We start from the raw sequence: 144,179 nt of genomic DNA, 5'->3' as shown, positions 1-144,179 counted from the left end.
TTATTAAAACACAGAAAAAGCAGTTAAACACATGACAATGATAAAATATAAACAAAACTTTCGTGAATTAAAGAAAGATGGGACTCCTAGCAATCATTTCCGGAGGGGCGGGGTTGATATTAGTGCTACATTTAGGTCCTATTGAGCTATTTCTGAGATAATTTAATGAAAATGAAACGTTTCTTTGGGACAAGACTATGCACCCCCCCCCCTGCAGTTGATAAACACACATTTGAATAATATTTTCTTATCAAATTACACATAACGTCGTTAGAGAATTTTTTACGTCCTATTGAGAGCTTTTAATGAAAAATCACCTCATCGGAATCCAACCGTATCATAATAACCTCCAAAAACCCCACACCACCACGGCATTACAAAGTTCACCCCTACCATACACGTGGAATCCCCCTCATCACCCCCTAGGACATTTTCAATCTTTTTCTACTAAAAATAAGCTTCTGAATCTAAATCAAACCCTGTATCTTATTTGATCAACGGGACCTGGCATTTCATTGCTAGATCATGATACGCCAAGGCAATTCACGCCACAGAGAATTTGAAATACTTCTTGAACAAGCCTACTCCTTATTTCCACCGTTTTTTTTTAATAAAGATTGACAACACGGTAACAAAGTATGGAAGAATAGGGAGATAAGTCTGCAAACCAGGATTAGAAAATTATAAGCTACAGTGATGGCAGTGGTCAAATATGGCTCTGAAGCATGGACGATCCGAAAAGCGGATGATGATTTGCTAGATATTTCCAGAAAAATTAATTATAAAAAATTTTTTCCATAAAATAAGTTTTTCAAAGAAAAGTAAAGAACACCATTAAACAAAAAATGAGCGAAAATAAAATCAGCTAATCTACCAAGCTCGAAACTACAACAAATCAGCATCGATAAATAAATGAAACACAAAACGAACAGAAATTACAATAAATAACGGAGTGAAACTCAAAACTAGCAGAAATTAATATAGATTGGGCTCAAAACCACTACGCCTTCTCAGGGCCAGAACATAGTTTTCACTTTCCTAAAAAACATATAAATGTTTTCAGTTTTATAACTTTAGTAAATAAAATAATATTAAAATTTTGATTACTAAATATCAGTATATGTATATTAAACTGACGATGCACATTCATTTGTATTTTTTCAGTAAAGAGAAAATTTTGTTCTGGCCTTGGGAAGGCATAGGGGTTTTGAGAATGCCTTGGGAGGTATTCTGGCCTTTGAATTTCCAATCGAATTAGACTTTTTTGAAGTTTCTACGAAAACACCTTCTATAAAAACCTTATATATGCCCATGGCATAACTTAAAACCCTTGCCCTGAGAGTTGTGGGGGAGCGTCCTTCTCAAAAACATATCTTCTATCTGGAAATCAACTAGCCTACGCTAAACTAAATGGCAATCTAAAAATTTTGACTGGATGTGTTTGGGTGAATGATGGACGTTGGGGGGAAGGGGGGCTAGTTGCCTTCCAATCAGTTTTGACTATCAAAAAGGGTGCTATCCCTTTGAATTTCCAATTAGATAAGCCAATTGAGATGATGTTGTATGAGATATTTTAAAGGGTTTCCTGTAGTAGATTAGCGGTTATAGGCTTAATCACTTTTCTTATATGTCTGTAGCTTTCCAATGATTAAATTTAAATTATATAGTTCACAGCCTAAGTAGTTTGCATGATTTTCTCCAATTTCCGACACGCCATTTGTAGCGATAAAAATTTTATGGGACTGGGCTTAATTATGGTCATAAATATTGACCGCGTCAAATCTAATATCGTACTTTAAAGCTGCGAACTTACACCTTATAAATTCTCCGATAGCGCCGCTTATAGCGCTAAAGATTGTGCCATCAAGGCCTGCGCCACAGCAATGGGGAGTGAAGTAAATTTATGACCGCGCCACCCTCAATTATTGAGAGAAAATAAAATGTGTAGCCATATAAATGTAACCTCTTTTCCTCGAGCTATCTGGAAATCAGATTCCTGGGAACGTACCTTGGAGATTTGCGAACTAATTACATGTCGTTAGACTAGATAAAAACATATAAAATTAACTAAACACAGGTAAAAAGAAATAGATTTATTGAGACTTACATATTTAGGTGAACAGCAGTTGGTCACTTCATATGACAACAACGATGACTGAGATAACAACAGTGATAGAATTGCAAAGCTTGAATGTCGAAATAATTCTGTCTATATGATCCTGAATCTCATTTACGAATAAATCCAAAAAGCACTTTTACCCCACTATCAAACGTAGTTTTTTTGTCCTGCGCTAGGATGCGCAGGAGATGCGCAAGTGGCCCAAGGATGCGAACCCTTAGTCTAATAAATTGTTTTAAATATTTCTGATGATTCAAACGTTCACACGGTTCTTATAATTTAAACTTCCTTAGAAATATTGTGTGTAGCATCTTTTTTATTGCCCACTATCTTAGCGAAATCCAAAGCTGAATAGCGCCGTTCTTTGTCTGAGGCTAATTGCAATTTTTCTTTTTGCTGATTAAGGATTTTTCTTTCTTTTTGCGACTAGATTTAAACTTAATTAGAGGAAGTCGGAATGATCTTTAGAAAGAAGGAACTTTATTTTTGTATTTTAAATATATCGCATTTTACTCACGGTACAGAAATAAGAAAGCCGCTTCCAAAAAGCACCAGTTTAACAATATTTCAGTCCAATATATTCTGTTTCAATCACACCAAACTTTACAATAGCTGAAAAAGGCTTAAATTAAACAAATTTGAAAGGAGCTGTCAAACTTTTAACCCTATAATGGTCAATGCCCTTAACATGGATCCTTATAAGACTCTTTTCATCTCTTTTAAATATAAAAATATACAAACATGAATAAAGTATGATGAGCAAATCATAATAGGAAGAAATAAGAGTGTAAAATCAAAACAATATATCATATTTTGCGCTTGAACAATTACTCGACTTTTCGACAATTATTACAACGGCTCATCTTTGATTTAATGTATCAGCTCTTTACTTTTAGTTGAAAAAATATCCTTTGTAAAAAAAAACCTTCTTATATCTAATTTGCATCGCCATATGTACTGCTTTATTCAATACTGAAAGTATGTATTCCATCACTCAACAAGGAAAACAAGCACATCACTAAATTTGGTGTTGGAAAAGAAGCCATATTCTATCATACTATTTTTCACTTGAACGATAATTCGACTTTATTTCTGCTCATCTTTGATTAAGTTTAGAAGCTTTTTACTTTTATTTGAAAACACTGATTTTTATGCTAAGAAATAAACATTTTAGCAGTTCTTAGTCATTATGAGATGGCCAGACCTCTAAATTAAGGATCTATAAACCCATTTGTGCATATCATCTGTTTAGAATGAGCTATATTTTATGTTAAAAATAAACACTTTTAGCAGACTTTACTTCTGCTTATCTTTGATTTAATGTAGAAGCTCTTTACTTTTAGTTGAAAAACACTGTTTTTTATGTTAAGACATAATCACATTTAGCAGTTCTTAGTCATTATGAGATGGCCAGACCTCTAAATTAAGGATCTATATACCCATTTGCGCGTATCATCTGTTTAGAATGAGCTATATTTTATGTTAAAAATAAACACTTTTAGCAGACTTTACTTCTGCTTATCTTTAATTTAATGTAGCAGCTCTTTACTTTTAGTTGAAAACACTGTATTTTATGTTAAGAAATAAATACTTTCAGCAGTTCTTAGCCATTATCAGATGGGCAGGCCTCTAAATTAAGGATCTATAAACCCATTTGTGCATATCATCTGTTTAGAATGAGCTATATTTTATGTTAAAAATAAACACTTTTAGCAGACTTTACTTCTGCTTATCTTTAATTTAATGTAGCAGCTCTTTACTTTTAGTTGAAAACACTGTATTTTATGTTAAGAAATAAATACTTTCAGCAGTTCTTAGCCATTATCAGATGGGCAGGCCTCTAAATTAAGGATCTATAAACCCATTTGTGCATATCATCTGTTTAGAATGAGCTATATTTTATGTTAAAAATAAACACTTTTAGCAGACTTCACTTCTGCTTATCTTTAATATAATGTATCAGCTCTTCACTTTTAGTTGGAAAACACTGTATTTTATGGTAAAACATAGACACATATAGTAGTTCTTAGCCATTATGAGACGGCCACGCCTCTAGATTAAGGATCTATAAACCCATTTGTGCATACCATCTGTTTAGAATAAGCTATTTTTTATGTTAAAAATAAACACTTTTACCAATTCTTAGCCATTACGAGATAGCCAGACCTCTAAATTAAGGTTCTATAAACCTATTTATGTGTACTGTTTGCTTAGAATAAATTATATTTTTTCTATAAATAAACATTTTTAACAGTCTTTAGTCATTACGAGATATCCAGACCTAAAAATTAGGGATCTATAAACCCTTTGGTGTGCATGATTTGTTTAGAATAAACTGGATTTTATGCTAGAAATAAACATTTTTAGCAGTTCTTAGCCATTAGGAACTGTATTTTATACTAAAAACAAACGGTTTTTGTAGTTCTTAGCCATTATGAAATAGCCAGACCTCTAAATCTAGGATCTATAAACCCATTTTTGCGTGCTGTTTGTTTAAAATAAACTATACTTTTTACTAGAAATAAAGATTTTTAACAGTCCTTAGCCATTACGAGATATCGAGGCCTCTAAATTAAGGGTTTATAAACCCATTTTTGCGTATGATTTGTTTAGAATAAACTTTATTTTATGTTAAAAAATTCAACACTTTTTCCTAGATTTCCGTATTGATCAATGAAACATTCTAAAAATTGATTCAAAACCTTTTCTTCTTTAAATATCTAATACAAATGTCGGTCTGTTAATGATATGTTGAACTCGTCTCACCTCGTCTAAATCTCAATAAAGCATATAAAAAATTTTCACTTTTGATGTTTCCGGACAGTTCACTGAGAAATCCCAATGTCAATCTGTTTTGCTATAAGTTTCGATAATGAGAAATAATTAGCCCTTTTGAAAAGGAGTAAGTATCTAAAATAATTGTTGTTAGAATATAATACTTTATTGACAAAATTATGGATAGTACAAAAATAATTATGAAAAGCAGGTTGTCCAGAACGTATTATATTAAATACCTAGGACCAAAAATTTTGGGGGAAGGGTATTGGGGTTTTTGGAAGTTGTGGCAGGGATGACTAATGGCTGCCGTATCATTGCCTAAAATGTATACGTCTTTATTAATTTTGAATCTAAATATATTCCCGTAACTACATCACATTTTATATTGCCCACGCTCCACATTTGGTACTTAGGTATTATGCAAACAATATTTATACCTTTAAAATTCCCACGTTAAATATATTCTCAAGACATCCCACCAAAATAAAAACGAGTACAAACAAACTGTTCTCTGTCTGAATTTTATTTTCTTACTATTAAAATCCTTCCTTATGTTAGTTTTGGTTGCTAAGGGCGGTTGTTAGGACCTCTTGGTTATTTTTAGTCCTCCATATTTGGAGTTCCATTATGTTATCATCATAGGCTGTTTTCAGATCTTGGTTCGGAATATAGAGGTGCTGCTCTGTCTCGACTCCAATTGTCTCCCAAATAAGGATTCCTTTCTGGACTTGCACCTCTTTTACTACTGACAGCACAATTACTTTGAGCTGGGTCCACCCCATTCGAATCTTGATCCGGGCACTTTTTTCAGCTTTTAAGAGATGTAGGTGTTGCGCCGTTCCATGGGAGCTATCAGGTGTTACGTCACATGACACACCCCTGCAGTTGGACCGCAACACTTTTTTAAAAGATCAGGTATTATGTAATAGATAGTGACGTAATTCAGGGACCAGAGATGAATACCCACTTGGAACTGAGCACGGCAAACATGTTGGTGTTACGGGATGACAGCGCACATGTTATGTAATGACTGCGCACACGTGGATGGTACGTAATGATAGTGCACATGTTATGTAATGACAGCACACACGGGGATGGTACGTAATTACAGCGCATAAGTGAGTGTTACGTAATGGCAGTGCACAAATCACTGTCAAATAATAATTTTTTGAGATTTCATTTTCATTCAAAACATTTTTAGCCGAGACGTTCAAGACGGTTTTTTTTCTTTAAAGACGTTTTTAAGGCGTTTTTTTCAGTTCTTACGTAATGATGAATGTATACAGATGATGCATTCCCACGCAAACCGTCTCTTCAGAGCCGGGGGGACCACTGCTTTTAATTGAGCATGGCACACACTCGCGATGTTACATCATACCTTTTTGAGACTTTGTTTTTCATTCAATGCATTTTTCTCACAGGATAATTATATTCTAATCACTTTTGTTCTCCTTAAGACTCAAAAGGTCATTTCCATACAATGGAACAGCGCCTCAGATGCCTTGACCACAGGGCATTTCTAATATTCTGTCTGGACGAATACATTCTATGAAATAGCCAATTACATGACAATAAGAATCACCATATTCCAACGAATTAAACGATTTCAAACCCTACCCATATCAGAGCACAATCGTCCACAGTCCTACTGACCTTTGCATTATTACACCCGGCACTTTTCTGCACTAGTGCGATCTAGACAAGTTAAGTTACAAAGCGGATGTTACGTATTTTTAGTTTCATAGATTTTTCATTGCGTAAATTATCGGGGATGAGAGATTAGTCATGAAACACGGAATCTAAACATACAAAAACTTTTGTAAATACACAATTTAGTAATTAAAAAAAAAATTACAACATTATTAAAACACAGAAAAAGTAGTTAAAAACATAACAAAACGTGAAAAAGGCTTATAGAGGATAAAATAAAAGACAAAAACATGCGTGAATTGAAGAAAAATGGGACTCCTAGGAATCATTTCCAGTGGCACGTGGTTGATATTAGAGCTAAATTTAGGTCCTATTGAGCTATTTCTGAAAGATCTTTGTGAAAATAATACTTTTCTTTGAGAAAAGACTATGCACCCCCACCCCCTCCAGTACAAAAACGCGCATTTAAATGATATTTTCTCATCAATTACACATAATCTTGTTAGAGATAATTTTTGTAGGTCCTATTGAGAGCTTTTAATGAACAATCCCCTCATCGGGAGCCAACCCTATCAACCCTATCAGATTTTCTGACATTTCTTGTTAAAAATTACGAATTCAATCCATCGATTCAAAACTTCGAAAGCAAGGCATATCGCGATGTTCTTCAAAACACATCACCCCACAGCGGAATTAAGGGGCTGCCCACTACCAACCAAGTGGCACCTCCCATATCACCTCCTAGTACATTTTCAACCTTTTCCCTCCAAAAAAGCTTGTTAATCTAAATTAAACACTGTTTTTTATTTGAACAGCGGGACCTGGAGTTTCATTGCTAGAAGATGATACTTCACGGCAATACATGCCACAGAGAATTCAAAATATTTCTTGAACGAGCCTACCCCTTATTTCAACCTTTTTTTAATTGGCATCATGGTGACACTGAAGCCACACATAGCATCAACATTTGAGCGTTTTTCTAACGCTTGAATACCCCCAATGAATTTATTTTCTACTGCTAATATTTTTCGACAATTCCCAACCCATACCACACTATTACTGCTCCGTTGGATTCTCTGACATCTTCTCATTGCTCCTCCCCTTAGCATATTTTCAAACATTCCTTGTTCAACATTACGCATTCAATCCATCAATTCAAGTTTTCACAAGCCAAGCCAACCCCAATGCTCCAAAAAACACATCATACCTTACCTTTCTCATCATCCCCTAGGACATTTTCAACTTTTTCCCTCCGAAAATGATTTTGAGAGTCTATATTAAACATTGCTGTTAATGTTTGCAAACCTGTCGATCGAGTAATTGTGCTGTCAGTAGTATAAGAGGTGCAAGTCCAGAAGGGAATCCCTATTTGGGAGACAATTGGAGTCGAGACAGAGCAGCACCTCGATATTCCGAACCTAGATCTAAAAGCAGCCTATGACGATAACATAATTGGACTCCAAATATGGAAGACTAAAAATAACCAAGAGGTCATAACAACCACCCTTAGCATCCGAAACTAACATAAGGAAGGATTTTCAGTAGTAAGAGAATAGAATTCAGAGAAAAAACAGTTTGATTGCACTCGTTTTTATTTTGGTGGGATGTTTTGAGAATATATTTAACGTGGGAATTTTAAATGTATAGTTGTTGTTGGCATAATACATAAGTACCAAATGTGGAGCGTGGGCAATATAAAATATTATGTGGTTTTTGGAATATACATAGAGTCGAAATTAATAAAGCCGTATACATTTGAGTCAAAGATATGGCAGCCATTAGTCATTCATGTCCCAACTTCCAAAGACCCTAATGGCCCTTCCCCCAAATTTTTGGTTCTAGGTATTTAATATAATGCGGTCTGGACAACCTGCTTTTCATAATTATTTTTGTACTATCCATAATTTTGTTACTAAAGTATTATATTCTGACAACAATTATTTTACATACTTACTCCTTTTCAAAAGGGCTAATTATTTCTCATTATCGAAACTTATAGCAAAACAGATTGACATTGGGATCTCTCAGTGAACTGTCCGGAAACATCAAAAGTAAAAAATTTTTATACGTTTTATTGAAAGTTAGACAAGGTATTACGAGTTCAACATATCACTAACAGACTGACATTTCTATTCGATATTTAAAGGACAAAATGTTTTGGATCAATTTTTAGAATGTTTAATTGATCGATATGGAAATCTAGGAAAACGTGTCTAACAAATCATAGTGTATAGTGTATAAACAAATCATACGCACAAAATGGGTTTATAGATTCTTAATTTAGGGGTCTTGATATCTCGTAATGGCTAAGGATAATTAAAAATCTTTATTTCTAGTAAAAAATATAGTTTATTCTAAACAAACGGCACGCAAAAATGCAGTTCCTGGATTTAGAGGTCTGGCTATATCATAATGGCTGACAACTGCTAAATGTGTTTATTTCTAGCATAAAATACAGTTCGTAATGGCTAAGAACTGCTAAAATGTTATTTCTATCATAAAATACAGTTTATTCTAAACAAATCATACACACAAATGGGTTTATAGATCCCTAATTTTGAGGTCTGGCTATCTCGTAATCGCAAAGGATTGCTAAAAATATTTATTTCTACAAAAAAATATAGTTTATTCTAAGCAAATTTTGCACAAAAATGGGTTTATACATCCTAAATTTAGAGGTCTAGCTATCTTATAATGGCTAAAAACTGCTAAAATTGTTTATTTCTAACATAAGATATAGCTTATTCTAAACAGATGGTATGCACAAATGGGTTTATAGATCCTTAATATGGAGGCGTGGCCGTCTCATAATGGCTAAGAACTACTAAATGTGTTTATGTTTTAACATAAAATACAGTGTTTTCCTGCTAAAGTAAATTCTGCTAAAAGTGTTTATTTTTAACATAAAATATAGCTCATTCTAAACAGAAACAGATGAATGAAGGAAGTAACAGAAAAAAGAGAGAGGCTTAAGCCGATTCTGGAATCAAATATATTTCTTGGATGGCAGAATATTCCACTGAGGGTTCATCGGGATAATGGCAGCTTAAACTTTGATTACAAGCCGCTTTTCAACGAAGGAAACTTCCGATAACCCCTACATTATCGTGTTGAAAGTGTCTACAGTAAATTAAAGGCACAACTGAAAATATAAGGAAAAATGCTACCTTGATCAGCAAAACAATTCAAAACCAGTTGATAGAGTGCTGTGCGAAAGAAGTCTTAGGTGTCATTCTTGAGAGAGTAAAGTCAGCAAGGTATTTCGGCATCATTTTCGATGAGACAAGAGATGTGTCACATTCATCGCAACTAAGTTTAGCTCTCTGCTATGCCTCCGATAACCATAGATGCGAGGACTTCATATGTTTTGTTGACGTTCATCATGTCACCTTTGAAAGTTCTTCTGCTGACAAAGAGCCGACTGTCAACGGAAAAGTAATTGGACAGCTAGTTTTAAGCCTCTTGGAAGAAATGGGTTTGAATCTACTTGACTGTGTTGGAATCAGGACGGATAGGCGTGCAATGATGGTATCAAATAACTGTGGTGCTGTGGTAAAATTTCAGAAAAAAGTTAAAAACGCATCTCGTTGTCCCTGCTTTAATCACGCCCTGAGCCTTTCCTTGTCAAGAAGCTCAGCTATTTCGAGCATCAGAAATGCCATAGGCATTATAAAAGAAGTTGCTGAATTATTTAACGCATCTGCGAAGAGAAATTACGTCTTGAATAAGGTTCTGAAAGCTAAGCTCACGGAAATGTGCGAGACAAATTGGATCGAGCGGCAGGAGTCAATCATGCAGTTTGTGTCTGAACTTCCAAACGTCATTCAGTCTTTGGAACACATTAGTCACTGGAGTGAATCAGTAGCCACTCCGAAGTCAAAGACGCTTGTGACAGCGTTACATAGTTCGGAATTCGTGGTTACCCTTCAGTGTATACGCAGCAATTTTCGCTGTGACCTTGCCTCTTAGTCAGCTATTCCAGAAGAAGACTTTGGACTTTGGTGCTGCCGATGGCCACGTTTCTGATCTTTTAGATATTCTGGAAAAACAACGGGAAACGTGTGACGAAAAGTTTGCATTAGCATTCGAACAAGTAAAAGAATTGCCAAATGAAATCTAATTGTCTGTTGAAGATCCAAGGATTACAAAAGGACAGGCTCATTGAAATAATCCTCCTTATACTACGCCTGAAGAATATTACCGACGTACTGTTTTTCTACCTATGCTCGACTCAGTCATAAGTGACTTAAGGAGCCTATTCTCAAGAAACACGCTGAACTCTTTCCGGTTAACCGTTCTGCTGCCATCAAATATTATGAATTGTATTGATCATTTGCTACAATCTTCCATCTAAGAGATCTCTAGCATGCAAGGTCAACTTCTTGGCTTAACCGTGCTGTCTACCAGCACAACGCTTGTTTTTGCAGAAGCGCATGTGTGGAAAAGTAGATGGCTTTGGATTAAAAGAGAAGGAAATATTTTTCCTTGTTCAGTGGAAAAAAATACCAAGGAATTTGACAGAGACCTGTATCCATATGTCAGATCACTTCTTACTGTTTTCATATCTCTTCCAGTGAGCGTGGCATCTGCCGAGCGTAGCTTCTCAACTTTACGCAAACTGAAAACCTGGCTCAGAACACAGATGAGGCAAACTAGACTCACTGGTTTGGCCATCTTTAATGTGCATCGTGACATCGATATCAGCATTGACTGGGTAATCGACAGGTTTGGGAATAGTGGAGCCAGGAAACCTGAATTTTTCTTGTAAACAGTTATCAGTTGATCAAGTACAGTTTTTGTAAGCATTATTGTAATATATGAAAACCCCATTTTTCTTAAATAGGAGACCAACGGGGACAAACGCCAATAAAACAGCCTTGTTTGGTCGACAAAAAGGACACTACCCCCACTTTTTTTTGGTAAGACTCGTCCCCCAAGAACGAAAGGCTGGATCCACTCCTGGATAGAAGGAGCAGAAGTTTAGGTCTTTGGATATTTGATGTATTTTTCCGTGTCAGATGTCTTTTCAGGTACCCATTGAGCAAAATACTTAACTTATCTTCAGGATCATGAACGGAATGCAGGTATTTCCCCCATCTAAAGTCTTCTACGTGGAATAAAGGGATGTCTTTATCATATTTTCCTAGCAAGAGCTTATCAGTCGGCACGTTTCCCTTAACATAAACAGCTTGCACACTGAAAAACTGCATATTTCCTGAATTTCCTCTTGTATATGTTTTTTTTTATAACCATATTAATTACCTGGTCTTATGATTTTATCGTAAAAGCCGCTTCGATTTACAACATTTAATGTTGGACACCATATTTTTTTATCATACTTAAAGATATTGTATTTGACGTTCCATTTATAGCCATAAAATTCAGGGCGCTGTTCATCTCGCCATAAGAAAGCCACTTCGAAAATAACACCAGTTGAGGAATATTTCAGTCAAATATATTCTGTGTCAATCATACCAAACATTATAATAGCTGAAAAGGGTTTAAATTAAATAAATTTAAAAGGGAGTATCAAACCTTTAAACCTATAATGGTCAATGCCCTTAAGGTTGACCCTTATCAGACTCTTTTGGTCCGGAATAATTATAAAAATATGCAAAGAGGAATAAAGTATGAGGATCAAACCATAATCGGAAGAAGTAAGAGTGTCAAATCCAAACAATATAAGATATTTTGCGCTTGAACAATTATTCAACTTTATTGATGCTCATCTTTGATTTAATGTAGCTGCTCTTTACTTTTAGTTGAAAAACATCCTTTGTGGAAAAAACTTTCTTATATTTAATTTGCATTTCTGCTCATCTTTGATTTAATGTAGCTGCTGTATACCTTTAGTTAAAAAACACTGTATTTTATGTTAAAAATAAGTATGTTTAGCAGTTCTTAGCCATTTTAAAATAGCCAGACCTCTAAATTAAGGATCTATAAACCCATTTTTGCGTGTCATATGTTTAGATTAAACTATATTTTTTACTAAAAATAAACATTTTTAGGAATCCTTAGCCATTACGAGATAGCCAGACCTCTAAATTAGGGATCTATAAACCCATTTGCGCTTAGGATTTGTTTAAAATAAACTGTATTTTATGCTAGAAATAAATGTTTTTAGAAGTCCTAAGCCATTACGAGCTGTATTTTGTGCTAGAAATAAGCACTTTCAGCAGTTATTAGCCATTATGAGATAACCAGACCTCTAAATTAGAATACATAAACCTATTTTTGCGGACCATTTGTTTAAAATAGACTATATTTTTTGCTAGAAATAAACATTTTTAGCAGTCCTTAGCAATTATGAGATATCGATACCTCTAAATTAAGGATCTATTAATCTATTTGTGCGTCTGATTTCTTTAGCATAAACTGTATTTTATGCTAGAAATAAACATTTTTAGCAGTCCTTAGTCATTAAGACATAGTCAGACTTCTATATTAAGGATCTATAAACCTGTTTGTGCATATGATTTGTTTAGAATAAACTGTGTTTTATGTTTAAAAATAAAACACTTTTTCCTATTTTTCCGTATCGATCAATTAAACGATCTAAAAATAGATCCAAAACATTTTCTCCTTTAAATATTGAACTGAAATGTTGGAGCCTTGTCTATCTCTCAATAAAGGGTATAAAGAATTTTCACTTTTGACATTTCCTGACAATTCACTGAGAGATCCCAATGTCAATCTGTTTTGCTATTAATTAAAAAGCTTTTTCCAAAAAATAAATTTTTCAAAGAAAAATAAAGAACTCAATTAAACCAAAATACGCAAAAAATAAAATCAAATAATCTACCAAGCGTGAAACTAACACAAATCAGCATCGATAAATAAATGAAAACCAAAACGAACAGAAATTACAATGAATAGCCGAGTTAAACTCACAACGAGCAGAAATTAACATGAATAGGGCTCAAAACTCCTATGCCTTCCCAAGACCAGAACATAATTTGCACTTTACTGCAAAATATAAATTTTTTTTACTTTTATAACTTTAATAAATCAAATAACATTAACATTTTGATTTATAAATATAAGTATATGTATATTAAACTGACAATGCACATTCATTTGTATTTTTTTCAGTAAAGTGCAAATTATATTCTGGCCTTGGGAAGGCATAGGGCTTTTGAGCCCTACTCATGTTAATTTTTGCTCGTTTCTAGTTTGACTTGTTTATTTATTGTAAGTTCTGTTGGTTTTGGCCATTAAGAACTGTATTTTGTACTAGAAATAAGCACTTTCAGCAGCTCTTAACCATTATAAGATAGCCAGACCTCTAAATTAAGAATACATAAACCCATTTTTGCGGACCATTTGTTTAAAATAAACTATATTTTTTGCTAGAAATAAACATTTTTAGCAGTCCTTAGCTATTATGAGATATCGAGACCTCTAAATTAAGGATCTATAAACTTATTTGTGCGTCTGATTTCTTTAGCATAAACTGTATTTTATGCTAGAAATAAACATTTTTAGCAGTCCTTAGCCATTACGAGATAGCCAGACCTCTAAATTAAGGATCTATAAACCTGTTTGTGCATATGATTTGTTTAGAATAAACTGTGTTTTATGTTTAAAAATAAAACACTTTTTCCTATTTTTCCGTATCGATCAATTAAACGATCTAAAAATTGATCCAAAACATTTTCTCCTTTAAATATTGAACTGAAATGTTGGTTTGTTAATGATATGTTGACCTCGTTGTCGTAGAAACTTCAAAAAGAGCTCATTCTATTGGAAATGGAAATGGCTACTGCCCTTTTAAAAAGTAGAAAGTGATTAGAGAGCAGCTAACATCCCTTTTACGCTGTCACTCCTTTTTTTCAATTAAAAACACTTGTTTTTTATTTAATTTCTGAAAGTTTTCTAACAAATGCAGTTTCTAATTTGGCTCACATTATATGAAACATTAAAACAAAATTTGCAGATTATTTTGGCAGATTAATTCCGTATTTGAAGGGTTGTCCCTTCCTCAATATCTTGCTCTTTACGCTAAAGGTTTTAGTACTTTTAAAACAGTGACCTTTTCTAGTTAAACGACCCCTGTGTTTCAGTAGACACTGTTAAGAAATTGAGACAAACAGTCAAGCTTTTGCGTAAAGAGAAAAGTATTGAGGAGGGGGCAAACCCTTCATATATGGGATAATTTCATGGGACCATTTGAACTCCACTGTTTTTGGTCACTTAAAAAGTGCACTAAAGCTTTTAATTTTCGTTCGAATGCACCCTCTCCCGATCTTCTATGACTATTGTTTCAGTACAATCACCCTTGGGGAAAAAACAATCTGTTTTTTGTGATCTGTTTTCGGGCAAAAATAGCAAAATTTCACATTTTTGCAGATAGGATCTTGACACTTCTACATAAGTGTTATCTGGCACGCTGAATCTAATAGTGCGATTTTTATTAAGATACCTTTAACTTTTTGGGATGTTTCCCTTTATTTCAAAAATCGGGCAAATTTTCGCAGGCTCATAACTTTTGATAGGTAACACTAAGCTTGATAAATTTTATATATTTGGAATCAGTTTAATAAGTTGATTCGTTTTATGTATCTATTACTATTAAAATTCCATTTTTTAGAGTTTCGGTTACTATTGAACCGAGTTGCTCCTTACTTACTGTACGTTACCACGAATTTTTTGATTGTTGGTTTCTCAATAAAAGTACTCATTGTAGCTCTACTAAGACAGAGCATCTTTTTTTATTATTTGAATGGATCGTAAGAAAGGACCGTGAATATACTTATATCGACAATTCTGGTAATCTTTCCAATTAAGACCATGTAATTTGCTAGCAATTTCTTGAAATTTCTTCTATTGATGTGGGGATTGATTAGAATAATATTAATCTCTTGCCAGTTTCTTTTTTTTCACACTGCATGTAGGAACTTCGGAATCCCGAAGGGACAAAGCACTAAATGTTTTCAGCAAAGTAATTGGGATCAAGCAAATTAACTCTTTTATATTTCGTCTTTCGCCATTTTATTGAGTCTTAATCACTTTCTGTATCATTCACTCCAACTGGGACTTTCAGGAGTTACAATTTTGAATGCTAAGTCCGAGCTTATTTCATATTATACTCGAATTTTTTTCCGCTATGAGAAATTCAGATTTTTTATTTGTACCACAAAAAAGTGTGAAAATGGGTTTCAAAAAAGCTTGTTGTTCGAATAAAACGGCCCTTTTGTTTCAGGAGTCATTCTTAAATAATTGGAACAAAATGTCAAACTTTAGCGTAAAGAGCAAGGTATTGAGGAGGATAGAGGAAAGAGAGGACATTATGGATAGAGGATCAAATATTGATAAGTTGGAAACTTTATCTACATCGATTTATAATGTGACTTCTGTTTAGTAAATTTTCTTAGTTTATTTCCAAATAAAGTCATTTTACATAGTCCGCCTCAGTATATTCAAATAAAGGTAAATCCCCCTCCCCCTGCCACAAAAAAACTCCACTATGTGATGTTTATAGTCGATAGAAAGCGTAAAATACACTCTTTTATAACATGTAAACCCCCCCCCCCCCTCCCCCCTGTTTATAACTTTAATTCTTTCATTGGAAATAATTATGTTTCTTGATAAATTCTCGGCTTCTATATTTCTACCTAAAAGAGACAGCCAACTTCCGTCAACTCTTAATATACTGACCCCCTCATGACACTAAACCATTAAGATTTAAATAGTAATAATTATTGACACCCGTCAAGTGCATCCTGCTTGTTAATTCTCATGAATTACGATAGCGGCTTAGCAAAGGTTTCGCTGAAAAATTATACTTTCTTCCAGTCAAATTAAAAACAGTAAATCCTATGAATTGTGACGGAGGATGGGCGTTAGTTTCATGTAGTATTTGTTTTCCATTTTGAGTACTCGGTTTTTATAAGGGGAGAGGGGGGAAGGGGCAATACCTCGATTATAACAGCTTCATTGTAAGGTGAAAACAAACTGTTTCGTCGCGCGAACTTTAAAGAGATTGTTGCTTGTGCTCACTAGCGTGCCATTTATGTAGACACTGATTTGACGAAATAAATTACCTTTCATATATATAACCCTGAAGATTAGTGTTTTATTAGCTTTTAATTATACCATATTTATGGCTGGATATTTTGAGATCTATATTTTAAATCATTGGCCTGGATTTGATGCAGCTTTTGACCCTAAAGAATAATGCTAGTTTTTTTATACTTTAAACACACCTTAGCTCTTTTTGCTTTACTGAAAAGGAGGGTGGGGGCTTCTTAGAATGGGATGAATATACCTGTGATCTATTAAAAGACATTGAGAATAAGAAGGAGATCACTAATATCCCCAAGGAAATTAAAGAAATTGTGTTATATATTTAAGAAATAAAGTTTCATATATTTATTATTTTCTTAGGCTTAAGGGTCGAGCTTTGAAAACTTTAAGAGAATATTTTCCCTAATTTAATATATTTATTCAGATGCTTTCTGACTCAAAATGGGTACAACCTGATAACCAAAATTCAGTATTTGTTGTCTACTAGAAATTCAAAGAAAATGGACACCGTTCCTCCTACTGGTAAAGGTTAGGTTAGATCGTTTTCAGACAGGACAATGCAAATGGGAAAAAACATGATATGGGTTATAAAAGAATAACACGCGCAATTTAAGGGAAAATGAGAGGAGAGGTCTTCAGGGGAGGAGGGAGTGTCTTTGAGGGATGGAGGGCCAGTTTTTAGTCAACAACTCAACATTAACTTTTTTCCACTGGATCTTTTTCAGACTGGACAATACAAATGGGAAAAACATGAAATGGGTTATATAAGAATAAAATAAGAATCAATAACACGCGTAATTTAAGGGAAAATGAGAGGAGAGGACTCCAAGGGGGGGAGTGTCTTTGAGGGACGGAGGCCAGTTTTTTGGTCAACAGCTCAACAATAACTTTTTTTCCGCTGTTATATTTATATTTTTTTTTCATTGCGCAAAGCAGTAGTTTTCAAGTGTAGATTTAATGTTATCCAGCCTCCTTAAGTGAAAATGAATTATTCTAAGAAAGTGAGATGTATTTGTTAGAGTGTCAAAAACATTACATATTTATTTAATTTAAGCCCTTTTTTCAGCTATAATAATGTTTTGTGTGATTGACGCAGAATATATTGGTCTGAAATATTCCTCAACTGGCATTATTTTCGAAGCAGCTTTCTTACTCCTAGACGACCAACGGCGTGAATTTCATAGCTATAAATGGAACGTCAGATACAATATGTATAAGTACGAGAAAAATAGATGGAGTTCAACACTAAATTTTATAAATCGAAATGGGTTTTACTTTAAAACCATAAGACCACATAATGAAAATGGCTATGAAATAAAACATGTGCAAGAGGAAATTCAGGAAATATGCAGTTTTTTCGGTGTACAAGCTGTATATGCTAAGGGAAAAGTGCCAACTGATAAACTCTTACTAGAAAAATGTGATAAAGACATAGCATTATTCAATTTAGAAGACTTCAAATGTGAGAAATACCTGCATTCATTAAATGATCCGGAAGATGAAGTTAGATATTTCGCTCAATGGGTGCCGGAAAAGATACCTGACATGGAAAAATGCTTCAGGTATCCAATAGACCTAAACTCATGCTCCTCCTCATATCAAATGGATTAAGCTATTTTTTTAAATATGTCAATATGTATTTTTCAAAATGTTTTTTAATATGTTTAAGGAATAAAGATCTTAAGCCTCAGTCCTCTTTATTCTTTAGAATGGTTCATCGCCATGAAATTATACTTTCAGATTCAACATGCCAGGGAACACACTTTCATGTTCAGCATGTTGGTGAACCCTAAATGGTCATACCTAAAAAGGTAAGTTAACCCTAAAAGGTATAAAGAATTTTTCTGAAATCTCACTTTCAGATTCAGCATGTCAGGAAACACACTTTCAGGTTCAGCATGTAGGAAAACCCTAAATGGTCATCCATAAAAAGGTAAGTTAACCTTAAATGGTTTAAGAATTTCTCTGAAATTACACTTTCAGATCCAGCTTGCCGGAGAAGTCATACATTACTTTACAACTTCTTTTATATCCCAACACTAAATTTTCTTAAAGAAGAAAAAGAGTTAGCTCAATTCTGAAATTTACCAAAGAAAATGAAAAAAGCTTCCACTTCAGCTCTTAATTTCTCAAAGACATAAAAAATTTAAAGTTCTGTTCTAAATTTTTCCATAGAAGATAGGAAAAGTCATACTATGATTGTGATTATTTTCTATGAAGATAAAAAAATTCACTTTAATTCTAAATTCTCTTAAATTCAGTTCCGATTTTCTCAAAGAGATGAAAAAATTTAAGGTTATGTTCCAAATTTTTCATAGAAGATAGAAAAAATTTATACTTTGATCGTGACTATTCACCATGAAGATAAGGAGCTCCACTTTAATTCTGAGTTTTCTCAAAGAAGTGCAAAATGTTCAAGCTCCCTTCTGAATTTTCTTAAAGAAGAGAAAGAGTTAGCTCAATTCTAAAATTTACCAAAGAAAATGAAAAAAGGCTTGCATTACAGTTCTTAATTTTTCAAATACATAAAAAATTTGAAGTCCTGTTCCAAATTTTTCATAGAAGATAGAAAAATTTATAATTTGATCGAGAATATTTGTCATGAAGATAGGGAGCTCCAATTTAATTCTGAGTTTTCTCAAAGAAGTGCAAAATTTTCAAGTTCTCTTCTGAATTTTCTTAAAGAAGAGAAAAAATTAGCTCTATTCTGAAATTTATTAAAGAAAATGAAAAAAGGCTTCCACTACAGTTCTTAATTTCTCAAAGACATAAAAAATTTTAAGTTCTGTTCCAAATTTACCGTAGAAGATTGAAAAAGTTATACTTTGATTATGAATATTCGCCATGAAGATAAGGAGCTCCACTTTAATTCTGAGTTTTCTTGAAGAAGTAAAAAATTTTCAAGTTCTCTTCTGAATTTTCTTAAAGAAGAGAAAAAAGTTAGCTCAATTCTGAAATTTACCAATGAAAATGAAAAAAGCTTCCAGCTTCCACTTCCATCCATAAAAAGGTAAGTTAACCCTAAAGGGTTAAAGAATTTCTCTGAAATTACATTTTCAGATCCAGCTTGCCGGAGAAGTCATACATCACTTTACAACTTCTTTTATATCCCAACTCTAAATTTTCTTAAAGAAGAGAAAGGGTTAGCTCAATTCTAAAATTTACTAAAGAAATTGAAAAAAGCTTCCATTTCAGTTCTTAATTTTTCTCAAAGAGATGAAAAATTTTAAGTTCTGTTCAAAATTTTTCATAGAAGATAGAAAAAGTTTATATTTTGATCGTGACTATTTACCATAAAGATAAGGAACTCCAATTTAATTCTGAGTTTTCTCGAAGAAGGGCAAAATGTTCAAGCCCCCTTCTGAATTTTCTTAAAGAAGAGAAAGAGTTAGCTCAATTCTAAAATTTACCAATGAAAATGAAAAAAGGCTTCCACTACAGTCCTTAATTTCACAAAGACATATAATTTTAAAGTTCTGTTCTAAATTTTTCCATCGAAGATAGGAAAAGATATACTATGATTGTGATTAATTTCCATGAAGATAAAAAATTTCACTTTAATTCTAAATTTTCTTAAATTCAGTTCCTATTTTTCAAAAAGAAGTGAAAAAATTTATAGTTCTGTTCCAAATATTTTGTAGAAGATAGAAAAAGTTATACTTTGATCGTGAATATTCACTATAAAGATAAAGAACTCTACTTTAATTCTGAGTTTTCTCGAAGAAGTGCAAAATGTTCAAGTTCTCTTCTGAATTTTCTTAAAGAAGAGAAAAAGTTAGCTCAATTCTGAAATTTACCAAAGAAAATGATAAAAGGCTTCCATTAAAGTCCTTAATTTCTCAAAGATAAAAAAAATTTAAAGTCCTGTTCTAAATTTTTCCATAGAAGATAGGAAAAGTTATACTATGATTGTGATTATTTTCAATGAAGATAAAAAGTTTCACTTTAATTCAAAATTTTCATAAATTCAGTTTCAATTTTTCACAAAGAGATGAAAAAATTTATAGTTTTGTTCCAAAATTTTCGTAGAAGATACAAAAGTTATACTTTGATCGTGAATATTCACCATGAAGATAAGGAGCTCAACTTTAATTCTGAGTTTTCTGGGTTTCTTAAAGAAGAGAACAAAAGTTAGTTCAATTCTGAATTATACCAATAAAAATGAAAAAAGCTTCCATTTCAGTTCTTAATTTCTCAAAGACATAAAAAATTTAAAGTTTTGTTTCAAATTTTTTGTAGAAGATAGAAAAAAATATACTTTGATTGTGAATATTCACCATGAAGATAAGGAGCTCCATTGTAATTCTGAGTTTTCTCGAAGAAGTGCAAAATGTTCAAGTTCTCTTCCAAATTTTCTTAAAGAAAAGAAAGAGTTAGCTCAATTCTGAAATTTAAAAAAGAAAATGAAAAAAGGCTTCCACTACAGTTCTTAATTTCTCAAAGACATAAAAAATTTAAAGTTCTGTTCTAAATTTTTCTGTAGAAGATAGGAAAAGTTATACTATGTTTGTGATTATTTTCCATGAAGAAAAAAAGTTTCACTTTAATTCTAAATTTTCTTAAATTCAGTTCCGATTTTTGACAAAGAGATGAAAAAGTTTAAAGTTCTGTTCCAAATTTTTCGTTGAAGATAGAAAAAAGTTATACTTTGATCGTGAATATTCACCATGAAGATAAAAAGTTCCACTTTAATTCTGAATTGTCTCAATGAAGTGCAAAATGTTCAAGTTCTCTTCTAATTTTTCCAAGAAAATAAAAAGGCTCCACTTCAGTTCTGGTTTTTCTCAAAGAGATGAAAAATTTAAAGTTCTGTTCTAAGTTTTAAATTAAATTTTAGCTCCTTTGTCTTATGGATTTACCCCTCAAATTTTTAAATTAGAAAATGAGCGCGTAGTTCTATTATTAAAGACAATAATTCAAGCGCGTTCATCTAACCTCCAAAACTATAGGTTAGGTTAGGTATAAATAAATATTAATAAATAAATAGAAACATTTCCCCATGTTAGTTTAGGTTAGGTTAGCTTATCATGAACGCTCATGATAAGCTAAACTAACTTAAACATGGAGAAATGTTTCTATTTATTTATTAATATTTATTTATACCTAACCTAAACTATAGTTTTGGAGGTTAGATGAACGAGCTTGAAAGATTGTCTTTAATAATAGAACGACGCACGTCTTTTCAAATTTAAAAATTTGAGGGGTAAATCCATAAGACAAACGAGCTAAAATTTAATTTAAAATTTAGAACAGAACTTTAAATTTTTCATCTCTTTGAGAAATACCAGAACTGAAGTGGAACCTTTTTATTTTCTTGGAAAAATTAGAAGAGAACTTGAACATTTTGCACTGCATTGAGAAAATTCAGAATTAAAGTAGAACTTTTTATCTTCATGGTGAATATTCACGATCAAAGTATAACTTTTTTCTATCTTCTACGAAAAATTTGGAACAGAACTTAAAGTTTTTTCATTTCTTTGTGAAAAATCGAAATTGAATATAAGAAAATTTGATGTAAATTGAAACTTTTTATCTTCATGGAAAATAGTTAAAATCATAGTATAACCTTTGCTATATTCCACGGAAAAATTTCGAACAGAACTTTAAATTTTTTATTTCTTTCGAGAAATTAAGAACTGCAATGGAAGCCTTTTTTCATTTCCTCTGGTAAATTTCAGAATTGAGCTAACTTTTTCTCTTCTTTAAGAAAATTCAGAAGAGAACTTGAACATTTTGCACTTCTTTTCAGAAAACTCAGAATTAAAGTGGAGCTCCTTATCTTCATGGTGAATATTCACGATCAAAGTATAAATTTTTCTATCTTCTACGAAAAATTTAGAACAGAACTATAAATTTTTTCATCTCTTTGTGAAAAATCGGAACTGAATTTAAGAAAATTTAGAATTAAAGTGAGACTTTTTATCTTCATGGAAAATAATCACAATATAGTATAAATTTTCCTATCTTCTATGGAAAAAATTAGAACAGAACTTTAAATTTTTTATGTCTATGAGAAATTAAAGAGTGTAGTGGAAGCATTTTTTCATTCTCTTTGGTAAATTTCAGAATTGAGCTAACTTTTTCTCTTCTTTAAGAAAATTCAGAAGAGAACTTGAACATTTTGCACTTCTTCGAGAAAACTCAGAATTAAATAGGAGCTCCTTATCTTCATGGTGAATATTCACAATCAAAGTATAACTTTTTCTATCTTCTACGAAAAATTTGGAACAGAACTAGAAATTTTTTCATCTCTTTGTGAAAAATTGGAACTGAATTTAAGAAAATTTAGAATTGAAGTGAAACTTTTTATCTTCATGGAAAAAAAAATCACAATCATAGCATAACTTTTCCTATCTTCTATGGAAAAATTTATAACAGAACTTTAAATTTTTATGTCTTTGAGAAATTAAGGACCCTAGTGGAAGGCTTTTTTCATTTTCTTTGGTAAATTTCAGAATTGAGCTAACTATTTCTCTTCTTTAAGAAAATTCAGAAGAGAACTTGAAAATCTTGCACTTCTTCGAGAAAAATCAGAATTAAAGCGGAGCTCCTTATCCTCATGGTGAATATTCACGATCAAAGTATAACTTTTTTCGATCTTCTATGAAAAATTTGGAACATACATTTAAATTTTTCATCTCTTTGAGAAAAATCGGAACATAATTTAAGAAAATTTAGAATTAAAGTGAAACTTTTTATCTTCATCGAAAATAATCACAATCATAGTATCTCTTTTCCTATCTTTTATGGAAAAATTTAGAACTGAACTTTAAACTTTTTATGTCTTTGAGAAAGTAAGAGCTGAAGTGGAAGCTTTTTTCATTTTCAATGGTAAATTTCAGAATTGAGCTAACTCTTTCTCTTCTTTAAGAAAATTCGGAAGAGAACTTGAAGATTTTGCATTTCTTCGAGAAAACTCAGAATTAAAGTGGAGCTCCTTATCTTCATGGTGAATATTCACGATCAAAGTATAACTTTTTTTATCTTCTACGAAAAATTTGGAGAAGAAATTCAGAATTGAGCTAACTTTCTTTCTCTTCTTTAAGAAAATTCAGAAGAGAAGTTGAACATTTTGTACTTCTTCGAGAAAACTCCGAATTATACTGGAGCTCCTTATCTTCATGGCCAATATTCACGATCAAAGTATAACTTTTTTATATTCTATGAAAAATTTGGAACAGAACTTTAAATTTCTTCATCTCTTTGAGAAAAATCGGAACTGAATTTAAGAAAATTTAGAATTAAAGTGAAACTTTTTATCTTTCAGGAAAATAATCACAACCATAGTATAACTTTTCCTATCTTCTACGGAAAAATTTAGAACATAACTTTAAATTTTTTATATCTTTGAGAAATTAAGAACTTAATGTGAAACTTTTTTATCTTCATTGGAAAATATTCACAATCATAGTATGACTTTTCCTATCTTCTATGGAAAAATTTAGAACTGAACTTTAAATTTTGTATGTCTTTGAGAAATTAAGAACAGAAGTGGAAACTTTTTTCATTTTCTTTGCTAAATTTCCGAATTGAGCTAACTTTTTCTCTTCTTTAAGAAAATTCAGAAGAGAACTTGAACATTTTGCACTTCTTTCCAGAAAACTCAGAATTAAAGTGGAGCTCCTTATCTTCAGGGTGAATATTCACGATCAAAGTATAACTTTTTCTATCTTCTACGAAAAATTTGGAACAGAACTATAAATTTTTTCATCTCTTTGTGAAAAATCGGAACTGAATTTAAGAAAATTTAGAATTAAAGTGAGACTTTTTATCTTCATGAAAAATAATCACAATATAGTATAACTTTTCCTATCTTCTATGGAAAAATTTAGAACAGAAATTAAAATTTTTTATGTCTATGAGAAATTAAGGATTGTAGTGGAAGACTTTTTTCATTTTTTTGGTAGATTTCAGAATTGAGCTAAATCTTTCTCTTCTTTAAGAAAATTCAGAAGAGAACTTGAACATTTTGCACTTCTTCGAGAAAACTCAGAATTAAAGTGGAGCTCCTTATCTTCACGGTGAATTTCACGATCAAAGTATAACTTTTTTCTTTCTTCTACGAAAAACTTGGAACAGAACTTCAAATTTTTTCATCTCTTTGAGAAAAATCAGAACTGAATTTAATAAAATTTAGAATTAAAGTGAAACTTTTTATCTTCATGTAAAATAACCACAATCATAGTATATTTTTTCCTATATTCTATGGAAAAATTTAGAACTGAACTTTAAATTTTTTATGTCTTTGAGAAATTAAGACGAAAAGTGGAAGCTTTTTTCATTTTCAATGGTAAATTTCAGAATTAAACTAACTTTTTCTCTTCTTTAAGAAATTCAGAAGAGAACTTGAACATTTTGCACTTCTTCGAGAAAACTCAGAATTAAAGTGGAGCTCCTTATCTTCATGGCGAATATTCACGATCAAAGTATAAACTTTTTCTATCTTCTATGAAAAATTTGGAACTGAACTTTCAATTTTTCATCTCTTTGAGAAAAATTAAGAACTGAAATGGAAGCTTTTTTTCATTTTCTTTGGTAAATTTCAGAATTGAGCTAACTCTTTCTCTTCTTTAAGAAAATTTAGTGTTGGTTTATAAAAGAAATTGTAAAGTGATGTATGATTTCTCCGGCATGCTAGATCTGAAAATGTAATTTCAGAGAAATTTTTTAACCATTTAGGGTTAACTTACCTTTTTATGGATGACAATTTAGGGTTCTCCTACATGCTGAACCTGAAAGTATGTTCTCTGGCATGCTGGATCTGAAAATGTAATTTCAGAGAAATTCTTAAACCATTTAGGGTTAACTTACCTTTTTATGGATGACCATTTAGGGTTTTCCTACATGCTGAACCTGAAAGTGTGTTCCCTGACATGCTGAATCTGAAAGTGTGATTTCAGAAAAATTCTTTAATATTTTAGGGTTAACTTAACTTCTTAGAGATGACCATTTAGGATTCTCCAACATGATGAACTTGGAAGTGTGCTCCCTGGCATGTTGAATCTGAAAGTATAATTTCATGGCGATGAACTATTCTAAAGAATAAAGACGACTGAGACTTAAGATGTTTATTGCTTAAACATATCAAAAAACATTTTGAAAAATACATATTGACATATTTAAAAAAAATAGCTTAATCCATTTGATATGAGGAGGAGCATGAGTTTAGGTATTTTGGATATCTGATGCATTTTTCCATGTCAGGTATTTTTTCCAGTACCCATTGAGCGAAATATCTAACTTCATCTTCCTGATCATGCACTGAATGCAGGTATTTCTCACATTTGAAGTCTTCTAAATTGAATAATGCTATGTCTTTATCACATTTTTCTAATAAGAGTTTATCAGTTGGCACGTTTCCCTTAACATATACAGCTTGCACACCTAAATAACTGCATATTTCCTGAATTTCCTCCTGTAAATGTTTTATTTCATAGCCATTTTCATTATATGGTCTTATGGTTTTAACGTAAAAGCCGTTTCGATTTATAAAATTTAGTGTTGGACTCCATCTGTTTTTCTCGTACTTATACATATTATATCTGACGTTCCATTTATAGCTATGAATTTCACGCCGTTGTTCGTCTAGGAGTAAGAAAGCTGCTTCGAAAATAATGCCAGTTGAGAAATATTTTAGACCAATATATTCTTTGTCAATCACACCAAACATTATTATAGCTGAAAAATAGGGCTTAAATTAAATAAATATATAATTTTTCTGACACTCTAACAAATACATCTCACTTTCTTAGAATAATTCATTTTCACTTAAGGAGGCTGGATAACATTAAATCTACACTTGAAAACTACTGCTTTGCGCAATGAAAAAAATTATAAATATAACAGCGGAAAAAAGTTAATGTTAAGCTTTTGACCAAAAACCTGCTCTCCGACTCTCAAAGACACTCCCCTCCCCCTGTAGTCCTCTCCTCTCATTTTCCCTTAAATTGCGCGTGTTATTGTTTTTTATTTAATTCTTTTATGACCCATTTCATGTTTTTCCAATTTGCATTGTCCAGTCTGAAAAAGATCCAGTGGGAAAAAGATAATGTTGAGTTGTTGACCAAAAACTGGCCCTCCACCCCTAAAAGACACTCCCTCCTCTCCTGGAGTCCTCTCCTCTCATTTTCCCTTAAATTGAACGTGTTATTGCCATATAACCCATTTCCTGTTTTTCCCCATTTGCATTGTACTGTCTGAAAACGATCCAGTGGAAAAAAAATTATTGTTGAATTGTTGACAAAAAACTGGCCCTCCATCCCTCAAAGACACTCCCTCCTCCCCTGGAATCCTCTCCTTTCTTTTTCCCTTAAATTGCGCGTGTTATTCTTTTATAACCCATTTCATGTTTTTTCCCCATTTGCATTGTCCTGTCTGAAAACGATCTAACCTAACCTTTACCAGTACGAGGGATGGTGTTCATTTTCTGTGAAGTTTCTGGTAGATAACAAATACTGAATTTTAATTATCAGGTTGTTCCCATATTGAGTCAGTAGTCATCTGAATAAATATATTAAAATAGGGAAAATAGTCTCTTAAAATTCTCAAACCTCGACTCTTTAGCCTAAGAAAATAATAAATATATGGAACTTTATTTCTGAAATCTATAACACAATGTCTTTAATTTCCTTGGTGATATTAGTGGTCTCCTTCTTATTCTCAATGTCTTTTAATAGATCACAGGTATATTCATCCCATTCTAAGAAGCCCTCTCCCTCCTTTTCAGTAAAGCAAAAAGAGCTAAGGTGTGTTTAAAGTTAAAAAAAGTAGCGTTATTCTTTAGGGTCAAAATCTGCATCAAATCCAGGCTAATGATTTAAAATATAGATCTCTCAAAATATCCAGCCATAAATATGGTATAATTAAAAGCTAATAAAACACTAAACTTCAGGAATATAAATATGAAAGGTAATTTACTTAGTCAAATCAGTGTCTACATAAATAGCACGCTGGTGAGCACATGCAACAATCTCTTTGCAGTTTGCGCGAAGAAACAGTTTGTTTTCACCTTACAATGAAGCTGTTAGAATCGAGGCATTGCCCCTTCCCCCCTCCCCCCAAATAAACACTGAGTACTCAAAATGGAAAAAAATACTACATGAAACTAACACCCATCCCCTCTTGCAATTCAAAGGATTTACTGTTTTTAATTTGACTGGAAAAAAGTATCTTTTTTCAGCAAAACCTTTGGCTAAGCCGCTATCGTAATTCATGAGAATTAACAAGCAGGATGCACTTGACGGGTGTCAATAATTATCACTATTTAAATTTTAGTGGTTTAGCGTCATAAGGGGGTCAGTATATTAAGAATTGACGGAAGGTGGCTGTCACCTTAGGTAGAAACATAGAAACCAAAAATTTATGAAAAAACAGAATTATTTCCAATGAAAGAATTAAAGTCGTAAACACGTGGGGAGGGGGGTTTTACATGGTAAAAAAGAGTGTATTTTACGCTTTCTATCGACTATAAACATCACATAGTAGAGATGTTTTGTGGGAGGGGGGGGGGTGGATTTACCTGAATTTGAATATACTGAGGGGGACTATGTAAAATGATTTTATTTGGAAATAAACTAAGAAAATTTACTAAACAGAACTCACATTATAAATCGATGTAGATAAAGTTTCCAACTCATCAATATTTGATCCTCTATCCATAATGTCTTGAGACTATCTATATGAAAATTTAACCTCAACGCATGTCCGTTATATACAAAATCTCAAGGGTGAATTGTAATGTAAGGAAACCTTCCCTGATTGGCTTAGAAATAGACACGTGATCTTGTCCCGTTAGAATTAATAATTCCCCACCGATTATGCAATCAATTTCTCAGAAAACTACTTCCCCTCTAGTGGATCAATACATTGCCCCCGTTAGAATTCAATGCGCGTGCGCAAACTTCGTCCCGGAGTCAATACACTTAGAACCAACAAATAAATTGACCTTGAAAGAGGTGTCATTGACCCGTTAGTGGATCAATAATCCATTAATAAATTATAACCTGTCAGCGTTAGACTCGATTATAGATGGCAGCACATGTGTTCTTACAGTACCATCTGGGGCCTCCCTACTAGCGACACTAAAAATTATAACGAACAGAAATTATTCCATATATGAAAGGGACTGTACCCTCCTCAAGACCTCCCTCTTTACGCTAAAGTCTTTGTTGTTTTAAAAAGTAGAGATGTGACAAAGAGTTAAATTTTAGCGTAAGGAGCGAGGCGTTAAGGAGGGAGCAGCCCCTTTCATATACGGAATAATTTCTATTCGTTTTAAGCTATATTGTCGCTCCTTACTTTCAGTTAAAAATAAATGTTTTTTTTTTTATAATACCACTTATCAGAAATCAGCTTCATTAGCGAGCCAAGGCTTGAACAGGCAGAGAACTGTTGAGAGCCTCATAAATTAGTATTTTATTTTCTTCAGGGTGCTGAAAGACTTAATAAAGGACAAAGTACCTACAAAGGGGGTAATGATTTTGAAGTTAATGTTATCCAATTTAGTATATTGGATACGCCCTATGTTGGGTGTATTTTTCTGGCCTCCCCCAGGCCATTCAGCGTGTCCCCAGGTGGCGATAGGGGAACGCTCTACAGATATGTAGGGTACCTCCATAGGAGGCACGGACCGAGGGGGAACCTTGTCCCTGGGGGTCCATAATAGAATCTTGGGCAGCCTTGCCCGGGGTCAAAATACAGGCGAAGGAGGAAGAAGGCCCCTCAAATGTACACTCAAAAGGGCCCACAAAAGTCCCATGAGTTGCAAACCTTCTCCCAGTAATGGGTTAAATTGCATGGTGATGCAGAACACCATCGCGGGAGGATCCTCTATAGGAGGACAACTGTAGCAGGGAGTATGATCCAGATCTATGGACAACGGCCTCTGCAAAGGGCTGCCTCGACCTTTTCGGGGTACCTGCAAGACTGGGGACCTTGCGGTTAACTCTATTCCTACTTGAGGATTGGCGCCCCTCGAGTAAGTTATAGCCTAGTAAACGACACAGCATTCGCACGGGTTTCTGACTAATAGACAATTTTTCTGGGCTTGGTATGTTTTGATGGGCGTCTTTGGGCTGAAAAAACCCTTCCAAGCTAATTTATCTATTATGGGCTTTCTCCCCGTAGTAGCATAATATTTGTAGGCATGAATATATAATGAGTTGGAGGTAATAGGCTTGAGATTGTCTTTGCAGGATTTCGACTCTTGTTGATAGAAGAGCATCGCCTAGTGCTGAAAACTATGTTGTGCCCAAGATGGGCCCAGGATTGCACAAAGCCTCCATTCATGGAGGTCCCAGGGACTTCTTGCTGTCAGGCTCTAAGCCGGCTTAAGCACTTCGGTTTAGACTTGAGAAGATGTGTGATCCCCGTCCTGCACTCGTATCCGGGATCATTGCTTTTCCTGAGGCGAAAATAATTTCAATGATTTAAAGAAGATGAAAATTGGAACTTGGAATGTTACGATTTTAAAAAATGACTATCGTATCGACATTTTGAATGACAAAATCAGACGTTTTGAACCGCAGTTATTAGGAGTTTCAGAAACTCATACCCCAGGGGTAGGAAGCATGAAATTAGGTGATATAGAATTTGTTTACTCAAGCAGGAAGGATGGGGTACATAGACAGGGAGTAGGGGTCATGATGAATAACGAAGCTGCAAATTCTTGTTTAGGCTGGAAAGGTATTAATAATAGAATACTAATTGCTCATTTTATGACTAGAAAGTTCAGGGTATCAGTTATAGTAGTATACGAACCTGTAGAACCGACTGACGGAGATACTAGTGACTCAGATGAAATTTACTTACAGTTACAGGAGCAAATAGACAAGATCCTAGGTAGAATATAATGTTATTACTGGGAGATTTTAACGCCCAGGTTGGTAGAAATAGGGATAGATGGTATCCCAGCCTAGGTAAATTTGGTGTGGGAACAGAAAACAGTAATGGATGCAGACTTTTGCAATTTCGTAGGTATAACAATCTAGTTATAACCAATGCGGTGTTTGGTCATAAAATGGTTCACAAGTTAGCATGGCATTCACGTGATGGTAAGACAGCAAATCTTATTGATAATGTTACAGTAAACCGAAGACTGGCAGGATCAATACAAGATACTAGGGTATTTAGGAGTGCCGTTATTGAAGCTAAAAGTAAAGATCACCATCTAGTAGTGTCTAGTGTTAATTTAAAGCTGAAATTTCGGAGGGGTAACTACCTCCTGTGAAATTGTGATGTTGGTAGACTCCAGGATAAGAATTTGAGAGAAACTTCCCAGGAACAGTTGAATACTAAACTTGAGAGTTTAAAATTTGATAATGTGGGAGATGGTTGGAATAATTTTTGAAAAATAATTTGTGAAGTTGCTGAAGGTGTATTAGGGAAGAAAGCTAGAACTGCAGCTAAGAATATTAGTGAGAAAGATTTATTTTTAATAGAAAGGAGAAAGGACTTGTACAATAATTATCTGAGTGATAGATCATATGGAAACAAAAGGAATGTAAAGAAAGTGGAGAAAACATTAAAATATGAACTAAGGAGGTGTGAAGTGGAGGCCATGGATAAAATTGCCGAGGACCTGGAAGATGCAGCTAGACGGCATAATAGTAAAATATTGTACTGGCACGTTAACAAATTGAGAGGGAGTGGTGAATCCGGACGTGTCCCAGATAAAGATAGGAATGGAGTCGCAATTAGCGATAAGGAAAAAACTAAAGTGAGATGGTCCAAACATTTTGAGAACTTTCTTAACCGAGATAGAGTTGCAGGAAAAGATATAGAGGAAAATGAAAAAGTTTGTGATACCTTGGATGTGAAGGAAGATTTGTTTTGTGAGGAGGAATTAGCAACAGTGCTAAAAGGATTAAATAATAATAAGGCTCCAGGTGCTGATAGGGTGGTAAATGAGTTTCTTAAATATGGTGGCTCTGAGGTTAGAAATAAGTTATTGAAGATTATGAATATGACTTTTGAAAAAGGAGAAGTACCTAAAGATTTTAGGAAAATTTTAATTAAGCCACTTTATAAGAAAGGTGATAAAAGTGAGTTTGGTAAATATCGAGGCATTAGTCTGGTCTCTGTAGGTAGCAAATTACTTAGTAATATGATACATTTTAGACTGAGAGATGCCATAGACAAAGTTTTAAGAGAAGAGCAGTGCGGTTTTAGAAAAGGCAGAGGATGTGCCGGCCAAATTTTCACTCTTAGGTTAATAATTATGAAGTGCCTGAGTTGTCAAACACTTTTGGTTCTCAGTTTTATAGATTATGAGCAAACATTCGATTCTGTTGATAGAAGAGCTTTAGTGAAGGTTTTATCCTTGTATGGTATTCCAGACATATACATAAAAGTGATTAGTGCTATGTACAAGAATAACACTGCTGCGGTTAAGGTAGGAAATGAGGTTAGCAGCTGGTTTGTATTAAATCAGGAGTTAAGCAGGGTTGTGTTCTATCCCCCTTTATATGGATTATTTTGATGGACTTTGTTTTAAGGAGCACAGGAAAGGCAATGGGAGACCACGGAATCAAATGGGGAGGAAAAAGTCTCCTGGACTTAGATTATGCTGATGATTTAAGCATCCTAGATGAAAGTATGAGCAAAAAGGATGAATTTTTAGAGGTTTTGCGAGTTCAGGGTGCTAGAATTTGTTTGAAAATTAATGTTAAGAAGACTAAGTCACCAAGGCTAGGAATAAGTGAAGATGAAAAGGTGACGTTGGGTAATGAAAACATTGACCAGGTGGGCAGCTTCACTTACCTTGGTAGTATTATTAGTAAAGATGGTGGGAGCAGTGAAGATGTTAAAAATAGAATAGCCATGGCTCGGGGTGTTTTTTGACAGTTAAAGTCTGGAAGGATAGGAAGATAAGTCTGCAAACCAAGATTAGAATATTAGAAGCTACAATGATGACAGTGGTCAAATATGGCTCTGAAGCATGGACGCTCCGAAAAGCGGTTGCTAGATATTTTCCAGAGAAATTGCTCAGGGAATGTTCTGCGTACGTAGCTGACAAACCGTATTTCAAATAATAGGCTAACCAAAAAATTTGGTTCAATACCATTCTCCAGGGCTATAATGAAAGAAAGGTTGAGGTGGTTAGGGCACGTTGTGCGGATGAAGGATGACAGATTGCCGAAGATTGTTTTTTTCGGCCAACCATATAGGGCTAAACGGAAAGCAGGTCGTCCCTGTCTGGGGTGGGAGGACGTCAAAAAAAAAGATTTAAAGGAAATGGGAACTTCGTGGGCGGGTGTAAAAAGGGAGGCTTAGAATAGATTGGGGTGGAGGAGAAGCGTGAATAGCTGTGTTGGCCTCAGGCGGCTTGGTGCTGCGGTGAGTTGTTAGTAGTAGTAGTAGTTGTAGTAATTTAGTATATAAGAGAACCCAATTCCCGCCGTTTCAGGCCCGTATCCAAAATAAATGGATTATTTGTCGAGAAGGATTTTCACGGATGCATGTTTATTTGTTTGTTGTTTTGTTTTTTGTTTGTTTTGCGTTTTTCGCCAGGGCTGACCTTATCAAACCGATGATTTAGAATATCAACAGAGGGCTAATTGAACGCTCGAACATTATTTTGAAGTTCTAGTGCCATCAAGTTCAACCATAGATTTCAACATAGCCAAGTGGTGATTTCTGCCATTGCGCGGCTCAAACAATAATTTCGGTCCAAGGAGGTTCAAAATGCTATTAAATGAAAATTATGAGATTGCCAATCAATCTAAAATTATCAGAAAACAATTTATTGACTTTCTACTTCCAAAGACCATTTTGCCGCATGTTGAAGTACGCGTTCCAAATGATGCACGAAATGCATGCAAAATAAACGGATAAAACAGATAAACATTTAAATACTTAACTGCGTTGAGTCATTTCAGGCTTCACAAAGATTTTCCAAAAATAGGGGACAAAAGATGGGTACCTAAATCCTCCTAGATCTTCCGAAATCTTCCTCCTTGGGTACCTAAAAAAGGGGTTACCTAAATCTCCAAAAAGTGCATTTTCATCCCTGAATATTATACCTTTCCTTCAGCCTTTAGGTAAATATGTGCAGTCTTCCTTATAGTTCCTCATCAGCTACTCTATAGGGGGGTCAGTTTATCTTTGTATGGGTGGTGGGGGCATCTAAATCTTCAAAAAGAGCATTTTCATCCCTGAATAATATACCTTTCCTTCAGCCTTTAGGTAAATATGAGCAGTCTTCTTTATAGTTCCTCATCAGCTACTCTATAGGGGGGTCAGTTTATCTTTGTATGGGTGGTGGGGGCACCTAAATCTTCAAAAAGTGCATTTTCATCCCTGAATAATATACCTTTCCTTCAGCCTTTAGGTAAATATGTGCAGTCTTCCTTATAGTTCCTCATCAGCTACTCTATAGGGGGGTCAGTTTATCTTTGTATGGGTGGTGGGGGCACCTAAATCTTCAAAAAGTGCATTTTCATCCCTGAATAATATACCTTTCCTTCAGCCTTTAGGTAAATATGAGCAGTCTTCTTTATAGTTGCTCATCAGCTACTCTATAGGGGGGTCAGTTTATCTTTGTATGGGTAATGGGGGCATCTAAATCTTCAAAAAGAGCATTTTCATCCCTGAATATTATACCTTTCCTTCAGCCTTTAGGTAAAAATGCGCAGTCTTGCATATAGTTGCGTATCAGGTATTCTATTGGAGGGTCAGTTTATCTTTGTGTGGGCGGTGGGGGCACCTTAATCTTTAAAAAGTGCATCTGCTCCTAATCGTGTTTTGCTGTGTTTATTTTGTGTTTTCAGCAAGGCGCTAGTTTCCAGAAATCTACAAATTTATGGAAACATTATTTGTCAATTTATTTGAACCAATATTGTAGATATTTTTTGTATAAAAGAAACAATGATTTTTATCCGTTTTAATTTTCGTCTTCCCTCTTTACTTCCATCAGAAAAACTTTATTTTCCTAATTAATAAGTTTAATAACGTAAGGAATACTGATTTAATAGAAACTTAGCCTATTGAATGAACTCAGCCGAGTTGTACAGTGTAGCAACAAAGCCAAGAGTTAAATGTAAATCACATTCTGGCCTTTAGAAAGCGCATCAAAAGTTAGCCCTACTCCTATTTGTTGTAATTTCTATTCTTTTTAAGTCGTATTTGTTTATCTATTTCAATTTAGTTTTTTTTGTCCTATTTTTTACTGATAGGGATTTATATTCATTTTACGCTTAAATTATTATTTCATTTTATTTATGCTCATCTCTGGCTTAGTATAACTCTTTACTTTTCTTTACAAAACTTTTTTTGCGAAAAAATTTTTTTTTCAAATTGATAATCTGTATAAGAGATCAGTCGGAATTAGTAGGGTATTTTAGCTAAGTTTTTCCAGTATCTTTGAAAGAGGTGACTTTTTTTTAACGCATGGTTTTGTTTTTAAATCAAAATTTAATTATTTTTTATTACATTTTATCGATTATTTTCATTTATTAACTGCACCTTATATCTATTTTAATAAAAAAGAATTCGAAAATTAAAAAATGATTATAACCCCTTAATCATTTATTTGAAACTTTACGCCCCTAAAATTTATATGCCTGGGGCAAGTGCCCCCTCTTTTATGTTTAGAAGAAGTGAGAAACAAGAAAATACTTTTGTTATATTTGCATCATGATTTAATGAACATTAATACTACTAGTAATGCAGCTCAAGGCATTACCAAGGTGCTCGAGACTGTACACGCTTCTAACCAGCCCCAGTTTATGCCGAGCTTCACTCTTCAGTCTTAATATTGTGATTACATGATTTTTTCATCCCCCAATATTGAATACAAATCCTCCGACACCATGGAACGATCAGTCTTGTATTCATCTACGACTGTAGAAGAGTCTTTTTAAATTGAAATCTTATATTTTAGAACAGTTGAGAATTAATGAGGTATTATAAGTAAGGATACGTTCCTCTGATACCTCTGAGGGGGGAAAATTTTTTCAGTATATAGTCCTTGAATTCAACTGTGTTCCTGAAAACCTACATAAGACCCTTAACAGGGACAGTAATGGAGATTTTGTCAAACAGTGTGACATGGGGGGGGGGAGGTTCATAAATGTTTTCATGCAAGTGCGGAATAGAAACTTTCTGGAATTTTACCTGACTTCATAGTTTTGCAATTTGACGATTTGTGTTTCCATTACCTGTCTCATTATTCTTGCTTGATCCTCCCAAAATAGCAGGAACTACAACCATAGGTAACTTTATTAGCACCATTATTCCAAATTATATTTAATTAAACCCGAATCATTTCATTTTGGTTGATAAATTCCAATGTTGGCCCTGTTAAGTGTGTAATGTAAGGAATAAGGAAAAACTTAGAACTCAAGAAGTATGCACACGAAAAAGTTTCTATTTACAGAGATACTGGAAAAACTTATTAAGTCCTACTTATAATTAACTAGTTGATTATTGTCCTACTTTTAAATAAACTAACCTATAGTTTTGGAGGTTAGATGAACGAGCTTGAAAGATTGTCCTTAATAATAGAACGACGCACACATTTTCTAATTTTTTGCGCATACGCTTAAATTATTATTTAATTTTATTTCTGCTCATCTCTGGCTTAGTATAACTCTTTACTTTTCTTTACAAAACTTTTTTGCGATTTTTTTTTTCAAATCGATAATCTGTATAAGAGATCAGTCGGAATTAGTAGGGTATTTTAGCTAAGTTTTCCCAGTATCTTTGAAAGAGGTGATTTCTTTTAACACATGGTTTTGTTTTAAAATCAAAATTTAATTATTTTTTATTACATTTTATCGACTATTTTTATTTATTAACTGCACCTTATATCTATTTTAATAAAAATAAAATTTCGAAAATTACAAAATGATTATAACCATTTAATTATTTATTTTTTTTCCTTTCAAAAAGTCAAATTTCACAATCTCATACTATATCTGATAATCTCATACTATATCTGATCTGATAATACCATGCCTGGTAAGGGATTAGCGTTTCAATAAAATGATTGCTTATGTTCAAGTGGCCATTTAATGCCTGATTTTCTTATTTAGTTTCTCTTTAACCGTTACTTGGGAAGTTTCACTTTTGTTTTAGTGTTTATATTAAGGCTTATCTTTTTTATTCACTCCTCTGGACTTTCGTAAGTATTATGTTATTCAATACTTATATTTATGCCCTAAGGACGGATGACTACAGGTCCAAATATTTGCCTACTATTTTTTTTTCACTGGCTAGAAAAATACTCATGTTTTTGTTACAATTTTTGTTTATTTTGTTATCTTCCTATCCCAAAGTTTTTGGGTCAATGTCTTAGAAATGCTGTTAATAAGAAAATGAAAAGAACAAAAAACAAAACAAAAATTGTTTTAAAAAAATATCACACATTAAAAAAAAAACACGACAACTAAACACACGAAAAAAAAATTTAAATAATTAATTAAGAAGAACTCACATTACAAACAAACTTCCAGCACTGACATTATAACACAAGATTAAAACCAAAGCGAATGTCTAGAGTGAAATCACTTTCTTCTCAACATTCAGTGTATATATTAAAGAATATATCAAAGGTTTATATACTAAAAGGGAATATATTAAAAGGGGATGTATATAAAATATAAAAAGGGGATATAAAAAATATAAAAAGGGGAATATATAAAAAAGGGATTAATAGGGAATATATTAAAGGTTAAGACTATATTTACTTAAACAGACAAAAGAGGTCTCCTAACCCCAGTCCATCAGCCCTGGCTAAATCTCACAGGTTAATCAATAAATTCATGAATTATAAATTAAAAGAATTTTTTTGTTTTCTATTTTAGCTGCAGTCCATTGACTTTTCTCAGCTTTGACCTCATTCTGACTTTTGTTCACAAGGTTATCACTTGTTCCAGGACAATTATGCAAATCACTACTGGTTGAATATTTTACCTGCTCCTTAATTAAACTACTATAAATTCAATTCATCTTAAAATTCCCCTCGTCTCCATTGATACTAATACCCCCCATAGATAATCTTTTTTTATTTCTATTATTTCTCTGAAACTTTGTAAAAGTTCCAGAGATGTATCTACAATTTTTGTCTCATCAATTAAAATACTGTGATGAGGAAAATTAAATACGTGATCTGCTACAGCTGATTCAAGCGTTTCCAGTTTTTGATTATGTTTTAGTGAGAAATCTATAGCATTTTTGTGTTGATGTAGCCTATATTCTAAATTCTGCTTTGTTCTTCCCACATAAAATTTACCACAAGAGCATTGAATTTATTATACTCCCTATTGTATGTTTCTTGGTACCTTGTCTATTCCATTATTTCCCTATCCATTTATTGCGTATCAAAAAAGATGCAAAGAACAGTAATAGGTCTCCGCAAAGTTAAAGTGCTGAATATTTCTTCACATTTATGCGTCACCTGTTTTATGCGATTACGGAATAATATAAGAAGATTGTATGATCATCCAATCTCTGTAAGTCTGTAGCTATCCTGGCTTAATTATAACTGAATCTCTAAAAAAAAATATGAGTTTTAATATAAAAAAACTATCAATAATTTACCAAGTTTAAGGTACCCATCAAAATCAACAAGCCTGAGGAAATTTATTTGACTTTCAAAAAAGAGTGGGGAACTATATAGTTATGAGCATCTCATAGACCTCTATTTTTAAAGTTTCAACCTCCTATCTCCAAAAATGTGGAATTTTACATTTTTTCCAGGAAGTGAGATCACAGATAAGTGTTTTTTTTTTTCAGAAATTCAAACCAATGATCCTAGAAAATCAAGAGAAGGACGATTCGAGCAGAAATTAACAGCTCTAGTTTTTTTTTTAAGTAGCCAAAAAGATTTTGCGCAAGAAGTGTCATTTGATACTATTTTTATACCAGACTAAAATTTTGCTCTAAAGAGGGCCAAATCGCTATCAACCAAAATTACGAAATAGCCAATAAATTTAAAAAAATAAAATACCCCATATTGAGCTTCCAAGTTGCAGATGAAGTAGTCTAATGCTGAAAGGTGGTGAATTTGTTTCTGAAAGTCACACAGTCCTCACCAAGATCAGCGGCCATTATATATATTTATTTATTTATAAGCTTCATTTAAGTAAGTTGATTCACTCGATTTTTCACGAAATTAGTACAATAGTTTTGTATCAGCTTTCTAAAAGGAGGGGTGGTGGCTCATTGTGTAGGAAAAAATTTGCCACAAATATGCCGCTTTTGTGAAGGAGGGGTAGTAGCTCATTGTGACATAAAAAATGTGCATTTATGATGGCCAGATTGTCGTACTCTCAGTGAGCTCATAAATAAATATAGAATAGGGTCTGGATGGGGATAGGGTGGGAGTGGGTACAGATGGGGATTATACTTTAATCTTCCTTTATTTGAGCCAAGCCTGAATAAAGACGCAGTTATTTTAAAGCTCCCTTTTTATTAAAGAAAATATGGTACTTTCTCATTATGCGGACACCTACAAGGAAAGCAGTCACGAAATAGACCGAGATGCGTGATTAAAAACAGGTTTACGCTGTATTAACAAAGAATTTGTCACTCCAGGAACTATATTTAAATTAAGGCTTTTTGGGGTTTAGGGGGAGAAAAAGGTACCTAGGTTAGTTTACGTATTTAATATATGCAATGCTTTACCCCCTATCCCCCTAATGTGCAAATATTTAGCCCAAATTTGTTTATAAACTATTATATATTCATCCTATTTTGTTTTATTTCATTAGCATTAACCAAACTTGACTTTTTAGAGGTGTCCACATAATGGGATAGTAACGAAAATATTTTAATTTTTAAAATATAAGATTTCATTCAAATTCTTACTGACACAAAAGATAAAAAGGTGGAGAGAGAGGTAAACTGTTGAACAAAGTCAGGAAATTTTCAGAGAAGGAAAATCAGGTGGGAACAGGAACTTTGTTTTTATTCGTGTCTAAAAATAAATGTTTTTTATATATATTAGACAGTTAGTATGGAATGTAAGTGACTCGTGCTAATTGTGACAAAAAAAAACAACAATGGGGGTTTGATAACAATATATGCACAAAAAAACTTTTATTCTAAAGATTTATTCCTTAAAAAAAACTTTTTCCACAAAAGAAGTTTTTCAAAGAAGAATAAGGATCTACATTAAGATGGATGTGAAAAGGAATTAAGTCAAAAGATGTTTCAGGCGAAAAACGACCATAAATCAGTATTAACAAATAAAAAACCAAAAAGGAACAGATATTACAATAAATAATCAAGTCAAACTTACATCAAGTAGAAACTTACAAAGAAGGGTGAGAGGCCAACACCCCATGTGTCTTCTAAAGACTAGAACATAATTTGCACTTTACTGAAAACAATTTTTACTTCAAGATATGTGTTCTTCTTTGTCCTTTCATAAGAACATAAATTACCATCATGACCAATATTACTGAAAGAATAAATGAGATTGATATACAGTTTAAAATACTGCTATTCATTCCTAAAAGTATAAAAACTTAGGACTTAATGAAGCTATTAAATAGATATAGAAATTTTTTCAACTGGAAGTAAGGAGAAACATTAAAACTTAAAACGAACACAAAGTACTTCAGATACTAGGGGGGCTTTGTCTTCCTAAATCTTCACTCTTTAATACTAAAGTCTTAAGTTCTCTAAAAATGCTTAAGCTACTCTTGTGTCTGAGCAGTATTTCTTACAGAGTTAAGACAAAATGTCTACCTTTGTGCAAAGAGAAAAGGCCGAGGAAGGGACAGTCCCTTAATAACAGGAACAATTTTTTATAATTTTTTATGTTGCTCCTAACTTTCAGTTGAAAAAAGAAAATTATTTACTCTCTAACTGTTTTCCGAATCATGCCCAGAAATCCACCCCCCCCCTTCGTCACTTAAAATTTACCCTGGAAAATTCCTCCCATTAACTTCGTCTCCCGAAAAATTTTACCCACAAATTCCCCCCCCCCAAATAACTATTGGTACTTGTCTATTATATAAAACACACTCGGGAAGCGAAGCTTGGTTAATGCTAATGAAATAAAACAAAATATAATGAAAATAAAATAGTTAGAAACAAATTCGGGCTATATATTTGCACATTAGTGAGGGGAGTGGGGGTGAGGCATTGAATAATTAACTCTCTGGTATAAAGAAGTTTTTGACCAGTTTCTTGTGTCATGGTCGCATCATTCGCGATCGAAATTCTCGAGTGTGCTTTCTATATTAGACAAGTTCCCAATTATTTCCCAATAACAAATGCTAAAAATTAACAGATTGTAAAACTTACACCTCTTTCCTAAGGGGCTGTGGTCAGGGCCGTCACGTATGGGGGCAGCGGACGCCCCCCCCCCCGGGTTTTGGGTAAAAAAAAGGAATCAGTAAAATCGTGCCTATATTTCTGGTCACTCGATAAAAAAATGAAGTCGGTGAAATTCTTTGTTTGGTTCAATAAAGACCACAAAAATACTGACATGTCATCTACAGAAATTTCAGACTTGGGTGGTATACGCAGCAGTTTTACCAACTCCTGACGCGATTTTACAGATGGAGCCATAATTTTCCATTTGGTTAAAAAAAAACAGCATTAAAAAAAGTGGCATGAAGTGTACCAAAATTTAAATGTTGGTTGGGAAATGCAGCGGTTTTACCGACTCGTATGGTTTTCGTTTGACCAAGTTAGTAGAAGGCTATCTTATAGTCCGAGACGAACACCATATATGGGCATAGAGTCATTAGGGAGAACACGTGGTTAATGGGGTCAATGACCTAACACCTGTGCTGTCAGTCATTAATCAAATTGTTTCCGGGCAAAGTTTAATAATGTCTGACAGGTGACGTCAAGTTAATTAATGTCTTTGGAGTTCGACCAGAATTGTTTCCAGGGCAAAGTTAAGATCACACGTGACAGCTGATGTCATGATTGATTGATTTGACACGAAAGGGGAATTAATTTGTTGTTTCTAAGGGGAATTATTGATTCACGAAAGGAGAATTAATTTGTTGTTTCCAAAGAGAATTGTTTCCGAGCAAATGTCTATATTAATGTCTTTGGAGTTCTACCAAGAGAATTGTTTCCGAGCGGATGTTTTGATCTTAGCGATGAATTGTTTTAGCGCGGGAATCAGGTTTCTTAGTAATTTGAAATGTGTCATTGCAGAGATGCCAAAAACAAAAGGAACACGCTGAAATTACGTTTAGGGATTATTTGGGCGAAACCGTTTTAGACATTTTATGGAATTATTTTGGCGAAATAGTTAGAGACATTTTAAAAGATGATTTAAAAGATGATTTTAGAAGAGGATTTGAGGATGAAACTCTGTGGTCGTTGTAATACACAAGTTCCATTTGAACAGTGTCGTGAGGTCTTTTACCACAACCCCAAAGGGTTCCGATTCCCCCACCCCCACCCCGAGGGGAGCCCCCGGTCCTCAAAGGTTCTTCGGGCGCCCTAAGGATCCTCAGTGCCCCCAAGGCTCCTGAGCCTCCATTTTAATAAGTTTTTAAGGCTTTATTATATCTTTTCAGATCATATTATTATTTTAGGGAATTATTTCGGCAAAACACTTAGAGACATTTTAAAAGATGATTTTTGAAGAGATTTTAGAAGAGGATTTGAGGGTGAAACTCTGTGGTCGTTATAATACACAAGTTCCATTTGAACAGTGTCGTGAGGTCCTCTACCCCAACCCCAAAGGGTTCCGATACCACAACCTAAACCCCGAAAGAAGCCTCCGGTTCTCAAAGGTCCCCCACGCTCCCAAAGGACCACCCGGCCCTCAAGGATCCCACTGACCCTCAAAAGCCCTCCCCGGACCCCGTCTTTCGTTGATGTGTGTTATCTGAAACTTATGATTTGGGATATGTAAATTACTATTTCGGACTTTTCTGAGCTAGATTTCTTAGTCTTTCGTTGGTGTGTGTTGTCTGAAACCTATGATTTGGGATGGGCGGATTGCAATTTTTGACTTTTCTGAGCTGAATTTCTGAGCCGTTCATAGGTGTGTGTTGTGTGAAACTTATGATTTGGGATGGTTAATAGCTATTTCCGGCTTTTATTAGCTAGACAAACGAAACTCAGAGAAGAGAGAAAATAACAAAATGAAAAATAAAATCAAAAAGGGTGAAAAAACGAGGATTTTGTCAGCCAGCGAACCATGAAGATGACAAAATATAAGCAAATATTTCGACAAGGACCTCTGCCAAGTCGTCCTCAGTGCTAAACAAAAAAAAAAAGAGAGAAAAAAAAAAACAAACGAGAATCTAACCTTTTGAAGTTCCCTGTACAAAGACAGAACAGACACTGAATAAAAAACCAGGCAGGAATCAATGAAAATGAAATCTACCAAGATGATTGTGCAAGGATCTTTCGTCTTGCATTAACTTTGGCTAATCTACAATTTTGGTTTTCATTAGATATGCAAATAGGTTCTTTTAAGTTTTTTTGGGTGAAAATATTGATTGAGTCCTTCAAGATTAAAATGTCGTAAATTGGGCTCAATGAAATCTCTCCAGTATCTCTATTTATTGCTAAATTTTGGTTCATATATTTGTTTATCTCAATTATCTCTTTAAAAGTTTGTGGTACGCCATTAACAGTTGATATGAAAGTTGACTCGTCAAACAGAACTAGCTTGGTCGGTTTTACGAAAATATTCGAAACAAATGAAAAATCATAGTTGTCCTTTTTATTTTTTAATCTAAGTGACTTATCGCTTGAAATATTGTGATCATGCACAAGTTCACCTCGGTGTTGATTGTTTCTAAAACTGTAAAATATTCAACAATAACACGGGATTCTGTAGACACCACGACCCAGTAGAGGGTCTGTTTTATCCTTTCCTGAGTTAAAAAAATGTTCAAGCTTTTGTTCGGTTCTGAAAGAAACAGAGAGACTATGTTTATTTAAAATTTTTCTAAGTTTATCGCCAAGTTTCGGGATATATGGTAAAACGATGAAAGTTTTTTTCTCAATTGCTGGTGTAACTGAATCAAGGGGGACAAGCTCCCTATTTTGTTCTTTTATCCTTTTTAATCGTATATATATTATATTTTCAATGAGTTTGATTGTGCAATCATTGAAATAAAGAATATCCTTGACATATTTCATTACATAAGTTATATGAGTAAGTGACCAAATTTTTAAGACTATGTCGGCTAATGTAAGTATTAAAAATGTTTTTAAAGACGTAGGATGGGGGGACGAGACCTGTAGATATAGATAATTATGAGTCGGCTTTCTCTATATAGAAAATTAAAGACCAGGATTAGTTTTTATAATCAGAACATCTAAGAAAGGCAGCTTACCTGAATCTTCGAGTTCCATTGTGAACTGGAGATTCGAATCGAAAGAGTTCAAATGTGCCAAAAATTCTCTTAGAGAGTCTTGTCCATGTTCCCAAATAGAAACGATATCATCAACAAAAAGAAAACAGATGGAGTGTTTTAATTGGAAACTATTCAAAGCAGACTGTTCTATGAAATCCATGTAAAAATTTTCCAAAAAAGGAGACAAGATAGTGCCCATTGATAAGCCCATTATTTGAAGAACAAATTTGTTTCGGAATTTAAAATACGAGGAGTACTTGTTGCAAAGACGGACAAGGGTCATTATTGTATCAATTTCCAAAGTTTTGTAATCCGACCAATCTGAATTTTCCTCTAATTTTCTTTGTAAAACCTGCTCACAATTATGAACATCGCATGAAGTGTACATAGAAACTGCATCAAAACTAGATAAAACGGTATTTGCTGTTGTACTTTGATTTTTTAACTTCTCAACAAGATCTATGGAATTTTTAATATAGGATTTCAGTGTGCTTAAAAGAGGCGTAAAAATGGTGGCTAAGAAAACTTCCTATACCCATAGCCGGAGAACTATAACAAGTTACGATTAGACGTAACGGAATATCTTTCTTATGGATTTTAGGCAGACCATAAAACTTAGGGGCTGAACAACCTTTGGGATAAAATTTTCTGTACATTTGAGGGGTAATTAGTCTAGTATCTTTTAAAATTCCTAGTTCCTTTCTCAACTTCTGTGTGTATTTGTCCGTGGGATCAAAATTTATTTCTTTGTAAACATTATTGTCCATTAAAAGGGTGTTAACTTTTAATTCATAATCTGCAAAATTCATAATTACAACTGTGTTTCCTCTGTCCGCTTTCGTAATTACTGTGTTTTTGTCTTTTTTTAAATTTCGGAGGATTTTAATTTCTTCCTTTGATTGAGTTGAAAGTGACAAAGATGGCCTATAATCAAGAAGACTCTTTACAAGTTCAACTCTGAGTAGGTCTGGATTTTCGACTTCACCATGAGAGCTCAAAATAGCAGACTACACGCCCGTACTTATGTAATCAGTAAGTTTGTTTTAGTTAGCACAGTAAAAGTTTTTTCCTTTTGGAAATCGGCGTATGTACTCGTATTTGAATAACTGATGTGATGGATTTCCCAAAGGAGGAAAAGTAAAAAATATATTACTGGATAGAATTTAGTTAGTATAAATATGATAGTAACTGGTTGATTCTTTATAAGATCCTCGATTTTGTTATCAATTTACAATTTTTATGAAATACCTCGGTTATATTTTTCATATATTTTTTAAATCATGATGGGACAAAATCTGATATAATAAGGATTTTAAATTAAGTATTTTATTACTAAGGACATATCTTCTGTATATCTGGTCTTTTAAAATATGTGTTAAAGTTTTGAAACCCATTCTCTGAATAAATGGGCCTTCAGAATGTGTGCATAAATGTAGTTTGAAACGTAAAGAATGTGTAATAATTAGATTTTTTTTACAAGTTGAAATGAAATTAATCTTAAAAATAATATTTGCTTTATTATGATAAAAAACTAAAAAATCTCCAAAACACGTGTGAATGGTATACAAGAATTATAGTATAAAAAACATAAAAATAAAAACCTTTATCGCAAATAAACCAGAAAACTAATAGACTAGAAACCGTAACAAAATGACCCATTCAGAACACCAGTATGAAACATAAAGGATTTTGTGAGCCAGCGACCCATGAAAAACACAAAAAATAAGCAGATATTACGAAAAGCACCACCGCCAAGTCGTCCTAAGTGATAAACAAAAAAAAAAAAAAAAGAGAGAAAAAAAAACGAGAATCTAACCTGTTGAAGTTACCTGTACAAATACATAACAGACACTGAATAAAAAACCAGGCTGGAATCAATGAAAATTAAATCTACCAAGATGATTGTGCAAGGATCTTTCGTCTTGCATTAACTTTGGCTAATCTACAATTTTGGTTTTCATTAGATATGCAAATAGGTTCTTTTAAGTTTTTTTGGGTGAAAATATTGATTGAGTCCTTCAAGATTAAACTGTCGTAAATTGGGCTCAATGAAATCTCTCCAGTATCTCTATTTATTGCTAAATTTTGGTTCATATATTTTTTTATCTCAATTATCTCCTTAAAAGTTTGTGGTACGCCATTAACAGTTGATATTAAAGTTGCCTCGTCAAACAGAACTAGATGGGTCGGGTTTACAAAAATATGCGAAACCAATGCCGAATCAAAGTTGTCATTGTTATTTTTTAATCTCAGGGACTTATCTATTGAAATTTTGTGCTCATGCAAACGTTCACCTAGTTGTTGATGGGTTCTACCAATGTAAAATTTTGATCCCACGGACAAATACACACAGAAGTTGAGAAAGGAACTAGGAATTTTAAAAGATACCAGACTAATTACCTCTCAAATGTACAGAAAATGTTTTACCAAAGGTTGTTCAACCACTAAGTCTTATGGTCTGCCTAAAATCCATAAGAATGATAGCCCGTTAAATCTTATTGCATCTTGTTATTTTTCTTTAGTACCGAGGAATCGTCTTGGCAACAATTTTTACGCCTCTTTTAATCACACAGAAATCCTATATAAAAAACTCCTTAGATCTTGTTGAAAATTTAAAAAATCAAAATACAACAGCAAATACCGTTTTATCTAGTTTCGATGCAGTTTCTATGTACACTTCATGCGATGTTCATAATTGTGAGCAGGCTTTACAAAGAAAATTAGAGGAAAATTCAGATTGGTCGGATTACAAAACTTTGGAAATTGATACGCTAATGACCCTTGTCCGTCTTTGCAACAAGTTCTCCTCGTATTTTAAATTCCGAAACAAATTTTTTCTTCAAATAATGGGCTTATCCATGGGCACTGTCTTGTCTCCTTTTTTGGCAAATTTTTAAATGGATTTCATAGAACAGTCTGCTTTGAATAGTTTCCACTTAATACACTCCATCTGGTTTCGTTTTGTTGATGATATCGTTTCTATTTGGGAACATGGACAAGACTCTCTAAGAGAATTTTTGGCACATTTGAACTCTTTCGATTCGAATCTCCAGTTCACAATGGAACTCGAAGATTCAGGTAAGCTGCCTTTCTTAGATGTTCTGATTATAAAAACTAATCCTGGTCTTGAATTTTCTATATATAGAAAGCCGACTCATAATGATCGATATCTACATTTCTCTTCCCATCACCCTCCTTCTGTAAAAAGAGGGGTAATAATCTCTTTAGTTGACAGAGTTTTAAAAATTTGTTCCCGTAATCATATAAATTCTGAACTAAATTATGTCAAGGATATTCTTTTTTGCAATGGTTACCCAATCAAACTCATTGAAATTATAATAGATAGACGATTAAAAAAGATAAAAGAACAACATAGGGAGCTTGTCCCTCTTGATTCAGTTACACCGGCAATTGATAAAAAAACTTTCATCGTTTTACCATATATCCTGAAACTTGGCGATAAACTTAGAAAAATTTTAAATAAACATAATCTCTCTGTTTCTTTCAGAACCGAACAAAAGTTTGAAAATTTTTTTAACTCAGGAAAGGATAAAACAGACCCTCTACTGGGTAGTGGTGTCTACAGACTCACGTGTTCTTGTGGAAAATTTTACATTGGTAGAACACATCAACAACTAGGTGAACGTTTGCATGAGCACAAAATTTCAATAGATAAGTCCCTGAGATTAAAAAATAACAATGACAACTTTGATTCGGCATTGGTTTCGCATATTTTTGTAAACCCGACCCATCTAGTTCTGTTTGACGAGGCAGCTTTAATATCAACTGTTAATGGCGTACCACAAACTTTTAAAGAGATAATTGAGATAAAAAAATATATGAACCAAAATTTAGCAATAAATAGAGATACTGGAGATATTTCATTAAGCCCAATTTACGACAGTTTAATCTTGAAGGACTCAATCAATATTTTCACCCGAAAAAACTTAAAAGAACCTATTTGCATATCTAATGAAAACCAAAATTGTAGATTAGCCAAAGTTAATGCAAGACGAAAGATCCTTGCACAATCATCTTGGTAGATTTCATTTTCATTGATTCCAGCCTGGTTTTTTGTTCAGTGTCTGTTATTTCTTTGTACTGGGAACTTAAAAAGGTTAGATTCTCGTTTTTTTTTCTCTCTTTTTTTTTTTTTTTTGTTTAGCACTGTGGACGTCTTTGCGGTGGTCCTTGTCGTAATATTTGCTTATTTTTTGTGATCTTATTGGTTCGCTGGCTGACAAAATCCTCGTTTTTTCACCCTTTTTGATTTTATTTTTCATTTTGTTATTTTCTCTCTTCTCTGAGTTTTGTTTGTCATGTATAGCCAGTGTGGTCTAAGATTGTATTTTATTAGGTAGGTTTCTTAGCCTTTCATCGGTGAGTGTGGTCAGAAAATTATGATTTGGGATGTGTAGTTTGCTATTTGGACTTTTCAGAGCTAGGATTCTTAGTCCCTCATAGGTGTTTGTTGTCTGAAACCTATAGTTTGGGATGAGTAGTTTGCAATATCGGGCTTTTATGAGCTAGGTTTCTTAGCCTTTTGTAGGTGTGTGTTGACTGAAACTTATGATTTGGGATATGTAAAATACTATTTCGGACTTTTCTGAGTTGGATTTCTTAGTCTTTCATAGGTATGTGTTGTCTGAAACCTATGATTTGGGATGTGGGGCTTGCTATTTTTGACTTTTCTGAGCTGGATTTCTTAGCCTTTTATAGGTGTGTGTTGACTGAAACCTATGATTGGGATGAGTGGTTTGCTATTTTTGACTTTTCTGAGCTGGATTTCTTAGCCTTTCATAGGTGTGTGTTGTCAGAAAATTATGATTTGGGATGTGTAGTTTGCTTTTTGGACTTTTTCAGAGCTGTGATTCTTAGTCTCTCATAAGCGTTTGTTGTCTGAAACTTCTAGTTTGAGATAAATAATTTGCTATTTCAACCTTTTCTCAGCTAAGGTTTACTAGTACTTTGTAGGTGAATGTTGTCTGAAACTTACGATTTGGGATATTTAAATTACTATTTCGGGCTTTTCAAAGCTAGATTTCTTAGTCTTTCGTTGGTGTGTGTTGTCTGAAACCTATGATTTGGGATGTGTGGGTTGCTATTTTGACTTTTCTGAACTGGATTTCTTAGCCTTTCATAGGTGTGTGTTGTCTGAAACCTATGATTTGGGATGGTTAATTGGCTATTTTTGACTTTTTTGAGCTAGGTTTCTTAGCCTTTCATAGGTGTGTGCTGTCAGAAAATTATGATTTGGGATTTGTAGTTTGCTTTTTGGACTTTTCCGAGCTAGGATTCATATTCCCTCATAGGTGTTTGTTGTCTGAAACCTATAGTTTGGGATAAGTAGTTTGCTATTTCAGGCTTTTCATAGTCAGATTTCTTAGTATTTCGTAGGTGTGTGTTGTCAGAAAATTATGATTTGGGATGTGTAGTTTGCTTTTTGGACTTTTTCAGAGCTGTGATTCTTAGTCTCTCATAGGCCTTTGTTGTCTTAAACTTCTAGTTTGGGATGAATAGTTTGCTATTTCAGGCTTTTCTGAGCTAAGGTTTCCTAGTATTTCGTAGGTGAATGTTGTCTGAAACTTATGATTTGGGATATGTAAATTACTATTTCGGGCTTTTCAAAGCTAGATTTCTTAGTTTTTCGTTGGTGTGTGTTGTCTGAAACCTATGATTTGGGATGTGTGGGTTGCTATTTTGACTTTTCTGAACTGGATTTCTTAGCCTTTCATAGGTGTGTGTTGTCTGAAACCTATGATTTGGGATGGTTAATTTGCTATTTTTGACTTTTTTGAGCTAGGTTTCTTAGCCTTTCATAGGTGTGTGCTGTCAGAAAATAATGATTTGGGATTTGTAGTTTGCTTTTTGGACTTTTCCGAGCTAGGATTCATATTCCCTCATAGGTGTTTGTTGTCTGAAACCTATAGTTTGGGATAAGTAGTTTGCTATTTCAGGCTTTTCATAGTCAGATTTCTTAGTATTTCGTAGGTGTGTGTTGTCAGAAAATTATGATTTGGGATGTGTAGTTTGCTTTTTGGACTTTTTTCAGAGCTGTGATTCTTAGTCTCTCATAGGCCTTTGTTGTCTTAAACTTCTAGTTGGGGATGAATAGTTTGCTATTTCGAGCTTTTCTCAGCTAAGGTTTACTAGTACTTCGTAGGTGAATGTTGTCTGAAACTCACGATTAGGGATATTTAAATTGCTATTTTGGGCTTTTCTAAGCTAGATTTCTTAGTTTTTCGTTGGTGTGTGTTGTATGAAACCTTTGATTTGGGATGGGTGGGTTGCTATTTTGACTTTTCTGAACTGGATTTCTTAGCCTTTCATAGGTGTGTGTTGTCTGAAACCTATGATTTGGGATGGTTAATTTGCCATTTTTGACTCTTCTTAGCTAGGTTTCTTAGCCTTTCATAGGTGTGTGCTGTCAGAAAATAATGATTTGGGATTTGTAGTTTGTTTTTTGGACTTTTCCGAGCTAGGATTCATAGTCCCTCATAGGTGTTTGTTGTCTGAAACCTATAGTTTGGAATGAGTAGTTTGCTATTTCAGGCTTTTCATAGTCAGATTTCTTAGTATTTCGTAGGTGTGTGTTGTCTGAAACCTTTGATTTGGATTGTGTGGGATGTTATTTTTTTGACTTTTCATAGCAAGATTTCTTAGTCTTTCGTACGTGTGTGTTGTCTGAAACCTATGATTTGGATTGTGTTGATTGCTATTTTTGACTTTTCTGAGCTGGATTTCTTAGACTTTCGTAGGGGTGTGTTGACTGAAACCTATGATTTGGGATGAGTGGTTTGCTATTTTTGACTTTTCTGAGCTGGATTTCTTAGCCGTTCATAGGTGAGTGTTGTCTGAAACCTATGATTTGGGATGGTTAATTTGCAATGTTTTACTTTTCTGAGCTTTGTTTCTTAGCCTTTCATAGGTGTGTATTGTCAGAAAATTATGATTTGGGATGTGTAGTTTGCTATTTGGACTTTTCAGAGCTAGAATTCTTAGTCCCTCATAGGTGTTTGTTGTCTGAAACAAATAGTTTGGGATGAGTAGTTTGCTATTTCAGGCTTTTATGAGCTAGGTTTCTTAGCCTTTCGTAGGTGTGTGTAGACTGAAACTTATGATTTGGGATAGGTAATTTGCTATTTCCGACTTTTCATAACCAGATTCCTTAGTCTTTCGTAGGTGTGTGGTGTCTGAAACCTATGATTTGGGATGTTTGGGTTGCTTTTTTTGACTTTTCTGAGCTGGATTTCTTAGCCTTTCGTAGGTGTGTGTTGACTGAAACCAATGATTTGGGAATGAGTGGTTTGCCATTTTTGACTTTTCTGAGCTAGATTTCTTAGCCTTTCATAGGTGTGTGCTTTCAGAAAATTATGATTTGGGAGGTGTAGTTTGCTTTTTGGACTTTTCAGAGCTAGGATTCTTAGTCCCTCATAGGTGTTTGTTGTCTGAAACTTCTAGTTTGGGATGAGTAGTTGGCTATTTCAGGCCTTTCTGAGCTAAGGTTTCTTAGTATTTCGTAGGTGAATGTTTCTGAAACTTACGATTTGGGATATGTAAATTACTATTTCGGGCTTGTCTGAGTTGGATTTCTTGGTCTTTCATAGGTATGTGTTGTCTGAAACCTATAATTTGGGATGGGCGGTTTGCTATGTTGACTTTTCTGAGCTGGATTTCTTACCCTTTCATAGGTGTGTGTTGTCATAAAATTATGATTTGGGATGGGTAGTTTGCTAGTTGGAATTTTCAGAGCTAGTATTCTTAGTCTCTCATAGACGTTTGTTGTCTGAAACCTATAGTTTGGGATGAATAGTTTGCTATTTCAGGCTTTTATGAGCTAGGTTTCCTAGTATTTCGTAGGTGTGTGTTGCCTGAAACTTATGATTTGAGATATGTAAATTGCTATTTCGGGCTTTTCTGCGCTAGATTTCTTAGTCTTTCGTCGGTGAGTGTTGTCTGAAACCTATGATTTGGGATGTGTGGGTTGCTATTTTTGACTTTTCTGAGCTAGATTTCTTAGCTGTTCATAGGTGAGTGTTGTCTGAAACTTATGATTTGAGATGGTTAATTTGCTATTTCCGGATTTTCTGAGCTAGATTTCTTAGCCTTTCATAGGTGTGTGTTGTCAGAAAATTATGACTTGGGATGTGTAGTTTGCTATTTGGACTTTTCAGAGCTAGGATTCTTAGTCCATCATAGGTGTTTGTTGTCTGAAACCAATAGTTTGGGATGAGTAGTTTGCTATTTCAGGCTTTTATGAGCTAGGTTTCGTAGCCTTGCGTAAGTGTGTTTTGCCTGAAACCTATGATTTAGGAAACTTCAATTACTATTTTAGGCTTTTCTGAAATAGATTTCTGAGTCATTCGTTGGTGTGTGTTGTCTGAAACCTATGATTGGGGTTGTATGGGTTGGTATTTCTGACTTTTCTGAGATAAATTTCTTAGCCCTTCATAGGTATGTGTCGTCTGAAACATATGATTGGGATGGTTGGTTTGCTATTTTTGACTTTTCTGAGCTAGATATCTTAGCCTTTCATAGGTGTGTGTTGTCAGAAAATTATGATTTGGGATGTGCAGTTTGCTTTTTGGACTTTTCAGAGCTATGATTCTTAGTCTCTGATAGGCGTTTGTTGTCTGAAACTTCTAGTTTGGGATGAATAGTTTGCTATTTCAGGCTTTTCTGAGCTAAGGTTTCCTAGTATTTCGTAGGTGAATGTTGTCTGAAACTTATGATTTGGAATATGTAAATTACTATTTCGGGCTTTTCTAAGCTAGATTTCTTAGTCTTTCGTTGGTGTGTGCTGTCTAAAACCTATGATTTGGGATGGGTGGATTGCTACTTTTGACTTTTCTGAGCTAGATTTCTTAGCCTTTCATATGTGTGTGTTGTCTGAAACCTATGATTTGGGATGGTTAATTTGCTATTTTTGACTTTTCTGAGCTAGGTTTCTTAGCCTTTCATAGGTGTGTACTGTCAGAAAATTATGATTTGGGATTTTTAGTTTGCTTTTTGGACTTTTCAGAGCTAGGATTCTTAATCCCTCATAGGTGTTTGTTGTCTGAAACCTATAGTTTGGGATGAGTAGTTTGCTATTTCAGGCTTTTCTGAGCTAAGGTTTCTTAGTATTTCGTACGTGTGTGTTATCTGAAACCTATGATTTGAGGTGTGTAATTTGCTATTTTTGACTTTTCTGATCTAGATTTCTTAGTCTTTCGTCGGTGTGTGTTGTTTGAAACCTATGATTTGGATTGTGTGGGTTGCTATTTTTTGACTTTTCTGAGCTGGATTTCTTAGCCTTTTGTAGGGGTGTGTTGACTGAAATCTATGATTTGGGATGAGTGGTTTGCTATTTTTGACTTTTCTGAGCTAGAATTCTCAGCCTTTCATATGTGTGTGCTTTCAGAAAATTATGATTTGGGAGGTTTAGTTTGGTTTTTGGACTTTTCAGAGCTAGGATTCTCAGTCTCTCATAGGTGTTTGTTGTCTGAAACTTCTAGTTTGGGATGAGTAGTTGGCTATTTCAGGCTTTTCTGAGCTAAGGTTTCTTAGTATTTCGTAGGTGAATGTTGTCTGAAACTTATGATTTAGGATATGTAAATTACTATTTCGGGCTTTTCTAAGCTAGATTTCTTGTCTTTCGTTGGTGTGTGTTGTCTGAAACCTATGATTTGGGATGTGTGGGTTGCTATTTTTTTTTTACTTTTCTGAGCTGGATTTCTTAGCCTTTCATAGGTGTATATTGACTGATACCTAGGATTTGGGATGAGTGGTTTGCTATTTTTGACTTTTCTGAGCTAGATTTCTTAGCCTTTCATAGGTGTGTGTTGTCAGAAAATTATGATTTGGGATATGTAGTTTGCTTTTTGGACTTTTCAGAGCTAGGATTCTTTGTCTCTCACAGTTATTTGTTGTCTGAAACCAACAGTTTGGGATGAGTAGTTAGAAATTTCAGGATTTTCTGAGCTAATGTTTCTTAGTATTTCGTTGGTATGTGTTGCCTGAAACTTATGATTTGAGGTGTGTAGTTTGCTATTTCCGACATGATCAATTCTATTTTACCAAAATAATATAAAAAGTTTCCACTTCAGTTTAGATTTTTCTCAAAGAGATGAAAAAATTTAAAATACTGTTCCAAATTTTTCAAAGAAGATAGAAAAGTTCAAGTTCTCTTCTGAATTTTACCAAAGAACACAATTCAATTCTAATTTCTCCAGATAAAATAAAAAGCTTCCACTTCAGTTTTAAGTTCACCAAGACATAAAAAATTTAAAGTTTAGTTCAAATTTTTCCGTAGAAGATAGGAAAAGTTATACTATGATTTGTGATTATTTTCCATGAAGATAAAAAGTTTCACTTTAATTCTAAATTTTCTTAAATTCAGTTCCGACTTTTCTCAAAGAGATGAAAAATTTTTAAAATACTCTTCCAAATTTTTCATAGAAGATAGAAAAGTTCAAGTTCTCTTTTGAATTTTACCAAAGAACAAAATTCAATTCTAATTTCTCTAGAGAAAATAAGAATCTTCCATTTCAGTTTCAAGTTCACCAAGACATAAAAAAATATAAAGTTCACTTCTAAATTTTTCCGTAGAAGATATGAAAAGTTATACTATGATTGTGATTATTTTCCATGAAGATAAAAAGTTTCACTTTAATTCTAAATTTTCTTAAATTCAATTCCAACCTTTCTCAAAGAGATAAAAAAATTAAAGTTCTGTTCCAAATATTTTCCCGGAAGAAAAAAAGTTCAACTTCGATTCTGAATTTTCTCAATGAAAATGAAATAAGTTATTGATTAAAATCTATTTTCCCAAAATAATATCAAAATTTCCACTTCAGTTCAGATTTTTTTCTCAAAGAGATGAAGAAATTTAAAGTTCTGTTCCAAATTTTTCATAGAAGATAGGAAAAGTTATACTTTGATCGTGAATATTCAAGTTCTATTCTGAATTTTACCAAAGAACTCGATTCAATTCTTATTTCTCAAATAAAAAATTTAAAGTTCAGTTCTGAATTTTTCCGTAGAAGATAGGAAAAGTTATATTATGATTGTGATTATTTTCCATGAAGATAAAAAGTTTCACTTTAATTATAAATTTTCTTAAATTCAGTTCCGACTTTTCTCAAAGAGATGAAAAATTTGAAGTTCTGTTCCAAATTTTTCATAGAAGATAGGAAAAGTTATACTTTGATTGTGAATATTCTTCATTAAGATATGGAGCTCCACTTTAATTCTGGCTCCACTTTAATTCTCTGTTTTCTCGAAGAACAACAAATTGTGCAAGTTCTCTTCTTAATTTTCTAGAAAAAGAGAAAAAAAGTTTGCTCAGTTCAGAAGTTCACCAATGAAAATGAATAAGCTTTAATTTCAGATCCTAATTTCTAAAAGATATAAGAAATTTTAAGTTAAATTACATCATTTGAAAGAGAAGATAAGACTGGATATACTATGATTGTGATTATTTACCATGAAGATAAAAAGTTTCACTTTATTTCTAATTTTTCTTAAATTCAGTTCATTCATCTAACCACCAAAAACAATAAGCTAGGTTAGGTTAGGTATAAATAAATATTAATAAATAATTAGAAACATTTCTCCATGTTTAAGTTAGGTTAGGATAGGTTAACTTATCATGAGCGCTCATGATAAGCTAAGCTAACCTAACTTAAACATGGTAAAAAGATTAAATTAGGTTAGGTTAGGCTAGATTAAGTTAGGTTAGGTTAAGTTAGGCTAGGTTAGATTAAGTTGGGTTAGGTTAGGTTAGGTTAGGTTAGGTTGGATTAAGTTAGGTTAGGTTTAGTTAGATTAAGTTAGGTTAGGTTAAGTTAGGTTAGGTTATGTTAGATTCTGTTAGGTTAGGTTAAGTTAGGTTAGGTCTGGTTAGCCTACGTACGCGCGTGTACGTAGGCTAACCAGACCTAACCTAACTTAACCTAACCTAACAGAATCTAACATAAAAAACCTAACTTAACCTAACCTAACTTAACCTAACTTAACCTAACTTAATCCAACCTAACCTAACTTAACCTAACCTAACTTAATCTAACCTAACCTAACTTAACCTAACCTAACTTAATCTAGCCTAACTGTACCATGAATAAGATGTGATGTATTTGAAATACCAAAATAAAGTTCCTTTCTAAAGATAATTCCGATTTCTTATAATTAAGCTAAATCTAGTCGCAAAAAATGAAAAGTCCTTAATCAGCAAAAAGAGAAATTGCATTTCTAGCTTCAGTCAGACAACGGCGCTAGGCGTTCAAATTTCGCTAAGATAATTGTAGCAAAAAAAATGCAAAGCATAACATTTAAAATGAAGTTTAAAAGTCAAAAGACTGTATGAACTACTGAGTCATCTGAAATATCTTTAAGAGATTATTGGACGAGGATTCGTGTCCTTGGGGCACGTGAGCCAATGGCAGGCAGTCCCTAGAGCGCAGGACAAAAGAACTGCGTTTGGGAGTGGGGTAAATGTGTTTTTTAATTTTAATGTGAAATCAGACTTGAAACGGTGAGTACCGCAAATAATCTCGGTCACCATTATTGTCATTGAAGTGACCCGTTGCTGTACAACTAAGCATGTAAGTTCAATAAATCTACTGTCTTTTTATATGTGTTTGTTTCTCTATATGTCTGAGTCTAGTCCGATAATAGGTAATTAGTTCGCCAGTCTCCAAGGTAAATGCTCCCAAAGGAATCTGATCTCCAGGTAGCTCAAGAAAGAAGAAGCCACATTTGTATGTCTACATATTCAATTTTCTCTCATCAATTGAGAGCGGCGCTAGCCTAGTTGACACAATCTCCAGTGCTATAAGCGGCGCTATCGGGTAGGTCTCTATCGCCACGAGCAAATCTTTTCTATTACTACAAATATTTCTTCAATGGTACAAATAGCGTGTGTCGGAAATTGGAGGAAAACTACGAACTAGTTAGGCTATTTAAAATTTGTAATTTGAATTTAATTGTTGGAAAGATACAGACATATAAGAAAATTAATTAGGTATATAACTGCTAGGCTACGATAGGAAACCCTTTAGATATCTCATAGGAGATAATAGCATACCCCAAAATTGGTTAAGTAAAATTTTAAATTGATATAAACGCAAAAAAAAACGAAAACATGGACGATCTAAATGAATTACTAATAGTGCAAAAGTTAGTCGCAAAAAATATAGAGATTGCAAAATCTATCCCGGAATACAATGGTCAATCAGATATTGACGAATTTAATATCCAATTGACCCAGTTTGTACAATTAACAAAAACAGACGTTGGAGCATTAAAAGACATGCTGCTTCTACGATTAAGAGGCCAGGCCTTAACCTTTCTAAAACAGGTCGAACATACCATAGGCAATAACGGCAACTTGCCAATAAATACGGTCGATGACTTGTTAAAAGCATTCAAAGAGAGATTTATAGAAACCAGTTCAATAAATAAATTAAAACATGGAGTAGTGAACTTTGATTTTTCACAAAATATAAGGGAATATCTGGATAATATACGCATTTCTGTAGAAGCAAAATACAGAAGTGGTTCTGGGCAACTGTATGAAAAAATCATACTAAATACCTTTTTGCAAGGGCTACCCCCAAAACTATATAGAGTAGTAATATCCAAGAATATTCAGACGTTGGATCTTGCAGTCCAAGAGGTAGAAAGACAAATTGAAGTTGATAAAATGGTCGCTAATCATAGTAATGCAAAAATAAACAGCCTAGGCGACTCAAACGCGAACCTAATCTTCAAGGGCGATCAGACATCCCCCAATTTCTTTTCAAGGGATAACTCCCCAGTAGCACAAAGAAACAAAACGCCAGAACCCGCTAGGCAGAAAACAATACGTTTTCAGCCCATTAACCCTACAATAATAAGGTGCCATAACTGCAATCATGTTGGCCACATAGCGAGAGAGTGCCACTACGTCACCAATCCCATACCAAGAAATGCTGTCGGTAATACGCAAAATTACGGTAACCATTTGTTCAGAAGAACAAATTTTAGCACCGGTCGTGCAATAGACTATAGCCAGGGGGATTGCGCCAATCAGTACTTTATAATGCGTGCCAACCAAATTTGTATAGCCCTGTCCCCAACTGGCAAATTAATTACCGGTTTGAAAACCCAAATATTCGCCAAGGCAAATATAAGACGAGAATGCAATATGGAAATAATTAAAATTTGCCGATGAGAAATTAAAATCTTACAAGCCAACAGCGCTGGTAAACAGCGCTAGCAAGCGGCACTGACACGAGACATCCACGTTACCATAATAATACATGGCGAAGACAGGCATACGTAAATCATTTAAATATGCCTACGGAACCTAATACGTCTGAATATCTATTACAGGCACCGACAAATGAAATAAATTCTCAGGGAAACGCTTCAGGCCTCTCAGAAACATAAGTTGGACCCAGAGGGTGCCAGGGATATTTAATAGTCCCAAAACAATACTAGTGCCTTCTTGTAGTGATATTATTAACAAGTTACCTATATTTAATGATTTTTGTGTAGAAAACGTTTACTTTACGGCCTTAGTTGACAGTGGAGCTACCGTAAATATCATAAACTCTTGCGTATTTAATACGTTGCCTCTGCACATTAGGCGACAAAAGAACCCTAATAATCCCAATTTAACAAGTGTTACAGGCCATAAATTAAATGCAAAAGGGTCAATTTGCCTAAACGTAAAAAGAGACAACAGAACCGACATGAACAATTTCATCATATTTGATAATCTCCATTATGAAGCCATTATATGTGAAAATGACCCAATGCAAAAGTGACAACTATTAGAAGTATAATATGAGAAACGGTTATAAACAGTACAGGTGGGGGAAAATACTTATAAATTAAGAACCCGTAAAATATTTTAAGAAGATAACATCCACGAACCAAGCATTTCTAATTGCATAATGTCAAAGTATATTTAGCCCCATGTCTTGGAAAGACATAGCATAATTGGAAATTTATCCAATTATCCTGAGAGATATCGCAGAAATGAAGTAAATTTAAATAATAACAGCATTGAATCTGCGAAAATAAAAATAGGAGATATGCGACAGTACAGATCAAATGAAATTAAGAAAATAGTGGAATTGTGGAAAAACATAGTAAAACCCAACGTGACGCCACAAGATGCCGCAATGGCGCAGCATAGCGCCAGCAGGAATCTAATAAACAATGAAAATGAAGATAAATATTACGGATTTGCGATAAGGAAAACAAAAGTCCCTCCCAAAACGATGCAAAAAAATTCAAATATCACAAATGATCGAGCCAATAATTAGCAAATCAGAAATATGGTTTGCGACACCGTCTGAAATACCCGAAAATCTGTTATGCGAGGAACAGATTATATCTTATGACAAAGGGGAAGGTTTTATTTGGGTAACCAATAACCATGAAAACCATACAATTACAATTAAAAAGGGGACGTGTTTAGTCCAAATCGAGGTTTTAACGGAAAATGATTTAAATAAATAGGAAAATTCTAAAAGAAACCTAGTTAACGGTATTAAAACTTCAAATAACGAATATCCTTTAACTAAATCGCAATTTTTAAAGAAATTTAAAATGGATCATATTACGGATATGGAACTGAAGAAAAAATTATGAGAATTATTATGTAATTTTAAGGATGTATTTTCTGAATCTTAAGATTATATCGGGCTTATTCCATTTTATGAGCATTCAATTTTAACGACTGGTAATCCCGTAGCAAAACAGCCATATCGTGTGCCATATAAGCACAAAGAGTGGTTACAAAATAAAATCCATGAATTAGAAAGAAACGAGATTATACGCAAAATCATAAGTCTGCATAGTGCCCCGGTGCTCCTAGTACCAACAAAGGATGGAGATTTCAGAATTGTGGTGGATTATAGGGATCTCAATAACCCACTAGTTATCGATAAATTTCCTTTACCAATAATAGACAATCTTCTGGAATCAATTTAAAGCAAAAATAAAATTTTGACCTATCTGTACCTTATCCAAGTCTCCCAACAATCGAAAAGGGGCAGAAAATATGTCCAGAAGACTGCAATTTATGAATCTGAATACGGTGAGTACAACTAGCTAATGGTGAACGTTTGTCTCAAAAATAGTTCACCCACAGTATGTAGGCCAACAGTGCACCGGTGAGGATGAGCGTTGAACATAATCATTTTTGTCGATGATATTATATGCGAAAGGGAAAACATTGAGCAACACTTTGCAACTTTACCTAAGGTGTTCGAGAAGTTCAGGCAAGGCAATTTAAAATGCCGGTCTGAGAAAGTAAATTTATTTCAATCCAAAATTAAATTTTTAGGAGTAGTAGTAACCCAGGGAGAGATATCCCCAGACCCTGATAAAATAAAATGTGTTGAAAACCTCAAGCCCCCCAGAACTATGAAAGAATTAGGGGGAATTTTAGGACTTACTGGCTACTTTAGAAAATTTGAACGCAATTATGACCAAATTGCAAAACCCCTCACGGAATTAACGAAAGTAAACTCCCATAATGTTACCTGGTCCCAGGAAGCTCAAACTTCCCTAGACCAACTCAAAAAGGCGCTCACTTCTGAACCAATTTTATCGCTCCCTGATTTTGAAAACGGAAAAGTCATCATGACCACCGATAATATCTCGCATGTCATAGGCTCTATTCTTTCGCCAGCCCACCAAGCAGAAAATCCTCCCAATCTACAGTGAACACTGTACCACCGAGAAACAGTTATGTTCTCGTAAAGCCAAACCTAATCATAATTATACAGCAGTTCGTTAAACACAAACTCAGAATCGTTATACGTTATCTACTACCTGAACAAATTTAGACATTATTTAATTGGTAGAAAATTTATATTACGATCAGACCATAAAAGCTTGCAGTACCTGCGCACATTTAAAAACCCCACGGGCATCCTAGCTAGATGGATCATGAAAATCCAAGACCTAGATTATGAATTTGAACATTTAAAGGGAAAACAAAACGCAGCTTGCGACTTTTTGAGTAGATATCCAGAAAATGGTCCGTCGGAAACTGAAGAAAAGGAAGTTAATGCTATCAATGCTAAGAGCAAACATGGATGTAAGAAAAACCAAAGTCAAAGACACAATAAAAGAAACTCAGATTTACTATTGGCTCTTGTCTTTGGAAAATATAAAAAAAAAGCAAAAAAAGGACGAAATGTGTGTAGCACTAATCGATTATTTTGTGAATGATGATTCTTTACCGAATAAATTCCAAATTATTAGACAAGAGATAGATGATTTTTACTACGACCTTGATGAAGAAATACTGTGTAGAATCGTGACTTCTGAGACAAATAGAAACCAAACCTCGATAATAACTGTATTACCACAAAACTTGATAGGGCCTGCATTTGAATATTTTCATTCGGACACAGGTGGACATTTAGGAGTTATGAAAACGTTCCATAAGATAAAACAATAATTTTACGTACTAACGGCACAGAAAAAAATTAAAGAATTTGTAAGTACATGCGAAGCATGTAATTTGAGAAAAATCCCCCCGGCTTATCCAAATCCCCCAATGGGAAGGGTCCCAGTAGCAAAGTACCCCTTCGATATTATCTCATTTGACCTATACGGGACAAATGGAGGCTTACCTGTTTCTAGCAGAGGCCATACGTGTATTCTTTCGGTTGTAGATCATTTTTCCGGATTTACTTTTGCAAAAGCATTAAAAAATCAAGGTGCTTATGCCACAAGTAAGGCATTAGCAAACTTATTTTTACAATTTGGCATTCCTAACAAAATTCTTAGCGACACCGGGAGCAATTTTGTTGCAAAAGTAACAAAAGATTTAATGAGTTTTCTTAATATAGAGAAAATGGTGACAGCGCCGTACCATCCACAAGCTAATGGCAAAATAGAAAACAGACATAAAATATTTTCGAACGTTCTAAGTATTTATACAAAAGACAATAGGAGCGACTGGGATAAATTCCTACTTTATTTAACCAACTTAATCAACACTGCTTATTCCTAAACAACCAGAGAAAATACATTTTATTTAATTTTTGTTCTAGATTTTAGAATCCCGTTTGATGATTTTTTTTAATATCGTCAATTTTATCACGACTCATAAGATTATAAAAGATAATTCATAAACAGGACGAGTAAAACATACAAAATAGTTAGGCAAGAACTGGAAAAACGCATAATAAACCAAGAGCTAAAAAACAAAACCACAGTTAAGGGGACCATAGATTTCAAAGTAGGAGACTTCGTTTACCTAAGTAACGAGGCGAAAACGGAAGAAAAAAAATTTCCAACAAATATTCTGGGCCGTACAGAATAGTCAAAAAGTACGATAATGAATATACCTTTAAAATGGAGAACCCCGATAGTGGAAAAACTTACAAGGCGCATGTTAGCCGAATAAAAAGAGCCAAATTTCCAGAGAGATGGGTTTCTCAGCCCTCTTCTACTGATTCGTCAGATTCGGAAAATGAGCCCCCTAGGTCAAGATTGGCAGAGCTAAAACCTTTCAATTTTAAACGAAATTATTTTGAAAATGACAGTGATGAACAAAACTTTGAAGAATTTTTGGCTATGGAAAATCTAGTTGTTCCAGAGAAAAAATCCCTAATACCAGTAAGAATAAGAACGCCAAAAACTCCAAAAAGTTATTCATCGGCGAGTGCGGGAGATTTAGATTATACAATATCTCCAAAAACCCAATTCTTCCCCGATAGAATCTCGACCCCATGTCCCCCCAAAAGATTTCCAGACGATATGGTTTCCCCTACAACACCCATAGAAAGGCCCCTGTCTTTACAGGAGGAATTAAACAGAGCTGTAGAAACCCCCGTTATTACTGTAAAGAAAACTCCTCCCAAAGATGTAACTAAAATAAACCTGCGAGAAGCTATGGATTTAACAAATTTTCCCATAAAACGAGTCAAAGTACATTGCCCGGGAATAAAACTCCCAAGGATGACCAGCAAGGTCAATATCATGATATAACGGGGTCCAAGGTCAAACCTAAACACTACTGGGCGTGGACTTCACGGAGGGAATCCCTAGTGCAAAAAATGCCTCATCCCCCTGAGGACATGGCCTTCAAACAATGGAGGAACCCCGCAAAAACTATTGATTCCTCCCACAGCTCTCAAGAATCTTTCAAATCCCCCGAGTTGAGAACCCAAGGCGAGGACTTGGAGAATAAACCTTCTACTTCCAGAGGAGTAAAAATTTACGAAGGAAGGGCAGGTGACACCTCAAAGAGTGCCACCTCTAAAAGTTCTAATCCGGATTCGTCGGAAACCAGTTCAGAAGAGTCTGATGGTGAATTAGACCATAGAGTAGCTAAAGAAATAGATAAATCAAGGCCGACCTCAGCAGCCACACACGGGAAACAAACGAAATTAAAAGGGAAATAATTTTTGAAAAAAAAATAAAAAAAGTTTGAAATTATTTCGATAGACAACCTCAAAAATAAAAAAACACAATAACCAGCGGAGAAAATAACGACACAGTCAGGTAGAACGGTAAAAAAACCTGACAGATGGAAATATCCATAATTAACGTAAAGACAAATTTCAAAGATAATAAATTTAACACCATAATAAATTTAACAGTGTGCATTTAGAGTTAACCAAGTAAGTATTTTATTAAGTTTTGGATGTCTTATTTTTGTTAGTGTTATTTATATGCCCTTTCAAAGGATAATAGAAAGGTTGGAACAGAAAATACCCAATGTTAGGACGCCCGGGGTCTACCGAAAACGACACCTGGCGTTGGACCAAGTTCTGTGGGAAGCCTGGGTAGGAACTTAAGGACAATTTGGTTGTTCTATTTTTTTTGTGTGTAATCTGAGGGCGTAATTGATTGTTTTCTGTCACAAAAGTGTTAGGATTATTTATTTTCCTTAAAACCAATTCCAGAAGAAAAAAGAACCACATTGTTACTATGCACTTATGCTAGCTAATTACTTTGTCGTTTTTGATCCTTTCCGATTTTTTGGCTTAAAATTGAGATTAATTTCTTCGCGATACGAGAAAAAAAAAGCGATTTAGTATAATCCAATAAAATACTGTTATTTGGATTTCCGCAAGATGTGTCTTGAAATACCTCATAATATACAAAAATGAATTTTTTAATGTATACTCTTTGCGAAAAAAAAAAAATTTAATTTCATTGTTTTTTACATAGTAAGTAATTAAATAAAAAAGAGATCAACGTTGTATATTTCGGTGACAAAAATGTTATTTAATTTATCTTTGATATCAATTGACGTTATTTTGGTATATTGATTGTTGCACTTTTTCTCAATTATGTCACTTTATATCTTACATATAATAACTCTGTTCCCACTCAGATTTAACATGACAAATAGGCAATCTTCATACCAACTAGGGTTCTTATCAAAAAAAAGAAATTTATCAGTGCGTCAGCGAATAAGTTGCTGATACATTTTGTCTTAGTTCATATTATAATCACCTTATTCCGAACAGGGTAATAATGCAATACAAGTTTGATCATTAATTTGTATATTAATTTAGAACTATACTTTTTCTCCCTAGAGCAATATATGATCAATAGCCAACTATTGGTAACTATAACCAAACAACCTATTGGTACGTTTATATGTAGAATTTCACGGCGGATGTGAAAATATATCTCAATAATAATATGTAAAATTTTAAAACCCTTTAATCAGTTAAGATATATGGATTGAAACCCTGTGAATGTCCAATGGCGACTAAGTAAAACGCACAAGGAATTCCCTATTAATGTGAAGGTGTTTTTCGCTTAACGGACTCCAATAAGACTACAATATAATATTTATTGATTTAGTGCCGAAGGATGTTCTGAGACAATATCCGTCTTAAAAGACATTAATATCTGCTCTTCGTTATGCTTAAATTCTATCCCAAGAATTAGCTGAAATCTACGGAGGCACGCATGGAAATCCTGCATCTAATGATCAAATTTGAATAGTGACTATGAGGCACCAAGTTTGAGTTCCAATTACGGAAAAATCCTGAGACTAAGGACCTCTGCATTTCAGCCGTTAAACCCGGAACCACATGAGAACGTCTAAGCCAATAAATAGGGAAGACATCAGAAAACTAGTGGGTATAGAGGTCTCCACTAGTCCTTGCTATATCTTGTCCCCCCATTGTAATATCGTTTGCGTTAAACCGTGTGGTTACGACGCTGCAACATGTGTTTCTTAAACAGCACGGACTTGCGTGAACAATGAAGGCATGAAAAATATCGTAAAAGTGGACCTCAAACTTAATAATGTATGGTATATTATGTTTATTTAACATAGATATTTCCGTTCTCAAAACAAATTTGAAGACATCTCTATTTTAGATTTTCATATTTTTGTTGAGAATACTAATATTAGTGTATTTATTTAATTCTGTCTCATAGCTAAAAAATTATAACCCAATTAATGCGTGAATTATTGTATGTGTATTTACTTCAAGAACATGTGATTCTGCCGCGTTGTTTTTATTACAGGAAAGTAAATGGACACTTTGGTCATTGAGTATTACAATAAGCTGCCCAGTACAGATACGACCCAGTAACATCTATTTTATCATATCTCAACCAACGAAGAGTACTCACCATAACTCCAGGCAAGTTTCATCCCAACTTCGTCTACGAAAACAACAGTTACCTCCGATCGTCGTTTCTTCGACCATGAACCATATTACGTATCAGGTAACACTATATTTGAACCTCAGTATCAAGTGCTTTAAAGAAATATATAACCACTTAACTGCCGAGAACCCCATCAATCAGTACAAGATAACAATATTTAACGATATTTTAAGTTAAATAATATTCAAATTTGAAGATATTCGAAGAAGAAATTAAAGACAATTAGAAGTTTAATTCTGAGAACTCCATCGATCAGCACATGATAAACAATATTTTAAGTTAAAAGATAATTAAAGACACTTGAAGATATTTGAAGAAGAAATTAAAGACAATTTGAAGTTTAATCCTGAGAACTCGATCGATCAGCACACGCTAGACTATATTTGAAGTTAAATGACACTTAAAGACATTTGAAGATATTTGAAGCAGAAATTAAAGAAAATTTGAACTTTGACTCTGAGAACACCATCGAGCAGTACAAGATAAACGATATTTAACGATATTTGAAGTTAGATGATAGTTGAAGAGGTTCGAAGTTGAATTTAAAGACAATATATTAAGAGAGTCACTATAATATGACGACAATCCGTTTCAAAAGGCACAGATGAACAATTTTACGCGAGAATACATCCTCTATGTGCCTCAAAAATCCTAAAAATGATATGCTGAGAAGAAAAACACCAACACCTGTAGTGGGAAGAATCATTTACCAGTTGACTATTAGAACGATATTTAACGGTCATTTCCCAGTTGACTATTAGGGAAAACTTAACGTGTGGAGACAACTAAACTCAAACTGTTCCATGAAGAAACCATAACGCAAGTGCTTCGAAATTTTTGCCAGGACAAAAGGATTGAAGGACAGTAATTTACAACAAAAGGGTGTAGTACACTAATGACACGAAAGGTGATGAATAGATGTGAAGCTACATGTGTTACTTCCTAATAGCTTTGACAATCTAAACATCCCAAAAGTCGAAGTGTTTTAATGTCAGCAGTGAATATAATGAACCAAATATTGTATGTTATAAATCATTCAAGTACTTACCACAAGTAGAATTGGGTGTAATATTACCAAGTTATTAACTTAACGTTGTGTAGATAGTATGTAGTACGTCATATATACAAAAAAAAAAACTAATGTAAAAGTAGAATAGTCCCAACTTTATTGGAAAGTTAAAGTAATCAGAGTTAGATAAAGAAAAAAAAACCTTTAGTATAGTAGCTAACCTAGAGCCAAAACCAATCATAGTCCGGTAGATGAATTTTAGATAGGGGTGTAGAATAAAATAAGAAAAATAATTGAAAAATTTTAAAACTCCTAATGGGCAGTAACTAATGACGGGACGTCATTATTTCATGGTAAGGGTGATATGTACCATGAGTAAGATGTGATGTATTTGAAATACCAAAATAAAGTTCCTTTCTAAAGATAATTCCGATTTCTTACAATTAAGCTAAATCTAATCGCAAAAAATGAAAAGTCCCTAATAAGCAAAAAGAGAAATTGCATTTCTAGCTTCAGTCAGACAACGGCGCTAGTCGTTCGAATTTCGCTAAGAAAATTGTAGCAAAAAAAATGCAATGCATAACATTTATAAGGAAGTTTAAAAGGCAAAAAACTGTGTGAACTCCTGAATCATCTGAAATATCTTTAAGAGATTATTGGACGAGGATTCGTGTCCTTGGGGCACGTGAGCCAATGGCAGGCAGTCCCTAGAGCGCAGGACGAAAGAACTGCGTTTGGGATTGGGGTAAATGTGTTTTTTAATTTTAATATGAATTCAGACTTAAAACGATTAGTACCGCAAATAATCCTGGTCACCATTTATTGTCATTGAAGTGACCCGTTGTTGTACAACTAAGCATGTGAGTTCATTAAATATACTGTCCTTCTTACATGTGTTTGTTTCTCTTGTATGCCTGAGTCTATTCTGATAATAGTTAACTAGTTCGCCAGTCTCCAAGTTAAATGCTCCCAAAGGAATCTGATCTCCAGATAGCTCAAGAAAGAAGAAGCCACATTTGTATGTCTACATATTCAATTTTCTCTCATTAATTGAGAGCGGTGCTAGCCTAGTTGACACAATCTCCAGCGCTATAAGTGGCGCTATAGGAGAAATCTCTATCGCCACGAGCAAATCTTTTCTATTACTACAAATATTTCTTCAATGGTACATAACCTAACCTAATTTAATCTTTTTACCATGTTTAAGTTAGGTTAGCTTAGCTTATTATGAGCGCTCATGATAAGTTAACCTAACCTAACTTAATCATGGAGAAATGTTTCTAATTATTTATTGAATTGTGTTCTTTGGTAAAATTCAGAATAGAACTTGAATATTCACGATCAAATATAACTTTTCCTACCTTCTATGAAAAATATGGAACAGAACTTTAAATTTCTTCATCTCTTTGAGAAAAAAAAATCTGAACTGAAGTGGCAATTTTTATATTATTTTGGGAAAATAGATTTGATCAGTAACTTATTTCATTTTCATTGAGAAAATTCAGAATCGAAGTTGAACTTTTCTTCTTCCGGGAAAATATTTGGAACAGAACTTTAATTTTTTTTTATCTCTTTGAGAAAGGTCGGAATTGAATTTAAGAAAATTTAGAATTAAAGTGAAACTTTTTATCTTCATGGAAAATAATCACAATCATAGTTTAAGTTTACCTATCTTCCACGGAAAAATTTAGAAGTGAACTTTATATTTTGTATGTCTTGGTGAACTTGAAACTGAAGTGGAAGCTTCTTATTTTCTCTAGAGAAATTAGAATTGAATTGTGTTCTTTGGTAAAATTCAAAAGAGAACTTGAACTTTTCTATCTTCTATGAAAAATTTGGAAGAGTATTTTAAATTTTTTCATCTCTTTGAGAAAAGTCGGAACTGAATTTAAGAAAATTTAGAATTAAAGTGAAACTTTTTATATTCATGGAAAATAATCACAAATCATAGTATAACTTTTCCTATCTTCTACGGAAAAATTTGAACTAAACTTTAAATTTTTTATGTCTTGGAGAACTTAAAACTAAAATGGAAGCTTTTTATTTTCTCTGGAGATATTAGAACTAAATTGTGTTCTTTGGTAAAATTCAGAAGAGAAATTGAACTTTTCTATCTTCTTTGAAAAATTTGGAACAGTATTTTAAATATTTTCATCTCTTTGAGAAAAATCTGAACTGAACTGGAAACTTTTTATATTATTTTGGGGAAATAGAATTGATCTTGTCGGAAATAGCAAATTACACACCTCAAATCATAAGTTTCAGGTAACACACACCTACGAAATACTAAGAAACCTTAGCTCAGAAAAGCCTGAAATAGCCAACTACTCATCCCAAACTGTTGGTTTCAGACAACAAACACCTATGAGGGACTAAGAATCCTAGCTCTGAAAAGTCGAAAAAGCAAACTACAAATCCCAAATCATAATTTTCTGACAGCACACATCTATGAAAGGCTAAGAAATCTAGCTCAGAAAAGTCAAAAATTGCAAACCACTCATCCCAAATCATAGGTTTCAGTCAACACACACCTATGAAAGGCTAAGAAATCCAGCTCAGAAAAGTAAAAAAAAATAGCAACCCACACATCCCAAATCATAGGTTTCAGACAACACACACCAACGAAAGACAAGAAATTTTGCTTAGAAAAGCCCGAAATAGTAATTTAAATATCCCAAATCATAAGTTTCAGACAACATTCACCTACGAAATACTAAGAAACCTTAGCTCAGAAGAGCCTGAAATAGCCAATTACTCATCCCAAACTAGAATTTTCAGACAACAAACACATATGATGGACTAAGAATCCTAGCTCTAAAAAGTCCAAAAAGAAGACTACACCTCCCAAATCATAATTTTCTGAAAGCACACACCTATGAAAGGCAAAGAAATCCAGCTCAGAAAAGTGAAAAATTGGAAACCACTCATCCCAAATCATAGGTTTCAGTCAATACACCCCTACGAAAAGCTAAGAAATCCGGCTATGAAAAGTCAAAAAATAACAGCCCACACAATCCAAATCATAGGTTTCAGACAACACACACCTACGAAAGACTAAGAAATCTAGCTCAGAAAAGTCAAAAATAGCAAATTACACACCGCAAATCATAGGTTTCAGATAACACACACCTACGAAATACTAAAAAACCTTAGCTCAGAAAAGCCTGAAATAGCAAACTACTCATCCCAAACTATAGGTTTCAGACAACAAACACCTATGAGGGACTAAGAATCCTAGCTCTGGAAAGTCCAAAAAGCAAACTACGACTCCCAAATCATAATTTTCTGAAAGCACACACCTATGAAAGGCTAAGAAATCTAGCTCAGAAAAGTCAAAAATAGCAAACCCTCATCCCAAATCATTGATTTCAGTCAACACACCCCTACGAAAGGCTAAGAAATCCAGCTCAGAAAATTCAAAAAATAGCAACCCACACAATCCAAATCATAGGTTTCGGAAAACACACACCTACGAAAGACTAAGAAATCTAGCTCAGAAAAGTGAAAAATAGCAAATTACACACCTCAAATCATAGGTTTCAGATAACACACACCTACGAAATACTAAGAAACCTTAGCTCAGAAAAGCCTGAAATAATAAACTACTCATCCCAAACTATAGTTTTAAGACAACAAACACCTATGAGGGACAAAGAATCCTAGCTCTGAAAAGTCCAAAAAGCAAACTACAAATCCCAAATCATAATTTTATGACAGCACACACCTATGAAAGGCTAAGAAACCTAGCTCAGAAAAGTCAAAAATAGCAAATTAACCATCCCAAATCATAGGTTTCAGACAACACACACCTATGAAAGGCTAAGCAATCCAGCTCAGAAAAGTCAAAAATAGCAACCCACACATCCCAAATCATAGGCTTCAGACAACACACACCAACGAAAGACTAAGATATCTAGCTTAGAAAAGCCCGAAATAGTAATTTACATATCCCAAATCATAAGTTTCAGTCAACACACACCTACGCAAGGCTAAGAAACCTAGCTCATAAAAGCCTGAAATAGCAAACTAATAATCCCAAACTATTGGTTTCAGACAACAAACATATATGATGGACTAAGAATCCTAGCTCTGAAAAGACCGAATAGTAAACTAGACATCCCAAATCATAATTTTCTGACAACACACACCTATGAAAGGCTAAGAAACCTAGCTAATAAAAGCCGGAAATAGCAAATTAACCATCCCAAATCATAAGTTTCAGACAACATTCACCTGTGAACGGCTAAGAAATCCAGCCCAGAAAAGTCAAAAATAGCAAACCACCCATCCCAAATCAGATGTTTGAGAGAACACAAATCATCGAAAGACTAAGAAATATAGCTCAGGGAACATAGAAATAGTAATTTACATAACCCAAATCATTATTTTCAGACAACCAACACCTACGAAATACTGGGAAACCTAGCTCATAAAAGCCTGAAATAGCAAACTATTCATCCCAAACTATAGGTTTCAGACAACAAACGTCAATGAGAGACTGAGAATCCTAGCTCTGAAAAGTCCAACTAGAAAACTACACATCCCAAATCATAATTTTCTGACAACACACACCTATGAAAGGGTAAGAAATCCAGCTCAGAAAAGTCAAAAATAGCAAACCACCCATCCCAAATCATAGGTTTCAGAAAACACATACCTATGAAAGACTAAGAAATCCACCTCAGAAAAGTCCGAAATAGCAAAAGTAGTTTCAGACAACATTCACCTAGGAAATACTAAGAAACCTTAGCTCAGAAAAGCCTGAAATAGCAAACTATTCATCCCAAACTAGAAGTTTCAGACAACAAACACCTATGAGGGACTAAGAATCCTAGCTCTGAAAAGTCCAAAAAGCAAACTACACCTCCCAAATCCTAATTTTCTGAAAGCACACACCTATGAAAGGCTAAGAAATCTAACTCAGAAAATTCAAAAATGGCAAACCACTCATTCCCAAATCATCGGTTTCAGTCAACACACACCTACGAAAGGCTAAGAAATCCAGATCAGAAAAGTCAAAAAATAGCAACCCACACATCCCAAATCATAGGTTTCAGACACCACACACCTACGAAAGACTAAGAAATCTTGTTATGAAAAGTCTTAAATAGCAAATTACATATCCCAAATCATAAGTTTCAGTCAACACACACCTACGAAAGGCTAAGAAACCTAGCTCATAAAAGCCTGAAATAGCAAACTATTCATCCCAAACTATTGGTTTCAGACAACAAACACCTATTATGGACTAAGAATCCTAGCTCTGAAAAGTTCAAAAAGCAAACTACACATCCCAAATCATAATTTTATGACAACACACACCTATGAAAGGCTAAGAAACCTAGCTCAGAGAAGTCAAAAATAGCAAATTAACCATCCCAAATCATAGGTTTCAGGCAACATTCACCTATGAAGGGCTAAAAAATCCAGCTAGAAAAAGTCAAAAATTCGATACCAATCATCCCAAATCATAGGTTTCAGTCAATATATCCCTACGAAAAACTAAGAAATCCGGCTCAAAGAAGTCAAAAAATAGCAACCCACACAATCCAAATCAAAAGTTTCAGACAAAACACACCTACGAAATACTAAGAAATCTTGCTATGAAAAGCCTGAAATACCAAACTACTCATCCTAGACTATAGATTTCAGGCAACAGACACATAAGATGGACTATGAATCATAGCTCTGAAAAGTTCAAAAAGCAAACTACAAATCCCAAATCATAATTTTCTGACTGCACACACCTATGAAAGGCTAAGAAACCTAGCTCAGAAAAGTCAAAAAAAGCAAATTAACCATCCCAAATCATAGGTTTCTGACAACACACGCCTATGAAGGGCTAAGAAATCTAGCTCAGAAAAGTCAAAAATAGCAACCCACACATCCCAAATCATAGGTTTCAGACAACACACACCAACGAAAGACTAAGAAATCTAACTTTGAAAAGCCCGAAATAGTAATTTACATATCCCAAATCATAAGTTTCGGACAATATTCACCTACGAAATACTAGGAAACCTTAGCTCAGAAAAGCCTGAAATAGCAAACTATTCATCCCAAACTAGAAGTTTCAGACAACAAACGCCTATGAGAGACTATGAATCATAGCTCTGAAAAAGTCCAAAAAGCAAACTAAACATCCCAAATCATAATTTTCTGACAACACACACCTATGAAAGGCTAAGAAATCTAGCTCAGAAAAGTCAAAAATAGCAAACCACTCATCCCAATCATAGGTTTCAGTCAACACAAACCTATGAAAGGCTAAGAAATCCAATTCAGAAATCCCGAAATAGTAATTTACATATCCCAAATCATAAGTTTCAGTCAACACACACCTACGAAAGGGTAAGAAACCTAGCTCATAAGAGCCTGAAATAGCAAACTACTCATCCCAAACTATAGGTTTCAGACAACAAACACTTATGAGGGACTAAGAATCCTAGCTCTTAAAAGTCCAAATAGCAAACTGCACATCCCAAATCATAATTTTCTGACAACACACACCTATGAAAGGCTAAGAAACCTAGCTAATAAAAGCAGGAAATAGCAATTTACCATCCCAAATCGTAAGTCTCACACAACACACACCTATGAGCGGCTCAGAAATCCAGCTCAGAAAAGTCAAAAATTGCAATCCACCCATCCCAAATCATAGGTTTCAGACAACACACACCAACGGAAGACTAAGAAATCTAGCTCAGAAAAGTCCGAAATAGTAATTTACATATCCCAAATCATAAGTTTCAGACAACACACATCAACGAAAGACGGGGCCCGGGGAGGGCCTTTGAGGGTCTGTGGGACCCTTGAGGGCCGGGTGGTCTTATGGGAGCTTGGAGGACCTTTGAGAACCGGAGGCTTCCTTCGGGGTTGGGGTAGGGGGATAGGAACCCTTTGGGGTTGGGGTAGAGGACCTCACGACACTGTTCAAATGGAACTTGTGTATTATAACGACCACAGAGTTTCATACTCAAATCCTCTTCTAAAATCTCTTCAAAAATCATCTTTTGAATGTCTCTAACTGTTTCGCCGAAATAATTCCCTAAAATAATAATTTGTTCTGAAAAGATATAATAAAGCCTTAAAAAAGTATTAAACTGGGGGCTCTGGCGCCTTTGGGGGGCGGGGGGCCCTTTGGGAGCCCGGAGAACCTTTGAGGACCGGGGGCTTCCTTTGGGGTGGGGGTAGGGGAATCGGAACCCTTTGGGGTTGGGGTAGAAGACCTCACGACACTGTTCAAATGGAACTTGTGTATTACAACGACCACAGAGTTTCACCCTCAAATCCTCTTCTAAAATCATCTTTTAAAATCATCTTTTAAAATGTCTCTAACTGTTTCGCTGAAATAATTCCATAAAATGTCTAAAATGGTTTCGCCTAAATAATTCCTAAACCTAATTTCAGCGTGTTCCTTTTGTTTTTGGCATCTCTGCGATGACACATTTCAAATTACTACGAAACCTGATTCCCACGCTAAAACAATTCATCGCTAAGATCAAAACATCCGCTCGGAAACAATTCTCTTGGTAGAACTCCAAAGACATTAATATAGACATTCGCTCGGAAACAATTCTCTTTGGAAACAACAAAGTAATTCCCCTTTCGTGAATCAATAATTCCCCTTAGAAACAACAAATTAATTCCCCTTTCATGTCAAATCAATCAATCATGACATCAGCTGTCACCTGTGATCTAAACTTTGCCCTGGAAACAATTCTGGTCGAACTCCAAAGACATTAATAAACTTGACGTCACCTGTCAGATATTATTAAACTTTGTCCAGAAACAATTTGATTAAAGACTGACATCAAAGGTGTTAGGTCATTGACCCCATTAACCACTTGTTCTCCCTATTGACACTATGCCCATATTTGGTGTTCGTCTCGGAGTATAAGATAGCCTTCTACTCAAGTTCTCTCCCATACCTCTAGGACCAGAGGGTCGGTACGATAACCCAAGCGAAAAATAATAAATAAACCCGTATCCGTGATCTTTTTCTTGAAATTATTAAAAAAAAAACATTTCCACAAAATAAGTTTTTCAAAGAAAAGTAAAGAACCCCATTAAACCAAAAATGAGCGAAAATAGAATAATCTACCAAGCTTGAAAATACCACAAATCAGCATCAATAAATAAATGAAACCCAAAACGAACAGAAATTACGATAAATAACCGAGTCAAACTCAAAACAAGCAGAAATTGAAATGAGTAGGGTTCAAAACCCCTATGCCTTCCCAAGGCCAGAACATAATTTGCACTTTACTGAAAAAATATAAATGTTTTTATAACTTTGATAAATCAAGTAATATTAATATTTTTATTACTAAATATCAGTATATGTATATTAAACTGACAATGCACATTCATTTGTATTTTTTTCAGTAAAGTGCAAATTATGTTCTGGTTCTTGGGAAGGATTAGGGGTTTTGACCCTTTCCCTGGGGGCTCTGAGGGTGTTATCATCCTCAAAGAACTACTTTCTAAAACTTTTAACTACGTTGAACAAAACTGCCATCTAAAAATGTTGATTGGATATGTTTGGGGAAAAGGTGGGTGTGAGAGGTGGGTTAGTTGCCCTCAAATCAGTTTCAACTATTAAAAAGGGCACTAGCCCTTTGAATTTTGAATTGAATGAGCCCTTTTTCAAGTTTCTAAGACAAAGCTTTCAATAAAAACCTTATATGCCCACAGGGCATAACTTACAACCTTTACCCTGAGGGCTGTGGGGTGAGTGTCATCCTCTTAGATACAATCCGGACCTTACAACTACTTTGAACAAAATGGTTATCTCAAATTTTCGATTGGATGTGTTTGGATAAATGGTGGGCGTGGAAGGGGTGTTAGTTACCTTCCTATTACCTTCGACTATTAAAAAGAGCACTAGCCTAGCCATTCCAATTTCCAATCAAATGAGCCCTTTTTGAACCTTCTACGACAACACTTTCTATAAAAAAAACCTTATATGCCCCCAGGGCTTAACTTACAACCCATCACCTTAGGACTGTGGTGGGATTGTCATAGTCAAAGACCTAATTTCCTGAACTTTCAACTACGTTGAACAAAATGGGTATCTCAAAATTTTGATTTGATTTTTTTCAGGAAAAGGTGGGCGTGTGAGGGGGTTTAGTTGCCCTCCAATCACTTTCGACTATTAGAAAGTGCACAAGCCCTTTGAATTTCCGACCAAACGAGCCTTTTTTTTAAGTTTCTACGACCACACTTTTTGTAAAAACATTGTGTACCCCCAGGGCATAACTTACAACTCTTGCCCTGAGGGCTGTGCTGTGGGGGAGTGTCCTCCTCAAAAATATAATTTTTATCCGAAAATACATAATATGTAAAAATCTGGACATGACAAAATGTTTTTTGGATGTGTTTCGGGAAATTGAGGGTTTAGAAGGGTTGTTATTTGCTTTTCAATTATTTTTGGGTACTTCAAAAGACACAAGAAACTCCAGTTTGAGATTGAATGAGCCCTTTTCGAAGTTTCTACGACAACTCCTTCGATACGAAGTGCCATGGTCTAAGACCAAGAATAAAAAAAAATACAAAAAAATAATACATTGTGCCAACATCGTTCTTTACTTATGCAGCACTATTGCGCTGCCTATGAAAACTAAAATAATCGACGTTTTTGTATATAGGAAATTGAAATTTCTACAGTTGTGCTACCTGATCTTCTGAATCAGATGGTGATTTTTATTAAAATCGTTTTACTTTTCGTGGGCGTTTCTCCCCTTTTTTGAAAATCACATTAATTTTCTCAGGCTTGTAGCTTTTGTTGGTTCAAATTTAGCTTAATGAATTTTATATATTTGGAATCGGCTCAAAAATTTACATACTTTTCATGGATCAATTGTAATCAAATTTTGTGTTTTTAAAATTTGCCAATCGGATTTCGAGTCACTCCTTACTTACAATTTGTTACCATGAATTATTTCATTATGGATATTGCTTGTTTTGATTGAGTTTGACATCTATTCCAAAACCTCCTGAAAGTTTTACCTTAATGCCCTTGTCTATTCATATGATATTATAAGTATACACTTTTGACAAACTCCACGCCCATGGTGCCTTTTGATATTGTTTATATCAACTTAAACTTTCACTGAAAGTTAAAATTTAATGCTTTATTCTGTTACTGAAACATTGTATATGGCAACATGGGTACGCTTTAACCCTTATAATATTGTTCAATAGTAGTAAGAAAAGTTATGGTATCAACATTAATAATCGTAGCCCTAAGAGTTTCAACTTATTATTCTAAGTCGTTTCTGAAATTTTTCCGACATGCCCTTTTGACAACCTACATGCAAATTTTTACCTTTTCATTCAGGTCCATTTCGATATATACTTTCCCTGAAAGCTTCTATCTAATATCCTGTTCGGTTCCTGATATATTGTATCTAGTCCAATTGACAAATTGGATGTTCTTAAACTCCATTAATTTAGCCCCATAATAGCAATAGCACCCGTAAGTAGTAAGAGAGGTGCTGATTTCACGGATACATGGCTTACCAGTGCAGTTTCACGGATACATGGCTTACCAGGGGCAGTCACCTATTACTACGAACGGTACATGCCTTACCAGACGGGTTTTTTTGTTTTTGATAGGAATTGCACAATGAATGTATCGTTTGACGTGGACATTTTTTATGAGCCAATCAGAGGTTGTTCAATATACGATAATTTGATTTGTGGTTGGAATTTGTATAAAAGGAATGGTTTTCACTACGATTCATATTAGTAAGAGAATTGAATTCAGAGAGAATAGTTTATTTGAGAGGATATTAGTGGAGAAAAAATGCGTGGTGCATTTACATTATTGGAGATTAATGATGGAACCGACAGCAGCAGCAGCAACGATATACGAGTACCCAATGTAGCTGTGGAAATAATCGCTGGCTGTAGACTATGTCTTGAATGGGACAGTATGTATGCTAGATACGTGATATCATTAAGCAAGTTTAAGCAGGAGGAGCAACTATGTTTTGCTGGAAAAGTGAATATTCTCCATATAAATAAACTTTGGTCAGCATTAGATGTCCTATCGAAATATATTAATGAGAACAAAATGCATCAGTGAATATTATTATTGTAATTATGTTCAATAAAAATGTTTCTAAATCAAAGGTATTTTTTTCTTTCTATAGTAGATTAGTGTATATTTTCTAGAGTACAAAAAGAAATTCTGGTTAGTCTGAAGTTGGTTGTGAGAGAGTTAGGACTCTAAAAAAAAATGGATAGATTCAAGAAAGAGCGAATCATGGGGAATCTAGTGTTTATGGAAAAACATTTGATTCTAGATAACGATTTTCTAGAGTTGTCTATTCAAAGGAAGATATTTTCTCGGGGAATGCTTGTTGATATAATGAAAACTGATTCTCCATCATTAGATTATTGTATGAAGCTTCTACATCGTGGTCCAAATGCATTTATACAATTTATTGATATATTGATCACGACACGGTAAAATGATATTGTGGATTTGCTTTTAAACATTAATTTTGAAATTTAAGACTTTTTTTCATGAGAAAGATGGAGCTCAAGGATGATTTACTCCTATCTCTCTCTCTATATCAGACAATTTTTGTTGTTGCTAGCTCAGTTTCATTGTGGCAGTGAGAGTGTCAACACATGACAAAATATTCCATACATGTCCGTTATGTATGTACACACAGGGCAGCTGGTCATCATGTGAGAATTGCACAATGATTGATGAGTATGATGGAAAGTGTAGATTATGCAACCCGTGTAAATTGCATAGAGGATATGCTGTACAAATTAAAGGTTGTAATTCCTGTCTTGATGAGGTGTGTGACTCTCATCCTAGAGGCCACCTATGCTCCAATTGTCATTATGATAAATGTAATCAGTGGGAGAATACATATACCCGTATGATTGGAAAGAATCCTAACCGTGATTTTAGTTTATTGCTACGAGATTGGTATCGTCGTGGTTTTGGATTGTTCTGGGAGGAGGAACCGGGTCAACGATTCAACTGTTGGAACAACAAAAGAATATGGTTTCTACGTCATCGTTGTGAAGACAGTGGGTGTTATGATGATAAGCCCACTGATTTTTATTTGGCTGTGACGGAATGTGATTCGACATTTGAGGACGCTGTTTGTGAAATTGCTTCAAATAAGCAAATCGAAACATGTGAATTCTATAGAATGAATGAGAATAGTATCATTGACTATACAAAAAGATATGACAAGAGTGAATTCACACTCTACTGTAGAAAATGTGACTCTGACAGTGCAGTACATCAGGATCAGTACACTGTGAATTCAGATAGTCTACCTGCACTAGTTGTTGTCGACAAATACCTATTAGTGGATGAAATCTAAAGAGTAGAAAAGTCGTTTTATCATGTATATAAATTTTTATTAATAAACAATTTTACATACATTTTTAGAACATTTTATTCTTAGGGCACTAAAATCAATATTAAATACACTTGTAAGTGTATTATCCACAAGAAAGTCGTTCAATCGAGGTAAGTCAATGTAGATGTTGAGAAATTGCTTGTAGGTGTAGCCACGACATCTGAACATGAAAAAGAGTAGTGCATGAAAGCCACATGTTTTAGTCGTTAAATCCTGTACTCTTCGTTGATTTTGAATAATAGTTTTCCCACTGCTTTCAATAAAGTTACTGATGTATGGAGCGTAGAATTTATACGATAGGCCAAGAGGATCAAAAAATTCAATATTCTTCGCTGTTTGAAAGATGCACAGCCAATGACCGGTCTTCAAAGTCGATGGACTGCTATTAACAATGATTAGGGTATTGTTAACACTTGGAATTTTTTCATGAAGTCCGAAGGTATGCAATAGGACTTGTACTGGGACATGTATGGATCCATATTAAATACATCGATTATTTGGTTTGTGTTCATGGTGCTAGGTCTAGTAGAAAACTGCCGTTGGGTGTGATTTTTCAATAGGTTTCAAATTGACTCAGTGATATTAGCGTGATACTCTCAGTCAGAGCATCGGCAAATGTACACTCTAAACGTACATTCCCTGTTCGTACTATGCTCATATCCTGAGTCCCTGACAAGTCCAAAACAATAACCCCATGATTTTTTGAAAACATTGAATCGGTTATTCCATTTTCAAATAGTTGAGACTGATGATCTATGGATTGCAGAGCCAACTCGTTGAGAGTTCTATATGATTTTTTTCCAAATGATAGAGGTTACAGTGAGCTTCAGTTCACTTTGCACACAAGGCTAGATAGACCAAAAAAACTATAATCATGGGAGGATTCTGTCCAGGATCCAATGGCACTAGCACTCTTCACAAATGCCAAACCAATTTCGATGGGATTTCTCCATTGATAAATGATGAAATGCTATAGCTACGAGAGCCAGTGGCAATGTGACGTTGATTGGTGATCGTAAGGGGAACAAGAAGTTTAATGTTGTTACCTTTGGTTCTTACCTTTTACAATGCCAATGTAAAAGAGCTCATGACCCGTTGTTTTCGAGCGTGGAAAATTGCCGATGTGATAATGAGATTTGCATTGGGTGCCGCAGGAAGTGTTTTTATCAAAATGAAATTCGATAGGGCCATCTGTAACTTTATGTCAATCTTGACATTTGAGGGTAGCCATTGGGATATATTGAATATCTCCTGATTGAATTTTCCAACTAGATGATACTACTGGGTCAGTACAGTAGTCAACTCACCGTCAGTATAACCACCTGATCGATATCCATAGTCCAATTGATTGTCCTCTCAACTCCTTGCATGCCTTTGGTGTCATCCTCCGACATTGTATGTAACTTTCATAGTTTGATAAATTATTCCTATTGCTCAACAATGATTCATTAATAAATACATTAATTTGTTTGAATAGATTGTGTAGAATACAGTTATCATAGGAGAGACCATCGCCGGCATTTGGAGTTGTATTATCTGACTTTTTCTTCACCACAACATTTAAATCAATAAATGTTGACGACAAATCAATGAAATAGTCTTCATTGGAAAATATTTGAATGGGTATATTTTCCGAGAGGGGTTGTTGGGGATGAAATTGTTCATAGTAGCCATACTTGAAACTAACATCAACATTTTCGGTATTGCATAGATTGAAGTAGGAACTAATTGATGGATAAGATTCCTTGTGGAGGCTAGAAGTCATCCTAAACGAAGAAATCCTCCTTTTGTCTGAAACTCCTTTTCTTCTTCTTTTTCTTCTGCCTACTGCTCTTGCTTTTCTTATGCCTCGAGGACTTTGGTTATTTCATTCGCTTTCTGTTGTGGTTGAGACGGACAAGTGAATGACACGAACGCATCTTTTTCAATCCCTCCCCATTTTTCCAAAATTTTAGTTGCTCACCAACGGCTCTTGCTGAAGATCTAATATTTTCCTTAACACTCTCCTTGAAATTCTTACCCTAACCCCAGACCTGTACTGCGGAGGTTTTGAAATTCGATGCAGCAGGTACAAGATCTTTTCTGGCACGGGGTAGTGCAGCAGAACGAACTATCCTAGCAAACCAGCCACAAAGACCAGAGCCAGAAATTTTCATACGCTCCTTATAGCAGTCCAGTCCATTACCTATTTGACTGGGACTCATAGCGTCAACATTAAAATCACTATTAGAAGAGTAAAATGAAACTATCTTATTGTTCAGTCTAGTTAATTGTGGTGACATCGAGAATAGGTTGAAAACGACACGTGATCAATTCTAAGCTTTTTGTTATTGCTAGAGGATCACCCAATTCACTTCTTAGTGTTAACTGGAAGAGTTCCAAATACGAAGTGTTTAAAGGAACATACTGAAGATGCTTTATATTATAGGGATGAACAAGTTCATGAGATGTTTTTCGTTCAAGAACACGTAGGAGGGGGACATTCGAATTAACGACTCTCGATGTTTCCACAAAGGATTCATAGAGATTTATGCAAGAGTCCGAGGCAAAACCAGGTGGATAATCAGCAAAAATAACTTGATCCATCCCGTAAACGATGCCAGCATTTTTCCCATTTATCAAATTCTGTTTAAAGTCAAGAACGTCTCTCAGATTATCATTGAGAATAATTATTTCAGTGTCAACAGGTGAGCTAATGTAAATCCTATCATATTCGAATGCATAATTAAAATGGAAAATACCAATTTTTCTTTTGATTGTACGACACAAATCTGCCATATTATCATATTTAATATATTTCAATTTGGCACGTGGATAGTCACTAGGTTTAAGTGCTTCAACCAAATCTTAGTTGACATAGCCCAACCCATTCATAGTCCAATAGAATGGTATAACTTTTATATCATACACTCGATCCTTTCTCAGGATGTCATAGGTATTTTTGAGAATACAGTCGACAAGAGCAACTTCATATGCACCGTCAAATTTGATGGCGGGGAGAGTTTTGTCCAAAAATCACTTGTCACATTCAAGTCATTGTAGAGAGGATCGGGAACGTTGGACATGAAAGTGACATAGAAATCACGGGGCATTGTCAATATTTTTAACATCGATCCAAGAATCTAAATCAGAATTGTATCCTAGCCACCGAACAAGTAACTGCTTCTTACACTCACGATTACGTATCTTCAATATCTTTTCAATTTGATAGATTTCACTAGCATTTTTAACTTTTTGCAGTTCATAGTCATAAAAGCCGACGAGAATATCTTCATCTTTGGTATCACGCAGGCGATAATTTATGGGCTTAGTGTCTAGGATTTTTGCCACTCTAAAAAGTTTGGCGGCCCTTAAGTAAGGCCTATTTTCAAAAGGACTGACTGTTCCATGAACTCGGACGTCAATACCACCATTAAGGAGATTTTTCTTCTTCTTCTTGAAAGCTATTTCCTCTTCATATGGCTGAAAACAGGTTTACCTTGCGTCACGAGAATACCAATTAACAATCATCTTTGCAGTACCGTGAAACGGTTGAGGGCATTAGTTATTGTAAACCAACAAGATTTTAACTAGATGATGAATAAAATCCGGTGTATTTTTCAATGCACAATATCTTGAAATTAAAAGTCGAATAGTTCTTATCAATCGTTCGGCCAATGCAGCCTTTATAGGACTGTGACGATGATAGAGCAGTGTATTTTATTTCGCTTGTACTTTTGCAACATGGGGATTAACAAATTCACTACCACGATCCGTTTGAATTTTTTTATATGAATCCTGTTCGAGAATACTTTCAATGGCCTGAGCAACTTCAACACCTCTCTTTGATCGCAGTGGAATTGCATATGTATAATGACTATAAACACTGATTGCAAGTAGGACATACTTCTGCGGTGTATTATGACGTCTTTGAAGCTCATCTAGTGTCAGGAAATCTGTTTACATTATATGCAATGGGTGAGAGGCTTTAGTTTTTCGATATTGATTGGCACGAAGTCTATGATTTCAGTGCAGAGTCTAACTTGATTCATTTTGTAGATAGTCTTGTACACTCTTAGTGTGAACACCAGTGACTTTTGACAGAGTTGTGGGGGAGTTTAAACTCACTACCCAACCAAAATCTTAATAAGCACTATTCAGAGCTTCAGCTGTTTTGAAAGTAAAAACTTTGTTTAATGACTACTATCTATCCGTATACTCGCTACTGGTGGTGATGGTGGTGGTAATGGTGACATTGACCTGATACGTCTTTGCTTTAGTCTAGCTGTCAACGGTGCGCTAGTAATTTACAAAATTAATTTAAAATCTTCTTCTTCTTCTTCTTCAAGTTCATTCTTATTGGTGTCGATTTTGTTGATGATGATGATGATGATGTAAATTAATTTATTTTTTTTAGAATTTGTCTATTTACAATAGGGCTTTTGTGAAAGTTTAATGTATTTAGAAAGTTGTATAGATGAGTGTCAAATGATAATAGTCCTTTACGATTTGTAACCATATCATGGATTAAATCAAGTAGATTATAGCTCTTTCCTCGAATTATAATCCCGTTCCCTTTGCTCTCAACTTTAATGTGATCTTGATCACTTTCAAAGAGATAGGCTAAGAGTCGTTTTCTTTGTTAAAGCTAATTTTGGGGCAGTATATTTACAATTTTAAATACAAATGAATCCAACTCCTCCTTCTTTAATTGTGTTTCAGCAGAATCCTGAGGGGATGATTCTTTTTTGTGATCAATAGCACAGCAGCAGTGGCCTTCACATGATAGGGCTTATGTTTGTCCACTCGGCGAAGTGCATCTTGAAGTAAAAGCAGTTTTTTATCATCCTCAATATTCTCATTGTCAAGGAATTTACTCAGATTGTTCTCAAAGTGTTCAACGGGTGAGAGACCAAGTTCTATCGGTGTCAATTTATAAGGTTTTGCCATTCTCTAGAGAAAACTGTTTACAAGTCCTGTAGTTATTGGCAGTAAAAGTGTGAAAAGGCTACTGTCTACCTGAAGAAGTCTTTTATTTTTAAAATTTTTTCCTTTCTTTTTAGAGGCCAATGTACTTAAAATGAAACGATGTCACTTTGCCTGTTTCTTAAATGCTTCTGGCTGTTGAAGATCACCCTCGGTCAAATTTAAACAAAGTTCAGATATTAGATTAATGAAATCATTGTCAATACCTTGTTTGAGTATGGCTTTTCTAAGCGAGGGTTTTGAACTGCTTAGAACTGAAAACAAATGTATATTTTCATGTTGTTTCTTCAGTGTCATGTTAGCAACTAATAGAACTTTTTAGTGTTCACGGGGAGATATACTGTAATCTCGTTGTCGAAAATATCTGTCACTACACGCAGATCGTCGGGTGTATTTTAATTAAGATCCAATAGGATGTAGCCTTATGGTTTATTAGTTGCCTGATTGTATGCTGAGAGCAGAAATTTAAAAGCGCCTGGATATATTTGTTTATTGAGGGTTATTAGAGAGCTAGAATTACTAACAACTCTGTAGATGATATAGTAGGTGCAGTTCAATGCAAGTGTTTGCATACATTTGATCTGATGAAAGAGATTGTGTAGAGCCAGAGTAACGGAAATCTGTTCATGATGAGTGAACAATTGTAGCATTTCCTGGGACCATTGTTCAATAGATTCAGCCAGATCTTCAATGATCAACCAAGAGTTTTGTTCAATAATGCTGAAAACGTCCAGTCCCTGTATGAATTGTGTCTGCACCAATCCCATGGTGGTGGCAGCAATTGCTTTTATTTTATCATATGACTCCTGCCAAATACTGTAACAATAGTAGATTTTTTTCGGCTTTTCCACAAACATTTTATCGCAATTTTTAATTATTTTAGTTAAGAGTGTTGGTTTGCCCGACATTGACGGTCCACACAGAAACGATCTGAATGGTGTTTTAAATTGATACATGTTCCCTTCAACAGTTCACCTAGACAACTAACTGTAGACTATGGCTGTCTAAAGACTAAATAATTCCCCTAGTACTCATCCGTTCAAGAATAATAATAAGAAGGAGAAGAAGAAGAATACGAATAAGGAATAATATTTTCTTTTATTTTATACATAAAAACTAAGAATGCTTTTTAAAAAATATTACATTGAAAGCACATTAAACATGAAAAAATACACTTTTTAATTTATTTACAATAAAAAATACAACATTTACATAGGCACATAGAAGAAACACTTAAATAAATACACTTTTTTTTAAATTTATTTACAAAAAAAATATAACATTTACATAGGCACAGAGAAAAAAATAAAACACTTAAATAAATACACTTTTTTTTATTTATAGAAAAATACAACATTTATTAGAATATAATCCTTAAAATAATAATATCCATTTTATTTAAAGCATTCGAAATTTTGGGATCCCCCCTCCCCCTGGGGGTGGCCGCTGTGGCGGTGGGGGGCGGGCCAGGAAGCGCAGGGCGCCCGGAAGCGGGAGCCCGCTGCTGCGGGCCCGGGCCGGGGCTGACATTAAATAGTGGAAATTGATCTGCCTTGCACACACACATACATTGAAAATTGTTTGTGATAAAGAAAAAAATAGAATAAAAAAAAAACACCCAATTACCCAAAAAAAACCTCCCACCCAATTTATACTTTTTTTAATGAATTGAAGTTCATTTTCCTAGACCGAGCTGTTTTCTGTACTCTACAAATTCAACTCGGTCTGAAATTAAATAATGACCGTGTGGTAGTACCTTCACACCATCCTGAAGTACATAGACTTTGTCCCATATGGCAGACATGGCGTTTTTCTCAACTCTAACTGTGTAGTTTTTAAATTGTAAAGAGCGAATCGCCATGACTTTTGCCCTTGGCACTAAACTACGTTCCACGCAGTTTTTATACACACTCATATTGAAATTATTTTTTAAAAAGTGTGTAGGTACCCCATTGCTAACTTGTTTGATATCCTTGCCGTGCGATTCCACACAGCATACCTGCGGTCCAGGAAACATATCAGTGGATATCTTATCGCTACCTGTTTCAGATTTTAACATTAACAATTGATTTGGGGCCCGATGTTTCACTTGCTCTCGGTAGAGGGATTCGTCCAAGTTAGTGTAGTCTATTCGTGAGCTAATGTACTCGCCATTTTCCAAATTATTCAATAGATTTTCAGTTTTGACTTTTAACAGGAGTGAATCAGTGTCCCCGTAATAAACTTGAACTTGTCTCTCAATCGGCCACTGTACCTTGCATACATTATAAGAAAATGAAAACATGAGTTTCTTGGATATTTCAGTTATTGCACTTCCGCCTGCAATATTTTTATTTAATACAATGTTTCTTTTCTTGCGATGTAGGAGCATCATATTAGAGTCTATAATTGTGAACGATGTGAAGTTTGGATCCCGCAATGATTCGAGCACAATCTTTGGGGTTGGTTACAATGTCACATCGACTTCTGTGTCGTACGCTCTCACATATTTTACCGAAAGCTGAGTTCAAAATGAGTTTATAGACTTCTTTTTCAACTTTCGTTTTCGCTTGTGAACGCTTACTGACAAAGGTGTCAATAAACGTTTTCATGTAAGGCTTTTGATCAAATTGGAGGGCTCTATGAATCTTTGTGACCTTGAAACCATTGAACACCATCCATTTCAATAGCACGTGATGAACAACAATATTCTGTTTTGGGTTGAGGTCGGCAAATAGTTTTGGTTTTGAAAGTACTCCGTGCATACTCCCATCCTCTACTAAAGACACATTTTAGAGGCTCAGAGAGTCCCTACCCATCGGTTTATTTATGCACGAAAAAACAAAGTCTTTTACTGAGTCATGGATTTCCATGGGTATTTCACCGTCAATTTAAAAAAACCATCCCTGCGCCCCATTCTCCTCAACACTGACAATGTAGGGGAAATTCGAAGCACATGGATTGTCAACCCATTTATAATTGCCAAACGGCAAACAGTAGTGAGACATTGCCGATGGGCAAAGAGAATTCATATCCAATAAAACTGCGTCCAACTTCTCATCGGTGTGCTGTCCGCTCGGATCAGTTTTCATGATACGATCCCCGTGAAAAACATACCCACCCCTCAATGATCTCTCTACAAAAAGATGCTGATACAAATAGGCGATCAGACATATTTATTATTTGATTATTTTAATTATCAAGTCCATCAAGAAATGAGTAGTGGATAAATAATAACCTAAACCAAACCCCAATTCCCCATATATGTTATCTGTATTTTTTCACACAATGTCCAGAAGAGTGGGTACGTCACTGGCCAAGCGATTTATACAAAAATCCCAGCCATTTTTACATCTGCCCTTTGCCCAAACCCTCTTAGCAAATTCGTAGTCGCTAAGGGTGCACTCACTCTCAGTAAGAGAATTGTAAAAAACTTCAATGGGCGGTAATGACACCTTATCTAGCCTCGAGGCAGAGTTGTAATAATCATATGGAGATAAACACTTACGAGCTAAGAACTCATACATTTCCTCATCGAGGACCCGCTGTTTAAGGAGGGGGAAGCTATCAAAATTGTCACTTTCTGTATCTGAATAGGCTAACTTAGGAACTTTAGGAAAAAACTTGAATATTCTAAAAAATGGATTTTATTCAGGTACGTGTTACCCTTGTTAACTGTTTTCAACTGGAACTTTAGAAGCAGTAGCTTCTCTGATGATTTGGGTATTATATTATATGAAAAAGAACCATCTATCCATGCGTCATCTACAACTCCACCCTTGGCAATGCGGGCCAACGCTGTTAGAACAAACTTTAAGTCATAATTGGAATTGTATATAAAAACAGGTACGAAATATTGCTGTCTAATGTTTAAATTGCATGACTGTTGTGCTACCCCTCTACAGTTACTCCCCCCCGATGTAATTTCCTACCAAAACTGATCTTGGTCGATCTCCTGCGTCCTCCTCCCTTTCCCAACACCATCATCAAATTCTCCTTTGCAAACCCAACACATTTTACGATTTTTAATAGCCACTATTCATCTGGTGATAGGAGCATAGGAAAGTTTGTGTAACAAAGGCGCGAAATTGCACCGTTTGCTGTTTTGATTAAACTGACCAATGCCGAGCACAGGAAGTCTTCACGGTCAACCAGAATTTCCACTACATCCATCACTTGCTTGGCATAATTGGAATATTGTTACTTGTGACCGTAAGAGACCCCCATGATTTCATGTATTTTAACACGATTTGAATTTGACAGATCGCACACGTCTGTCAGCTTAGCTTCGCAGTCCAAAGCGATCTTAGTGTTCTGTAGGAGCATGTTTTGAAAATTTTTAAAACGTAAGATCGATCTATCTCCGCTTACCGTCTCCACAGCCTGGTATCCATGACGTTTACAGTGTTTCATGTGATGCTTTAACTTTAAATCAGAGCGAAATCTTGAACGACATGTTGGACAGTAATAACGTGCCTCATGTTTCTTACCCTCACTTAGAACCCTACTAATATCCGTAATTGGATTGAAATGACCAATTGAATCGGAGTCTGTGGGGGGGGGGTGTATAGAATTCACACCCAATGTTCTACTGATTCAATTGAAGGAGCTCGTACTGGAAATAGTACACCCTTCTTATCGGAACGCTGACCCTCTTCAAATTCTGTTTCATACTGTAACACCGTGACACCAATCTTTAAATGTGCATTAGCCCGCTCCAAAATATCTATTCCCTTTATTGTCACGGGGAATTGATAATTTAAACAATTAAAATCTGCTGCGGGGGGTTTTGAACCCTCCTTACCATTAACTGTCAACTTGTCCAACTTTTTCTTACATGCATCTTCCCGCAAAGGTGTATAGGTTGCAATCAATAATGCATACCTGAAACACTGCAGCCCCGTATTGAAACAGATTCGTTGTATCCCCCTACACCCCTCTAAATCTGAATGATATTTTAATTCAATTGCCCTCCCTCCCCCATGCCCACCTCTTACAATAAAATCCTTTTTAAACCTACATATATTAACATTTAAACTTTCAATAAATAAAACCACAGATCCACTATCCCCTCTCGTTATAATTTTCCCACTTGCTTTGAATACCTTTAGCCCAATTTAGAAAGACATCGCCGTAATTTGATAAATTCGGGTAAATTTCACACATCTCTGCTTGCAAGCACTTTGAATACATCTCCCCCTCATTCTTATTAAAAAAAATATTTTTAGTGCCGTTGATGCTTTTAAACTGACCCCCACCCCCCACAACCCCATTTGTTGTTCAAGAATGGCTCAAATCTTATCAGTATATGAATGTGTAATGGCCGAGGGATCTGTTATTATATCCCCCGACACTATAGAGTTGAAGAGGTCACCGAATTTTATGCTATAGACATTTGTGTAGTGCAAGACACAGTCGGACAGAGGCCAATCTGGAAGCGGGGGTACTGGTGTTGTTGTTGTTGTTGTTGTTTTTGTTGTATAACAACTAGTATTATCTATATCGTCTATTGAAATTGAGCGGGATGACACGGATTTTTCAATAACACCAACACTCCCAGTCAGTTCAATAGCACTGATTGGATATAGTGTGAGGCAGTCCCCTAGTACATATTCCAAGGTGTTTGGGGAAAATTGGTCGAGCCAGCCTGTATTGTCCTGAGACTGAATTTTTTTATTAGAACCCGGTTCAGATGCACTAGTAACATCTCCTAAATGATCATGCATAAAACTATCTGCCCACACCGGATCCTCATGCATGTCAGTATCACAGGTTAAGTCGTATAGGCGAGTCTTTTACCCAAAAATCTTCTTAAGGACACTCCTTTGCCATTTAATATTCTCTAGAACTAATTCCAGCTCATCACTGAACTCTGCTGGTGGTGGAATAATTGGCTATGTAAATTTAATTGTCTCAGAACTCTATGTTGGTTGTAGTGGTACGTAAGGAATCTATAGAAAAAAGTTTTATTTTCTATGTGAAATAAGCATTATTTCTATTAGGCTAATAACTATGTCAATTTTTCATAGTCATTGTCCCACCACCTGAACAATTAAAAGAAGAAAAAAAAGTTTCCTTTTTAGAGCCCCCGGGGAGGACCCTGGGGACCCGAGAGCTTTTTTTGGGGTAGGTGGATTGAAGCCCTTTCGAGTTGGGATATCGGACTTCACAACACTATTAAAATAGAACTTGTGTTTTATAATGACCTTAGAGTCTTAGTCTCATATTATTTTCGAGAACATCTTTTAAAACGCTCCTAAATGTTTCGTCAAAGTGCTTGCCTAAGATCTACTAAAATGGGTTCGCTCAAACAATGTTATTTGACATAACTGTGATGACGTATTTTAACATTATTAAAAAAACTTTTTTTCTCTTTTAAAATGCCATCTAAAAAAGGTATCATGTTATTTGAAACCTCACTTTGCACCGAGCAATTAAAATTCAAATTTATACCCGTCGGATTAAAAATTCAAGCGTCCTGATAGGATATTTGATAAGAACCAGATACACTCAAAAGCTTAGTTCAAAAGATAACCCATCTTAAAAACGATTGTTCAATCGTCAACTGTGAAATAGTGAATTGTTTTTATATAGTTAGTTTGTTTAAAGAAATAATGGATTATTGCATTAGAAAACATCTTGCTTAAACGCGAAATTACAGGTAAGGTTCTATATAAATGTATGATAAGCCATTTGCTACTTGAGTTTTATAACCCATCCTTTATGTACTTCTAATTTGGTTAATAATAGAAAATGAAATAGCATTACTATATAATATTTTAGAAGCAAATTCAAGCTTCACTCATCAAAAGTTATGTACTTGAGACAATTTTCTTTATTTTTGAAAATAGGGAAAGAAAAAAAAATTATATATACTTAAAAATTCTGACTGCACTTCTACACCTGAAGTCCCTGGCAAAGCATGAAGGGGGGCAACCTCACGATCTTGAGTAGACTGGGCTGAGGCATTATGAGAAGCCGCCCACTCTCTTTTCAATTTCCTCCCAGGTTGGGTAGAGGGTTGCGCAGAGCTGACACTTGGCTTGATTACTCCTGGCTGGTCCATCAAACCTGTATCGGAACTGGCATATCTGATGACTGAAGATCTTGCAGCTTGCATTGATGTGATAGCATCCCATCTTGGTCTCTTTTTGGAGGGAGGGTAATTGCATGAATCCTCTTCCTTAAAAAAGAAGGCAAAATTTAGCATGAAAAAAACAATTCCCTTTTACAGAAGAAAAATTAATACCCCCACCCCTATCCTAAACATAATTTTTTCTAGAAAAGCATTGATCTCATTTCAGTAGATCGCAACGTAAAACAAATTTGCGAAATATACTACTCGCATCCTTTTTTTGAATCTGTGAAAGATGAATTACGGCTCACTGAGCCTTTCAAAATTCAGTCTATAAAAGTTGGCCTAGTTTGTTTCTAAGCTGTTTGAAGAATATCCTCCCCTAATACTAAATGTTGGAAATGTGAATATTTAGTCATTTACATATTTAACCAAACATCAAAGCATTGATCTATGCTATGGTTCTTTTTCAGTTATCCAATAAATAAAAACGAGTTTTTTTTTCTAACTGAAAGTAAGGAGCGCCATTAAAATTTAAAACGAACAGAAATTATTCCGTATATGAATGAGGGCTAAATAAAAGTTCAAATAAGGGATAATTCCCCCCTTTTTTTTACAGAAGGAAAATTAGTACCCCCATCTTCACCCTAACCATAATTTTGTCTAGAAAAGCATTTATCTCATTTCAGTAAAGCACAACGTAAAAAAATTCCGCGAAATATACTACTCGCATCCTTTTGAATCTGTGAAAGATGAATTACGACTCACTGAGCCGTTCAAAATTCAGTCTATAAAAGTCGGCCTAGTTTGTTTCTAAGCTGTTTGAAGAAAATCCTCCCCTAATACTAAACGTTGGAAATGTGAATATTTAGTCATTTACATATTTAACCAAACATCAAAGCATTGATCTATGCTATGGTTCTTTTTCAGTTATCCAATAAATAAAAACAAGTTTTTTTTCTAACTGAAAGTAAGGAGCGCCATTAAAATTTAAAACGAACAGAAATTATTCCGTATATGAATGAGGGCTAAATAAAAGTTCAAATAAGGGATAATTCCCCCCTTTTTTTACAGAAGAAAAATTAATACCCCCACCTCCGGCCTAACCATAATTTTGTCTAGAAAAGCATTTATCTCATTTCAGTAAAGCACAACGTAAAAAAATTTAGTAAAATATACTACTCGCATCCTTTTTTTGAATCTGTGAAAAGATTAATTACGGCTCACTGAGCCTTTCAAAATTCAGTCTATAAAAGTTGGCCTAGTTTGTTTCCAAGCTGTTTGAAGAATATCCTCCCCTAATACTAAATGTTTGAAATGTGAATAGTTAGTCATTTACGTATTTAACGGAATTACACCAAAGGGGGGCTAAGTCCTCTTGAAGTTTGAATCTACTAGTCAGAGTTTTTTTTATTTTTTATTTTTTTTTGGAAATAAATAATTAAAGTTTAATCACATTGAAAATTGATGAATTCATTTTTTTCAAAGTTAACAATATGTAGTGTACTATAATCCATGATTTAAAACATAATGAAAATTGGAATGTAGTGTATGAACATTTTATAGGGTTTTCCAAGGACAAATAAAAAAAACGGATATTGAGTTACATAATTTCGTGTGTGCCCCCAAAACATGCTTGACTACATTATACGTTGCCAAGTTTAAAAAACATCAACCTTAGTTTCATATTGTATACACTTTTGACCATGGGTTTTTCTTGCGCAATTCAATGTATCCGTGAAACTGCACTGGTAAGCCATGTATCCGTGAAATCAGCACCTGTCTTACAAAAAGATGGGTGTTACCTCAGAAACCCGTCTGGTAAGGCATGTACCGTTCGTAGTAATAGGTGACTGCCCCTTGTAAGCCATGTATCCGTGAAATCAGCACTGGTAAGCCATGTAGGCGTGAAATCAGCACCTCTCTTACTACTCCCGTAGAACTAAAAGTTTCAATTTAATGCTCCCAGCCGTTTCTGAAATTTGGTATTTATACCATTTCGACAACTTGGATGACCTTTAACTATGTGTGTTTATTTTCCCAGGGGTGATCGTATCAATCCAGTACTCCTAGAATATCGTGAGAGGGCTAATTCAAATGGAAATTAAAAGTTCTAGTGTCCTTTTTAAGTAACCAAAAAAATTGGAGGGCAACTTGGCCCCCTCCCATGCTCATTTTTTCCCCGAAGTCACCCACTCAAAATTTTGAGATAGCCATTTTGTTCAGCATAGTCGAAAATATAATTAATATTTCGTTGAGGATGACTTAATCCCCCACAGTTCCCGGGAGAAGGGGCTGCAATGTATAAACTTTGCCCATTGTTCAAATATAGTTTTCATTATTTGGAAGTATACAGGCGTTTTCAGGAGGATTTTTTTTCTAGTAGGGGTCGGGGTCAGAGTAAGGGTTACAAGGGAAAATCTTTCCATGGAGGATATTTCCTTGGGGCAAGGAACATTTCCATCAAGGGAGCGCCAGATTTCCAAGCATTATTAAAAAAACGATCAGAAATTAAATAAAAAACGAGTTTTTTCAACTGAAAATAAGGAGCAGTATTAAAACTTAAAACGAACAGAAATTATTATGTATATGAGAGGGTTCCCCCCCCCCTAGTCAATACCTCGATCTTTACGCTAAATGTTTTTAGTAGTTTCAAAAGAGCTATCTATTCTAATTAACCAGCCTTTGTGATTCAGGGGTTTGGGATTCGAACAAAATTTGAACTTTAGAGTAAAGAGCGAGGTATTGACTAGAGAGAGAACTCCCTAATATACGTGATAAGAACATACCAATATAGAAATTCGTTACGTAAGTTAATTCGTAAGTTACGTCAGAACAAAATTTCGAGACATCCAATTAGCCAAAAAAAAAGGAAAATTCATATGCAAATTTCGTTTTAATTATTAATGTACGGTGAGTCAAAATAAAAGCTGCATTAATTCAAAAACGTTCAGAAATTAAATAAAAAAAACAAGTTTTTTTAACTGAAAATAAGGAGCGACGATAAAACTTAAAAAGAATAGAAATTACTCCGTACATGAAAGGGGCTTACCCCCTCCTCAATGTCTCGCTCTTTACGCTAAAGTTTGACTCTGTCTCACAACTTTATTTTTTAAAACAATAAAACACCTGAATTCTGTATGTCTTTTCTGTGATATTCCTGATACGCTTATTTGACAATCTGTTTCCACATAGTGTGTTTTGATTTGGCTTAACACCAGCCTCACCATTCCCTGAAAGTTTACTTTAATTTACTTAGCTTTAGAAATAGTAATAGTTTTAGTAGCAGTAGCATTTGCCCTTGTGTTTCAGGAATTGCTCTTAAAGGATCGGAATAGAAAATCAAACTTTAGTTTAAAGAGCAAAGGATGAGGAAGGGCCAGTCTCCTCAAGACCAAAATATTCTGTTCGTTTGAAGTTTTAACGTTCATCCTTACTTTCAGGTGAAAAAAATTCTTTTTTTTTATTTGAGTTCTGACCGTTTTTCAAATTATGCCAGGGAATCCTCCTCCCTCCCGCATATTAGTTTCCCCTAGAAAACTATCTTTGAAAACACTCTTCCCCATGTTAAAATTACTCCGTAGAAAATGAACCCCTACATAAAATTACCCCTCCCCTCCAATTTCTATTTTTTTCCCAATAACTACAAATAACAATGGGTAACCATATGCAAACAATGGGTAAGTTTCATAATTTACAACCCTTTCCTCTGGAGCTTTGGGGGCCCATTTCATCACCAAGGGCAAAGGTGATGAACCTTTCAACTATGCAGAACCAAATGGCTATCTCAAATTTTGATCAAATGATTTTGGGGAAGAATAGGGCGTGAAGGGAGCTAGTTACCCTCCAATCATTTTGGTCACTTGAAAAGGCCATTAGAACTTTTGATTTATTTTGAATCAATCATTTAGTGAGATCACCCCTGGGATAAAATCAAATAAACACGTATATGTGATCTTTCTTCTCTGAAAAAAATAAAAATAAAAATGTTTACATTCTTGTAGATAGGGACTTGAAACCTCTACGGTTGGGTTCTCGGATATGTTGAATCTGATGGTATGATTTTCCTTGCGATCGCTTAACTTCTTGGGGGTGTCCTGACCTTTTTCAAAAATAAAATTCTCAGGCTCGTAACTTTTGAAGGGTAGCTTAAACTTAAACTAATTTTTATATATTTTGAACCAGCATGAAAAACTAATTTTTTGGATGTGCAACTTCTTATCAAAAATAGTTTTGCTATGATTTTTGGGTTACTATTGAGTAGAGTCACTCCTTACTCGTAGTCCATTATCACAAATTGTTTGTTTTGAGAAAACTTTTGTTTAAATTGGTCTTAGTAATAAAAAGTCTTTAGTACATCTTGATAGCACTAAGAGAATTTGGCTGCAGTAATTCAATTCCACTGAGTCGAAATGAAATTTTATTTCAATTTCTGTAGTTCGATTCAACTTCTCTATTAGAAAAAACGGAAAAATGTTATTTGTTGCAAATAAACAGTTTCACAGAATTTAATGTACCCCAAGTATATAAATATAATTGAGTAGGTAAAACAACGCAGATTATAGTGGCAACAACAGTCGATATATTTTTTTGTTCTATCCTCCTTTGAGAGCCCTTTCTACTTCTTTTTAAATTTCAGGGATGGATTAGACTAATGGTGGTAAAACTAGATTAAAATTTATCGCTGGAAATTTTGAGAGCCAGCGAAGACAAAACGGATCCTCGTTACATCCTTCTCATGGATCAAATTGTGAGTGTGCTGTAACATTCGAAATTACTTGGAAACCCTTTCTCGCGCTAATCTCTTCATCTCTAAGATCAAAACATTCGCCCGGAAACAATTCTCCTGGAAGAACTCCAAAGACATTAATAAACATCGCCCGGAGACAATTCTCCTTGGAAAAACATCAAAGACATTAATAAACTTTGCCCGGGAACAATTCTCAGAAATCCATTTCCCCTAGGGAGGCTATACCCATATATGGTGCCCCCGTGGGAGTATAAGATAGCTTTCTACGGATCGGGACTGACAGCACAGGTGTTCTCCCTAGGGAGTCTATGCCCATATATGGTGTCATGTCGGCATTAGACTAAATTGTAGAAGGCAGCAGGGGTGAGTGGTGGGACCTTCATATAGGTATCTACTGACATAAGGAAGCATTTTGTCCCATTGGTTTACATCATTTCTTACAAAACGTCTCAACATACTAATTAAGGTTCCGTTAAATCTTTCTGTCACTCCATTTGTTTGAGGATAGAATGGAGTAGTTAATATTTGTTTAATACCGAGAATTTCGTATAATTTTCGGATGTATGTCGATATAAAATTGGCTCCATTATCTGTTACAATTTCCTTCGGGATTCCGTGACGCGAGACCTATTTCGGTAATTCTTTTGCGATCTTTGGTGATTTTACTGTTCGCATTGGGATAGCTTCTGGGTATCTCGTAGCCAGATCATTAAAAACTAAAATGAATATGTTTCCCGCGCTAGATTTCGGAAGTGGACCTACAATGTCCACTGAAATTCTCTCAATTGGTTTGCCGAAGATGGGCAATTTTTTCATTGGAACTTTTTCATTTGATTTTTTGTATGCGACTAATTGACAGTCTTTGCATCTTTTACAAAAGTTGATAATATCTTTTTTTAATCCTTTCCACCAAAAACGATGCAAGACTCTATCTCTGGTTCATTGGAATCCCATGTGTCCCCCCGCTGGGCTTGAGTGAGCCAACTTTATTACCGCTTTCCTTAGTTCATGTGGTACCAAAAGTTGTAATTTTCTAGGGTTTTCCCCAGTCTCCATTATTTTGTAAAGTAGATTTCCATCACTGGAAAACTGTTTATGTTGCGGGTTTTTATTATTCGTTAGCGCTAGTCTTATTTTTCTGCAATCTTTATCATTTGTTTGTAATTTTGCGAATTTTTCGAAAGTTATTCCGAGTGTTTCGGTTAGTTCATCTTTGGTTTCCTCTGCTTCTCTTTCTACGGTCAATAATTTTTCTTGTTTATGGTTATATTCCTTTTTGTCTGCCCTTTTTTGGCTTTTCGGTTTTCTTAGTTTTGCATTTTTTATGAACATCTCGTCGTTGAATTGAAATGGGTTTTGTATATTATGATCATCATTTTCATTAGTGGGCGGCACAACCTCCCTTTTATTTTTTTCTTGACTTCGTGTCACCGCATTTACTTTTTTATAATGGAGGTTGCTTTTAGTGCAAGAAAGTTTTTGATATTTCCGAAATCTCCCCCTAATAAAACGTCTACTGCAAGAGTACGCACAACCCCTACTTTTAATTCTTTTTTAACGGTATTTCCCTCTTTATTGACTAATTCTATTATGACCTGAGCTGTCGGACATTTATGTTCTGCTCCATAGTAGGATAGCGCTGCCACACTATTTTTATAATTTATGTCGGTTTTCTTTATCAAGTCTTCCCGTACATAGGTTTGGTCGCTGCAGGAATCAATAGCTATTTCTACCGATTTACCATTTAGTTCGCCACATACTTTGTGTGATTCTGCAAATGCGCAAGTTTTCATATTCTCCGGGCTTTTAACCCATGCGGTTTTCTTAGACGTTTGAGACTTTTTCCAATTCTCTCGGGATCGATCGTTTCTCGGATTGTCCTGTCTTCCGTTTGCCCCATCTTCCCTTTCTCTGTAATTATTGTCGTAATTTTTTTTCGCGCTTCGGCAATCTGAGTTATAATGTCCTCGTTTATTACAGTTATAACAGGTAATGTCATACTGTTCCTGTTTTTGGCCGTATTTTCTACCGTCTTGGCAATTTGGGCAATTGGTGCTATAGTGGCCGCTCAAGTTACAGTGGTAGCATGTTACTTCTCCTTTTGTTTGCCATATTTGGCTAGCATTCTTTTTATTTTCTGTGTACTGGTATACATTTCTACCATTTCCTCCTAACCTTGTTCTTTGTGGGAATGCCTCCTTCCTAATTTCCGTGTGCCTGTCTGCTAATTCGGATATTTCTTCAATTGTGTGTGGGTTTTTCTCTTTTCTGTACAGTCTCATATTTTGATGGGTATTTTCTATGAATTGTTACATAGCTGTTTTATTTACTATTCCCGTTATCTTATCTTTTATTTCTTCCGGGTCTTCTAATATTGTATAGTTTTCTATCTCTAGCCATTTTAAACACTTATCTTTCAATTTGTACCCGTGTTCTTTAAAAGTTTCGTTGTCTCGTTTTTTTTCGCTTCTAAACCTTCTTTGAAAGTGCTCGGGGAAGAGTTGAGATTTTTCAGAAATAGCTTTTTTTAGTCTTTCAAAATCTTTTGAGTAGTCCATTGGTAATGCTTTATATGCAAGTTGTGCTTTGTAGTTAAGGAGGGGTTGTATTCTTGTCACCCAATTTTCTCTCGGTAATCCGCAAAATTCCGCCATTTTTTCAAAATTGTATATGTATAAATGTACATCTTCATTTTCTTTCATTGGTTGAAGGTTTACTTTCTGCATTATCTCTATTGTAGACGATTTCTGAGGCTCTTGGTAATTTCTCCCTGCAATCATTTCCATTATGTATTTTTTTCCTCTCTGTCTGCCTTCTCCTTTTTTTCTTTGGCTACTCTATCTCTTTCTCTTTGTTCTCTATCTTCCTCTTCCTTTTGTTCTCTTTCTTATCTATCTTTCTCTCTTTCTCTTCTATCTTTCTCCTCTTTTCGTACTCTGGCTAATCTGTCATTCTCCATGTAATTTAAAAGTTGTTGTATCAAATCTATTTGAGTGCTTTTTCGTGAGCTCCTGCTGGAAATTGAACTTCTACTGCTCCTGCTACTTGGCCTACTCTGAATTTCATTGTCTTTATATTCTCTTAATTCGTTTTCTGAGTCTGCTCGTTGTATAATATTTTCTTCTCCCCCCAACTCCCCTACTTTTTGTACCTTCTCTGAAGGATGAGTTTGTTTTGTTTTACCCGTTCTTTCATGTAATGATTTTTCCTCATGTGTTATCGCCACTGTTTTTTTTTGTTCGGGTTTCTCTATCTGCGAGTAATTCTTTCTGCATTTGTCTTAGACTTTTCTCTTCTTCTCTGGTTCCTACCGGGGATTGCTCTATTACTGATTTTGGTTTTAAGATATCCTCTTCACATGTCCCAGAAATACCTATTTCACCTGTTGAGTGATATATTGTTCTATCTGATGGTGTTTTTCTTAGGGTATTTCCAGCGGGAGTCGCATATAATTGTGTGTCTGAGTCCGATTTTTGTTTTACCGCGGTTGATCGTGCCTGAATTCTTCGTTTGTCCGCCATTATTTCAAGGTTTATTTAACGTTTTCCGTTCAAATGAAAATCCTTGTATCAATGTCTCTTTTTATCCTTTCATAAAAAATTATTTCCTTTTAATTTCTGATTATACGTGGATGGCCCGGCCTCCCTTGTCTCACAAGTTAATTATTCGTGTGATTTATTGATTCTTAAATGTTATTACCTATTATTATCTGATTAGGCACAGCTCAGATAAAAAAAAAATTCTCTTTGCGATTTTTTATATATATACCCACAGTAGGCTACTTGCTAGGCCAAATTAATCCATCCCTTCGAAAACGCGGAATTATTTTATTATCAGATTTACTGATAGGACCTTAAACTGCTGCCACCACGTATTGGAGGTTTAAGGTACAGGGGTCACCACTTTTAAAGGCAAAAATGGCGCAAAGAGTTGCTATGCCACTTACTGGAGGGGAAGATCCCTCGTCGGCCCAAAATAGTGGGATTTCCGCGGTTCCGTATATACTAACGTGATCGGATGGTCTAGGGCCACATTTAAAGCCAAGATTTACCGATAAGCTTTCTAACTATCTCTTTAGATTTGACCAAGACTGAAAAGTTAAAAGAGTACATAGTATAGAAAAAACCTTACTGTATTCACTTCACGCCGTATAAAAGAACTGACGAAATCACACTTCCAATTATCCAACTCGCTTAGCCGCGAGTTGGGTGATTGGGGTGGTGGGTGAATTTTCCCAGCCAATCCAAGGACTTACTAAATTACTGGTCAACCTCCCTAACTGCGCAATTTCTTACCTCGTGGTCTATTAAGCGACTACGCAATTAAGAAGACCCAAAATGGCGTCACAAAATAAAAGGAAAATTAATATTTTTTACTCGGGGAAGGAAAATAATTAAGGGACTAAAAGAAAATAATCTGGGAAGGACATTTATCTGAACAAACTGGGACCAAGGGTTCCAACAGGGGGTGAAAAGGAATGAATAATTCAACTTGTAAGACAGGTTTAAGGGGAATAAAAAGAAAGGAACTTGCTCTGAAATAATATAATAAAGCCTTTTGAAAAGTATTGCTTGGTGTTGGGGTATGCAAAAAGTCGTAAAGTAATGTTGGGAGTGAAAAAAGATGAGTACTTTAACTTGTAAAACAGTTTAGGAGGAATATTACGAAAAGAAGTTGTTCTGAGATAATATAATAAAGTCTTTTGAATAGTATTTTTTGGTGTTGGGGTATGTAAAAAGTCGTAAAATAATGTTGGAAGTGAAAAAATGATTACCAAAACCCTTAAAAATACTAATAATGAAGGGTAAAATGTTGTTATTGTAGCTAGTTTAGAAGGAAAATGCTCCATCAAGGCTACCAAAACCCTTGAAAATACTAATAATATAGGGTAAAATGTTACTATTGTAACTAGTTTAGAAGGAGAATGCTCCATAAAGGATACCAAAATCCTTGAAAAATACTAATAATATAGGGTAAAATGTTGCTATTGTAGCTAGTTTAGAAGGAAGGCTACCAAAACCGTTGAAAATACTAATAAAATAGGGTAAAATGTTGCTATTGTAGGTACTTTAGAAGGAGAATGGTCTATCAAGGCTATCAAAACCCTTGAAAATACTAATAGTATAGGGTAAAATGTTGCTATTCTAGCTAATTTAGAAGGAAAATGCTCCATCAAGGCTACCAAAAACCATTGAAAATACTAATAATATACGGTAAAATGTTGCTATTGTAGATATTTTAGATGTTAAACGTCCAAATAGTGAGACCAAAAAACCCTTTGAAGAACTTACAATCTATGGTAAAATGTTGTCTCTTGAGATAGTTAATAATGAGAATGCTCCATCAGTGCGATCAAAACCCTTGAAAATAACAATAGTATGGGTACAAATAATGTTCAAGTAGACAAATAAGAGGTAGAATGATCCATCAAGGCTATCAAAACCCTTGAAAATAATAATAGTATAGGGTAAAATGTTGCTATTGTAGCTAGTTTAGAAGGAAAATACTCTATCAAGGCTACCAGAAAACCCTTTAAAATACTAATATTATTGGGTTAAACGTTGCTATTGTAGTTATTTTAGGAGAAAGGACGAGATTTAATGTTCTTTGTAAAATTTCTGATGAGCATTTAATAACCATGGTCAAAGTCTCGGCGATGTTCCATTACCTTGTTAAAAGATTAAGCGATGCTTCCTGTCTTTTTTCCAAGCTCGGACGATCTTTACTGTTATGGGTAATAGCCTGGACGAGATTTAATGTCCTTGGTAAAAGCCTGGACGACATTGAATGTCCTTGGTAAAAGTCTGGACGAGATTTAATGTCCTTGGTAAAAGTCTGGACGAGATTTGGTCCTTGGTAAAAGCCTGGACGCGATTTAATGTCCTTTGTAAAAGCCTGGGCGAAATTTAATGTCCTTGGTAAAAGTCTGGATGAGATTTAATGCCCTTGGTAAAAGCCTGGACGAGATTTAATGTCCTTGGTAAAAGCCTGGACGAGATTCAATGTCCTTGGTTAAAGGCTGGACGAGATTTACTATCCCTGGTAAAAGTCTGGACGAGATTTAATGTCCTTGGTAAAAGCCTGGACGAGATTTAATGTCCTTGGTAAAAGCCTGGACGAGATTTATTGTCCTTGGTAAAAGCCTGGGAAGGAGAATGCTCCATCAAGGCTACCAAAGTTTCAGAAATTTAAAATAATTATTCTCAGTACATATCTCCAAATAAAAAACAAAATGTATCTCTTAATAGACTTAGCATTCCCTGAGATGCCTTACCTTTTTCGTTTCTACTTTCAAATCCCCTAAAATGTCAATTAATATCTGACATTTCCTATATTCTGGCAAGTGTGCACAGATACAATTTAAATTCCTATGAAACCTACCAAATTTACAAACATGTCTCATGGAGAAATTGTGTCTAACCGAAACTACGTAAATTCAAAAGAAATTTGATCTGATGTCACTTCCCGTTAGTATTTCTAGCTCTGGGATTTGCTGGCCAATGATCTTGTTAGTTTAGTATGTTAAGGGCGCCATCTTGTACCGGTAGTATTCATACACCTGTAATCTTGTACTGACAGTATTCTAGCTCATTGGAGGTCAATGATCTTGTACGCTTAGAATGTTAAGAAGCTTTCCTACTGCTACGTTTTATTAAATGGTATGCTTTACCCCCCCCCCCCTTATGTGCAAATATCTAGCCCAAATTTGCTTTTAAACTATTATATATTTATCCTGTTTTATTTTATTTCATTAGCATTAGCCAAACTTCACTTCTTTATCAGTGCCCACATAATGCACCCGTACCAAAAGGATTTCTATCCCTATTTAAACTTGTATTTATCGTCATGGAAAGGTATTGTGATCTCCGAAATTATCTATATTGAATCTCTCTATTCTTTGTTATTTGTGTTCTACTTGTGTATCGGCCAATTCTGTTGTGGGGGGGGGGGTTTAAAATGGTAAAATAACATTCAAAGGTTACATTAAAGTAATTATTGCCTAAATCTACCCATCCCACTTCATAAACAATAATTGTTTTGAATTCCAAGTACTAATTGAAATGTTCTGTTTATAGGTATTGGACTCTGAAGGTTGTAAAATGAAAATGCCAATGACAAACTTATTTCAAGCTGAAAAGAAATCAATTCCAAATTCAAATCTCAATTCATGTACTGACTTAGAATCCAAAACCCAAACTCCAACCCAAAACCCAGATGGTATTGCTACCTTAACACGAAAAAGTAATGAAAAGAAAACAGGATTGATTCAGCAGCTTAATACAAATAAGCCGATGATGAACAGAAATGAATTCAATTCGCCAATTCAATCAATCCGTCAAATGTTCCAAAAAAAAGATAAAGCAGCTTCTAAACAAAAACTGATAAGAAAAACTGGTGGAGAGAACCAGCAATTGGGAAATTGTCTGGACGAGTTGCAGAAACAAAGTGTACCTGGAAATGGCAAAGAGAATATTCTCACTCAAATCCCTCTGACTAGGCGTAGTTCAAAAACAATTCCAAAATTAAATCTTGACTTGGGTAGAGAATCAGTATCCAGAAACCAAACTCTAACCCGAAGCCCAGCGCTTGTTGCTACTCCAACACCAAAATTGAATGAACAGACAGCAGGATTAATTCAACAACAGAGCACTAATATTCCAATGGTAGACAGAAATAAATTTAAGGCCTTACGTCAAGTGTTCCGAATAAAGAATAAAGAGACTTGTAATCAAGAATTAGTAAAAAAAAGTTGGAGAGAGAACCAGCAAGTGGGAAAGTGTACTGATGAATGGCAAGAAGAAATTGTGCCAATGAGTAGTAAAGAGAAAGTTCAGACCAAGGCCCCTGTAATTAAGTGCCATTTAAAAATATTTCCAGGATTAAATCTTCAATCGGGTACTGGCTTAGAATCCAGAAGCCAAACTCTAACCCAAAACCTAGCTCCTGTTGCTACCCAAACCACAAAAACTAGTGAAAACAAACTAGGATTTAATCGACCGCTTAAGACAGATGGGTTAATAATGGACAGTAATAAATCAAGGTCGATTCTTCAAGTGTTCTGACGAAAAGGCAAAGATGTTACTAAACAAGAACTTATAAGAAAAAGTTCCAAAGAGAACCAGCAGATGGTAGAGTACATCGAAAAGTGTAGGAGACCATGTGTACCAACAAGTGGCAAAGCGAATGTTCCCACTCAAGTCCCTGTGATAAAGTGTAGTTTGAAATTATGTTTGATAGAAAGAGTACCCACCAGCAATAAAAGCACTACTAATAAAGCCAATGATCAAATGAAGAGAGATAGTGGAAGAAGCTTGATGGACGAAGAAACAAATGCCAAAAAAAGGACAAGGGAGGCATGTATACAAATATCATATTATTCATTATTTTAATTTAATTTTTTCGGAGCATTTTAGATTTTTCTACCTACATTCTTTTTATGATTCTTAAGCATTTTCTAACAAAATTTGCTGATAGAATTGTTACTTTTACTTTTTTCTTTTTTATATTGTCTCTTGTATCATATTTTCAACACTTTTGACTATATCGTATATAACTGTGTACCCATTTATAAACATGACGTCAACTCTATAATCATTTATAAAATAGGACGGTTTTAGAATTTTGCATTTGGTTATAATATAATATATAATATAATATAGATTTATAACCTGCCAAAACTGTAAAAGATGCAATGGGCGGCAGAGTATAAAAAAGTGAAAAAAAAATGCAAAAAAAAAAAAAGACAAACAACAAAGTATGGTTTAACACGAATATATACAATGAAATGGGTCCTCAACATCGACATTCAAATAAAACATTCAACTCAAGTCTGTCCCTGAAGAGTTACCCAAGGATGACCTAGAGTCATGAACTTTTTATGAAAACTCGCTACTCTGGCAGGAACTGCCAAGGCAGGGTCTATCAATCCAAATCTACTGATCAAATACCGGTTTTTGGACCATGGTGGTATTCCAAGCAGATACTTAGCATATTTAAAGTAGATCATGCGCAACTTTTTCTTCTCTGTCTGTGTGAAGCAACTCCAAAACGGAGAGATGTAGAGAAAGCTCGGTAAAACAAATGCATTATACAATCGGGCTAAAATATCACGACTAAATCTCGCCTTGCTCAGGACAAGCTTTCCATATGCAGAACGAACTTTTCTAAGGGTATCGGCGATAATAAGTACGCGTGTGGCCTTGAGTGACGTACCGATCGGGACTCCAAGGTAAGTAATGCTGGTTGTCAACCTTGTCGTACCGCTTATTGACAAGGTAATATGTCAACCAGCCCCTGTTACTCCCTTTTTTCGCTTCATTGAAGGCTTTCGTGATAAGGACCATATAGTTAGCCAAGCCCACTTTTGAAAAGAATGGTTATCTGAGTCATCAAATGTAAAATTAAATAAACCAAAAATACCGCTAAATCAAAATTGAAGGAAGACTCAAAATTGTATTGATGTCTAGAAAACAATTATTGGGCTCTGGGATATATGTTCACTTTTGAGTGAAATTGACCTATTCAGTAATTTAAAAAAAAAAGTTTTTTTTAAACTGAAAGTAAGGAGCGACATTAAAACTTAAAAAAAACAGAAATTATTCTGTATATGAAAGAGGCTGTCCCCTCCTCAACGCCTCGCTCTTTACGCTAAAGTTTTTATTGTTTTGAAAAATAAAGTTGTGAGACAAAGTCAAACTTCAGCCTAAAGAGCGAGGCGTTGAGGAGGGGACAGCCACTTTCATATATGGAATAATTTCTGTTCGTTTTAAGTTTTAATGTCGCTCCTTACTTTCAGTTAAAAACAAACTTGTTTTTTATTTAATTTGTGAACGTTTTTAAATTAATGCAGCTTTAATTTTTGCTCACTGTACATGAATAAATAAAACGAAATTTGCATATTCATTTTACTTTTTTGGCTAAATGGCTTTCTCGAAATTTAGTTCCGACGTAACTTACGAGTTAACTTACGTTACGAACTTCTATATTCGTATGTTTTTATTAGGTATATAAGGGAGTTTGCCCCCAAGTCAATTCCTAGCCCTTAACGCTAAAGTTCGAATTTTGTTCGAATCACAAACCCCTGAATCAACAAGGCCGGTTAATTAGAATAGATAGCTCTTTCGAAAGTACTAAAAAAAAACTTAAGTGTAAAGAGCGAGGCATTGACTTGGGGGCAAACCCCCACAAATACGCAATAATTTCTGTTTGTTTTAAGTTTTGATGTTGCTCCTTACTTTCAGTTGAAAAAAACTTGTTTTTTGTTTAATTTCTGATCGTTTTTAAATAATGCTGGGAAATCCGGCACCCCCTTCATAGAAATGTCCCTCCCCCAAGCAGCCTTGCTCCGTGAAAAGATCCTCCCCCATAAACCCCTCCTCCGCCCCCCCCCACCAGAAAAAATCCCTCCTGAGAACGTCTTTATGCTTCCCATTAACCAATACTATATGTAAACAATGGGCAAGTTCATAGACTGCAGCCCTTCCTCCGGGAACTGTGGAGAATTAAATCATCCTCAAGGACATATTTATTCAATTTTCGACTATGCTCAACAAAATGGCTATCTCTAAATTTTGATTGGGTGACTACGGGAAAAAAATGATCGTGGGAGGGGGCCAAGCTGCCCCCCAATTTTTTCGGTCACTTAAAAAGGGCACGAGAACTTTTGATTTCCTTTCGCATGAGCCCTATCTCGATATTCTAGGACTACTGGATCGATGTGATCACCCCTGGGGGGTATGGGGACAAAAAACAAATAAACACGCATCCGTGATCTTTCTTCTGGCAAAAAAATACAAAATTCCACATTTTTGCAGAGGGAAGCTTGAAAATTCTACAGTAGGGTTCTTTGATACGCTGAATCCGATGGTGTAAGTTTCATTAAATTTCTATGGCTTTTAGGGGTGGTTTTCCCCTCTTTTGGTAAATATTGCAAATTTTCTCAGGTGTGTAACTTTTGATGGGTAAGACTAAGACTAATGAAACTTATATATTTTAAATCAGCATAAGAATTTGATTCTTTTGATGTATCTATTGGTATTTGAAATTTAACCATTAAAGTCAAACGATCCTTCTTACACCTTCGTTTTGCATTTTCTAATTGGCTAGTGGACCTGAATGACTATGGTCCATGACTATTGATTGAAAATACGAGGCAATACGAATTTATTATATCAAATAACAAGAATTAAATAAGACGCAATATCATTCAAATAATCACTCTTCCCAGTCACTTACTTATTAAAGCGAGACATAAAATACTCTCAACAAGACAATCTTTATCGATTGGTAGCCACGGGCTTACATGGCTTGATTTTGTTTTGAAGCCTTGTATTGCACTCTGTTCGTGCCGGTTCAGGGAGTAAATCTCGATGCCTGATTGAATCCAAAAGCTTCTATCCAAGGCCATTGTAAGCTAGTGGCAGCTGACTTCAAGTCTTTGAAGGCCAGGGATAGTGAGCCAATTATTGAATATCATTGAGTCTAGACCCTACATCACCTAAGTAGCTCGATTATGTCCAATCTCTTGGCCGGGTATCTGCTCTTTGTTGAGTTTCAATTACTACACAGGGAAGGTATACTCTCAAAGAATCCGACTTTTTAGTGTGCGGAGGATCAACAGTGAAAAACGACTAAAACTAAATCACTGCATTGGAACTAGATTACGCAACGCTATATTCGCCTTCTTAGTACAATTATTTACATGATCCATCCATGAGATTTTTTAGTTAAAAGTCACACCTAAAATTGTCATATTATTTACAATTGGCACATTTATATCACTTTGACTAGGAACTTTTTTTTCAAAAACGAGACTCATAATAAGTTCTGACTTTTTCCTATTAATTGAAAGCCGTTTTTCTTCACTGTCATCCTCTAAACGCCAAATTATGCTATCCATATAAATTACGGATCCTAGCTTGTGAAGTATCTTCAATGACAAATCATCTGCAAACTTCGCTCTGTTTTCATGCCAAGTCACAATTTTGTTACAAGAATTAAAAATAAAAAAGGTCCCGCTTTGGTACCTTGGGGTAATCCACAGAAAACCTCAAGAAAATCCTATTTTACCCCATCAGCCCTAACGCACCGTTGCTTTCCGTGTAAAAAACTATAAACTATCCGAATTAAAAAAGGTCTAAAATATGTCATTGACTCAAGAATATCCGGATGGCTTGATTTGTCGAAAGCCTTTTCTAAGTCTGCTTGCAATATTTCTGCAAATGTATCTTTATTTTCTAGATGCTCCAGGGCTTCTTCCATAATTTTGATGAGATAATGTACTGTGGTAGATTCTTTGATAAATCTATACTGGCAGGGATCTATTTTATCACAGAATTCTTCTAGTAACCATTTCTTTAGAAAATGTTCGAAAACTTTAGATACAATAGGGGTCAAAGATATAGGTCGTAGGTCACTCACCCCTTTTGGATTCGAAACTTTAGGTATTGGTGTTACAACAGGTTTTTTTTTTTAAATCATCTGGAAAGGCACCACTCAAAATACATTGATTAAAAAAGGCAGTCAGAGGTTCAGCTAGAAAGGCTGCGCTTTCTTTGTACAGGGTTGCTGGAATGTCTCCAGGGTACGTTGTCTTATTGGGGTAAAGTCTATCAAGAACCTTTGCAACTTCGTGAGGGAAAATCACAGGTATTTCAGATGGAACAGCCAAGGGGGAAACACTTGAAATTGGTGGATTGCTTCTGCAAATACTAGCAAAATACTTATTAATAGCGTTTGCGTCAAGCTTAGTCCCAGATTCGTCGTATACGCTTACACTTTGCCTTACAGAGGAGTCAGTGAGAAGCCGTATTACTTTATAGTAACCGGCTGAGTTTGTGGTCATGATCTCGTTCATTTTTGAACCGTAGGACTTCTCAGCCAATCTACATTCATAGACCACTTGATTTCTCAGCTTGGAAGCTTCACCTATCTTCCCCTTTTATGGAGCCTGTTGTGTTTGCATATCAGCCTTTTCAGGCGCGAGTTAACCCAGGGCTTGCCAGCTGAGTTTACTGTGACTGTCTTCCCTGGAAAATATACATTATAAGCTATTCATACTTCACTGGAAAATATTCTATACATGTCGTTGACATTGCCATTTTCGTACAAACTTTTCTAGTTTTTCGAAATAGCCCATTTAGCGAATAGCTCTTTTCCTGACTCAGTCAGAGGCCGGCTCAAAAAAAATCGCTTGGTTCCTATTTTAGTTTCCTCCCTGGGACACAAGTGCACACAGAAGTATGTACTTTTACCAAGACTCGGCAACGTCACTGGATCACTATAGAAATCGGAAATAGCTTTGAAGATGAGATCAATGACAGACTTTTGAGTTGTCTTTTCACGAACAACTTGCTTCAAGCTTAGCGATCGTTCAATCCAGCTGGGTAGTAGGTCGTTGAAGTCACCCATAAGAATCACATGTTTGCGCGTCTTAATTTAATCTCATCTAAAAATGCTTGGAGATGGGCTATGAACTCCTGCATGTATCTCGACCGCAGCGGAAAATAGAGTACTCCAACTACGATCGAGGAAAACTTACGGGGAAAAACTTTTAGTCTCAGTATTACCCACAACACCTCGTAGTCGGTAGTCTGAGAGCCCTCATATATCTGATGCAGTATATCGTTTCGAATGTGCATATCTACTCCTCCTCCATGCGTGACGACAGCACACGACAATATGGATTAACGACTGATTATTAACCATGGATGTTCAGGAACATATTCATGCGACTGATCGCATATGAAACAATCAGATGTACCAAAAATGTGTTTTGATCCTAGTTCCACCTACGAACCAAGGTGACTATAGGCTCCACCATCAATAAATAAATGAAACACAAAAAGAATAGAAAATACAACAAATAACCGAGTCAAACTCAAAACGAGCAGAAACTGAGAGAAGTCTGCCCCGCGACTTCTAAAGACCAGAATTCAATATGCTCTCTGCTCTAAACAAGATGTGTTTTAAATGTTATCACTTTTTTCAAGTTTAATAAACTCAGAATTATTAAAACATTAAGAATTGAACATCAGTATATGTAATAAACTGTCAATCCACATTTATTGTTTTTTTTCAGTTGCCTTGGCTATGATGATTGTTTTTTTCTTTCTTTCGATATTATAAGAAATAAAAACACACAGCTTGAAAGGATAGTTTTTGCTAAAGCGCAAATTTTGTTTTGGTCTTTAGAAGTCACGATGTCATCTGCAAAACTCCTTTTAGTTTCTATTTGTTATGAGTTTGAGGAGGGGGCCACAAACCAACAGTTGTAAGTCTGTTTCTTGAACTGTTACGGTTTATGTTCACCCTTAAATTTATTGGAATTACGTTCATTAATTTATTAATGGCAAGAAGGCAAAACACCAGTCAGTTCAAACTAATGCTTTCTAGCGCGGAGGACAGACAGGTTGAACAATGTCTTCTGTTATGGTATATCTTTTTATCTTAACCAAGGGTCTTATCAGTGAGTTTTATTTTCAGGTTATCTATAAACAATTCGAATGTCCACTTCATGGGGAAGATTTATCCTCATGAAAAATTGTTCTTGTTTTTTGTTTTTTTTTCAATGCCACCTTTCCTTGGATCATAATTGGGGTATTCAAGTGTCTTTTATTAGGTTGAGTATACAGTTGCATGTGTTAGCATTTACATGAATTATCAGCGTGGTCAAATGAAAAAAAAAATCGCGCTACAAATTTCTGATAATATAAATTATTTTTTTTAAATTCCTGATATTACATTATCATTTGAAAAAAGTATGAGCTGAAATCTCACGTATTGTTTCTGCTTTAACGTTTTCACATTATTTTAAAAAAGGATACTTTTTTCGCAAAACTTATGGGCTTCGGCATTTTGATTTCGATAAGGTATGCAGATAAATACCGCATGAAAGAGGATCTTGCAAGACTCAAATGCATTTAGTGAGCCTTTAAAGTTTTTATTTCAAAACCACTAGACACTTATCTCTGGTTTGGGCATTTGTATTTAAGCAGTTGCGCATTTTTTTTGCATATATTTTCTGTTTTCTTAGCTATTGATATTTCTTTTTAGTTTTTGTTTCCAATTACAGGGATCTGAATGACTATCTAAGGGAAGAAAAGTGACGGAAGCTCTTAGCTGACACTGAAAATGGTAAAAACTTGTGTAAAATGGTAAAAGCTTGTTCTTAATAAATGGGTGTGATCACTCTTAATCTAGTTGCTTAGTATGTCTTTACTTTTTTTTTTTTTTTATATATAAATCTGATCATCAATAACATTAGAATGATTTTTTATTAACAAAGCAAACTATTAGAGCAGCTTCCTAGGGTTTGTGTTGATCTTTCTAGGGGCTATGCAGGGCTTTTAAACTATGGTAAGTGCTGCATGACTCTGATAGGTGCTGTACGGTTCTAGCTCCCAGCTGTACCAGAAGTTTCCAGCATCTATACCTGGGATGAGCACAACGTTGGTGGGGACTTCTGATTTGTTATCAGACAAATTATAATGTCTCCCTAGATTTTTTCTCTTTTGTATGGATCAGTCACTGATTGCTACAAAACAGAGATATCATCTAATAATTTACGATTCAAATCTTGCTGCAACCAATTTGTCTGTGTTTTTGTTCTGGAAATGAAGCCTACCTTCATTATTCAATTTTTGTTCTATTTAATGGATAAAAAAAGATCCACAAAAAAGAAAATGAAAAGACAAAAAATCTTGGAAAACCTCAAATTCATGGGCTCTTCCCCATAGTCCCCACAGCTGAGATGTTGCAACTTGAAAAATGAAACAACTAACCTCTGACTAATGAAATCTAATTTGTAGCCTCAGCCACATATGTTGATGAAAAGCAACTGCTGAATTTTCTCGGTAAGAATATGTCACTTTTCCAGATCCTTCTAAAGAGTATTGCTCTGAAAACTATAGACCGTATAATTATATTCCCTGAGCTAAAGGTGCTGCAAAAGATTTCTATTCTGCCACACTGAACGTAACAAATAACTTTTTAAGAGAGAGGTATTCTAAAACACCATGGTTTCTGATATAGAATAGTTTTCATACTTTAGGAGTTTTACATACCTTGTGAATCTATTTTTATTTATTTATTATTATCATTCTTTAAATTTTGCGTTGGTTCTTTCAAGCTCTGGTAGCCCTGGTTCTTTAGACTTTAAGCTTTTAAGCTCTAGTTCGTTCAGCTTTAAGCCTTTAAGCTTTGGTTCTTTTAGTCTTTGGTTCTTTTGAGCTATGAAATGGTTCCTTTTAGCTTTGTTAACGGAAAGTCTTGAGAAAATAGAGGTAATCTTAGTTTTGAGATTCTAAAAATGTCAGATAAGAATTCCAAAATACTTTTGGTAACGACTTCAGTAATTTTTAAGATTATCTTTAATATTTTTGGCTCCATCAAAAGGATCAATCTTAAACTACTTATAAACAGTATTCTGGCAACACAATTGGGGAAGAATATTGTCTAGGAATTTGGTATTTGTCTATCACCTGGTGAATAGAGCTTATTACCTTTTCAGAGATTACCTGTGATTAGAATAATAATAGAAAAAAGCTGAAAATACTCAGTGTTTTGTATTCTATGCTTAATCAATGAAAAATGGAAGAAAAAAGATAACAAGATAAAAATAAGTGACATACCCAAAGAAAAATCCTGATTTATCTTGAAATCTTTTAACTTCTTTTTCTGGAATTTTTTTTTCCATGAAATTTCTTCTGAAAGATTTGTATTCTAACGTATAAGAGACCTTTCTATCATCTGTAAGATAAATTGCAATAAGAAATACTGTGGTTGTGTCTTTCAGTGCCAATTTTATTCGGACATTATTTGTTTTTTTCTGTGTTTTTAACCTTTTTAATTAATTTAGCCCCCTACTAGCATTGTCAAAGAAATCATAACAGACGTATATTTAACAGCGTGATAAGCTTATTGATCAATATTTTTTGCAATTAAAGCTGATTTACTTTAGTCTGAACCGATTTTTTTCTTTAGACGCATTTCTGAAAAGTTTTGACATCATGACAGTAGCGAATCTCAAGTAGAAATTCATTGAACTCATGGATCTAAGGTACAGTTTATTGTAAAGAAAGAAAGAAATATAGAGACTTATTGGAGCGTTAATAATAGTGAAATACCACAAATTTTTCTACCATTCGATATCCTCAATTCATTTTTTTCAACAATCTAAATATATTGTCTAACATTTTATAAATTAAAATCCCCATTAAATTACTCGCTTTATAGATTTAAAAATACTTGAAAATACCTCCGAGTCATGTTGAAATTACAGTTTGGATCTAATTCACCTGTTTGAGTGTATTTTGTGTTAGATAGTTTAATTATATTAGGATTTATATAATTCATCCTTGTACATTATAAGTAGTATCGCCACTCTGCTTTTAAACAGGGCCCACCCCCTTCGAATCCTTATCCGGACACTTTTTTTAAACTTGTAAGAGATTTAGGTACTAGGCTATCCCCTGGTAGCCCTCTTACGTCACACAGATCTGTTTCCAAGTGACGCAATATTGTTTGCGTATGATTAATCGGAGTATGGTCAGGGTATTTAACAAGTACTAATAACAAAGAAATTAACATGGGTAATAGAACTCCTAATCCCTCGCACCAGTGCATTAATGTTGGCTGGGAAGATTCCGAGTGGCTGGCAAGATTCCCAGAATTCCAGATGTATGCATATGATTAATCAGAGTGTGGTCCGGATAACAGAGAAATAGTAACAATAGGAAACTAACATGGGATTTTAAACTGTCAGATAGAAAGTTTGCGGAGCTACAAACCCCTCAAGTCGTCGTACCTGTACAGTGCGGTCACCCGTCCTATTAAAGGGAACACAGCTGGCAAGACTCCCATGACACACCTCTCTGGACTCCAATGACATCACAGGACTTCACACCTCCTCTTAAACGGTCGGATGTAATATGCTTGACGCAATTTTATGTAACCGTGCGTCAGTAACCCTAAGGGAATTCCCGCTTGTAACTTAACGACAACTCACATCTTATGTGATGTCACGGAATGGCTGCGCAACCATCACAATTCTGTATTAGGGAAATACTTCAAGAAATAACATATTCCCGTGACGTCACAAGACACGCTTCTGTCTATTCCATGACACATCTGGCTGGATTTCAGGCTCATGTCTGTCTTATCTTGGCAAGGTGTAACATCGATGACGCAAAACACGCAGAGGAAACATTTATTTTTCGACGAAATTGCTCTCAATATATTTATAGCCATAAAGACTAAGGAATGCTTAAATTGTGTAAACACCTTGACCGTGCTAAACAATAAATTTCAAAGTTACAGACTTTGTAAGCAAAAGTTTTATTATTTCAAACAAATATACGAACAATATTAAAAACACAAAAAAAAAACAGTTAAGAAATCTTACAAACAATAAAACGTGAAAAAAGGCTTATTGTAATATATGCAAAAAGAACCATGTATTTTTGAAATTCAAGGGTCCTAGCATGCAATACCAAGAGATATGGCTGATATTAGATGCAAATTTGAGCTTTATTAATAACTTTTTAACGAAAATACATCGTTTCTTTGAGGTAAACTTACGAATATTTCACACCATTATGACAATACACCCCACTCACCCCCTAGCAATCATTTCCAGGAGGAGGGGGGGTCATTTTGACTAAGGCTATGCTAGCACCTGAGGAATTTAACAATTATTTACCATACTTTAACATTTGTTTCATATTTTTAATATGTTCTAGGGGTTAGGGGGTCAATGTTTCGAGAGTTTTTATGATAATATTTTAATATTCTTAGATGTTTTTCCCGGGTTTAATAGATCCAAGGCTTAAAAAATTCAAACATGAGAGTGAAATTGCACTTCGACACTGTCTTCAAACACACGTAGGGGTAATTTTGACTAGGGCTATGCTAACACTTATGGATTTTCAACAATTATTTACCATATTTCAATATTTGTTTCATATTGTAATGTTTTCTAGGGCTTATGCCCCGAGGTCTGAGAGTTCTTATGATACTATTTTAATATTAGCATGAATTTATAGCTTAATTTTCATCTGCATCGATCTGCTTCAAAAGAAAGCTACATCTACAAAAGAAAAATACATCTACTTAGGTTGTTTGGTGGCATGAATTTTTGGCTAATTTTTCGTCTCCTTCAAAAGAAAGCTACATCTTCAAAAGAAATCTTCAAAAGAAAGCTACGTCTTCTTAGGCTGTTTGGTGGCATGAATTTTTAGCTTATTTTTCATCTGCCTCGATCTGCTTCAAAAGAAAGCTACGTCTACAAAAGAAACCTTCAAAAGAAAGCTACATCTTCTTAGGCATTTTGGTGGCAGGAATTTTTGGCTTATTTTTTAGAAAAGAGGGCTATCTCTCAGAGAAATCTCAAAATATACTGAAGAAACCTTAATGAAAAATATATAATACAAGAACTAACAGTGAATATTGTGATAAATATGATCTAAGAGAAGAGAAAAAGTGTCCCTTCAAGAGAGAACATAAAGGATTATTCTATGGAATGGATTTTACACATCAAAAATCGTTCTGGAAGAATCGTTCTGGAACAATAAATTTACTTTTACATACTAATTTCGTCTTACTCGATAAGCCTAGAGTAAGGATGCAAGCAGGAATTTTTCTACATAAATACTTTGGGATCGAATAAACCACCCTTTGCGGTTTTAACCCCCTCCCCCTGTCGATCATAACTCTTAGTGAGATACCGATCGGTCCGAAGGCTTCTCCAATCTGTTTGTGGGGCGCTGCAAAGGAGTTCGGTCAGTGTTTTCTCGTTCCGGGGAGGGGATCCGGACTTCGGCTAGGCAACAAAGGAGATTAAAAATTGTCTTTCTCGGGATATTTGACAGGTAGCAATAATAGGGACTTAACATGGGAAGTCAGATAAGTGGAGCTCCTAGCCCATCGCACCTGTGCAATGCGGTCCCTGTTTTTATCGGTCAACTAGCAAGTTTCCTACTGGAATCCTGTTTCTACCGGTCGACTGGAAAAATTCCCATGAGACCCTCTCGCACTTTAAATAGGTCCATAGAAAAATAGCATAGGATTCTGATGATAGTGTAAAGTAGCTGGAATATAAATTCGAGTATTTGGAATATAAATTCAAGAATGCTTTTCCAGGGGTCTCATTTCCTATTATTTGGCCATTTATGTGTCAACGAGAGCACTCCAGGGATAAGCTTTTGGGACTAAGCCTAGTCGTGAGAAACGGTTCATTTTCAAGCCAGTCGAACAGCCAATCGCTGGGCCTTCTGATTCTAGTGAATTGGGGCCAAGTATATACTTTGAAAATCTTTCGACTTCGCCTTAGTTGTTTGTTCTCCTGCTACCCTATTTTCTCTGTATGCGTATTCTTACGTTGTTAAATAGAGACCATATACCGACGTTTATTGACTATCTTTGAGATATTACGGAAATTCGTTACATCAGCCAATATAAAAGGCATATAGAAAAAAAGTAGACAGATGTTTACAGAGTGGTGGGTAGCGATTAAAACTAGTGGAGCAAATATCACTAGTAGAAAACATCCAAGTGACGTTTGAGTGACCTTTATAAGTACTTGCGACGACATCTTACGCTAAATACTGGCAACCTATTGAAGAGTTATGTCGTCCACTACCAAAATTGCTTGTGATATTGAGGTGCAAATACTGCAAAAGACTCATTAATAAGACATCGAAAAGTTACCAGCTATTGAACTTTATTTTATTCAAAGCACCTTCTTGAGAGACACTTTCTTTTAACTGTACATTTTGAAATAGGCTGTTACACAATGCCTACTATGGGTTTCCTCGCAATAGCTTCTACCTACTAATTCAAGTTTCTACAACTGAGAGTATCCGGTTGATTTCTACCTTCACTACTCTATTCCACGTTTGGTGTTTTTTACCTGATTTTATACAGTCGACGTGTCATCTACATTTGACAGCTTCCAGCCAAAATTTAACATTTTGAATTCGATAATCGAAAATTAATTCTCAATCGTGACTCTATTTGACGCTAGTGATTTAACTGAGACCAACTGCAAGTGGATTTGAGACAGACTACCTTTCGTAAGTTGATTTAACACGGTTAAACAACCCAGTAAATTTTATTAGACCTTTATTCTTAGAAGTAAAGTTTATTGCCCAGAATACAGCGTCCGTAATTAAAGAACGGTGTTTAAAACCAATATCTAAATTTTTAGAGTAATTTCTTTTTTAAATTTTGATCCCAGTATGTCAGTTATTATTTCTGTACTTGATCCTGCGGAAACTGGATATAACAAAAACATTTCCTCTTTATTTTTTTAAACAGTGGAGGATAAATGAGATATTTCCACTTCTTTTATTTAACTCAAATGATCCTGATTTCAATCAAGATGAACTTTATGATTACCTTCAAAAGATCAAGACATTGGTCCCAACACACCCTTCAACTACCACCCTAATTGATCCTCCAATAGAACAGCCTCAACGTCCCAGCTAATAGGATCTTTAATTGGTCCTCTTTCGGTAATAACAAAGCCAGAGAGTGGAAAAACAATTGAGTTTGTTTCCGCAGTTGCAAAAATTTCAGTTGTTGTTAAATTGATCTGATTCAACAGCTTTACAAACGGTGTCGATATTGGCTCATTGTTTGTTTCGCACTTTTTTTTGAGTTTTTGGATCCCTCAATTACAAGTTTGTCAAGTTTAAAGTGTGGATTGCTTGTAGCATATGGTCCAGACAAAACAGTCTGCAAAATGGCTGCAGAGTTTGTAGGCATGGCTCAGTTTAAGAATGAAACGGTATATCTGTTCTATAGAAGAATAAAAAAATTAGAAGGGTCATGTAGAATGTTCTTAGAAGCCAGTGATGACTCTTTAGTCCTTGGAAGACTTAATCTTAATACATTCAAGGAGAGGATCAGACCGTCCTACAAACGGTATTTGTTAGAGCATAGTGCAGAAATTTTGTGTTTAAATGATGCATATAAGGTTGCAAATAAATTTGAACAGATAGAACAGATAGTGGAGGAAGGACAGGCGTCTTCTTCTTCCGATGAATATCTTTTTGCTCTTATTAGGGTGAAATTTGGACTCAATTACGAAGGTTTTCAAGGCTGTGGGTGTGGAAGTGTTCGTGGTTGGGTACTTTACGATAGTAGACATAGTAGTAATAGATATTCTGATGAGAGAAGGACAGAGTGTCTTACTCGGGGGGGGGGAGACACAGCGCTACAGAATGATATCAAAAATACGGATCATGCGGGAAACAGATAGAACAGATAGCGGGGGAAGGAGGGACGTCTTCTTATTCCGATGAATATCTTTCTGCTCTGATGGGGGTGAAATTTGGACTCTATACAGTGTTATTTTTGTGAGGAATATGGATATATTCAATCCCAATGTGAATGAACGAATACTCGTAGAAGTGCTATTCCGGGAAACGAGTGGACCGACCAAAACTGGGGGAAATAGTTGGTAGTAAAATTATACTCCAAAATGTTTCTACTAGTAAGTTAGATTTTTAATTTAAACCCATAGGGCTAATAATGTTAGATTCGAGTGATGTTTTAACTAGCAATTGCAAACAATCCAGTCACAGTCTGGGGGGGACACCAAGAACGAGTTCTATACTATCTTAGGTTACCTGCCAAGCTAAATAATAACGTTCCGTTCCCAATGCTCCATAAGATCAAGCTCGGTGATATAGAGCGTTCGGCATTTTTAGATTCAGGTTGTCATAGGTCAATAATTAGTGAAAGACTGTTTAACCGAATCTCCCCTAAATTTCGACAGAATTGTGTGCAACTTTAGCTCTAATTAAACGACTAGGGTCTGATTCACTGCCAATTACCGGTAAAATCCTACAGAAGCGTTTAGATTGGGAGTTTTTTATTTTTCCTAATGTGTATTAGGTTACGATATAATTTTCGGATGGGACATATTACATGCTCTGAATTCTACAATTGATCTCCAAACAAATACCATTACATTTTGGTTATCAGCTAGTCAGAATAACCCCAGCAATTTTCAGTAGTTTTGTACAGATAGCGTTGTATTACCAAAAGTCGTTTCTGTCGGCCCTGGAACTATGAAAATTATTCAACTGAGCTTTAGATCCAGAGATGGTAATTACGTTGCAGACGGTTCTAAAGTTTTATTCCACCCTTCAGATGATCTAGTAGACAATTTATAATGCTCAGTACAGAGGTCACTCGTAATTCTAGTTTAGTGGCTATCTTTAATGACGGGGACAAGGAAATAAAACTGTCTCGCCGCACTATTTTGGGAGAGTTTGAGGAAATTTCTAACGAATTAATTGAGGCTGCCAAGGCAGATATAAAAATAGAAACAGAGAGAAGTTCGTCACAAAAGTAGGAATAGGGTGATGATGCTTTTATTAATGGTTTCCAGCTAGATCATCTCACTAGTAAGCCTTCATTTAAAGCTAAATTGTGCAACCTTCTAGTTAAATAAAAAAAAATTCGCGCCATAGTTTTGACATAGGCAAGAATGACTTGTTTAAATACAAAGTTGTCATTGATCCAAATGTTCCACCTCCACAACCAAAATTATTCGATTTACCACTTGCCTTGCAAGATGTCCTACAAAAGCATATGGATGCACTTTTGAAGGGTGGTGTCATCAGACCTGGACGAAGTGAATTTTATAGACCCGTTTTCCTAATTGGAAAGGCAGAAAATGGTCAGATTGCTCCAAAACACAAATGGAATTTAGATAACTCGAGAATAGTTTTGGACATGAGAGGTATTCATAAAATGATCACAGATTCGGTGTGGCCTATACCTCTTATCAAAAATGTTCTTCAGAAATTAAGCTCCAAAAAGAAATACTCCATCTTGGACATGAAGCATGCGTATTATAATGTCAAATTACATGAAGATTCACAAAAATATTTTGCATTTAACTCACCGGAAGGAAAAATTTAAACTTTTAAGAAATGTCCACAAGGGTCAAATATCTCTCCTTGAGCTTTTCGTCAGTGGGCAAGCATTTCGTTTGATACCGAAACTTTCGGAAATGTTGTGACATTATATATTGATGATATTTGTGTTGCGACTAGGCGTGACGATAATGGACATTTGGAAGACTTTGAAAAGGTGTTTGAAATAATTTTGCAATAACGTTAAATTGGGAATGAATAAGTGCCAATTCTTCACTGAGCGTCTGGAACTATTAGGATATGAAATAACTCCAGCTGGCATGTCACCGCTCAAGAACAGACTGGGTGAATAAAAGCCATTCAATCTCCAAGAGATATAGCAGAACTTAGAAGTTTCCTAGGGCTAACAAATTGGTACCGCTCCTTCTATTTGAACTACGCAAAATCGGCACCACTAACTACGGCAATCGGCACCACTAACGAAACTACTCAGAAAAGATTCCATGGGTCTTGGGGAAAAGAAGAACAAGAGAGTTTTGACTCGTTAAAAATGGAAATCAGCAACCCAAATTCTGTATTTTTATTGTTCCCTGATCTATCAGAGAATACTTCGTTTTGGAATGCGGCAGATACATCCGGTGATGCTTTTGGCGGTCTCCTTTTACAAATAGATGACACCGGACGGTTTGAGCTAGTCTCCACATTCAGTAAAGTTCTTTCGCGCCAATTGAGTAAAATGGATATCATGTCACGTGAGCTTTTCGGAGACGTACAATCTATAAAAAACTGTGAGTATTATATCTGGGGAAGGGAAGTTCATTTTCTAATCGATTGTAAACCAATTACATTTCTCCGTAAATGTAAGGATTGGTCATCAAAGTTGTATAGAATTTCACTAGTCTTAGATAGTCCCTTGTATCGCTGGCACCATATACCAGGGAAAACACACGCTGCTGACATACTGTCTCGACCAGCGAAAGAAATTGTAGAGGCTACTAGACCTTTTTCAATGACAGATGATGAGTTAGAATTTTTTGCCGTACCAGCAAAATTGAAAGATATTAATTACTTAAGTTTAGACCATGAGCATATAGGAAAACTTCAAAGAGAAGAGGCCACATTAAAAACTTTAATTGAATACCTTGAGGTGTTAGGAAAAGGTAAAAGGCCTGTGTAGCTACCCAGGGAAGGGGAGCTTGTTTTAATGTCTCGCGAGATGAAGTTGATGCCTCGCGGGATGGTTTTGATGCACTGGGAGATGGTGTTGATGCCTCGCAGGGCAGTTTTGGTACCCATGTAAAGGGATCTGGTTTTGAGGTCCCGCGGGATGGTTTTGATGCCCCGAGGGATGGTTTTAATGCACTGCGAGATGATGTTAATGCCTCGCAGGACGGTTTTAATGCCCCATGGGATAAAGTTCTTGTTGAGGAAACAAGGAAAAAATTGAGAAAAATACCATGGTTGAAACATCTTATCGACGGAATGTTCATGAGTGATAGTGTATTGAACTGCAAGTTTAGTATAAAAGTAGATCTAGAATGTACACAAACACCAAAACTAATGATCTCCAAGATGTTGATTGGCACTACAATTAAATTAGCTCATGAGCATCCCCTAATAAGTGCACATTTAAGTAGCCAAAAGACGCTACAAATTCTTCACGCTTATTGCATTTTTGAAAATATGGGAAAGAGAGTAGACATAGTCTGTAGAAATTGTCATGTGTGTCTCAGGAAAAATAAATTCCATGAAATCTCTCATCCACCGTCAGGTCGGAGTGAACATCATTCTCATTTCTGTCACATGTAGAGTATGGTCACTGCTAGGCCATTACCGAAAATGGATGAAGGGCTTAAGCATGTAATAGTAGCTATAGAATATTTTACAAAATTTGTTGGTCTTGAAAGTTTTAAAAATATTTCGGCAAAGTCGATTTTGAAGTCTTTAAATGAAAAAATTATTGCTTATTTTGAGTTATATGATATATTGCTCACGAATAAATACGCGAGTTACCGTTCTAAAGTGGTGAAGGATTTCTGTGTTAAGCACAAGATTGATCGCAGATTTTCTAGTGGTTATAACTCATTTTCAAATGGTTTATGTGAAAACCGAGTAAAGGCTTGCAAAAACATTTGCAAAGCTTACTGTTATGAATCTGAGTCTAATTGGTAGGATTATATTCCAAATATTCAACCGGTAATCAAAAGCGCTATTTCATCAACCACGAAATTTCAACCATTCCAACTCGTGTTCGGTCGACAATGGATTTCCTATCTTGATTTAAAGTTACTGCGACCGTGACGGGACGACTTCAACAGTTACAAAGATTTTGCAGCTATCCAAGTCCAACAGGTTCTGTACCTCCAATGTGTTTGTCGCAAGTAAATGGAAAAATCAAGACAAGTTCAGGCTGAACAATATAATAAAAACAACACAAAAATCCCAAGTTTGAAAGTGGGAGGCATTATCTATGTAAAGGATGTGACATGCAAAGGGCTAAAATTAAAATTTCTTGGTCAATATATTGCTAACTTTAAAATAATACAACCAAACCAAGTTTTCCTGCTTCAGGAATTAGACGGAAGGGGTACCAGAAGAACTCTAGACATCAAACTAATGAAACCAGTCAAAGACTCTTCTGTATTTCTTGCGAAAAATCCAGAATACTCTGAATATGTAAGTATACAACCAATCGCCAAAGAATCGGAAAGTACAGTAAATGATGTTGTGCATTTACGTCAGCCTTTAAAAGAAATTTTTTTATGTATAGATGTACCAGTAGCTTAGCAACAAAGTTTGAGAAATAAAGGTAGCTCAAGCCCCTGCTTTGAGTCAAGAAGCCAAAATGGGGAACCACTATTCCATTATTTGTGGATGTAAACACAGGGGATAGTCACTTTGACATCACTAATACATCTACTATTTGTCGCAACATGATAGTCCTACGAGTAATACTGTCCAGGAGAGTAGCCCTAATAGTAATGTAGAGATGTCGCCAGTAGTACTGCCGAGAAAATTTCTAAAAACCCATGACAAATATGTTTATACGCCCTACCGCCCCCCTCGGATCAGTGGCGCCAATTCACGAACATGTAGGGGGGGGGCAAGGATTTTTTTTTTGATTTTTTTTTTTATTAAGATGCAAAAAAAAGAACAACATTTAGCAAACATACCTAAAACAGGGGGCAACGGCGAGGTCGCTGCTTGGCAAAATCGTTGACTAATCTATCCAAATCCAGTTTCTTTACCTCCTCTTTTTCAACGGCCATTATCATGAGATCACTGAGTCTGTCGTTTCCCATCGTCGATCGCAGATAGTCTTTCACACGCCCTAATGCCGAGAAGAATCGTTCATTACTGGCAGTGGTCACAGGCAAAGTAGCAACTAGCTTCATCAGTTTTAACACTGCAGAATAGGCAACTGGGAGGTCGGATAAGATTTCGATAGCTCGAAGAAGATCCATTTTTGAAATATCACTTTTTGACAGATGCAACTTTGCAAGAGAAACCTGGGATTCTATGGCATGGTCGTCAACACCGAGAATCTCTTGATAATGACACATAACTCTTTCCACTTTCAAAAATTCGAGAAAATTGGAACTTGAGGGGTCAAAGGCAGATAAAGCGTCGAGCAGAGGCATATTCTGCATGAAACGTTGGTCCATCTCACTCGTGAAACGATCTATTACCTCAAAGTACAGAAGTTTACCGCAGTCTGATTTAACTGGCTGACTGATATTGCGTTTACCGGTTGTTGAGTTTGAAAGAAAGGCTTTGAGACGAATGGAAATGGCTTGACTTCTCTTGTTTCGAGTACTGGTTTTAGATTGTGGAGATTTCGATTCCTGGATATCGTTTAAAGCTAAGAATTCAGATATGTTTTTGCTTAAGTTGTTCCATTCGTTATCATTTCTCAGCTTTTGGAGTGTCTCATATGTCCCAGAAATCAGTGCAAGTGCCTTATAAATCAACAAAATTCCGGATTGAAGTTGCTCTGATAAACAATTTAAAATGACTAATACTTTTTCCATTATGTGAAAAGTTTAAACAAAAGAGGCAGTATTGATTTCGTCCAGTAGTCCTTTTGCTTCACAGTCAGCCTCACTGCTGAAAATATCAGAGACTGCGGCAGGCACAGCAACAATACAGTAAAATTTTACCTTTACCTTTAAAATAGAGTGGACTGCTTAAAACCAGTGAGTCTGGACGGTCCTCTCTGGCTCCAAGACTTTTTGCCCACTAATACGTTGGGATTCCACAAATAGCTCGTGACGAGTATTGCTGCATGATATAAATGCGTAAAGTCTTTGCACCACAGAGAAAAATTCAGAAAGTTCGCTGATATTTTTTAGGCAGTCAGTCAAAACCAAGTTCAATCTGTGGGCGTGAAAGTGTACATAAACTGCATGAGGCACCTTCTCCCTAAACTTTGCTTGAACTCCATTAAATTCCCCACTCATAACAGATGCGCCATCATAACATTGGGCAATACACAGCATCAATTCTACACCAAGCTTTTCTATAGTTTCACAGATTGAGATGGATAAGCTCTCGGCGTCTAATTTGTGCATGTGATAGCTGCCGATTGGTCGCTCCACTACTTTTCCATTTGATATGTACCTGAGTAGGATCGCTAGTTTTTCTTTTATAGAAACGTCTTTTGTCTCGTCGACAAAAATAGCAAAGTAATTAGCTGATTTTACTTCTGAAATAATATCTTGGAGCAAGGCATTTCCTATCGTGTAACTGCGTCATTTTGGTACTGACGACTGCAATAGTGACCATATCGGTGCTGTAACTTGGCCTTCAGATTTTCGTCGCATTTCCTCCATCAATTCAACCAAATTACCCCGGTTTGCAGATGTTTCTGATTCGTCATGACCCTCAAAGCAAGACCCTGGCGGCCAAGAAAACAAATAGCGCGAAAAATGTACTTCACATGATCTCTATTTTCCTGAACCTCTTGAGATCTGGATTGAATTAAGGCATTCGCTATAGATTTCGAAGTATCATTACTCATTATCATAAATTCCGTCCATGCTGACATACAATGCCTATGTCTTTCAGAACCACCATGTTGCTTTAATAGAGCAGAACTGTCTTTCCACTTGCAAAATCCTGACTCAATGAAAGCCCTTTTTCCAGCAGTTTCTCCAGCCCTTAGAGTCCCCATAGAAAAATGGCGGCAAGCAAAACAAAACACGAAATTCAAGCTTTTTGAGTATTCAATCCATTCATAAGTCTTATAGTAATGTGCATTGAATTTCCTTCCGCTAGAAATGGAAGCCGGATATCTCTCAAGAATAGGTTAAGCTGGTTTGTCCAGACGCGTCCTAGAGATATCTGAGAGAGTTTCTTGTCTGCTACTGGAACCCGCAAGGGGTTCAGCGATGCAGACCGAACTTTCATGTTGATCTGAGCCATTTATTGTTCCGCTTGTTTTCGAAATTCTGTCACAGGTGGGGGAATTTATCTCAACTAACCCGAGACTTTGGGCGCTGACACTATTGCCAGTTTCTTGCACTAAAGTTTCTTCATTTTTCTTCCGCATTTTCACCGAAAAAAAATCCAAAGTTTGTTGTCGCTTTTACTCATAGTTAAACGAGTAGTAGACAATGACTTCACTCAGACACGGCAAGAGAAGAACTGAAGAAACACGTAGAAACTCACTTAGAAAATCACTTCCATACTCCACGGTGAAACTACCCTGATTAGAAACCCCATAAACCAATCACTTACATTTCCTGTTCACGACAGTCCCATACACTCCACTGGGACTAGTTATCCCATAAACTATTCAACAACGTCAAGAATCTGCTGACCAAAACCCCTTGAAACCCTAGAACATATTTCCTTTCCCAGCTACTAAAAAAGGAATTATACAAAACTCATAGTTTACAACGAATTCTTTACAAGAACAATAACGAAACGGGTACTGACCACATGAAGCTTAGTTTTGAACGAACCCTACTCGGAAATAAAATAGTGTAGACGCCCTCGCTCTTAGACATTTCAAAACAAGATTCTATCATTAGGGCACCAGTTTGTTGGTCGTATTTATTGGACCAGTTGCTGGTTTAATATAGCACATAGCTAAAATAGAAAATAACTGTGAAATATAAATAAGAAGGTAATTTTCAATGTGTTGGGGGGGCCATGGCCCCCCTCTGCCCTCCCTAATTGGCGCCCCTGCCTCGGATACCGCCTTGATGACTGGGCTCAAAATCAATAATGATTAGTAGTTCTATTTTGGGTGTGGCAAGATCTTATTTGCATAATGTATTTACGCAAAAAGTTATTCATCCCATAGTGGTCGTTTTCAGCGTTAGCTGATTGAATTTTTGGGAGGATACTGACATTTGAATACCATAAAAAGCATCGAAAGATGTCATCCTTCGCGAACCTAATCAAACGACTAAAAGCATGGGGCTGTCATCTCAGATCCGGTCTCTGGTCTCTACAGGAGAATAATTGGATTTAGAAATATCACAGATTAAATGTCAAGAATTTTGCTTAATTATCTCACAAGTAGAGAAAAAAATAACAAATGAAAATCTGACTTGTGAAAAGCTGATAAGCTTCAACTATTGAATTGTTTTTCTTTATCAGTAGAGTGTTTCCCAACACCATTAGTTAATTATTGTTTCTCATAAAAAAGGGAGCAATTGTTTTTTGAATCTAGCAAGTAACAACGGATCACATTTAGAGAGGTTAGGCTTTATAAAAAATGAAACAAAAATGAACTTAGAATGATATAAAAATAAAAAGTCAGATTTACCTCAGACTCAAAATGAACAGAAATTATTAGATATATGAACTGAGAAGTCCTCCTCCTTGTACCCCAATCATAGTTAAAGAAAAATATATTAAAAGACAGATACTAAAGAAAAAGAAACGGCTAATATTCAACTCAAACTCAAAATGAACAGAAATTAATAAATATATAAACTTAGAAGTCGAACCTCGTGTATCCCAATTATAGCGCGAGTGTCATTCGCACTTTAATGAAATCAAAGTAAAAAAAGGGTGTTTTCTCAAATCAGAGGCTATAGCGTTGCTTATAGTAAAGGCCCTTCGGCTCCAATGTTTTGTTATTATTTTTTTTTCCAGAGGCACTTCATATGGAAGGAGTCGTCGTATAAATTTCAAAGAGGAATCATTCGATTGGAAATTGAGAGCTATAGTGCCCTTTTTAAGAATCAAAAGTAATCAGAGGGCTACTAGCCCGCCCCTACGCCCTTTTTTCCCAAATGCATCCGATAAAAATTTTGAGATAGCCATTTTTTTTAAAGTAGTTCATTGATCACATAACAAAAACTCTTGTGTCTACTCAGAACCCCAGGTCCCGGGGGCAGGCGTTATAAGTTATGCCTTGCGGCCACATATGGTTTTATGGAACGGATGCCCATATAAACTTTAGAAAGGGCTCATTTAATTGGTAATTGAAAGTTCTAGTTCACTTTTTAAGAGTCAAGAGATATCAGAAGGCAACCAGCCCCAACGCACTTTTTTCTCAAATGTATCCAATAAAAAATTGAGATAGTCATTTTGTTAAAAATAGTTCATAGACCATATAACAAAAACTCCGGTGTCGACATAACCCCCCAGGGCCCGGGGACAGGCGTAGTAAGCTATGCCCTGGGGCAAGTATGGTTCTTATGGAAGGGATGCTTGTATAAACTTCAAATAGGGCTCATGTAATTGGAAATTGAAAGTTTCAGTTCACATTTTAAGAGTCAAAAGTGATCGGAGGGCACTTAGCCCCCCCCCCCCTCCACGCCCATTTTTTCCTCAAACCCTTCCGATACGATCCTTAAGATAGCGATTTTATTAAAAATAATTCAAAGACTATACAACGAAAACTCCGGGGTTGACACAGCCCCCCAGGGCCCGAGGACAGACCTTGTTAGTTATGCCCTGGGGGAATATATGGTTCTTATGGAAAGAATGCTCGTAAAAACTTCAAAGAGGGCTCATTTGATTGGAATTTGGAAGTTCTAGTTCATTTTTTGAGAGTGGAAAGAGATTAGGGGCAACTAGCGCCCCCCCTCCTTCTAAGCCTCTTTTTCCCCAAATGTATCCGATAAAAATTTTGAAATAGCCATTTTGCTAAAAAAAAATTCCAAAAGTCAGATAACAAAAACTCAGCTGTTTGCACCCCCCCCCCCCGGGCCCAGGGTTAGGCGTTGTAAGTTATGCCCTGGAGTATATATGGTTCTTATGAAAGGAATGCTTGTATAAACTTCAAAGAGGGCTTATTAAGAAGAAAAAAAGGATTTATTGAAAAAAAACATATCAACAAAACAATATTGCTGCCTCCCCTAAAAAGTAAAGCTTGTCCGTGGGGGAGGTAGAGAAAACAAAATCCTTAAAAAAAAGAACACTTGGCCACCGACACCACTAATACCATCACACTAAATAATAAATACAAAATAATATCATATATTATACATCCTCTGGGAACATCATATCAACAAAACCCCCACAGTAAATAAATCAATTAATCAGTCAAAACTCATATTCAGCGAAAAGCAGTTCCTTAATTATTTTTCTAAAATATTGGGGTCACCAATAGTCTTAATATCACTATTCAAACTATTCCATTTCCGCGTACCTCTATAAAGAATAGAAAAGCATGAAAGGGAAGATATACCTCTAGGTACACAGAAGTACGCGCTACCCCTTGTATCATGAGAATGTACAGTAGACCTAATGGACAATAAATCACCAAAACAACGAGGCTGAACATCCTGCTGGAGTCAAAAAATAAACTACAATACATAGAATTGACGAGGGCCTGCAGCCGGCAAAATTTTTAAATTTGGGTAAATTTCTCGAACAGAAATACGTGGAGGTATACCGGCTAAAATTCTTACTGCATGATTTTGGTATAACTCTTATTGGTTTTAGGGTAGAAGAAAAAGTAGAAAGCCAAATACTTGAACAATAAAGTATATACGGGTGTATTAAAGAAAAATAAAGATGGCAAAGGGACTTGGGAAAACAATGTTGGAGTTTCTTCATTATACCGAGATTTCTTGCCAGAATTTTGCTAGTTAAAGTAACACGTTCCTTAAAAGATAGAGTTTCATCTATTACAATCCCAAGGTATTTAAAAGACGCAGTCCGTTTTATAACGCCATTGGGCATATCTAATTCCTTGATCCATGGGTAAATGTTTGATGATCGCGAGAAAATAATAAAGTTAGACTTAGCCATGTTAATCCTTAATTTATTTACCTTCAGCCATGCTGTAATTCTATTAACTGATTCCTTCATGGAAATCTGCAGCAGTTTCGCTGTCTTAGCTGTGCTAATGGATGTTGTGTCATCAGCAAAAAGTAAAACCATTTTATTAGTCAGGTTTGCCTATAGTTCATTTATTCTATAGCGAAAATTATTCAGACAATTTGGTAAATCATTAATAAATATCAAGAATGATATAGAACCAAGAACTGATCCTTGCGGATCACCTATTTCAATACGCTTTTATTCGGAAGAAGAATCATTTAGTTGGACATACTGATAACGATTACTTAAAAACACTTCTTAAAAAATTTAATGATTTACCCCTCAAACCAGACACCTCACACTTCTTAAGTAGAAGTTCATGATCCACAGTGTCGAAAGCTTCCATCAGATTTAAAAATATAGCACCTATTTTAAAACCTTTATCTAATACATCATTAATAATAGTTGTCAAATAAATCATCGCCTGTTCCGTTGTCCTTTTTCTACGGAACCCAAACTGTGTCTCTACCAGTAACTTATGATCCTCCAAAAAACTCATCATTCTAATACTAAAACACTTCTCTAAAACACGGGAAACAATGGGTAAAACAGATATCAGTCTATAGTTTCCTGGGTCATTTTGAATACCACCCTTATGAATTGGGGTTATACGGGCAACTTTAAAACAGTCTGGGAATTTTCCTTGAAGAAAACACTCATTAATTAACCCACATAAAACTTCAGTTATAACAGTAAAAATACATTTAAGTGTTTTTAGAGTAATATGATCGCTACCAGATGAATTACTACGCAACCCATGAATAATTTTTTTAATTTCATCAACTGTTAGAAGTCTAAGGGGAAGAGACACATCAATGGGGTCCCTCAGTAAGGACTCGGACGTTGGATCCCCACTATCAGGTACAACTGACATTGCTAAATTCCGACCAATATTCGAAAACTAACTCTGAAATTCATTGCATATGTCCTTTTCAGAATTCAAAGTCTTTCCCATTACACTAACTAATTCATCAGGTACACTATTTATTTTTAGTCCAATCACTTCTTTTATTAGTCCCCAGGTTTTCTTAGGGCGTCCTTCGACCTCCTTAAACTTTTTCTCAAAACATTTTTTTTTTCATTTTTTAAAATTGTATTCAACCTATTTCGATAAATTTTATATAATTGCTAATTTTCTTGTGTCGGGTTAATTATTTGAGCTCTAAAAATTTTATCTCTTACATTTATTTGCTTCAAAATCACAGGACTAATCCAAGGTTTTTTACTTGAGTGCTTTCTATTAAACGGTTTCAATATGACTACTTGACTTATCAAACTCTGCAACTTTTCATAAAATAAAACAAACTTTGAATTTGCGTCCTGAACTTCACCTAGAACATCGTACCAATCCACCTTTTCTATATCATTTTTAAGTTTTACCATCGCACTTTTACTGATCACTGGAATCCTTGATTTTTTGCCTTTAACCACCTTCGTGACAGTTCTAAAGCCAACTGAAACTCCAAAGTGGTCAGATACATCGTTGATAAGGACCCTGGGAAGACTCAAGGGTACATTAGAAAGGATGTTATCCAGAAGCTTAGCTGATGTTCCCGTAATTCTTGTAGGGATATTTATACAAGGATGAAACCCATTAGATAACTTCTATTAATAAATTCAGTGCTAGCAGATGACTGATCTCTAAGGTCAATATTAAAATCCCCCATAATAAAACATGGCATAGAGTTAATTGGAAGTGTCATTAATTGTTCTTCAAATAGGTCCATAAAGTCTTGGAGCAGGCTCTGTGGAGGTCTATATGCTACAACAATACAAAAATTCACATTCTCTCTAGTTATATGTAAAACAAAACACTCGCAAACTTTCTCTCTATATATTGTAAGATCTTCTCTTATTGAAACCTTATGATCAGCCTGAATATAAGCTGCTAGGCCTCCATGTTGGTGATACTCGCGATTCCTTACATATAAATTATAACCAGGGATATGTAGTAATTGCGAGTTATTATCATTTAACCGCGTTTGAGTTAAAGCGATCACCTGAAAGACATTAGTATTTATTAATTCCGATAAAAAATTCTCAGAATTCAATCCCTGACAATTCAAATGAAAAATGTTAAGGCCAAAATGGCCCCTATCACAATACAAGAGTAGTGCCCCTTCTTTAAAAATAAACCTTGATGGTTCATTTTTGAAAATCTCAGTGGCATTAATATCTAAATTTCTATTTATCCTTTCATTAAACTGGCTGGAAAAATCAACCCTTCGACTTTCAAGTTGCAGGACATTGCTGTTCCCAGGAGTAAAAACGATATCTCTTAACCATCATCAATAAAAGTTAATGTGTGTGACGGTAGAGGGTGGCGGTGGCGAAAAAATTGATTGGAAACTGAAAGTTCAAGTTCACTTTTTAAGAGTCAAAAGAGATCCGAGGCCAACTAGCCCCACCCACGCCTTCTTTTTCCACATCCATCTGTTGAAAATTTTGAGATATACATTTTGTTAAAAATAGTTCAAAAATCGAATAAGAAAAAATCCAGTTTCAATATAACCCCCCCCCCCGGGCCCGGGCAAGGCGTTCTAAGACATGCCCTGTTGGCATGTATGGTTCTTATGAAAGCGATGCTCGTATAGACTTCATAGAGGGCTCATTTGATTAGAAATTGAAAGTTTTAGTTTACTTTTTAAGATACAAGAGATTGAAGGGTAACTAACCCTCCCTCCTACACCCTTTTCCCCCCAAACCCATCCGTTACAAATTTTGAGATAGCCATTTTTATAAAAGTTGTTCAAAAACTATATGAAAAACGCCAGTGTCGACACAACCCCCTTGGGCCCGGGGGCTAGGCGTTGTAAATGATGTCCTGGGGACTTATATGGTTCTAATGAAAGGGGTGCTCGTATAAACTTCAGAGAGGTCTCGTTTGATTGCAAAATGAAAGTTCTTGTTCACTTTCTAATACAAAAGAATTTCGAGGGCAACTAGCCCCCCCCCTCCCAAAAACAACATATATTGAAAACCATATAATGAAAACTCTGAGGTCGACACGATCCTTCAGAGCCTGGGGTAGGCTTTGTAAGCTATGCCTGGCGGGCATATATAGCTGTTATGGAAGGGATGCTCGTATAAACTTCAGAGAAGGCTCATTTGATTGGAAATTGAATGTTCTATTTCAGTATTTAATAGTCAAGAGACATCGGAGGGCAACTATCCCCCCATGCCTCTTTTTCCCCAAACGCATCCGGTAAAAATATTATATAGCTGTTTTATTAAAAATAGTTCAAAGGTCAGATAACAAAAACTCTAGTTTCGACATACCCCCCCAGGGCCCGGGGGCAGGCACTTCAAGTTATGCCCTGGTGGCATATATACTTCTTATGGAAGGGATGTTCGTATAAACTTCAGAAAGGGCTCATTTGATTGTAAATTGAAAGATCTATTTCAATTTTTAAGAGTCAAAAGAGATTGGAGGGCAACTAGCCCTACTCCCCACGCCCTTTTTTCCGCAAACCCATCTGATACAAATTTTGAGGTAGCTATTATTTTCAAATAGCTCAAAGGTCAGATAACAAAAACTCTGGTGTCGACACAACCCCCCAGGGCGCGGGGTCAGGCTTTTTAAGTTGTTTCCCGGGCTTTATATAGATCTTATGAAAGGGATGCTCGTATAAATTTCAGAGAGGGCTCATTTGATTTAAAATTAAAATTCCTAGTTCACTTTCTCAGACTCAAAAGTTATCGGAGTGCAACTAGCCCCTACCCCCCCCCCCCACGCTTTTTCTTACCCAAACCAATCCGATAAAAATTTTGAGGGGACGATTTTGTTAAAAATGTTTCAAACATCAGATATTAAAACTCCGGGGGGTCGACACCCCCCCCCAGGGCCCGGGGACAGGCGATGTAAGTTATGCCCTGGGTGCATATATGGTTCTTATAGAAGGGATGCTCGTATAAACTTCAGAGAGGGCTCCTTTGATTGAAAATGAAAAGTTCTAGTTCACTTTCAAAGAGTCAAGAGAGATCGAAGGGCAATTCCCTCCCCCCCCCCCTGCCCCATGCTCTTTTTCCCCATATCCATCCGATAAAAATTTTAAGATAGCCTTTTTGTTAAAAATAGTTTAAACGTCAGATAATAAAAACTCAGAGGTTGACACAAACCCATTTTTTTACTTTGATATTTTTTCTTTGATACTAGTTTTGATGCTTTGATGAACATTTGATTTTGAAAAAAAAAAGTTTGATTTTGAAACAAGGTATTTTTAAAAACTTGAAACTTTTGAAATAAATAACGAACTATAATTTAAAAAAATCCAAAAAAGAAGTTTTTCAAAGAAAAGTAAAGGCCATTTTAAACTTAAGATCAGCATAAATACAAATACATGTTAAAATTGAAATTCAAAACGACCAGAAATTACTGTTAAAGAATAAATGAAACCCAAAACAAACAGAAATTAAATAAACAATCATAGCAAAAAAACGCACAACAAGTAATAATATAAATGAATAAATGAATCTTAAAGCGAGTAATGCTTAAACTGGATATGCTAATCAAGCTTAAAACCAAAACAAATATTTTGCTATTGAAGTATAAATGAAACTCAAAACCAACAGAAATTAAATAAAGAATCAATGCGAACAAACATACCATACATACTAATATAAATGAATAAATAAATCTTAAAACGAGTGAAACTCAATTGAATATACAAATTCCATCTGTATGTTTTTTATCTGTATGTTTCTTTTATTATTTCAGTTAGGGTCAGAACCCCAGGAAAATTGTTTAGGTCACTTGCATAATTTACGTCACAGTCTCCCTTTGCATGGCTGATTAACACTAGTAGTGTTACGCTGCGTTGACAAAGGCAATGCAGAGGCAATCTAACTGCCTATTGGCAATTAGCTCACGCATCCAAAGCGAACTACTGTTTTGCTTCAAGTCCGCTATTTACGATGAGATGTTTTACTTTAAATTGAAAGTGTTGGACGATAATTTGATTAGACGATACATCGATGTTTTCAATTTCTATATTTGTTATAATGATTTCGATATCTCCGAAATTTTTTTTTTTTTTGCTCAAATTAATTAATTTTTCACTTTGCCAAAGTTTAATAGCAAAAATTGTAATTAAAGAGTATTTTGCATAATTTTTCTCCAAACATTGAATAATATAAAAACAAGTTTCGATGACATAGATTCTTACCATAAAAATATAGATTTGAAATTACACGAGCCCAGCCTCCGGATAAAGAAAATAAACTACTGCCTATTTTTGGCTATTCAAAATCAGTGGCATTTCAATGTTTTCTCCTGAGAATCGTTTATGCCTTTCAGTGATTAAACAAAAAAACAGGTTTTTCAACTGAAAGTAAGGATCAAAATTAAAAATTAAGCAAATAGAATTTATTATAATATGGGGAGGACACCCCCTCCTCAATACCTCGCTCTTCACGCTAACATTATTTAGAATGTTCAAAAAGCTGGCTTATTCTAATTTAACGAACGTTGTGTTTCACATTTTGTTCGTAGAGAATTGGGATACAAAGTCATACTTGAGCGTACAGAGCGAAGTAGTCAAGAGGGGGAATCCCCCAAATCACACCACTGAAGATTCCCCCAGAGAATATTCATCTCCCGAAAAATGTCTGTATACTTCCCAGTAACAAATCCTATGTGTAAGCAATATGCAATAGGGTTTTCTTTTTGTTTTAAAAATAAAAAAAAACAAATTTTTTAACTGAATGTAAGGAACGACTCTAAAACTTAAAACCAACAGAAATTATTCCCTATATGAAAGGTGCTGTTCTCTTCTCAACGCCTCGCTCTTTACACTAAAGTTTGACTCTTTGTCACAACTCTGCTTTTTAAAATAATAAAAACTTTAGCGTAAAGAGTGAAGCGTTGAAGAGGGGACAACCTCATATACAGAATAATTTCTGTTCGTTTCAAGTTTTAAGGTTGCTCCTTAATTTCAGTTAAAAACTTGTTTGTTTTATTTAATTTCTGGACGTTTTTCAACTAATGCAGGTTCGACTTTGGCTCACGGTACTTGAAAAATAAGAACGAAATTTGCAAATTAATTTTGGAAGATTTATTCCCTATATGAAAGGTGGCCCCCTCCTCATTACCTTAGTCCTTATGCTAAAACTGTTGGCACTTTTACAGAAAGCTTCCTGTTCTAATTAAATACCCCCGTGTTTCAGTAAACGCTCTTGAAAAAAATGGGACAAACTGTCGAACTCTAGCGTAAAGAGCAAGGTATTAAGGAAAGAGACAACCTTCATATATGGAGGGAGCAGCTCTCCCCCTCAAGGGACTCCCCTTCGGTGAAATTTCATCCAACGTAAAGTAACTCTTCCTGTCGTTAAACTTCCTCCAGACAGTTCCATCCTCGCCAAGAATCTCCACTCCCTGTAAAATTGCTTGCGTACGATTTAGTCTGAAAAATTTCTTCGGCATTCTTTTATTTGATCACTTTCAACAATTAAAAGGGCACTAGCCCTTTGAATTTCCCATCGAATGAGCCTTTTTGAAGTTTCTACGACAACGTCTTCTATAAAAGCCTTATATGCCCCCAGGGCATAACTTAAAACCCTTGCCCGGAGGGTTGTGGGGGAGTGTTCTTTTTTCTATCTGGAAATCAGCTAGCCTACGCTGAACAAAATGACTATATCAAAATTTGGATTGGATGTGTTTGGGCGGATGATGGGCGTGGTGGGGCTAGTTGCCCTCCAATCACTTTGACTATTAAAGAGCTCTAGCCCTTTGAATTTCCAATCGAATGAGCCTGTTTTGAAGTTTCTACGACAACACCTTCTATAAAAATGTTATATGCCCCAGGGTATAAATTAAAACCCTTGCCCTGGGGGTTTTGGGGAAGTATCCTCCTCAAAAATATATTTTCTATCTGAAAATCAACTAGCCTAGGCTGAACAAAATGGCTTTCTTAAAATTTTCATTGGATGTGTTTGGGGGAATAATGAGCTGGGGGGGGCTAGGTGCACTCTAATCACTTTCGACTATTAAAAAGGGCACTAGCCCTTTGAATTTCCAATCGAATGAGTCTGTTTTAAAGTTTCTACGACAACGCCTTCTATATAATCCTTCTATGCCCCCAGGGCATAAATTAAAACCCTTGCCCTGAGGGTTGTGGGGGAGTGTCCTCCTCAAAAACATATTTTCTATCTGGAGACCAACTACGCTGAGCAAAATGGCTAACTCAAAATTTTGATTGGATGTGCTTGGGGGAATGATGGGCGCGGGAGGGAGGGGGGCTAGTTGCCCTCCAATCACTTTAGACTATTAAAAATTCCACTAGATCATTGAATTTCCAATTGAATGAGCCTATTTTGAAGTTTCTACGACAACGTCTTCTATAAAAACCTTATATGCCCCCAGGGCATAGCTTAAAACCCTTACCCTGAGGGTTGTGGAGAAGTGTCCTCCACAAAAACATATTTTCTATCTGGAAATCAACTAGCCTACGCTGAACAAAATGGCTATATAAAAATTTTGATCGGATTTGTTTGGGGGAATGGTGAGCGGGGGGGGGGGTAGGTGCCCTCCAATCACTTTCGACTATTAAAAAGGGCACTAGCCCTTTGAATTTACAATCGAATGAGCCAGTTTTGAAGTTTCTACGACAACGCCTTCTAAAAAAACTTATGTGCCCCTAGGGTATAACTTAAAACCCTTGCCCTGAAGGTTGCGGGGGAGTGTCCTTTTCAAAAACATATGTTCTAACTAGAAATCAACTACGCTGAACAAAATGGATATCTCAAAATTTTGATTGGATGTGTTTGGGGGAATGATTGGCGTGTGGGGGGGCTAGTTACCCTCCAATCACTTTCGACCATGGAAAAGGGCTGTAGCCATTTGAGTTTCCAATCGAATGACCCTGTTTTGAAGTTTTTACGTCAACACCTTCTATAAAAACCTTATATGCCCCCTGGGTATAACTTAAAACCCTTGCCCTAAGGGTTATGGGGGAGTTTCATCCTCAAAAACATATTTTCTATCTGGAAATCAACAAGCCGACTTTTTGAAAAGGGCACTAGAACTCTTGATTTCCAATCGAATGAGCCCCTTTTGAAGTTTCTACGACGACCCCTTCCATATGAAGTGCCCTGCTCTAAAGGAAAAAAAAATAAATGATACATTGTGTAAGTTTTGCCCCCAGGGCATAACTTACAACCTTTGTCCTGAGGGCTGTGGGGGGGGGGGGTTGTTATCCTAAAGGACCTAATTTACAGAACTTAAAACTACGGTAAATAAAATGGCTATCTTCAAATTTTGATGGGATGTGTTTTGGGGAAAAAGTGGGCGTGAGAAAGGGGTTAGTTGCCCTCCAATCACTTTCAACTATTAAAAAGGGCACTATCCCTTTGAATTTCCAATTGAATGAGCCTGTTTTGAAGTTTCTACGACAACGCCTTCTTTAAAAACCTTATATGCCCCCAGTGCATAACTTACAACCCTTGCCCTCCTCCTCAAAAACATATTTTCTATCTGGAAATCAACTACGCTGAACAAAATGGCTATCTCAAAATTTTGATTGGATATGTTTGGGGGAATGATGGTCGTGGGGGGGCTAGCTGCCCTCCAATCACTTTCGACTATTAAAAAGGGCACTAGCCCTTTGAATTTCCAATCGAATGAGCCTTTTTTGAAGTTTCTATGACAACGCCGTCTATAAAAACCTTATATGCCCCCAGGGCATAACTTAAAACCCTTACCCTGAGGGTTTTGGGGAATTGTTCTCCTCAAAAACCTATTCTCTATCTGGAAACCAATTACACTGAACAAAATGACTATCTCAAAATTTTGATTGGATGTATTTGGGGGAATGATGGTCATGGGGGAGGGGGGGGGGGTCTAGATGCCCCCCAATCACTTTCGACTATTAAAAAGGGCACTAGAACTCTCGATTTCCAATCGAATGAGCCCCTGTTGAAGTTTCTACGACAACCCCTTCCATATGAAGTGCCCTGCTCTAAAGGAAAAAATAATAAATGATACATTGTGTAAGTTTTGCCCCCAGAGCATAACTTACAACGCTTGTTCTGAGGGCTGTGAGGGGGTTGTCATCCTAAAAGATCTAATTTACAGAACTTAAAACTACGTTAAATAAAATGGGGGTTGTCATCCTAAAAGACCGAATTTATAGAACTTAAAACTACGTTAAATGAAATGGTTAACTCAAAATTTTGATTGGATGTGTTTTGGGGAAAAGGTGGGCGTGAGAGGTGGGTTAGTTGTCCTCCAATCACTTTCGACTATTAAAAAGGGCATTAGCCCCTTGAATTTCAAATTGAATGAGCCTTTTTTAATGTTTCTACGACAACGCCTTCAATAAAAACCTGATATGCCCCCAATGCATAACTTACAACCCTTGTCCTGAAAGCTTTGGGGGAGTGTCCTCCTCAAAAAAATTATTTCTATTCGGAAATCAATTACGCTGAACAAAATGGCTATCTCAAAATTTTGATTGGATGTGTTTGGGGGAATGATAGGCGCGAACGGGGGGGGGCCTAGTTGCCCTCCAATCCCTCTCCACTATTAAAAAGGCCACTAGCCCTTTGAATTTCCAATCGAATGAGCCTGTTTTGAAGTTTCTACGACAACGTCTTCTAGAAAAACCTTATATGCCCCCAGGGCATAACTTAAAAACCCTTGCCCTGAGTGTTTTGGGGGAGTGTCCTCCACGAAAACATATTTTCTATCTGGAAATCAACTAGCCTATGTTTAACAAAATGGCTATCTAAAAATTTTGATTGGATGTGTTTTGGGGGAATGGTGAGCGTGGGGGGGGGGCTAGTTGCACTCCAATCACTTTCGACTATTAAAAAGGGGACTAGCCCTTTTAATTTACAATTTAATGAGCCAGTTTTGAACTTTCTACGACAACGCCTTCTATTAAAAACTTAAATGCCCCTAGGGCATAACTTAAAACCCTTGCTCTGAGGGTTGTGGGGGAGTGTCCTTATCAGAAACATATTTTCTATCTGGAAATCAACTACGCTGAACAAAATGGTTATCTCAAAATTTTGATTGAATGTGTTTGGGGGAATGATTCGCGTGTGGGAGGGGGGGGGCTAGTTACCCTCCAATCACTTTCGACAATTGAAAAGGGCAGTAGCCCTTTGAATTTCCAATCGAATGAGCCTGTTTTGAAATTTCCACGACAACACCTTCTATAAAAACTTATATGCCCCCAGGGCATAACTTAAAACCCTTGCCCTAAGGGTTATGGGGGAGTTTCCTCCTCAAAAACATATTTTTTACCTGGAAATCGACTATCCTACGCTGAACAAAATGGCTATCTCAAAATTTTGCTTAGATGTGTTTGGGGGATTGATGAGCGTGGGGGGGGGGCTAGAAGCCCTCCAATCCCTTTCGACTATTAAAGAGGGCACTAACCCTTTGAATTTCCAATCGAATGAGCCTGTTTTGAAGTTTCTATGACAACGCCTTCTATAAAAACCTTATATGCCTCCAGGGCATAACTTAAAACTCTTGCCCTGAGGGTTATGGGGGAGTGTCCTTCTCAAAAACATATTTTTCATCTGAAAATCAACTACGCTGAACAAAATGCCCATCTCAAAATTTTGATTGGATGTGTTTGGGGGAATGATGGGCGTAGGAGAGGGGGCTAGTTGCCCTCCAATCCCTTCTGTTTAACAAAAAGGGCACTAGAACTCTCGATTTCCAATCGAATGAGCCCCTTTTCGAAGCTTAAAGTTTCTACGACAACGTCTTCTATAAAACCTTATATGCCCCCAGGGCATAACTTTCAACCCTTGCCCTGAAGGCTGTGGGAGAGTGTCCTCCTCAAAAACATAATTTCTATCTGGAAAACAACTATACTGAACAAAATGGCCATCTCAAAATTTTGATTGGATGTATTTGAGGGAATGGCGGGTGTAAGAGGGGGAGCTAGTTGCCCTCCAATCACTTTCGACTATGAAAAAGGGCACTGTCTCTTTGAATTTCCAATCGAATGAGCCTTGTTTGAAGTTTATACGACAACGCCTTCTATAAAAACCTTATATGCCCCCAGGGCATAACTTACAGCCCTTGCCCTGACGGCTGTTGAGGAGTGTCCTCAAAATCATAATTTTTTTCTGGAAATCAACTACGCTCAACGAAATGTCTATATCAAAATTTTGATTGGATGTATTTGGGGGAATGATGGTCATGGGGGAGGGGGGGTCTAGATGCCCCCCAATCACTTTCGACTATTAAAAAGGGCACTAGAACTCTCGATTTCCAATCGAATGAGCCCCTCTTGAAGTTTCTACGACAACCCCTTCCATAGGAAGTTCCCTGCTCTAAAGGAAAAAATAATAAATGATACATTGTGTAAGTTACACAATAGCATAACTTATAACCCTTGTCCTGAAGGCTGTGGGGGAGTTTCCTCCTCAAAAACATAATTTATATATGGAAATCAACTACGCTGAACGAAATGTCTATCTCAAATTTTTGATTGGATGTATTTGGGGGAATGGTGGGTGTGAGGGGGGGAGCTAGTTGCCCTCCAAGCACTTTCGACTATGAAAAAGGGCACTGTCCCTTTGAATTTCCAATCGAATGAGCCTTGTTTGAAGTTTATACGACAATGCCTTCTATAAAAACCTTATATGACCCCAGGGCATAACTTACAACCCTTGCCCTAACGGCTGTTGGGGAGTGTCCTCCTCAAAAACATAATTTTTATCAGGAAATCAATTACGCTGAACGAAATGGCTATCTCAAAATTTTGATTGGATGTTTTTCTGGAAATGGTGGTCGTGGAAGGGGTGTTAGTTGCCTTCAATTCATTTTCGACTATTAAAAAGAGCACAAGCCACTTCAATTTCCAATTGAATGAGCCCTTTTCGGAGTTTCTACGACAACTTCTTCGATACGAAGTGCCCTGCTCTAAAGGAAAATAATAATAAATGATACATTGAGCCAACATCGTTCTTATATGCCCTCAGGGCATAACTTAAAACCCTTGCCCTGACGGCTGTTGGGGATTGTCCTCCTCAAAAACATATTTTTTATCTGGAAATAAACTACGCTGAACAAAAAGGCAATCTCAAAATTTTGATTGGATATGTTTGGAGGAATTATGGGTGTGGGGGGGGGGGGGGGGGGCTAGCTACCCTCCAATCACTTTCGACTATTAAAAAGGGCACTAGCCCTTTGAATTTTCAATCGAATGAGCCTTTTTTAAAGTTTCTACGACAAGGCCTTCTATAAAAGCCTTATATACCCCAGGGCCTAACTTAAAACCCTTACCCCGAGGGTTGTGGGGGAATGTCCTCCTCAAAAACATATTTTCTATCTTGAAATCAACTACGCTGAACAAAATGACTATCTCAAAATTTTGATTGGATGTATTTGGGGGGGGGGGGTTGATGCGCGTGGGAGGGGGCTAGTGGCCCTCCAATCACTTTCGACCATTAAAAAGCGCACTAGCCCTTTGAATTTCCAATCAAATGAGACTTTTTTGAAGCTTCTACGACAACGCTTTCTATAAAAACCTTATATGCCCCCAGGGCATAACTTAAAACCCCTGCCCCGAGGGTTGTAGAGGAGTGTCCTCCTCAAAAACATGTTTTCTATCTGGAAATTAACTACGCCGAACAAAATGGCTATCTCAGATTTGTGATTGGATTTGTTTGGGGGAATGATGGGCGTGGGGGGCTAGTTGCCCTCCAATCACTTTTGACTGTTAAAAAGGGCACAAGCCACTCCAATTTCTAATTGAATGAGTGCTTTTCGAAGCTTCTACGACAACTTCTTCGATACAAAGTGTCCTGCTTTATATGAAAAAATAATAAATGGTACATTGTGCCAACATCGTTCTTATATGCCCTCATGGCATAATTAAAACCCTTGCCCCGAGGGTTGTGGGGGAGTGTCCTCCTCAAAAACATATTTTCTATCTGGAAGTTAACTACGCTGAACAAAATGGCTATCTCAAAATTTTGATTGGTGTGTTTGGGGGAATGATGGGCGTGGGGGGGGGGCTAGTTGCCCTCCCATCACTTTCGACTATTAAAAAGGACACTAGCCACTCCAATTTCCAATCAAATGAGCCCTTTTCGAAGTTTCTACGACAACCCTTTTGATACGAAATGCCCGTATATGGAGGAAAAAAAATGCATTGTACCCACATCGTTCTTTACTTAGGCAGAGCGATCGCGCTGCCTATGATAAGACTTTAGTCTCTAATCGGTTTCTCGATCACTACAACAGCACCCACTTCCGTGGAAATTATTTCTAAGAAATCATAACGTGTGGAAAATAGCCCCTGAATAATTCCGCCCGAACATCTCCACATTAAAAATTGGCAGAGACCGTAATACTTCCGGGCCAGCACTAATGTTTTCAGTAATTTAGTATTTGTTAGTAAAATATTTATAATAATCAATACTACTACTACTACTACTAACAGCTCACCGCAGCACCAAACCGCCTGAGGCAAACACAGCTACGCTTGCTCCTCCTCCGTAACATACTATTCCAAGCCTCCCTCTGTACACCCTCCCAGGAAGCTCCCATTTTCTTTGAATCTTTCTTTATGACATCCTCCCACCCCCACCACGTACGACCTGCTTTCTGCTTAGCCCTAGACGGTTGGACGAAAAGGACAATCTTTGGCAATCTGACAACCTTCATCCGCAGAGCATGCCATAGCCATCTCAACTTTTCTCTCAATATAGTCTTAGAAAGTGGGATTGAACCACAGTTTTCGTACATGCCACAGTTTGAAATACGATCAGTTAGCTGGGTACCCAAAAGAATCCTTATTTAATTTCTCTGGGAAACATCAAGCAAATCTCTATCCGCGTTTCGGAGCGCCCATGCTTCCGAACCATATTTGACCATTGTCATCACTTTGGTTTCCAATATTCTAATATTTGTTTGCAGAATTATCTTCCTGTTCTAACAATATTTTTTTTAACTGTGAAAAACACCCTGAGATTAGTCTTTTCGACTTCTAATATATTCACTTTTCCCACCGTCTTGCTAATAATGCTACCAAGGTAAGCAAAGCTATCAATCTGATCAATCTTTTCCTTACCTAAAGTCACATTTTCATCTTCACTTAGTACTAACCTTAGTGACTTAGTCTTCTTGAAATTAATTTTTAAACTTATTCTAGCACCCCGAACTCCTAAAACCTCTAAAAGTTCATTTATTTTACTCATATTATGATCTAGGATGCTTGAATCATCAGAATTATCTAAGTCCAAGCGATTTTGTCCTCCCCATTTGATTCCATGGTCTCCCATTGCCATTCATGTGCTTCTTAAGATGAATTCATCAAAACGATTCATATAAAGGGTTGTACCAGTAGTATTGGGATAGGCACTTTAAAGGGTCAGTATCCCCACATTTTAAATGGTTAGGTATTCCTGTTTGAATCGGCCCCCATTTTAAATAGTCAACGGGTGTTTGTTACGTTAAAGGGGGGGGGGAACTAAGAGATGCAGGTGTTAAGTCAATGTTTACATTTTGGGAAAGCCCATACCACTGATTTCCAGAAAGCCTTGGATTCTGCAACACCCAGGAAGACACGCCCCTGAAATCTGGACGTTCCCCGTTGTAAATGGCCATCAGGTGTTACGTCAATGTTTACATTTGGGGAGACACACCTGCGCAATACAACGAGTCGCTGTTTCAAGCGAGCAGCAGTTGTTACGTCAATTCTTACATTGGGAAGACACGCCCCTGCAAATACCACCAGCCCCTGTTTTAAATGGCCAGCAGGTTTTACGTCAGTGTTTACTTTTGGAAAGACAAGCCCCAGCAATACGACCGGTCCCTGTTTTAAATGGCCAGCAGGTGTTACGTCAATGTTTACTTTTGGGATGATACACCCCTGCAATACGACCGGTCCCTGTTTTATATTCTCAAAAGGTGTTAGTTAAGTTATATGGGGAAACTAAGAGCTACAGGTTCTATTTAAGTCAATTTTTACATTCGGTGGCTACGTAATTGAGGTTGAGAGTCTTGCGCGACTCCACAAGTGTTATATCATTGGGAATTTTAACCTATGTAATTGGAGTTTAGGGTAATGTGAATTTATGGTTGAGTTTTAGGGTATTTATAATGTTTCGAAAATCGTATGTGGATTTATCGAGAATAACTTAATGGCAGCGCAACGTGATTGTTATGTAATGACAGCACACAAGTGACTATTACATAATGGCAGCGCACAATTGGGTGTCACGTAATGACAGCTTACACGTGAGTATTATGTAGCGACAGCGCACACGTGGGCCTTATGTAATGACAGCGTCAAGCAGGGGGATTTTATTAAGACATTTTTTTTCAAGAAATTTAATACATTTCTTTTCA

General features: G+C 35.5%; 2 protein-coding genes across 2 annotated transcripts; both read left to right on the top strand.

Annotated features, from left to right (window-relative positions):
• Positions 1–10,913: 10,913 nt before the first annotated feature.
• On the top strand, positions 10,914–11,315 carry LOC148952878 (52 kDa repressor of the inhibitor of the protein kinase-like). The gene has a single exon (XM_089087811.1). The coding sequence runs from the start codon at positions 10,914–10,916 to the stop codon at positions 11,313–11,315; it is 402 nt and encodes a 133-aa protein (XP_088943937.1).
• Positions 11,316–36,628: 25,313 nt separating this feature from the next.
• Positions 36,629–104,007, top strand: LOC148952877 (uncharacterized). The gene is made up of 2 exons (XM_089088147.1): positions 36,629–36,698; positions 102,758–104,007. Exon 2 carries the CDS (start codon positions 102,782–102,784, stop codon positions 103,742–103,744), a length of 963 nt encoding a protein of 320 aa, XP_088944273.1. The 5' UTR covers positions 36,629–36,698; positions 102,758–102,781; the 3' UTR covers positions 103,745–104,007.
• The last annotated feature ends 40,172 nt before the right edge of the window (positions 104,008–144,179 follow it).

Source organism: Artemia sp. Qi Xiang Cuo, chromosome 4, assembly GCF_049724085.1.
Source record: "Artemia sp. Qi Xiang Cuo chromosome 4, ASM4972408v1, whole genome shotgun sequence".
Taxonomy (NCBI): Eukaryota; Metazoa; Arthropoda; class Branchiopoda; order Anostraca; family Artemiidae; genus Artemia; species Artemia sp. Qi Xiang Cuo.
This window is presented reverse-complemented; position numbering and strand designations above follow the sequence as displayed.

What these genes read in the sequence shown, in the direction of transcription:
- LOC148952878 (XM_089087811.1), top strand. Translation starts at nt 10,914, where the DNA reads ATGCAAGGTCAACTTCTTGGCTTAACCGTGCTGTCTACCAGCACAACG.
- LOC148952877 (XM_089088147.1), top strand. Translation starts at nt 102,782, where the DNA reads ATGAAAATGCCAATGACAAACTTATTTCAAGCTGAAAAGAAATCAATT.